At 38.8% G+C, this 136,243-nt stretch overlaps 5 protein-coding genes and 1 pseudogene across 11 annotated transcripts; 3 read left to right on the forward strand and 3 right to left on the reverse strand.

Annotated features, from left to right (window-relative positions):
- The first annotated feature begins 2,021 nt into the window (after window positions 1-2,021).
- zmym4.1 (zinc finger MYM-type containing 4, tandem duplicate 1) lies at window positions 2,022-36,139 on the forward strand. 2 transcript variants are annotated; one of them, XM_079441947.1, is made up of 27 exons: window positions 2,022-2,435; window positions 9,571-10,131; window positions 10,478-10,530; window positions 10,640-10,804; window positions 13,317-13,389; window positions 13,520-13,757; window positions 14,014-14,140; window positions 24,889-25,104; window positions 25,185-25,335; window positions 25,432-25,547; window positions 26,086-26,310; window positions 26,618-26,768; window positions 26,875-27,050; window positions 27,177-27,342; window positions 27,438-27,590; window positions 28,796-28,833; window positions 28,925-29,069; window positions 29,257-29,363; window positions 29,672-29,843; window positions 30,130-30,336; window positions 30,418-30,521; window positions 33,734-33,887; window positions 34,259-34,410; window positions 34,496-34,610; window positions 34,680-34,919; window positions 34,997-35,123; window positions 35,305-36,139. In XM_079441947.1, exons 1-27 carry the CDS (start codon window positions 2,234-2,236, stop codon window positions 35,519-35,521), a joined length of 4,551 nt encoding a protein of 1,516 aa, XP_079298073.1. In that variant the 5' UTR covers window positions 2,022-2,233; the 3' UTR covers window positions 35,522-36,139. The 2 variants fall into 2 exon arrangements, with proteins under 2 accessions (XP_079298073.1, XP_079298074.1); XM_079441948.1 differs by lacking the exon at window positions 2,022-2,435 and adding an exon at window positions 7,778-7,975.
- Window positions 36,140-45,219: 9,080 nt separating this feature from the next.
- Window positions 45,220-68,657, forward strand: LOC306885437 (zinc finger MYM-type protein 4-like). 3 transcript variants are annotated; one of them, XM_079441950.1, is made up of 29 exons: window positions 45,220-45,558; window positions 54,937-55,179; window positions 55,285-55,366; window positions 55,599-55,811; window positions 55,935-55,990; window positions 56,102-56,227; window positions 56,805-56,841; window positions 57,035-57,242; window positions 57,318-57,444; window positions 57,560-57,775; window positions 57,883-58,033; window positions 58,781-58,896; window positions 59,008-59,232; window positions 61,364-61,514; window positions 61,637-61,812; window positions 63,744-63,903; window positions 64,066-64,194; window positions 64,534-64,562; window positions 64,757-64,886; window positions 65,026-65,135; window positions 65,330-65,501; window positions 65,619-65,819; window positions 65,922-66,022; window positions 66,127-66,256; window positions 66,432-66,583; window positions 66,672-66,786; window positions 66,866-67,105; window positions 67,184-67,307; window positions 67,379-68,657. In XM_079441950.1, exons 1-29 carry the CDS (start codon window positions 45,259-45,261, stop codon window positions 67,596-67,598), a joined length of 4,440 nt encoding a protein of 1,479 aa, XP_079298076.1. In that variant the 5' UTR covers window positions 45,220-45,258; the 3' UTR covers window positions 67,599-68,657. The 3 variants fall into 3 exon arrangements, with proteins under 3 accessions (XP_079298076.1, XP_079298075.1, XP_079298077.1); XM_079441949.1 differs by lacking the exon at window positions 45,220-45,558 and adding an exon at window positions 48,875-49,273; XM_079441951.1 differs by lacking the exon at window positions 45,220-45,558 and adding an exon at window positions 48,915-48,928.
- Window positions 68,658-71,697: 3,040 nt separating this feature from the next.
- On the reverse strand, window positions 71,698-77,892 carry illr4 (immune-related, lectin-like receptor 4). Its single transcript, XM_079442041.1, has 7 exons — window positions 77,784-77,892; window positions 75,581-75,694; window positions 75,348-75,416; window positions 75,204-75,272; window positions 74,980-75,116; window positions 74,783-74,898; window positions 71,698-74,680 (listed from the first exon to the last, which is right to left on the reverse strand). Exons 2-7 carry the CDS (start codon window positions 75,639-75,641, stop codon window positions 74,503-74,505), a joined length of 630 nt encoding a protein of 209 aa, XP_079298167.1. The 5' UTR covers window positions 75,642-75,694; window positions 77,784-77,892; the 3' UTR covers window positions 71,698-74,502.
- A 656-nt stretch (window positions 77,893-78,548) lies between these two features.
- Window positions 78,549-84,889, forward strand: LOC306885133 (RNA-binding protein 48-like). 3 transcript variants are annotated; one of them, XM_079441483.1, is made up of 8 exons: window positions 78,549-78,710; window positions 78,871-79,061; window positions 79,890-80,035; window positions 80,118-80,677; window positions 82,908-82,992; window positions 83,081-83,562; window positions 83,680-83,730; window positions 83,942-84,160. In XM_079441483.1, the coding sequence occupies exons 1-5, from the start codon at window positions 78,564-78,566 to the stop codon at window positions 82,977-82,979; spliced, it is 1,116 nt and encodes a 371-aa protein (XP_079297609.1). In that variant the 5' UTR covers window positions 78,549-78,563; the 3' UTR covers window positions 82,980-82,992; window positions 83,081-83,562; window positions 83,680-83,730; window positions 83,942-84,160. The 3 variants fall into 3 exon arrangements, with proteins under 3 accessions (XP_079297609.1, XP_079297608.1, XP_079297607.1); XM_079441482.1 differs by having other exon boundaries at window positions 82,908-83,562; window positions 83,942-84,163; XM_079441481.1 differs by having other exon boundaries at window positions 82,908-83,730; window positions 83,942-84,889.
- Window positions 83,021-85,068, reverse strand: LOC306885783 (calaxin-like; annotated as a pseudogene). Its single transcript has 5 exons — window positions 85,023-85,068; window positions 83,955-84,110; window positions 83,661-83,765; window positions 83,431-83,582; window positions 83,021-83,351 (listed from the first exon to the last, which is right to left on the reverse strand). The product of its transcript is annotated as a calaxin-like (transcript).
- On the reverse strand, window positions 84,785-101,880 carry LOC306885784 (progranulin-like; the record flags this gene model as incomplete). Its single annotated transcript, XM_079442575.1, has 11 exons — window positions 84,785-85,104; window positions 85,236-85,365; window positions 85,651-85,788; window positions 85,885-86,046; window positions 86,200-86,233; window positions 97,075-97,084; window positions 97,242-97,371; window positions 99,800-99,937; window positions 100,028-100,201; window positions 100,290-100,396; window positions 101,868-101,880. 11 exons carry the CDS (start codon window positions 101,878-101,880, stop codon window positions 85,091-85,093), a joined length of 1,050 nt encoding a protein of 349 aa, XP_079298701.1. The 3' UTR covers window positions 84,785-85,090.
- Window positions 101,881-136,243: the final 34,363 nt, after the last annotated feature.

Raw genomic sequence — 136,243 nt, forward strand, 5'->3', positions numbered from 1 at the left:
AGGTTGGACAGGCTTTTACTCACAGTCAGAGGCGGGCCACAGAGAGCAGAGGCCTGCAGGCGTTAGTGAGACAGCACAGGCAGCCCATAAACCTAGAGACTTTATCTGTCAGAGGAAAGACTTGCCTTCCCACCCAGCATTTGCCCACCTCTTCATCTAGCGCGCCTCGCACACAGCTACATGTGTTCTTGCCTGCAGAAGGCACCAGACAGGAGGAAGACAGGGACAGTGAGTCTGTTGATGAGGGTTTCATGGATGAGCTCGATAAAGTCACCACTCTGAGACTTCAACAAGATCCAAAGATCCCCAAACAGATAGAAAAATCACTGACGGGTCAAATGGTGCAATTAACTTCTTAGTGTCATGCCTTTATTGAAGCATTTCATGATAGTAAAAGGGAATGCATATGAAACAACATATAACTGAACACCACTACTGAGAGTTGCAGAGAAGTATGAGGCGCCACATAGGATTTAAATCAAACTTTGCTTATCAATACATAAAACACGTGCATATACACCTATAAATTACTCACATATACATGTATACTATTGGATGTTCAAAATATATATATGAAAATGAAATACACGTGCACATTAATATGAAATCCATACCAATAGCCTACATATTATGTTAGTAGCTAATGAATGCATATACACTTGTGAATAACTTGCGTATACATATAAACTTGACGCATGCATACACCTATAAACTCTAGCTAATACATACAAACACGATCCATGCATATACACCCACAACAACAATCGCACATACATATAAACTCGATGCATGCATATAAACCTATAAACACTCGCACATACATATAAACTCGATGCGCACATACACGTGTATATATGTATATGCAAGTGATTTCATATGTGGATGTCAGTGAACTTTTCAGTGTAAAAGGAAGGCATTTCAGTGTAAAAGGAAGCAGCAGCACTTCCGGCGGGACATTTGAAAATGCTTAATGTGGCTTAATGCATTAAAACAGTGTTTTTAAAAGACCAAACTCAATAAACACATTATTAATAAAGCATACGATGTATAGACAAGCAGACGTTAATAAAACACAATCTAATAGGTATACAATTAATTTCATTGTTCATTTCCAGTCAGAGCTGTATCCCTTCTAGCCACAACCGACGCAGGCAGGAGATCACAATTCAAGATATCAACTGGAAAGAAACCTTTAAGATCTCCAGACGTTTTTGTATCGCAAATAAAATTAGAGAAGTATAACAAGATTGTTCATCGTATTTATCCTGTAAAACAGGTAATTGCAAAGTTTTGTAAAGACATTGACTTGAAGTGTGTTTTCTGTAAAGAGGAAAATGAGAGTATTGCCCATTTATTTTATGATTGTATTTAAATACAAAAATATTTTGTTTTTTTTTGTTTTTTTTTACAGAGCTAATATTGAATTGCAACTCAACGAAAAGGATGTTTTATATATATATATATGAGTATACGGTTGATTTCAAAATATGGTATATTGTGAATTTACTCATCATATATGGAAAATTCTTTATTCACCAATGTAAATGGGCAGTGAAAAAAAAATAATTTTACTCATTTTAAAACAGAAATAAGTCACCACCTATACACGTTAAAAGAAACACGAAATGACAAAGCAAAAAAAAAAAACCTTTTAATTACTTTGAAGCCTTAAATCTTGTTTTTGAATAATTTGTAATTATTTGTGCTTGTTTACTGACATGTGATCTTCTTATTGCTTTTCCTATTTATTTTCTTTATGGAATTTTGATTTATGGAGTTTTGATTTAATGTAAATTGTATTGCCTTTGTATTTTCTATGTTCTTTGTTCTAAAATCTGCAATAAAAAAACCCGACGCAGGCACAGGCAGCGTCTCACAATTTTTACGTCATTTTACGTCACGAGAGGGAGTTGTTGTTTGCCGGGCTCTGCGCATGGTGCAGGCTGGTTTTCAGTAGGAGCGGTCGTGAGTCAGTGTGTTTTCGGTAGTTTTTCTATTTCAGTTTATCATCGTCATGGTAAATTATTGTGTTTGTGGAAGTTGCACAAACTCCGGCCTGTCAGGACATCGAGTCCACAGGTTTCCTAACAAGAAAAGGCACGGTGCTATCTTCCGTGCCTGGGTGCATTTTGTGCAGGTGAAGAGACGGGACTTCACTAGTGCATCTGTTTCGAAAAACTCGGTGGTGTGTAGCGTTCACTTTAGACAAGAGGATTATCGTCCCGACGATCTGATGGCGTTCAACATGGGATGCAAAAGCAAGAACCAAGTGAGACTCAGAGCTGGTGCGGTTCCTTCGGTGCACACAGCACATTCATCGGGTCCGCCCTGTCCGCCGTCAGCCTGTGGTTCGTCCGCCGCCGCCGGGAGACATGATGGTCATCAGTGGCGTAACTTTCCCTGCGTCCCAATGTTCACACTATCCATCCTAAATAGTATGTGAGATTACAATAAGTGTGTCCAAAAGCATAATATGTTGAAAAGAGTATGCCAGGCAGGCAGTGTTGCCAAATAATTTTCAGGGGAAGTTGCTAAAGCAGCGGTTCTCAATTCCAGTCCTCGCGCCCCCCGCTCTGCACATTTTGTATGTTTCTCATCGCTTCAGACGTTTGTTCTATTCGAACGTAAGTGCCCTGTGAAGTGAACATTACAGGATATTCCGCCATGATTTCAGTTCGAAGCGAACGTATAATATATTGTCAAAAGTATTGGGTCGCCCCCTTCTAATGAACATGTTTGACTACTTTAGTAATTTCCATGAGTACAATGTTTAATGTTAAAGCATATAATGATATTCTAGGGAATTGTGTGCTTCTAATATTATATCAACAGTTTGGACAGGACCCTTTTCTAATCTAACATGACAGTGCCTCTGTGTATAAGGCACAGTTCAAAAAGACATGATTGATTGAGTCAGTGTGGAAGAACTTGACTGGTCTGCAGAAAGCCAAGTCCTAATCCCAGCTGAACACCTCTGGTGTGACTTTAAATGCAGACCAAAAACTCATCACCAAACACCAATGACTTGTACATAAGGGTACTGTCATTTTAGAAACTTTCAAAACTGTTGCAACAGAGATGGAAATACAATTTTTTGAAAATTTAGAAAATTATGTTTCCATCTTTGTTGCCACAGTTAGTGCCTTTTTCTGTTCTGTCCCAACACTTTTGTCCTTATAGTGTCTATACAAGTCATTGGTGTTTGGTGATGAGTTTTCGGCTCAAGGTCTGCATTTAAAGTCACACCAGAGGAGTTTTAGGATTAGGACTTGGCTTTCTGTGGACCAGTCAAGTTCTTCCACACTGACTGAATCAATCATGTCTTTTTGAACCTTGCCTTATACACAGAGGCACTGTCATGTTAGAATAGAAAAGGCTTCTGTCCAAACTGTTGCTATAATATTAGAAGCACACAATTCCCTAGAATATCCTTATATGCTTTAACATTAAGATTTGTACTCATAGAAATTACTAAAGTAGTCAAACCTGTTCATTAGAAGGGGGTCACCCAATACTTTTGGCAATATAGTTTATATGTTCCATTCAAAGTGCATTGAAGTGTGTGAGACGTGAATTTAAATTGTATATATTTACAGATATATATTATGTCACACTGGGGGGCGGGGCACGAGGACTGGAATTGAGAACCGCTGTGCAAAAGGAAGGTTGCTTTGTTGCTAAAAGTTGCTAAATTACATTGTGATGTCATTGCGTGATGACATCATTATGTAATTACGACGCAAAAATGTCATCAAATTGCAGCATAAAATATATTTTATATGTTAATTTAGATTTGTTTGTAATGATATTAAAATATAACAATTTTTAAATACAACAATGAATTATTTTAAATTTTTTGAATAATTACAATTTACGTTTTTTAATTATTAACTAGTAAAACTACACATTCTGAACAATAAGCAGTGTATTATAAGTTAGTTAGTCTGCTACACTACACTGTAAAAATATGGCACAATCTACTCTGTTAATGTGAAGGAATTTTCCATATTGATTTTTCACAGGTTTTTTACCTGCATTTTAAATTATGCATTGTATTTTGGATTAAAGGGTTATAACGGATAACGTCCTGGAAAATTTCTAGCTTTTCCATTTTTCTAGATATTTTTCTTACGGTGTAGGCTACTAACTGATCAACAATCACAGGTACAAGCTACATACAGTGGCATGCAAAAGTTTGGGAACCCCTTGCAGAAACTGAAAATGTGAATAATTTTAACAAAATAAGAGAGATCATACAAAATGCACGTTATTTTTTATTTAGTACTGTCCTGAGTAAGATATTTTACATAAAAGATGTTTACATATAGTCCACAACATATACAAACAGCTGAAATTATTAAAATAACCCCCTTTAAACGTTTGGGAACCCTTGGTTCTTACTACTGTGTGTGGTTACCTGGATGATCTACGACTGTGTTTTTGTTTTGTGATGGTTGTTCATGAGTCCCTTGTTTGTTCTGAACAGTTAAACTGAGCACTGTTCTTCAGAAAAATCCTCCAGGTCCTGCAGAATCTTCAGTTTTCCAGCATCTTTTGCATATTTGAACCCTTTCCAGCAGTGACTGTATGATTTTGAGATCCACCTTTTCACGCTGAGGATGATTGAGGGACTTAAACACAACAATTAAAAAAGGTTCAAACCTTCACTGATGCTCCAGAAGGAAACACGATGCATTAAGAGCCGGGGGTGAAAACTTTTTGAATTTGAAGATCAAGGTAAATTGTACTTAATTTGTCTTCCAGGAAACATGCAAGTATCTTCTGTTGCTTCCGAAGGGCAGAACTAAATGGAAAAATATATATATTTCTACAAAATAAGAAAAATTTGGACATCTTCATTCTGTTCAAAAGTTTTCACCCCCGGCTCTTAATGCATCGTGTTTCCTTCTGGAGCATCAGTGAAGGTTTGAACCTTTTTTAATTGTTGTGTTTAAGTCCCTCAATCATCCTCCGTGTGAAAAGGTGGATCTCAAAATCATACAGTCACTGCTGGAAAGGGTTCAAATATGCAAAAGATGCTGGAAAACTGAAGATTCTGCAGGACCTGGAGGATTTTTCTGAAGAACAGTGCTCAGTTTAACTGTTCAGAACAAACAAGGGACTCATGAACAACCATCACAAAACAAAAACACAGTCGTAGATCATCCAGGTAACCACACACAGTAGTAAGAACCAAGGGTTCCCAAACTTTTAAAGGGGGTTATTTTAATAATTTCAGCTGTTTGTTTATCTTGTGGACTATATGTAAACATCTTTTATGTAAATTATCTTACTCGGGACAGTACTAAATAAAAAAATAACATGCATTTTGTATGATCTCTCTTATTTTGTTAACATTATTCACATTTTCACAGTTTCTGCAAGGGGTTCCCAAACTTTTGTTTACATTCAGTAAACAGCGTGCGCATGCTGAATGTACACAACGCTGATTATGTTCTGGAGTACTCTCCAAAATGGCGGAAGACGGTAACTCAAGGAGAAGAATTGTTGAATAAATTGCTATTATTTTTTTCTTTGTGCACAAAAAGTATTCTCGTAGCTTCATAAAATTACGGTTGAACCACTGAGGTCATATGGACTATTTTACCGATGGCCTTGCTACGTTTCTGGACCTGGGAACATTGCAGTTGCATTGCTGTCTACATACATTTCAGCATGCAGTAACTTTTAAAACATAATTTCCCAACAAAGTTATGGCCAATGAAAATGCTGAGTGGCTAGTAATTTTGGAAAACCACTAGCCACAGTGGCTGGTGAGCAAAAAAGTTAACGTCAAGCCCTGGATAGATTGAAAAAAAAAAAAAGCCCAGCGACTTTATTATTATTATTTAGTCATTTAGCAGACGCTTTTATCCAAAGCGACTTACAAATGAGGACAACAGAAGCAATCAATTGTAGTATTTAAACAACTAAAAACAGATCCAAAGCTAAAAGCTAAAACTTTATAAATGCTACCTGTACACATTTTAAAAATAAATTAAATAAAAATGACAAATGCATACAACAAAATTTTAAAACTTAACATTTAAATGAAAAAAAAAGCTAAAAACAATTCAAAATATTAAAGAACAAAAGGTATAGGAGTATAATAGTGATTCAAACATAACACTAAGCCAAACACCAAAAAAAACAACTATATATATATGTGTGTGTGTACAACCACACACCCATACATACATACATACATACATGTATATAAATTCTATATAATGTATTTCATTTCCATTTAGTTTGTTGAAGTATTAAAATAACTCAAATGAAATAAATCTGAAACTTAATAAAATACCTATACAGACATAATAAATTCAGACATTGTTTAACTAAAATTAAAATAGATAATAAATACAAATCACGACAGTATAGTTTATCAGTAATCCTAAGAAATATAAGAGACTAAAGAACAGAAATAACAGACTTAAGACTGGTTTTGTGGTCCAGGGTCACAAATTGCATCTACTGCTCTAAAATATGAGAAACCAATGTTTCAGGAGTTTAAGACACATGCTTATTCGATAATTGTTTTATTTTCTATCTGAATTAATGTATATGCTTTATTTTTAAAGATGAACAGTTTTTTCCAAGGTACCATAGATGCCTGTGTTTCCTGTCATACCTATGCAAAGATGTGATTTAAAAACAGTATCATAGCTATTAAATTATATTTTATGATTTATTTAACCTCAAAACGATCTCAAAGTTAAAAAGGGAGCGAACGTCTGATTTTGTGGTGGCTCTGCTTTAAAATGACATGTTTGTAATCTTAATTAAAGTGACAGGATTTTTGAAAGTGTGACAGTAATCAGTGGTGTTGAGTACTACTGTAAGGTTAACACTGCTTGGTTTAAATGTTTGGAAATGAATGAGAAATTTAGAAAAGTAATCAAATGTAATCAGTTACATTAATAAATTAACTGAAATAGTTACACTACTTATTACATTTCAAATAGTGTAACTTGTTAACTTACATTTCCAAAGTAACCTTCGCAACACAATCTGTTACATGTTAGCTAATGTGTATACATCCAAGTCTCTCACCAAGACACCTGCCCTGTTCTCATATCACACCACAACTCAGTTTGTCTCTGACCGTTATCGTGGCCAGATACCGCCTGCTACTTCTGATATTGACCCTCTCTTTGTTCAGGGTTCCTTTCTATGTGTGAAACTTGTTCAGATGTTGAGTCTTTTTGTGTTCATATTGACGTTGAGCAATATGATGGATGGAAATAAACAAAGACTACAGAATACCCTTAAAAAGATTTTGAAATTGAGAGGCAGTTTATTTTTTGCTGAAAATTAACCATGGTTTTACTACAAATAAAACCAAAAAACCAAGGTTGCTATAGTTAAACCATGGTAACCACAAATTAACCATGGGTTTGCAACACTAACCATAGTTTAACCATAGTATTTGTAGTAAAACTATGGTTATACAAATGGTAGTCAATACGCCAAAAGAAACATGGCTACTATTTTACTATAATAAAACCATGGTTAATTTTCGTACAGTGATAACTGCTGGAGAAAAAACACCAGCTTAAGCTGATCAAGTTATAGCTGTTTTTTTTCACCAGGGTAACGATCGTTTATTTACTCAGGCATGTTTAATCAACCATGTTAACCGATTCAATACAAACAAATGCGAAAATTCAGCAGAGTGGCTGTATTGTAACTGAATCATTGAAATGAACTGCTCGAAGGAACCGATTCGCGGAAATGAATCGATAGCGAAGAACCCATGTTGTGCGCCTCACCCATAATGCACTGCAGCACGCAGAGGGGAAGAGCTTTCGCGGGAGAGCAAGCCAATCCTTCCAGCTAGTTTTCTGTTTCGGCAACTTTTGCAGTATTTTGGTGTTTTAATGCAGAAGTAATCAACCGTGCATCTTGCAGTGGTTATTTATCGACTGTCTTTTGAGAGGTATTGTTAAAAGAATCCGTCAGGCGTTTTGAGGTGAGTGTTTGAACTGTTGAAAAGGTTGGCCCGTGTTTTGTTTATCATCTTTGCAGAGATTCGCTGCAAAATATACATGCCCTGCAGCGTGGTTCACCTTTATACGCTCGGTCTGGCTACAGCTTATTTTACATTTATGTTTTAAAGCCTTATGTTGGAGTATTTTGTTGTTTTTCTCATTCCTATCGAATAGCGAGCTAACGACAATAGAACGGCGTGTTCATAACAAAACAGAATTAAGGCAGTATTGAGGTTTGGGAGTATTGTTTGGTTTGGTATGGTATGTATGATTAGCCTGTGACGATATTAGCCAAAGATGCATGTTTGCAGTCCTGTTACTTCATGCCTTGTGCAGCAGTTGCAAAAGTACAGTAGCGCTTGCTGCAGACAGTAAGACTAAAGGTTTATTTGCAGGGTGTAATGCTTCTGTAACCCCATAACAATAGTCTATATGTGTATACACACTAATAAGCACAATGATAAAATTTGTCATATTTTATGGAGGAAAATAACATTTATTATAAAAATATGTTCCGATTACATTTGCAAAACCTGATAAACGCTTTAAAACGTTCATCATGACTTGACTTAAACTTTCTTCTCTTGTATCCGAGTCCATCTCAAAGTCTCTGTTCCCATTTTGGATGGTATCAGTGATCTCTTACACACATGATGAGACGGTCTTTCTTGGCTGGTGACATTCTAAAATTGGAAAAAATGTTTCCTAGTTTCCAGGCTAAAAATATTGGTGCAAATTAATCCCAATCACACACGTTTTAAAGTATCCACCCATTCACAGAATTCACACAATACTGTCTGATAGCTTATTGTGTCCTTTAGTTATCATGCTAATAAGCACTGATACTCACACACTCCAAAACACTATCACCTGTCCCTCATGGAGCAACCAGCTATTTGGGAAAATAAGCAAAACCTAAAAAAAAAAAACAACAGGGCGTTTTATAAATAAGACACAGTCTGAAATATTGCTACACAAATGCTTTAAAATTCTCAAATTTATTCTTCAACTTTAATTTATTTAATCAATCTTGATTTAATCTCAAAATGGTAACAAAGACATTTAAAACCTATGAATGATCAAAAACGGTATGTTTCTATTAAAAATATAAGTTTTTTTTGTTCACATGGAACAAATGAGAAGCGCAATTCATCCATGTAATGTGCTTGGTGCACAGGCAAATTTTGCTACCCTTTAACCCAAAGTTGTAAAATTACAATACTGACATGAGCTCATAATCTAAAAATGATCAATGCATTCAACAATACTTTAAAATCTACATAATCTAGACATATTACAGAAAATGGGAAGTTCGCAGGGCGTGCGAGTTTATGGCCAAGTAAACAGGCCTATTTTTAAAATCTAGCATCCAATAGCATTGCAAGGGTAAACAATAGGATCTATTCGTTTTGTAAGGGAAATAAACAAAAACATACTTTTCATATAAAGTTCATTACTTTAGTCGAGCTTAACTGATGTTGTAATATTACAACAGTGGACCTTACAGGGTTAAGAAAGTTTGGCATGATTGTTGAGCTCTGCTTTACGAACAAATGTCTTAATTTCTCACTTTCAGGAGTGAAGTCTGGCCCCTCACAGTCTACAGAGACGGTTTCACCGCTGGGCTCTACGTCTGTCGCAGGTGTCCCTATGGCTAGTGAGGATTCAACAGAACAACTTCCAGGAGATGCAGTAGGTTCAGAAGTGAAGCCAGATGTAGTGGAGTCATGCCTGCTGGATGCCACTGAGGTTGGTGTAAATGAACCAAAACTTCAAAACAGCCTTATGGAAAGCCAACAGATGGAGCAGGAGGAAGTAGCGAAGCTTCCAGAGGAGATGGAGGAAGATCCGGATTTAATACAACTGCCGGGTGTGGACCAAGAAAACGGACCAGAAAAGAGCAGTGTAACTAACCAGAACGAAGAAGAAGAAAATTGCACACAGGAACACTCTGAGCAGAAGAATGCTGGAGAAGAAAACAAGAAAGAAGTGAGGAACATAGCAGAAGATGCAGCACAGTGTTCAGAAGAGCTTGTGATCGCTAAAGTCGAAGACTTTACCAATGAATTGACAATAGATGTGGACCAGGCTGAGGATCGCGATGGGAGAATGGAGGTAGATGGATCAGATGATGCAGGTTGGTGTGAACTTTTTGCCTGTTACAACATATGTCCCATTGAGATGAGTTGCAAACACATTTTGGTAGTTACTGATATTGATTTATGATTCTGTGTATTGATAAGTGTTCATTTCTGAACATTATTCCACAGCCATGGAAAAGCATTCCATGAAATTCAAAATGTAGTTGAATTTCTAAATATGTGTTTTTAGAATGTTTTAATAATATATTGAAAATGAAATGCCTGTTTTAGATGCAGCATAATGTTGCTTTATATTAATATTTTTTTATGCATGTATTCATTTAACAAAATAGAACTGAGGAACACGGTTGACTTTTTCTACATAATTTTTACATTTAACAGGAACATCTTTCCCTAATCCTATAAAAAGAGAGAAAACGGAACCATCTGTCGTGGTAAGCATGATCACGGTTTTATGTTTACCATTGAAGTTCACTGAGTTTGCTTGTTAATCCATGGAGGAAGTAAACTCCTAAAACTGAAATCCTCTCCATCTAAATCCAGCAAACACAGTCAGTGTTAAAAACTGATATGAAACCTCAAGTGGCCCAGCTCTCTGCTGCCCTACCAGTGAAGGTGAAGGATGAGCCAATGGACGAGGAATATGAGAAAGCATCGGTGTCACTGCGCCCAGAGGAAAACATTAAAGATGAGCCTGATACAGCAGCTGTGAGTTTCACCACTGATTTCTGCCTTTTATTTTTTTTAAAGGGGTCATATGATGCGACTTCAAGTTTTCCTTTCTCTTTGGAGTGTTACAAGCTGATTGTGCATAGAAAAGATCCCTGAAGTTGCAAAGACTAAAGTCTCCAAACCGAAGAGATATTCTTTATCAAAGTTAAGACTCTGCCATGCCCCCCTAAAACGGCTCGTTCAAACACGCCCCCACATCTTGACGTCAAGATGTGGAAATATTTGCATAATGCAGCCCAACTGTTCACGCAAAGATAGAAGTTGTGGTTTCAGTAACCGCAGTAGTGTTGATGAAGCCATGACAGGGAGACGCTGTGTGTTTCTAGGTGAAAGCAAAAGCACATTATTTGACCTTCTGAAAGTAGATGATTTAGGAATCATTAATATTACTTACAACAGAACAGCAACGCATTTTATGGACGACCGTTTCGTGAACCTAGGAGAGGAGGTAATTCTGACTTTGCCATTACAATCTGGCGCTTCTGATTCTGATGTGTTTTATTAGTTTGTATTTGCTATTGGTTGTTTAAATGCGGAATTTTGTGCATCGTGTGTGAGAGGGAGAAACGGTCACACAATCGTGGCTTGTGTGCAAACACATATGAGCTTCATCACTGTGTCTGTCACGCGACTCTGTTCCCCTCTCGGCTTGAACTGATGGTAAAACTAAGGACGTTATTTACTGTCTGTCTTTACTCTTAATTTTGAAAGCTGAAGCTGGCGATTATGGAAAGGGCCGTTACATTTCAGACGCAGTTTGTGGTGTTTGGCCAATCAGAGCAGACTGCACTTGTCGGAAGGAGTGGCTTTGTAGAAAACGAACCGTTTGAGAGCATCATATGACCCTCTTAAAGTTAAGGTACCAATGCATTTGAGGATTGATTTTATTTTTTTTTATACTTTTTGTGTTCATTGTCTATGTTTGTAACTATACCAGTTCTCTGAAAAATCAGCACAGGAGTATGGATATGTTTTACAAAGTCCAACATCAGAATGCTTGTATAGATGGTATTACTTTATTCTATAAAACTATAAAATGTTGCAATATACAGTGCCCTCCATAAGTATTGGAACAGTAAAGACAAAATTGCTCTGTTGGCTGTGGAGTCAAGATATTTGCAAATATGATTAAAAGATGAATATGAGACAAAACTACAGAATGTCACACTTTATTATTAGCCGCTTCAACAAATACGTTTTAACAAATAAAAAGAACAGTACTTCTATCCCACAGTTCATCCCACTCATTGATGTGAGCATAAGTATTGGGACAGTTGAACATAAGCAGATATAAAAGATTAAAAGCTATTATTTAGTTGCAGATCTCTTGTGCACAATCACAGCAGTGAGTCTGTGACCCATAGACATCACCAGACTCTTGGTCTCATCCTTTGAAATACTTTTCCCAGCCTTTAATGCAGCCAATTCCAATTGTTGCTTGTTTTGGGGAGTTTCTGCCTTTACTCTCCTCTTCAGCTGGTGAAATTCATGTTCAATCGGATTTAAATCTGGAGACTGACTTGGGCAATCTAACACTTTCCATTTCTTTGCCCTTATAAATTCCTTGACTGAACTTTCAGGGTGTTTTGGGTCATTGTCCTGATGCACTATGAAGCATTTCCCAATTAATCTGGTGGCATTTTCTTAAATATTGCAAGATAGTTTTGTACCCTTCCAAATTCATTCTGCTACTGTCATCATACATTAAGTCATCAGTAAAGATAAGAGAGCCTGTTCCAGAGACAGCCATGCATGCCCATGCCATGACACCACCTCCACCATGCTTTACAGATGAGGCTGTATGCTTGGGATCATTTGCAGTTCTCTTTTTTTTTTTCTCCACATTTTTGCTTTCCCATCACTTAGATAAAGGTTCATCTTTGTCTCATCGGTCTATAAACACAGTTCCAAAACTCTTCTGGCTCACCTTTGTGCTTTTTTGCAAACTCTAATCTTGCCTTTCTATTTTTGGTGCTGGTCAGAGGTTTGCATGGTAGTTGTTGGTTGCTGGTGGTTTCCAAACTCTTGATTTCTCCATGCCCTTTGTTTTTGCTAGAGCTCTAACTGACTTCCTCTTTTCTTTTAGCATCCAAACTGCTTGCTTTTCTCTCAAAGTCAGCTCCCTCATCTTCTTCCTGGTTTGTGTGTCATCATCGAATGCAAGATTCAGAATACAGAAGTAATGGATATAACTGATACGACACATTCCCTGCTTTTAATATCTGAAGAATTAATGCAACAGGACACAGCTGATCACTTAGAAAGACCTGTGAGGCAACTGTTCAATACTTATGCTCACATCAGATAGAGGGATGAAACTCTAAAAGACATCTGTGTGTTGAATCACCCAATAATAAAATGTGACCTGATGAATTAAATAACAGTACCCCTGATTTAACCTTAAGAAATGTAAATTCAGCTAATTTTTCATTGCATCTTCCTTTTTTTATTTATTTTTTTTATTTTATTTTTTTCTACATGTTTTCAGGAGTTCAAACAGACACCTGATTCGATCAAGATCAGCGCAGTTTTCTCTGTAGGAGGAAACACTTCATCCATTGGTATGACCCCTAAAATATATTGTTGTTCTTTTATCATTTACTATATGAGTGAATAGACGTTGTGATAAATGGTTCAATTAATTGATTAATTTTCTTGTTATTTTTCTACAATTTTTCTTTGTGACTGCAGTTCCAGCAGCCGCTCCAGCTAAGGTGGCACCAGTTCCTACACTATCTCTTCATTCTCTGGCCCCTGCCAATCCAATCGGTGTGGTCTGCACAGGATGTAACAAAGTCCTGTTAAAGGGACAGACGGCTTTCCAGCGCAAAGGCTGTCCCAAACTCTACTGTTCACCTCACTGTCTCTGCACCACCTCTAATGTGGTGGTCAAGATACCTCAGAAGAAACAATGTCACCACTGCCACAAGTATGCCTACAAGTCTTGCTTTAATTTTTTTCTAAAATGTAACTTTTAAAATGATCACACCAGGTCCATTACATCGTATTGCATTTAAATACCTTTTTTAAATATGGACTTTTAACTTACCACCCTAAAACCTAACCAAATTATAATAACATACTCCTTTATTTAAAAAATACAATGAATAATACATAACAGAAATTGAAGCACAGCAATGGTGTTTAACATACCCTTTATAGATACAAATCCTCTTTCCCTGCAGAGACGTTGAGCCGAAGGATGTGATCAATGCCCCGGTGGACATGTCAGGGACTGTGAAGGAGTTCTGCAGTCAGAAATGCCTCAGCGCTTTGAGCTTCAAGTGCAGTGTGTGTCAGAAGACAGGAGTGGTAAGTGGCCATCTCTATTTGTGCAGGTGCGGATCGCTGCTACTGAAAATGTGGCCTGTAAAATAAATCATGTTTTGCCCCTAAAAACCTGCTCACAATAAAACACATTAAAACATTTGAATTTGGATGAAGAGGGGCCTGTTTCATAAAACAAGTTTACCAAATAAGCCATGTTTATTTCAGTTAGTCTTGTCTTATTGTCAACTGATTTGGTTCAAAATTAGTCAGACTGACTGAAATAAGCCTGGCTTGTTTGTTAAACTTGTTTTATGAAACAGCCCCCAGGTGTTACTTTGTTCAAAGTGATACAAATATTTACACGCCCCTGTAATGATTTCATGTACTTGTGCACATGCATACCACGACAACGGCAGCACTTTCACTGCTCATAGTGCTTTTATCTACATATTTAAATTTTATCTACATATACATATGTATACCATGTCTCGTTCCCTCCTCTTCAATGTAACCGGACACATTTTACTTCCTTTGTTCTATCACAAGTGGATGCACTGAATAATATTAGTGCCAAACATTTTGGTGTGAACAAGTCTTAAATTTAGGTGATCTGGGTACTGTGAAATCTTCCTTTTTCGCTATCTTTTCTGGATGTACTCAAAAACAAACAACTCGTATGTAATTTGAGTTCCCATAATAAATTGCACAAAAACAGTTTGATTAGTTTGATCCAGTCAAGAATTTTTTTTTTTCGCTCATTGAACGTGTTAGAGCGGTTACACATCAAGTAACATCTGACTGACTCATTGAACCGCAGGTCTTTAATTGTATTTAACCCCCTTGAGGCTTCAGCGTGATGACTACCTTTTTACATTTAGTCAGTTGGCAGACGCTTTTATCCAAAGCGACTTACAAATGAGGACAATAGAAGCAATCAAAACCAACAAAAGAGCAATGATATGTAAGTGCTTGACAAGTCTATTTTCTATTGACTCAAGGTGCTCTTGGTATTTATGGTTATGCAGATATAATGAAGACATAATTCAAAACTATAATAGGTCTGCTATCATTTGTGGCCACTTAAAATAAAATTACTTTTGTGAAATGCAGTAAACAGTCAATGTGTGCTTCCGCCATCTCACATATATATATATATATATATATATATATATATATATATATATATATATATCAATAACTTGTGCATCATGAAGAATATATTTGGTTGTTACTTATCCAAAACAAATAGCTCTGCTTTATAGTGGCTCAGGAATGATCTAAAAAATCTCAGTTGCTCTTCTTTTGATATCTTGTGAAAGCATAACTAAACTGAATGCAAGCATTTGATAGATGTTTGAATAATAACTAAAACGTGGCATGTATGAAAGCAAATATGAAAAGTGTGCGTTCATATTAAAATGAACTTGGTGGTGGTGCTCCACGTTGGTCAATAATTGTTTATTTGGGGGGGGGGCTAATACCACTAATAAAAATATTTTCTTTTGTTTAAAACCTGTTAGCCTGCACCAGAGCGACCTCGCACTGAACGCTCTTTGTTTGCATGTGTCATTGTTTTCTAATAGAATAAATGAAACGGGACAAAGTTAATCTTTACAAACTATATATCATTCTGAGGGTCTAAGCCTCAAGCATCGACGACAGATCGCTGTTTTTCGATGGAAAGCTTATAAGGAATGAGTGGCACAAATTTGCTACATTTGTGTAAGCAGTACACATCCAAACACGCAGAGTAAAAAAGCCGTACGTACCTTTATCATTGTAATAACGAGCCACAAACGTGTCCACTGCTGAAATCCCAGTTTAGTTAGAGAGGTAAGGGTCCACAGAAAAACATCCCAGCGAGCACTTTTAGTCCAGCGAAACAATAACGTTGTAATAAGGATGAATATTCCTTTGTTTACGTTTCATTTCTTCAGAGAGTTATTGTTCGCGTCCGTTATGGAATAAATTACGCTCAAAAACAGCGTCTTGGTGGTAAAAAAACAAAACGATTTTGTAGAATACGGTCTTACAAACATAATGAGACCGTCTACGGAAAAAAAAAGTCTCAGAAAAGCGGAATATAGATTATTTGAATTTGGCGCTCCCTCCTGCCGGCAGTGACGCTTCTGTGACGCACGCTGTCATCTGAGCGGGGCATAACTTAGCGATCTGCTTTATCCATAAAAAACTGTTTTTTTTTTTCTTCTAAATTTTTTATATGTGTGTGTGTGTATTGTGTGGGGAATGTGGCCGTGTCTGCATGATTATAATCTGTATGGACGCACATCAGCGTGTTTATTAGCGACTCTATGACGGCTATCATTGTGATTCATTGATCAGCTATTATTGATTATATGGCCCATCTGTTTGATTATAATCTGAATGGAAGCACATCAGCGTGTGTTTACTGACTCTATGACCATGTCTGGCAATATCACTTCACGTCTGGCAGTGATATTTATCATTGTAATAACGAATAACGAAGAATACTTCAGTATACATACTATATACAAAGCATTTTTTTCTATTTTTTTTCCTTTTTTATTACTCAAATAATTATTTTTGTATTTTTTAGTGCTCAAATAAATCTGTCTATTATTTTATAATTGAAAAACTATGCAGGAACATGTATAATGGCTAAAATAGCTTGTATAATTCTGTAATCCATTTGGTGGTTATTTTTCCTCAAACAGGGGGGTGGGGGGACTATAAATAGTTTCAGAAAAAATATTGCAGGAATCTCATTTTTCATGGTATCTTCTTCAAATTTGAAATATGAACTGATGAGACACATGGCTTTCGATCCATTACTTTTCTGGATTGCTCCAGGACTTATTTCATGTATTTGTATATGAAATAAAAAAACATTCAGTGTGGAAAAATATTTTTCAAGGCACGTCAGTGTCTATAACTTTTTATCTTTTTGAGCATTATCAACTCTGGATGATAGATAGTAAAGCCCAGAGTCTCTTCTTTCCAAAGATACCTAATTTGTTTGTGTAAGCACACTTTGTCACAAACTGTTACCATTTTAATTCAGGTAGGTTATTTTCACCTGCGAGGCCCTAAATGGGGTTGAAGGTTAACAGGTTAACAAATTTACTTGTAAAAAAACGACTTTTGCTAGCATCTTTCCTCAGGTAGGTTGTGTGTTGTAGCTCATTGTCTCTCGCTCTGAGGTCTGGCTCATGAATAACTTTAACTGCCTGCTCGACCAAATGGTTGAGCACATTTTGAATCACTATATTTTATTGAGAGGAGTACATATCTTAACTCAAGCTGATTTAGCCATCTCTACCATCTGGTTGAGGTATGTTATGCCAAAAAAATCCACTAGATGTCACAAGGTCAATCAACAGCACTTGTCACAACACTTCTTCTAACTTGGATGTCAGAAACCAAAAAAATCACTCTTGCCATGTGAACTGTTCTTGGTGAAATTTTGCAAGGTAAGCATATTTTTTTGACATATTACACTGTAAGAGCCCTAACTTTACAAAATTGTTACATGGTGCCATGAAAAAACTTTAGTATATTTTTAATAATTTTTCAAAAACGTGCTCAACCAAATGGTTGATTTGTCTCTTTAAGGTAAAAGTAGAAAAGCTAATGTTTTCAGATCATCCATTTCTGCAGTCAGAATGGACTATTTGCTGAGAAATATAAACTTCTGATCATTCATAGCTATGGATATGACACAGCTATTGTTATTTCTTCATGAATATACTGAGTTAATTTCTTAAGTATGCATTTTTTGCCACTTTTGTATATTTTCTTAAGTAAATATAATGAATTCCTAGAATTAATGTGTGGAAATCATAATTGTCAGTGGCATTTACTTCTTAAATGACAAATGCTGGTGTACTAACATTAATAAAATTGGAAGTGATTATTTATTTTTGTTGTTGTTGTTTTTTACAATTACTAGATGGATGTCAACAGTTTCTATGGTAAAAGAATGCGCACTCTTCAGGCCCTTGTACCAGAAAACCCCCAAGACTCTGATGCTGATCTCAGTGATGTAGATGACCCAATAGAGGATCCTGATTATCACCCCATCCGAGAAGAGGTAGCTGGTGACAGTTCTTTTGAGTCCCTGGACGAAGATGATGCTCCCTCAACAAGCACATCCTCGACAAAGCTTCCATGTAAAAAAAGAAGAAAAGGAAAACACACTCTAAAAACAGTTTCCTTGAAGGAGCCAGAGGATACCCCTGGCTCAAGTTCCCCCTCAGGCCCACACAATGGCACAAGAAGAATCTGGAAGCATGAAGACATTGAGGAATTCCAGGTCACAGAATCAAGATTTGAACCCCCTGTGGATGTACAGTCACCTTTCCAATACTTCAAAATGCTCTTCACTGATGAGATGATTCAGCATGTTGCTCATCATACCAACCTGTACTCTGCCCAGGAGCTGGGGGATCCAATCAAGACCAGCCCAAAAGAGATTGAAGATTTTCTTTCCATGCTTCTCTTTATGGGTGTTTTCAAATTTCCATCGCTGGAGGATTACTGGCACCATGAGTCACGCTTCAGTGTGATAGCTGATATCATGCCAAGGAAGAGATTCCAGCTGTTACGTCGTTATATTCATTTCAATGACAATCAGAAGTGCAGTGAGAATCCAGATCGATTTTACAAAATCCGTCCACTCTTTGAGATGGTTCGCAAGCAGTGTCTCCTGATACCATCCACTTACAAACACAGTGTGGATGAGGTCATGATAGGATATAAAGGCACAAGAGCTGGCACCCTCCGCCAATATATTGGCAATAAACCAGATAAGTGGGGCTTTAAAGTCTTCTGCAGAGCCAGTTCCTCTGGCATCATCCATGACCTGCTGCCATATCAAGGGGCATCCACATTCTTCAGTGTCGCTCTCAGTGAGGAGGAGCAGATGCTACCTTTAGGAGCCAAAGTGGTGACAGCACTATGCAAAACTATACAACAGCCACGTCTTTCTGTTGTCTTCTTTGACAACTTTTTTACAAGCTTTAAATTGGTCCAGACCCTGCAAACCTCTTTGGGTGTCAAGTGCATCAGCACCGTCCGACCAAACCGCACTGGTGGAGCTCCTTTGATGACAGATAAAGAGCTGATTAAGAGAGGGCGTGGGTCTTATGACTACAGGTCTGCTGAAGGGGTGATTGCAGTAAAATGGTTTGACAACAAATGTGTCAACCTTTTGAGCAATGCCAGTGGGATCATGCCTCTTTCAACTGTCAAACGGTGGTGCAAAGAATCCAAGGAAAAGATCACTGTCCCGTGTCCATCACTCATCCCTGCTTACAATGAGCATATGGGTGGGATTGATCTTTCTGACATGCTGGTACACTTGTACAAGACTCCAGCCAAGTCAAGGAGATGGTACATACCCCTCTTTGGATACATCCTTGATCTGTCCATTGCAAACTCCTGGCTGGTGTACAAGAGGGACTGTGGCCTACTAAATGAGAAAGCAATGCCTCTCAAACGGTTCCGCCTGGCAGTTGCCCATAGCTTGAGCCAGGTAAACAAGCCTGCACCCAAAGTTGGCCGACCATCATCCAGATCTCCACCACCACCAAAGAAACACTACACCCCAAGACCCTCACTCCCAAAACCGCAACCAGATGTGCGATATGACAGTTTGGGACATTGGCCACAACACTGTGACAAGCGGGGGCGGTGCAACTACTGTCCGAAGGGTGTGTCAAGATGGAAATGTCAAAAATGCAATGTTTTCCTGTGCTTGAACGCAAACCAAGAATGCTTTGCAGCATACCACCAGAAATAGGGGGGGTGGATCTCATGTTCAGGAAGCAGTCGTGCTGTTGCACCATTTCACATGTAAGAGATGTTGCTGAAATGTTTTACAATCCCTAGTGTTTTATATTGTTTGAACGATTGTTTCTAATGTTGGCTTACACTACACAGCATTGCTGGTTTACAAAGAAATGTTCATTTATCTAAAAAAAAAAAAGAAAAAACAATCCTGTTGCACTACCACACTTGACGGCGTGTTTCTTGAAACATAAAAGCCTAAAATGCCATTATATTACGATATTTTTTTTTTTTTTTTTTTTTTTTTTTTTTTTGAATGCAGAAAGAATGTAATGTTTTTGGTTTTGCTACTTTTAGTTATTTATTTTTGTTTATTGTTAAAAAAAACAAGAAAAACATAATTTCCTGTGTTAAAATGAAAACCTGAAATATTTTATGGAATACTTCAATAAATAAAGATTCAATACACAAATATTTTATTTTGATTGTTTTTAAATAAATTAGTATTATAGTTCATATTTTCTGATTTTCATAGTATATGTATGAATTCTGGAACTTTTACCATAAAGTGACATATCAACCATTTGGTAGATGCCAATATTTTAAAAATTATGGGATGGGTTGAAAAAAAATACATTGAGTGTGGTAACTAGTGACATAAGAAGATCAGAAATGCAAACAAAAATGTTCAATTGCCTTTTTCTTGGTGGGGCAGCTAAAGGGTTCACATTGTCTGCGTTCGTCAGAGCTGATTGGCGGAGCCGGAAAGCTGAGCGCTAGCCAATGGGATTACCGCTTGCATCTTATTCTCCATCTGCCGAAGGATGCGAACGGCCGAAATAATAAATAATAAGCGTTCTTCGTTATTTTGATAGGGGAAACATTTAGCGCGTCAGTACTGTATGGTTTAAGACTCACTTTCTCTCTCTGCGTGTGTGAGGAGACAGCTGCCGCTGTCAGTCAAGCGACGGCTACACAATAGATTACTGCTACGCTGCGAATCCATAGATATCAAGAAGAACAGCGCGCTGTCGAGGCAGAACGAAAATGAAACTCTTCCAATTCGCTGTATTCCCGCTTTATTTATGCATGCGAATGATTTGCTCGAACGATTAATGTTTGGTTAGGGACTCGTCTCCACCCGCAGAGCGCGCCATTCATACGGTTGCATACAAGCATGGTTAAAGCTCCCCTAGCAATGTGATAAAAATAGCTTCAAGCTTCATTCGATTCATTCACTTTTCATCGCTTTTGGGGGATGGCACACTGCACGTGTGAGGAAACTCTTGAGACGGTCCTGGACAGCGAGGAAGAATTCACCTTTTCTTCAGAAGAGGAGCAAGATGAAGAATGGTCGCATTTAGAAGAGCGCCTTGATCCAGCAGAGGACGCCCTTTCTGATGAGTAAGTCATTCATAGTTTTTTAGCTATAGTTTAATTTTTAAATAAGCATGTACATATTTTAATAGTTTATATTTTGATTAAAATGCGACATAGGATAGGTCATAATACAGTGCCGTTGCCTCTACATGTTTTTTATGCTGTATAATACACTACTGTTCTGTTTGTGATCAGTGAGATTTAGATATATTTTTTTTTACCGAGTACTTTTATTCATCAATGAATTAAATTGATCAAAAGTGGCAGTGAAGAAATATTACAAAATGTCTCTTTCAAATGAATGCTGTTCTTGTGAACTTTGTATTCATCGATCATAATTTTATCACTATTTTAAAGCTCTGATCATAAATGTTTCTTGAGTTCCAAACAAGTATTAGAATGATTTCTGAAGGATCAAGTGACGCTAAAAACTAGAGTAATGTCTGCTTAAAATAAATAATTAAAAAAATAAATTGAAATTGGAATTTCGCTATTTTTATTTTTTTTTGAAAGGTAGTATATATTGATATAAATGATGTATTTATTTACACTAGTTGGCTTATCATTTTAGCTTGTTTGCAAATATCTGATCAGGCATAAGTGATTGTAGTGTGCTTTAAACGTGCATGTGTTTTTTTTCTACGAGTGTGCAGTATTAGTGATTGGTAATGGTAAAAAAAAAATAGCTTTGATCTTGTTGTCATGCTCACAGTTGTTGTTTTTTTTATATAAAACAGAAATGAGGAGAATGACAGTTACCAGATGCCTGTTGCAAAGAAGCCTTGGACAAGCAAGCAGCCTGCTCTGGCGTGGAAAACGGAGACTGAAGTTGACGTGGTTCCACAGACTCTGAGATTCGTGCCAGCTCGAGATCCCGGACCCCAGCTGTGGCCAACAGACTCGTACACTCCCCTCAGTCTCTTCAAGCTCTTTTTCACTGAAAGTGCTGTCTCAACTCTATGCTACAACACAAATGCACAGGCCGTCAGGTCACTTGCAAGGGGTCGCAAATACAAGTGGACAGATGTCAGCGTCAATTAAATATACCGCTACTTCGGACTCAGATTCTACATGGGTATGGTGAAGTTGATCTCCATCAAAGACTACTGGCGGCAAGGCAGTCTTTTCTCTGTGCCTTTTCCTGCCACAATCATGTCAAGGGACAGATACTGGACCATTTCATGGAATATGCACATGAGTCACCCAGCTGAGGACAAAAAGAAGGGCACAAATGAATATGACTGGCTTTTCAGGGTCAAACCCCTCATGGACACGATCCGTCTTGCATGCAAAACCATTTATCATCCTAGATGAAATTTATCTGTGGATGAAAGAATGGTGGCATGCAAAGCCAACACAGGAATGACACAGTACATGAAAGCCAACCAAGTGGGGTTTCAAGCTGTTTGTCCTCGCCGACTCCTCGAATGGATACACTGTTGACTTTTCTGTGTACACGGGAAAGAACAACACTGCGACAGGCAATGGACTGCTGTATGATACTGTGATGTCTCTCTTGGACCGAAAGGTTTTGGGATCTGGGTACCACGTGTACATGGACAATTTCTACACAAGTCCAAAGCTCCTAACAGATATGTTAGAGATGAAGTATGGCGCTTGTGGGACTTACAGAGACTACATAAAGTACAGCCCACAAAATGCACTGACTAAAAATTCCCCCAGGGGATCCATTAGATGGATTCGAAATGGTCCGCTTGTGTTCGTGAAGTGGATGGACACACGAGAGGTGTCTGTGTGTTCCACTATCCATCCTGCCTACACAGGAGACACCGTGCAGAGGAGAGTGAAGACGCAAGATACATGGAGCTTAAAGTCGTTCCCCTGTCCTGCACCTGTTACTGCATACAACCAATACATGGGGGGCGTTGACCTGTCCGATCAGCTGTTGCAATACTACACCGCACAGCACAAAACCTTGAAGTGGTACAGAAAGCTCTTCCTACACTTCTTGGACATAGCCGCCACCAATTCTTACACAATGCACAAGGAGTTATATGGCAACATGACCCACAAGGAGTTTATGGAGCAGCTAATTGCAGAGCTCTGTGGCGTGTCGCCGAAAATCCCACAGAAACGAGCCAGCAGTGACCATGTGCCCGTTCCAGGAGCTCTGCTGAGCACCAATACCAGGAAAGTTGCCTCTAGTGGTCGGTGAATCTGTGTGCACTGCAAAGCAGCGCATGGAAAAGACGCAAACTCCTTGGAAATGCCAGGCGTGCGACGTGCACTTGTGTCTTCAGCTGATGAGGAATTGTTTCCAGGAATGGCACAAATCTGTGACTGTGTGCTCAAAAATGTGGTTTTGACCTGTCTTTTATTTGGTCTGTCTTTCTGTCTGTATTATATTGTACACTGTTGTAAATAAACTGCAAACAAAAACATTCTTTTAAGACTTCTTACATAATCTCTTTTGGTTCCCTCACAGTTGGATCCCACATTGATAGGTCTTTACCCACCTGATGTGAAATACTTGTTTTCCCCCACTGTTTTGACGTATCGCACAAGTTAAATCAATGTTTTGTTTTATTTGAATGAAAGGACAAAATGATTTTTGCAACATGAAACAAAGGCCCTATGATAGGGCTGTGTAATTAATCGCACGTGATTCTCATGCGCATCTCGTCAGTTCCGTAATTGGCAGTAAATCTCCATCACCTGCTTTCAAATGGAGCGGCAGTTAATACACTGAGCCGTAGTTCACTGATAATCTAGGCATTATCGTGTTCTTAATCGAATGCGATTCATCTGATATCGCCTAGCTTGTCAGTGAACTATGGCTCAGTGTGTTAACTGCCGCTCCATTTGAAAGCAGGTGATGGAGATTTACTGCCAATTACGGAACCGGCTTTACTGACGAGATGCGCATGAGAATCGTATTAATTGCACAGCCCTACTTTATGAAATCCAGTAATCAAAACTGGTGAGTAATGTTTTATTACCCCATGTCTTATTTCATATATCATTAGAGTAGCTGATTTGGTGCTCAAGAAACAAATATTATCAGTGCTGCTTAAGTTCTTCTTACAAATCTCTTTCTGTGGCCTGTCACTGAAAATCCCACAGAAACGGGCCAACAGTGATCATATGCCCATTACAGGAGCTCCTCTGAGCACCAATGCTAGGAAAGTTGCCTCTACTGGTCGGCGAATCTGTGTGCACTGCAAAGCAGTGCGTGGAAAGAAGCTGCAAACTCCTTGGGAATGCCAGGTGTGCGATGTGCACTTGTGTCTTCAGCTGACAAGGAATTGTTTCCAGGAATGGCACAAATCTCTGTGACTGTCCTCAAAAATGTGGTTTTGACCTTCTGTCTTTCTTTTATTTGATCTGTCTTCCTGCCTGTATTGTATGCTGTTATAAATAATCTGAAAACAAAAACATTCTTTTAAGACATTAAATTTTATGGAGTGTAGATTTGGAAAACAGTATTCAGTTTCATAACTGACTGGATGTTCTTCTGATTCATTTACGTTATTTTATAGTTCTGTAGAAAACACTATTGTTCTGAACATATTTGTTTTGGTTGCTTTATTTGTCTGTGATGGTTCTGCCTGCCTATAAGGTCTATATAGAAAAAATCTTCCAAAAATCTAAAATGTATGTTGCAATTGTATTTCTCGTAGACTTACACTCACGAAGTGAACTTAATGGGCTCCATCCATAAGCTGTGCAGCGACAGCTGCTTCAACCAGTTCCGCTCCTCCAATAAGCTGAACATGAACAACTGTGTGAACTGTGGAGGATATTGCTATGGCACAGACAGTCAGTGTCTGTCTCTGCAGATAGAGGGCAGTGTTATGAAGTTCTGCAAACAAAACTGCCTCATAGCCTTCAAAAAGGTAATGGCAAATGAATAACTAAATAATGGTCCAATAATTTGTTGAAAGTCATTATTAAATAAATTCATCTTTCTTTGTAGAAAAGTTTGAAACCTGTAGCCTGCAAAATTTGTCGTACCATGCGCCCGGTTGCAGAAATGGTGGACAGTCCAAACACGGAGGGTGTAAGGGAACTTTTCTGTTCATCTTCCTGTGTCACGGCAAATAAAGTTCAGACTGTCAGTTCTTCAGGTAACATAACCAGCTGTTTACTAAGATTCTGCATTCTTAATGATATTCTCTTTTTCAAGTATACTCAGATGTCCTTTTTGTTTGCATGCAATCAAGGTGCTCCAGTGGAATGCAACAGCTGCAAGCTTAAACTAACGCCTCAGTACCATCTAGCCATGTCTGACGGAACCATCCAAAACTTCTGCTCTTTTTCATGTGTAGTATCATATCAGGTAGAGTTTACTGATCTCTCTAATTCGAAGGGGACATCGGATGCAAAATTCACTTTTACATGGTGTATGAGATCATACTGCTCAAGCCCCACCCACGACCACTGACAGACTGTCCTGTATTAGCATATTCCCGCCCTCAGCCAGTTGTACACTGTCTGCCATTTTCTCTGGGCTCGAGCAGCTGTAGTGACAACAATGCCTCGTAAGTAATCAAAGTGTTTTGTAGTTGGATGTAAAAGTGCTGGCGAGTGAGTGCCGGCGTTAGCAGAGAAGAGTGGGGTGATCAGAGCTCATTATCATTTAAAGAGACATGCACTGAAATGGTCGCTGTGAACAGAGCTGTTTGACAAGGTAAAAAAAGTGTTTTTTTTACATGACCATTGAGGAATTTTAAACAAAATATGCTGCAGACATTTCTTAAAGACCCTAAAGAATCATGCCAACTTGTGGAAAATGGGCATCCGATGTCCCCTTTAAAGATATGACATTGAAAGAAGTAGAGCTATTTGAATGTTTGTTTGTTTTTTTTTTACTTCAGGAGTCCTTCAGTAAGACGAAACCTGTCATGCCAATAAATACTGTAACTGCTACAAGCAACAACACACCTACCCCAAAACCTGCTGCCCCCAAACCAACTCCCTCAGAGCCCAGCTCATCAGCGAAGACCAGTACTTCCAGTGGTCTGGTGCAAACAGTCACCAAGATCCCCTGCTCTCAGTGTCTGAAGTCATTCTTCCACAGACCAGAGCTGATGGAGTTCAAGGTACTCTTAATTACCAATAATCAAATACTGATAATCATTATTTTAAAGCCAACATACTGATATATTGGCCATTTATTAGATAGAAGTCTACATTTTGTGACGCTGGTTACCAAATGAAACAAAAAATAATAAATCTGTCTTGTTAAAAAAAGATGTTTTTGCTATGGAGAAAAAATCTTTTTATTCCATATTTTTTGTTTAACAAAAAATAGACCAGCTAGAAATAAAGTGGGATGTTATTTATTAATAATGAGTCCGAGCAGTTGACCCTAAACCTAACCGATTGCATGTTTTCCTGTCCTTTCAGAGGAAAATGTACGCTTTCTGTGATGATAGTTGTGTTGAGGAGTTCAAACAGATCAACAATGTCATGGCTCGTTGTGAATACTGTAAGATTGATAAAGTTGTCAAGGAGGTGAAAAGGATAAACAAGATTGACCGCTCTTTCTGCAGTGAGGGTAAGTACTATTAGCTTGTAGTTTTTCTTTTTGCTTCAGATATGCATGTCTTGATCGAGTTATGGGTTGTGACTTCACATTTACTTGTTTGTTCATCCCTGTACAGGATGCAAGTTACTGTATAAGCATGACCTAGTCAAGCGCTGGGGGAAGAAACACTGTCGCAACTGCTTTTACTGTGGCGGATCCTCTCAGGCTCTGGTGACTGAAGTTTTTGATAACGCAGACCAGGAGTTCTGTGGGAACATATGCTTATCACAACACACCTTACTGATGCGTAAGGTAATATTTGATCTCTTTTCGTTTATTCTGAGAAACAATTTACAAGGCTGTCTTTTGCAGCAACATTACTTTTAAGACTTTGTTGTGGATTTGGATTTCAACTAACAGCAAGTATATTTTTTACAGGAAATAAAGTGCTCCATGTGCAGGCAGGCCAAGAAGATGACGGAGAAAGTGAAATGGCTGGGTGAGATCAAGCATTTCTGCAGCTTGCAATGCTTGATGTTCTTTTGCAGTCTGCAGGGAACCACTGGGGCAGTCAGACCTGCAAACAAGACTTTGTCCACACAAGGTATGTCTTCCTGTAGATTTATGAGGATATATGTCCATTTTGTCTCTGTATCTTATCTTTTTGTCTGTTAATCTTTTGGGGATTGTTTTCCTCAGGGACAAGCCCAGCACCGTCTCCAGGCCCTCAAACTACAGTTAATCACACACCACTGGTAACTAAAGATGCCACACCTGTCATTGCCAGTGTTATATCACTCTCAAGTGCATCCAATGGACAGCCAGGTGTTTTGGGGAACAGCGTTGTGCAAGGTGACTAACCTCTATTTACTTCTTAATCATCTCTGTATATTGAGGGATGCACAGTGTATTAGTGTTGGGCGATATGCTCAATTGTCATATCGTCCTATTGTCAACCTTTGAAATCACGATACACCATTATCATGCTAATTTATTTAATTTATTAGTTACTTAGTTTAATTATCGGAAGGTGCACCAACACCAGTATAAGTCTAAAAGCAGCCTAATGTTTTTAAAATTACTGAATTTGTAACATAACAATTTAATACAAACATAGTAAGTTACTAGTTATAATGCTTTTACATCTCCTCAGTTATTCAAAAAGCAGTTACAGAAAACGAGCAAAGATCATTTACATTACCAAAGAGCATCATCTAGTACAAGTATGTTCTTTTCAAAAAACTCCCGTTATATCAGTGATCACCATCTACACTGTATGATGAATAAATCTCTTGCTACTTATTTGCACTACACACATGTGCGGCACGTAATGGCTCCGGCCACAGGAGCTGATTGCGGCCACTCTTGTCAATGCTTGTTTATACCAGGCGAGCTACGGCACGTTTATGAAGCATCCCATTAACAGCTCTCCACACTGCATCGCTAAAGATAGGTGCCTAGTCCGTTTTTGATGGATAATAATAATAATCATTTTTTATCGTCAAAGGCATAGGCAACAGGCTCATCGACACAATACTATCGTCTATCGTCACAACCCTACATTGTATACCATATTTTGAGATTTAATAATATTTATTTTATTAAAGTATGAATGTATATTATTTAGGTTGATTTCTTTATTATTATTTTAGAAATGGATTTTATTGATATATCTATTATCAGATTATAAATGATTTTGTGCATGCTCATTTCTCTTTACATTTGTATTACTTTTGCCATTGTCTAGCAATCATTTAATAACTATAAATAAACTAACTAGAACCTATAAATAAATGGAATCTTTAGCAAATCTCAAAATGAATATCTATTTTGTTCACACTATAATATTGTGATTACTTTTTGTGTGTGTATTTGGATAACATCTTGTTGATTTTTATCAGCCATAACATGAAAGTAATGAGCTAATCAGATCTCTCAGAATTTTAATACCAGTTCCTAAAACAAAAGTTGCATAATTATGACATCTGTTGTCAACGAGGAATGAATTGACTATTTTCTGTGGCACATCTCTCACATTTACGTTTTTGTTTCCTCAGCCTCTGTTCCAGCTGCTACAGTGAAAAGTTCAGTAAATGTGAGTATTTCACAATATTAATAATCCAGCTGAAGTTCCTTTTGAAATGTGAATGAAAATCAACCGATTATCAATCGTTCTCTGTTGTCAGGCGGCCAGCACACAGACAGACGGTGTGAAGGCTTCGGCGCCAGCACCTCGAATCCTGAAAAACAAAGCATTGCTTTGTAAACCGTTAAGTCAGAACAAAGGCACATCTTGCAAACCAAATGTCTGTGATGTGAACACCCAAACAGGTACTAGGAAGCACTGTTGCAGACATATTTCTTTTGGGCATTTTGCGTCATCGTGTGTCTCTTGACCTAATATAATGTGATCCTGTTTTCCAAAAGTTAGTGTTATATTGTGTACAATGAGCATCACAAAGGTAAAAATGACAGGAGGCACTTGTTATAAATGTCGTGCTTGTCTTTTGTCCTGTAGATGGACCTTCGGTGATAGTGCTGCCTGTGCCAGTGCCAGTCTATGTTCCGCTTCCCATGAATCTCTACACCCAATACACTCCGAAGTCTGTGGGGCTTCCGCTTCCGGTGTGTATCTCTACCTCTTTCTGTCCACATTATTATTCTGTAGTTTTCCTTTTTAAATGATGGCTCATTAAAACAAAAACTTAAATCTGAAACTAGAAAACTAAGTAAACGCCATAGTAGTGCAAACTGATGAAAACATGACAAATTGAATAAATAAATTCTACATGTATATAAAGTATTATCTCGAATCAATGTAATAATTTCAACTGAATTTCAGATCATAAATTAGATTCACAGGCGTCCCAAAGACTCTCCTAATTACACCATTAGTATGTACTAGTGTCTTGTGTCTCTGTCTGTTTATGCAGGTGCCAGTGCCCTTGTTCTTCCCCACCACTCTGGACAGTGCTGAGCGCATTGTGAAGACCATTCAGGAAATCAAAGAGAAGATCCCCGATGACCCTCTGGAGGCCGACCTCATCATGATGGCAGAGATGGTGGCTGAGGATGCAGAGAAGGAGAAAAGAATCATTGTTACTGGTAAATTAGGGACATTTGGAAGGTTTTTAATATTCCTGCAACTTCTGATATTTTTAGGTAACACTGATCGACTTGATCAATTGATTAACTGGTTCTCGCCATGAATATAGCCATAGATGCAGGAATAGCGCTAATAAGAAAATAAACAAACAAAAACACTGTTTGAACAAAACGAGTTGTTTGAGCACTGCATAGGCTTTATACTGTAAGAGATGTAATAAGATATTGCAGGTGCACACACACAGATATTTATTTTTGTTCACAAGCCTCCTGTTTTGTTGCTCAGATCAGACTAGTAACATAATGGACGACCTTGATCTGGAAGCCTTATCCAGCAATCTGAGTTGGGAGGAGGACTCTGTGTCTTCTGCCCAGACATGGGATCAAACCCCTGAGCCTGAGAGGCCTCCTCCATCCAGATCTGCCACACTGACCCCCATCTCCACCGCAGCAGAAGAGCCTCAGATGGACTTGGAGGCCGATTTCCCAATTGGTAAGAGCTTCTGCTGTGATTAAGAGGCATTACATTTTTTATTATCTTCCATTCATTTTTCACGCATCTTTCATATTTCAGAAAGCATTGAACTTTTCAGAGAGCCAACACAAACGGAGACAACAGATTCTGGTAAACGAAGATCTCGCAAGAGAAAACATGACGGCTTCCCTCAGAAGAAAAGGGTAAGAACAGCTAAAGCAGAATTATTCTTGACTTGCCACCATAATGTCCACTATAACACTTTGACTTTTGGAAACAGGATAACATCATATTAGGGTTTGTGATATAAACCAGTTTATTTTTTCTAAGGCTTTATTTTGAAAGTGTTTCTATTGTTATGCAAAATGTCACTACATGGTAGGAAAGTTCCTATCACTTTGCATTTAGCCACAATGTCATTTTCAGAGGACAGGTGGAGAATGAAGGTGGAGCAGCAACAGGTGTCCATCAAACATAACAGAAAGGAGAAAATGAGGATGCACTTGTTACAAATAACTGTTGTAGAATTGACGTTCTGCTAAGCCCCTCCCCCTTAATCATGCCTTCATTTTGGCACGTGTTCTCCTGCTGTCAAAAGATGCATGGAAATGGAAGTAGTTTAAAACTGAGCAAATTATCTCAGTTATTATTACTTAATCCTTGGGTGAACCGCAGCCACCGACAAGATTTTGGTGTGCCGAGAAAGGTTACATACAACACATTACATTGGGCAAAAATATACCTGGTGAGGTTGTTCTACAGTTTCAGAAACAAAGAAAATTCTTTGTCAATTAAAAAAAAAAAAAAAGAGCGCCTAATTTTTTTGTTTTTTTTTTTCGTTTGGAATTTCAAAACTGTTGTAAATTATTAGTAGGGGTGTAATGGTGCACATATTCTGAATGTTTCTGCTTGGAACATAATTTCAAACTCAGTTGCCCCTCTAGGGACAATATAATTTGTCAAAGTATTTGGATTTTGCCCTCCTATCAGATGAATTTGAGTCACATTTTCTTGAGAGTGTAGCTTCTTACGTAACTTGTATACTTAACTATAAATTCTACAAAATGGAAATACTTGAGTGATTTTGTATTAAGGATTATCCTGGAAGCTAGTCTTCCGTGAACAACTGCCACCGCACAACCTACACATCAAGTAGACAAAGTGGATTAGAATGCGAGTGTAATAATGATAAAATATTTTGCTTTTGTATTTTGTATCCCAAAGTGTAAGCACTTCAAATGTAAGCTCTTTCCCCAATAACAGCACCAGAAACTGCATGGTGTTCCTTGCTGACATGGTACACAATATTAAAACTGAAATTTTAAAAAAGACAGTTTTTTCAGTAATCTACTGTTTGGAAATTTGCTGTACCAAAAACATGACAAACAATGAAAAACAATCATTTTTGTGTAGCATTATATCGCTATAAATTAGTAAATACTACTAAGTTTGGGATAATTAGGGCCTTTTTATCCTAAAAATCTTTGCTGTTCGGTAGCCATAAAATTTCAGAGAACTGAATATATTTTCGCACCGCCCCAACAAGCTTTGCTGTTTTGTTGATGTTTGTTCACGCAGCTGCAATAAAAGAGCTATTAAATGTTTATAGCCATTAATTTAGTTTTTTAATGCAGCTAACTTGCTATTTTAAATTTACATTAAGTCCATAAAGGGGTGCATTACTTATCGCAGATTTAAATAGTTCTAACAAATAATTGTCATTACTTAAAAAGGAACTGATTACCTTGTTGCGTTCAACTCGACAAAAAAAAAATGTAATTGATCACGATTGACTGGGCCTATATCTGTGGAGTTGTCAAGTTTCAAGCTCCGGACAACAGGGACAGAATGTGGTGGAGGACTTCAATCCTGAGCTGGTGAAAAGAGACGCCATGATTGAAGGGCTAAAGCGGGAGCTGCGTTACTGCAAGGAAGTTTATGACCTCACCAAGGCTGCTCTAGCAGATTTGAAAGGCACTCACAAAGGGCTCGTCGAGGCCCACAATGCGGTCATGTTGCAGCTGAGAGAGGCACAGGTGACAACACAGATGTTGAGGAGCACGCTTGACTGTGCACAAAACCCAGTGGTGGACTCTTAAGAGCGAGGATGCTGCTGCTCAGAGTAGCGATGCTGACAGTCAGCAAATAGAGCCATGTTCCCAGCCTGATCTGGAGATTCGTCCTCCCTCAAAGAAGCAGCTGGAGCTTCTATTCATGCAGAGTCGGAGGCGGCCCGATTGATATGGTTGCTTGTTGTTCCGTGCTGTTTTACCCCAGAAGTATGAAGAGTGGGCGTCCAATAGCAACTGGGATGGTGCGAGGGGCAAATTTGCATTGCCTGTGAATCTACACCACTTTATCATTAAGACTGTTTCCCAGAGGTTCCCCTGCATAACCAACAGTGACCGAAAACGCATCAAGGACAGAGTCAATGAGTTCTTGCGCTCCCCAAAAAACAATGTTGGCCACAAGCTTTTACATAAGACAAATGCCGGAGGCAACATCTAAATATTTTGATTTAATAGATTAAGTGCTAAATTCGAAAACCTGATTTTGTCTTTCATTAGAAACCCTTTAGAGACTCTCCATTATTCAAACTGTTAATATCGTGATGCATAAGCTCAAACATGTAGTGCATTATATTTTAATTTAAAATTGAATGTGACCTGATAAATCAGCCTAAAACCAAATAAAGCTGAATCCAGTTTTATCAATCAGTACTGTCATGTGATTGCTTTAAAACGCATTTTCATTTGCATGTGCAAACCAGACCACTTTAAGCTGTGGCTTCCATCTTTAATGTTATTCTGATTTGTACTTGATTCTTCAATATGTTGCGCATGAAAAGGGTATAGTTATAAGTGCAGGGATATATATATATATCTATCTATCATCCACCAAGGCTTTGTTTAATTAAAAAACACTGTAATATTATAAAAAATATAATTACATTTTAAAATGGCTATTTTTGGTTTGAATGTGTTAAAATGTAGTTCCATCCTGTGATTGCAAAGCATTTAGCAGCCATTACTTATTTACATTGTCATTTAGCAGATGGTTTTATCCAAAGTGACTTACAAATGAGGACAATAGAAGCAGTCAAAACCAACAAAATGTAAGTGCTATGATAAGTCTCGGTTAGCCTAATGCAGTACACGTAGCAAAGATGTTGTTGTTTTTTTTTATTAAAGAAAAGAAAACGAGTAGATAGAAAAAAAGCCTAAACCTAGTGTTTTTTTTTTCTTCTTGTTTTGTTTTTTTTAACTCTTGCCTCAAGTTTCACATGATCCATCAGAAGTTATTGTAATATGCTGATTTGTTGTTCAAGAAGCAACATTATTATCATCATGTTGAAAACAAAACAGTTGTGCTGTTTTATATTTTTGTGGATTTTTTTTTTTTTTTTGGTGTGTAGGGCCGTAAGAGTGCAGCTGTTGTTCCAGTGAAATCAGCACTAGACAACTTATCTAACCTCTCAAAACTGCAACATGAGTATGCTGTAAATGCATGGAAGGAATGGGTACGCTGGAGGAATGCCCAACCCAACATGGAGACTCCAAAGTTTGGCTGTAGGTCTCTTTTAAACCAGCATTTCATCACAAAAGAAAGTGCCAGCATTTAAAATGAACAATTATACATAGAATTATAAAATTAACATTTTCTCCTCAAAACAGATTTGGAAAAAAGTAGCAAATGAGGACATTTTTCCAAATCTGTTCTGATGAAGAAACAAACTCATCTACATCTTGAATTATCAAGGTTGAGTACATTTTCAGCAAATTTTCAGTTTGGTGTAAACTTTTCCTTTAATGTGTTTTTCACATATATGCATTCACAGGGAATTGAGCCTTAGCCTTATGCTTGCATCCTGCTCTACTAGCTAAACTACAGAATCTTCAACATGGCACTTAAGCACTAAACACTTCCTCTTCATCCGTAGCACGTAGTATGACACTAAAGGAGGATTTGTTGAAGTGCTGCTCTGCTGAAATAAGCTACGGCCTCTGCAAGTTCATTTCTGAGGTTCGTCGACCCAACGGAGAGAAATACAGCCCTGACAGCGTTTTTTATCTCTGCTTGGGAATCCAGAAGGTAAATTGAGAAGAAACCACACAAACTGAACACAGCCATATTATAATAGTTAAATTGATTTAGCTCTTGTCGTTCATGTTTGCAGTACCTGTTTGAGAACAATCGGATGGAGAACATCTTCGCAGACGTCTTCTATACCAAATTCTGCCATGAACTGACCAACATACTCAGACAGTGGAAACCAACTATTTTGCCCAGTGGTGAGTAATTTAAGACAGGAATGTGACTAGCTTGTTTTGCTGTTGCTCTACTAACTTGTGCGTGTTCAGGTTACGTTCATTCTCGTGTGGAGGAGGAATATCTGTGGGACTGTAAGCAGCTGGGGGCGTTTTCACCCGGTGTGCTGCTCAACACGCTGCTCTACTTCTTCACAAAGTACTTCAACTACAAGACAGCAGAGCAGCACCGTCGCCTCTCTTTTGGACACATTGTACGCTGCTCTCGGAACAAGGGCAACACAAAAGTGGCCTGTTTGCGATTCTATCCCCCCAAAGAGGACACAAGCACAGGTCAGTGGTCAGTTATACTGTCCTAGCTTGACTGTGTGTTTGAGTTCTTGTTGTATCACTTGTTTGTTTTAATTCAGTTGGCATCCCTGCAAAGAAAAGGAAGGAAGAGGAGGATGAAAATGACACTGTATATGAGATAAAGGAGAATGCAGACAATCCTCTTCGCTGTCCTGTCAGGCTGTACGAGTTCTATCTCTCAAAATGGTGTGTGTTTGAACTTCCATTGAAAAGCATTTATTTGAAACTAAAATTTGAACTTTATTAATATTTTACTGTCACTATTCATCAATTTAATGCATTCTTGCAGAATAAATGTATTATTCTATTATATCAAGTTTGTTATAGTTATGCAGCCCTATTAAATACTGTCTGTCTTTCCATCCAGCTCACCCAGCGTGAGGCAACGCACAACCGACTTCTACCTGAGCCCCGAGCGCTCCTGTGTACCCAACAGTCCCATGTGGTTCTCGACCACCTCTCTGAGTGATGAGGTTCTGGACGGCATGCTCTCACGTATCCTTACTGTCAGAGAGCTGCACCTGGAGAGAGACAAATCACCCATTGAGACTGATTCAGACAGTGACTCGGACTTCAGACCCTGACTTCGAAATGAGATGCACGGCATAAGCGCACACCAAAATTTGCAGAGTGAAGGTGGTATCTCGAGTTTCTCATAGATGAACCTCTGAGAATTGCTACAAAGCTGACAAAATCTGGATGCCATTAAATGGGCCTTTAGGATATTGATAGAGATTCCAATGGATATAAAGCAAGTGTTTTGTCATTGTATTTTCCATTGTTTAATTGGATAGTAGTTATGAGGCTATACAGTGTTTTTTGCGATCAAGTGTATGGAAAACTATATTTGACAAAAGCAGCTGATGTCAACAAAAAAAGAAAAAATTTCAAAAGGTGCATATAGTTGTATGGATTTCATTTAGAAGACAATGCTGAGTTTTATGCAATGCCACATTACACACAAGTAGCATTTAATGGGGTTTCTGCACATTCTTTGTATCATATTGAAACACTAAAGACATTGACAGCATCTTTGTACAACAGGCATTAAAACAGTGGCTGGTATGTCTACCCCTAAAATGAATACTGAGGGTTTTTTCTTTTTACTTTTTGCGACCAAACCACTCCAGGATTTCTTAATTCTTGTATGGACAAGGCTGCATTTCTTTGGATAAAAAAGACAATTAAACTGTCTGGGAGTCTTTTTTTTGTTTTGTTTTTCAGGATATACTGCTAAGTCGTATTTTAAAAGTTGACATCAAATAAATAATTAGTTAAAATTACATGCATTGTGCACAAAAAAAAATATTTTGTGCATAAAGTCTCTATTATAAAATATCTAAAAAATAAATTAATATATAACTGAAATAACCTGAAGGCCGCCTGCAGCTAGAGATTATGGTTTAAAAGTTTAAATATGGATATTTTTCTTACAAAAACACACGATTCACTTCAGGAGGTCTTTATTAACCCCCCGGAGACATGTGGAGCCCTTTTTATAGATGAATGGTTGCACTGTATTGGACTATTGACTATCAACCCCCATTCACTGCCGTTATAAAGCTTGGAAGAGGCAGGACATTTTTTAACCCTAAAAAGGGCAAGGCCATAAGAAAAATCTAAACATTAATGCTATTCCCCATCTTTTTGGGGAACAATACAATTTCATGATTATTATTTTAATTTTTTTTTTAATGTATGTATTCCCCAGGATATGTCACCCCTTTGAGAATATAAATTATCTGAAAGAAAAAACATTTATTCGCTCATAACTTAAACTAAACATTTTGTAAAGTTCTGTTGAACAAGTATAATGCCTGATAATGAAAATAGACTGTATACTATATATTTAATCCGCAAATTTCTAGGGCCTATAAATGATCAGTATGAACAAAACTATACACACTCACACATACAGGTGCATCTCAAAAAATTGAATATCGTGAAAAAGTTCTTTTTTTGTGTAACTTGTTTCAAAAAGTGAAACTTTAATATATTCTAGATTCATTACATGTAAAACATTTCAGAAGTTGTTTTGTTTTAATTTTGATGATTAGAGTTTACAGCTCATGCACCAGCAGACCTCAAATCATCACATAAAACGGGCCCCAGATCTAAATATTCACAACAAACACCCTTTCAACATGAAACCAAGACCTGGGGTGTATTCCAGAAAGCAGGTTATGTGACATACCCGGGTAAATTTGAGGATAAGCGAGCGGATAACCTCAGCTTGCGGTTCCAAAAATCTGAGGTTACTTTCGGGGTATGTAAGTAACCATAGTAACTTGCTTTCTGAAGATAACCTGCTCCGGAGCAGCTTATGTTCCAGGGTTAGTTCACTTCAGTGCTATCAGTGCACGCGTGAAATACTGCACCTTCAGTGGGCCTGACAGATAGCGCACAACATTATATAATATTAGATTATATAATATAGCCTTATATATATATATAAAGCGCTAATAAATAAGGTAATATATTATTCTAATATGGTTATTTTATTTATTTAATTGGCATGTATAACAGTTATTTGTATAAATTATAAAACACTATGACAAGGTAATGTTTAATTTATTATATTATATATACTTATTACATTTTATATTATCATCTCACACATGGATTGGCATTTTCTATAATGTATTTCTATAATAAAAATACATATCTGATATGGCTTAATATATAATTAGCATCAAACAAAAAATATAAGTCATATTCTCAAGGATTAAAAAGTCGTGACGTATTGTCAAGTATGGTGACCCATACTCGAAATTGGTGCTCTGCGTTTAACCCATCCAAGTGCACACACACAGCAGTGAGTAGTGAACAAATGCACACACACACACACACACACACCGTGAACACACACCCGGAGCAGTGGGCAGCCATGCTGCGGCGCCCGGGGAGCAGTTGGGGGTTCGGTGCTCAAGGGCACCTCAGTCGTGGTATTGAGGGTGGAGAGAGCCCTGGAGATTCATTCCCCCCACCTACAATCCCTGCCGGCCGGGGACTCGAACCCGCAACCTTTCGATTACGAGTCCGACTCTCTAACCATTAGGCCACGACTTTCCCGATTAAACGGGAAAAAACATTTTTACACAAGCATCAATTAGGTGGTGATATGCACCAAGCATGTAAACGACCATTGAACAAAAGAAGAAGAAAGAAACAGCATGGTGAGCTTTTTCTTAGCATCCGTTTCCATAGTGACTCGTCGATTCGTCGCTCTGTTGAGAATGTCTTGCGTCTTAAGCAGGAACATACTCTGGGTTGAATGAACTTACTCCCGGACGCGTTTTTGGAACCACATACCTCGAGTAAGCAAGGTTTGGGGTGAATCAACCCAAAGTTAAGGGTTTAGCTGAAGGTAAGTTAACTATGCTTTCTGGAATACACCCCAGACCTACACTTTCCCTGCCTCGCCAATGTTAGGATCCCCCAGGATACCTTGCCCTTTTTTTAATAACTTCGATTGAATTCGTCTGAAAGAAGAAAATCATATACACCAAGGATGGTTTGAGGGTGAGTAAATCACGGGGTATTTTCTTTTCTTTCATGAAGATCAATCATTTTGAATTTCCTGTGGGCTTTCTCCCAACAGCTCTGGTTTACAGCAAAGGAAAACTATGTGAAGTTAATTGTTTTAGCTAGGTTATACTCTACATTTTAGTCCTAAAATGGTGTTTTCGTGTGTATATCCTGGATGCTTCAACAAAGCTAAACCTTCAAGATTACGCGCGCGGACATCAAAGGGAGATGCACCTTTAACATTTCACACATTCCCTGTAAATGATCCTGAGCGATTGAAGCTATGGCTGCTCGCTGTTCGCTGGGATGTAAATACACCCCTGGACAAAGTCTACAGACGCGTGCTGTGCAGTGAACACTTCAGCTCCGAGGATTACATGGGAAAAATGGGACAGTCAAGACGACTTCTGAAATCAGCTGTGCCTGCGCTGTTGTTACAGCCAACAGAGGTAACTATACTGTGCTTGTTATATTATTAGTAATATAATGTATTAGTAATCGCTCATGTAACTGATGTAAAACTTTAAAATTATTTTTTAATGCAATTTAACATTTAAGACAATAGGTATAGATCTAAAACGTAGTATTATATCACATTGTGGGTGTCTATTAGCACCATGTGTTGTTTTCTTGTGGCACAGAGCGTTTGGACCTTAAAGGTATAGTTCACCCAAAAATGAAAATGGGCAAATTGAGATATTTTTTAATTAAATCCGAGAGCTCTCAGACCCTCCGCTGCAGACGGGAAGAGGAGAAGAAGAACTGCTGAATAAAGCCGTTATTTTTTGTTTTCTTTGCAAAAAGTATTCTCGTAGCTTCATAAAATTACGGGTTAACTCCTGATGTCACATGGACTATTTTACCGATGGTCTAAAAGATCTTTTGGATTTAACCACCCAGCTCTATATCAAGCCGATGTAAAGCTGCTTTGACACAATTTGCATTGTTAAAAGCGCTATAGAAATAATATTGACTTGACTTAATCAAATATATCTTAACTTGTGTTCTGAAGATGAATGAAGGTCAAGATTGTGGGTTTGGAATGACATGAGAGTGGGTAATTAAATACCGTAAACAGCGGTTTCCTCTGTATGGCTGTACGCAAAGCAGCGTTGTGTGCTGCTCATAAATGCTACTTTTTCAGGCAATATTCGTAAAAATGAAAATGCCATCGATCCTTCTCTGAAAATCTTTGGTTCCCTTCAGAGTGGGGATGTGCGATATTGACAAAAAATAATGGCAATGACTATTTGCACTAAGCGTAAATAGCGATAGATGCTATTTACACTCAGTATAAATAGCAATTAGATGCTACTTACATCATCTGACTGGTTAAATTAAACCGGATTTCCGGGAGACGCGAGTGTCGCGTTTATTTTCGGTCCGCGGGAAACAAAGATGCCGTGGCGCCATACCTCACGAAAGACATTTTACACACCGGGCTGTTATTGTGGCGACATTGCCACGCCCGAAACGTGATGCTAAACGAAACAAACTATGATTGGTTGTTTGACATGTCGATCAAACGGCCTCATGGGCGGGCCTTGGCCAATGAAAGCGGACATCTATTCCAGACCTTCATCTGTCAGACTTTCTCAATAAACGATCCAAAGCGACTGAGGCGATGGCTGCTGGCTGTTCAGCGGGATGTTGATTTTCCGCTTCGATACGTGAGTCAAATGAAGTTGTGCAGTGAACATTTTTCACCAGACGATTTCCGGGTCAAGGAAAGATAAGACGAAATCTGAAATCAACAGCTGTGCCCAGCCTGCTTTTAAAAAACAAAGAGGTATGAGTGAGAGAGATATACCTGGACGATAAGATGGCGCCGGTGAGATCGGCTGCCGTCACGACTGCTCCGACCAAACCTTGTCTTCTTTTCTTATTTTTTCGTATTGTAAACTATAAACACCGGTTTCTTTTTGTAAGATGGCCATTCTTACATACGACAGGGCCACTCTTATTTCTATTGGTGCACAATGCACTAACCTTTTGCCGTTTTTGAACCAGGACCCATCCTGGCCGAGCGAGATCCTGAGAAGGAACAAAGGACGCGACCCGTACCGGCGTCCTCGAGGGAAACGAACAGGCTGAGGGCACGCGCACACCGCGCTCCCCTACCAAGTGTCCTGCTCGCCAATGTCCAGTCGCTGGATAACAAACTCAATGACCTCAGGGCAAGAGTCAAGTTCCAGAGGGACATTCGGGACTGCAACCTTCTCTGCTTCACCGAGACATGGCTGAACCCAGCGGTACCAGACCACGCCATCCAGCCGGCCGAGTTCTTCTCGGTTTACCGCATGGACAGAACGCTGGACTCGGGGAAGACTAGGGGAGGTGGAGTATGTCTGATGGTGAACAAACACTGGTGCGACAGCGCGAGCATTGTTCCCCTCTCACGCTCCTGCACACCGAATCTTGAACTTCTGACCATCAAATGTCGCCCTTTTTATCTCCCTCGGGAATTTAGCTCGGTCATCGTCAGTGCCGTTTATATTCCACCTCAAGCGGACACGGACACTGCGATATGGGATTTACATGAAACACTACACCTTCACCAGACACAGCACCGGGACGCCGCATTCATTGTTTTGGGAGATTTCAACAGTGCCAACCTCAAGCGTGCACTGCCGAACTTCCATCAGCACATCGGCTGCCCCACCAGGGGCGAAAGGACATTAGATCACTGTTACACCCCATACAAGAACAGCTACAAGGCACAGTCACAACCACCGTTTGGGAAATCGTACCATGCCGCCATCTTCCTCATGCCTGTTTACAAACAGAGGCTGAAACAGGAAGCCCCGGTGCAGAGGGAGGTCCAACGCTGGACGGACCAATCGGTGGCCGCTCTGCAGGATGCGCTAGATGACGCAGACTGGGACATGTTCCGGCGCAGCTCTGATGACGTCAGCTTGTTTACGGAAGTGGTTGTGGGATTTATAGAGAAACTAATGGATGATACGGTGCAGAAAACCATCATCAGGACATTTCCCAACCAGAAGCCGTGGGTGGATAAAACCATCCGCGACGCCCTGAGATCCCGCTCCGCTGCCTACAACACAGGGCTCATCACCAGGAACATGGATGATTACAAGGCTGCATCTTACAGCGCGCGCAGAGCGGTGAAGGAGGCGAAGCAGCGCTACGGGAGGAAACTAGAGTCGCAATTCCAACATGGCGGCTCCAGGAGTCTGTGGCAGGGACTTAGAACCATCACGGACTATAAAACACCACCCTCCAGATCGGGGAATGCGGACGCTTCTCTGGCTGACGAGCTGAACACTTTTTATGCTCGTTTCGAGGCTGCAGCTAATCATGCTAGCGGCGCTAGCAGTGCTAACTGCATGCACGCTGAGGAAACCGGTGAGGACAACGTGTTCACCATCACGGAACATGACGTGAGGAGGGCATTCAGGAGAGTGAACATCAGGAAGGCAGCAGGACCAGATGGCATCACAGGTCGGGTTCTGAAGGCCTGCGCTGACCAGCTAGCACCGGTGTTCACTGAGATCTTCAACCTCTCCTTGGAACAGTCCATAGTCCCCTCATGCTTTAAGCAGTCCACCATTGTTCCTGTCCCCAAGAAACCCCAGCCCACCTGCCTAAACGACTATCGCCCTGTAGCCCTCACATCAGTGGTGATGAAGTGCTTTGAGAGACTGGTCAGAGACTTCATCATTGCATCACTACCAGACACACTGGATCCACTACAGTTTGCATACAGGCATAACCGCTCCACGGAGGATGCCATCTCACACCTCCTCCACACCACAACAAGTCACCTGGACTGCAGAAAAGGGAATTATGTAAAAATGCTGTTTGTGGACTACAGTTCAGCGTTTAACACCATAATTCCCTCCACACTCACCTCCAAGTTGGAGGTCCTTGGTCTCAGCACATACTTGTGCCAATGGATCTCCAGCTTCCTGAAGGACAGACAGCAAGCCGTACGGATGGGTAAACACACCTCATCCTCCATCACCCTAAGTACTGGAGCCCCTCAAGGTTGTGTTCTGAGCCCCCTGCTGTACTCACTGTACACTTATGACTGTGTGGCCACTTCCAACTCCACCACCATCATCAAGTTTGCTGACGACACTGTTGTGTTGGGCCTGATCTCAGACAACGACGAGACGGCCTACATACAGGAGATTAAGAACCTGGAGAGTTGGTGCCAGGTGAATAGTCTACACCTGAACATCAGCAAAACTAAGGAGCTGATAGTGGACTTCAGTACGAAGCAGGAGCGGTCATACCAGCCGATCACGATTAACGGGACTCCAGTGGAGAGAGTGGACAGCTTCAGATACCTGGGTGTTCACATCACGCAGGACTTGACTTGGTCCTGTCATACCAGCACCCTGGTGAAGAAGGCCAGGCAGCGTCTGTACCATCTGAGACGCTTAAGGGACTTTAGACTTCCCTCTCGGGTGCTTAAGACTTTTTACACCTGCACCATCGAGAGCGTCCTGACGGACAGCATCACTTCCTGGTTCGGGAACTGCACTATGCAGGACAGACGAGCCCTCCAGAGGGTGGTGCGTTCAGCGGAACGTACCATTCACACCGAGCTCCCTGACCTGCAGGACATCTACAGCAAGCGGTGCCTGACCAGGGCCAGGAATATAGTGAAGGACCTCAGCCATCCCAACAATGGACTCTTTTCTCTGCTGCGTTCAGGTAGACGCTTCCGTTCCATGAAGGCGAACACAGAGAGAATGAGGAGGAGCTTCTTCCCGCAGGCCATTCGGAGTCTTAACCTCTCTCCACTCTAAGCACATCACCCCACACTTCCACTTTGCACATTTTCATTACAATCTGCACTAAAGGTCACGCAAGGATAAATGAGTGGGACTTACATACCATTTGTCTTTAGTATTCCTTTTGCTCACTTATACACTTTACTGCACTGCACAGCACACGGACACTTTATCACTGACATACACTTTACTTTTTATAGAATCCATATAGAATCATATTCTATTTTTATTCTTCATATCTATTTTTATTCTCATATCTATTTGTTATTTTATTTTATTGCTAGTAGTTTATTTCTATATATATGTTTACTGTACTTTTTCTATTTGTATTTTTGCAAACTTGAGGTTTTTCTTAATTTTGTTGGACAATTTGTTGGACAGTCGTACAATACATTTCACTACATGTCGTACTATGTATGTATATGTATGTGACAAATAAAATTTGAATTTGGAGTGAGATTGTTGGGAGATCGTTAAAGCCGGGCTCGCACTACAGGAGTTTAAAAATCCTAACCGATTATGAAATCTGGCTGCAGCACACACATAAGGAGAATCTAACTGAGAAAGGTGGGAACACAGAGGAATTATTTTCGACTGCATATTTAGCTGGTGTTATATATTTATATTAGTGCTGTCAAACGATTAATCGCATCCAAAATAAGTTTGTTTAGATGTGTGTGTGTGTGTAGTGTGTATATTTATTATGTATACATAAATACACACACATGCATGTATATATTTAAGAAAAATGTTACGTTTATATATTTATATGAATCTAAATATATACACGTGAATACAAGTAAATATTTTCAAAATATATGCTGTATTGTGTGTCTTTATATATACATAATAAATATACACACTACACACATTATGTAAAAAGACTTATTTTGGATGCGATTAATCGTTTGACAGCACAAATATATATATATATATATATATACACACACACACTATATTGCCAAAAGTATTGGGTCGCCCCCTTCTAATGAACATGTTTGACTACTTTAGTAATTTCTATGAGTACAAATCTTAATGTTAAGCATATAATGATATTCTTGGGAATTGTGTACTTCTAATATTATAGCAACAGTTTGGACAGGACCCTTTTCTATTCTAACATGACAGTGCATCTGTGTATAAGGCACAGTTCAAAAAGAAAATTATCGATTGAGTCAGTGTGGAAGAACTTGACTGGTCTGCAGAAAGCCAAGTTCTAATCCCAGTTGAACACCTCTGGTGTGACTCTAAATGCAGACTTTGAGCCAAAAACTCATCACCAAACACCCTTTTATTTATATATATATATATATATATATATATATATATCAATATATAATACAGTGGTATGAAAAAGTGTTGGCCCCCTTCCTTAAATTTTTTGCATGTTTGTCACACTTTAATGTTTCAGATCATCAAACAAATTTTTATATTAATAAAAGATAAAACAAGTAAGCAACATGCAGTTTTTAAATGAAGGGTTTTTTTTTATGAAGGGAAAACAAAATCCAAACCCACATGGCCCTGTGTGAAAATGTGTTTTCACACAGGGCCATGTGAAATTGAAGATTCACAAACACTATGACAGTGCGATCTCTATGTGAGATTGTTCTCATTATTTGTATAAAAATCTAAAATACATGTTTGTATTAAAGCAGAAATGGATGATAAATACACCTTTTGTATGGGATTAAATAGCAAGCACTTTGAGTGTCTTGTTCAGCATATTTATAGCCTATTCAAGCAACAGAACTGAAATTCATGATGTTTATCATCAGCACAGCACGTGAGTTCAAAAAGAAAATTATTAACTAATATTAATTATTAGTAACCTCCCCTTACTGCAGCCGCCTACAGTCTCGACTACATTTTAGGGGAGGCGCATCTCAAACAAGCCTACCCTGTGGGTCTGGTTGGGAGGAGATAAAGTGTCAATGGTCCATTTTAGAGATAGGTGGCGGTAATGCATTTATAAGTCTGCGATCCGCCGTAAAGCCAGAAGAAGATTGTGAGTATGACAGCTATTCAAAATGGTAATTACTTGTGCTTATCCTGATTGTTGCAACCGATTAAAAACTAAAAGATTACGTTTGCTTGCGCGAACTCATCCGGGAGTGTTGACTTTTCACCGACTCCCAACTTTTGAGCCTGATCGACTGAAGTTATGGTTGCTTGCTCTTCGGCTGGATATCCACACACCCATGAAGTTACTAAAAATGTGGAGGGTCTGCAGCGATCATTTTCCCCCTGATGATTTTAGAAACCCAGAGGGGGATAAAGTACTGCTGAAATCTTCAGCTGTGCCTATGGTTTTTTCACAACGAACTGAGGTATGTGAAAAAGATCTATGTATGTATCCTTTGCCATAGACATATAATTACCTAGACGCAGGGCTTAAAGTAGTTGTGCTGGATCTCCGGCGTGCTGCTGGGGAAAAAATCCTACATTTAAAAAAAAAAAAAAAAAGACTATCACTTTGGGGTTCATGAGTTCAATGGTATGCGAGGAGCACCGCTTTCACTCTCAACCAAGCTAACATTACTAGCCAATCAGAACTTTTTCGCTCTTATAAACACAGTATCCAGTAGAGGAGTCACGTTGAAAAAGCTACGAGGCGCAATGGTCAAAGATGTCCATCTAGCGCATATTTACATAGAAAAACTAATGAAAAAGCAGCGGAGCTTTGTAAACCGCTCAGAGTAATCATGTAATCTCCATAAGAACGACATGATTCCCAGGCCAAATTTACCGGGATTTTTTGAAAAGGTAAACCAGTAAAGACTGTATGTGGATGGACGATGTGACGGGATTCCCTCCGGTTTACTCTACATGTCACATCTAAGTTACCATTTTGAGTAAAGACAAACTACATTATTATTCCAGCCACAATTAAGCACAACAATGTATATACATTTACAAATGATTAAATAAATCGTCAGTTTGTTTTACACGCATGCACCCAGACATTATTTCATACACGACATAGTCATGAGATGCAAGAAACCTTTAGACGCACCCATAACAACTAAAGACGATACTTTATCGAACATTTATGATAAGAAGTGTGCGCTGATGATCGTTTCTGTCCAGTTCACTTGTTTTATCTCGTTTAACCACAGCTGTCATCGGTTTGTTAGTCTGGCAATGGCAGCAGGTATGCGATAAAATTTCTAATTTGAGGCTGTATTATGTGGATTCTGGCCCCCAACATCACAACAAGATGATATAAGCTCCTTTATGTGTTGATTTGCTTAAAGTTCATCAGGGAAAACGGTGTTCATTATCTCACTAGATTTGTAACGCAAATAGTTTATAAACTTTTGCCAGCACAGGAGAATACATCAACCTATGTCTAATTATGCCTCGAATTGTAACACTCATTTTACAACTCCCCTAGAGTTAAACAGCTGAGTTTTACCGTTTTTGAATCCATTCAGCCGATCTCCGGGTCTGGTGGTAGCACTTTTAGCTTAGCATAGATCATTGAATCTGATTAGACCATTAGCATCGCGCTCAAAAATGCTAATATTATAACTAGTTACCTAGCTGGGGACTACTTTCAGGCGCTGCGTCATATCATTGCGCCAAAGTTCCGCCGGAATTAGAGTATAGTTCCTAGCCGTATCGGTCTAGAAAATCGCAACTTTTCATTTTCGGTTGGTCTTAGTACACGATGTAACTACAGAAGAGTCTAGCTTTAAATAGGAAAATTATCGAAACTCTTTGGTCATTTTTGATGACCAAATGCTAATGGTCTAATCCGATTCAATGAGCTAAACTAAGCTAAAAGTGCTACCGCCAGACCTGGAGATTGGCTTAATGCAATAAAACGGTAAAACTCAACTGTTTAACTCTAGGGGAGTTGTAAAATGAGCCTATTTCCAAAAAAAGTGGAGTGTTCCTTTAATTTGGTTATGTTCATATTATGTATAGGCATATTATATTATGTATTTTAACTGTGCTGTTCAATAAAACCATGTAATTACTTGGTTTAGATGTTTTATTTGCGCCGATTATTAGTGCCTCATCATTAGTTTATATATAAATAGTCATACTAAAGCCTGGTTTTCACTTAGGTCTGTTTCTGTTAATAAAAATATAAATTACTCAATTGTCAAAATAATTAGTAGATTACTTCAAAACGGACACATTTCAAGTGACACAGGAAAAAGACAAGGAAAACTTAAATGAACTTCAGAAAAGCAGTGTGCACATTTCTGGTTAAAAATTAAAGGCCATCAACTGACATTTAAAATGGGAAGCATCGCCATCAGCAGCAAGAAAAGCTCCACAGTTTAGTAAACGCAGACAACTTCAAGTTATTCTGTACTGTATTCTATACGCTGTACTGACACTGCATTGCAATATGGCAGCGCATTGTTTTAAACTATACATCTGAACTTTTTTTTTCTTGCCCCCCGCCCTGACTTGACTCAAATGTCGCTTATGGCGGCGATGTTGACGTGCGGTCGAGTGGCCAATGAGGCGTCTAGGTATTTATTATGTCTATGTCCTTTGTGTCTACTATGCCAGAGCATGTTGATTCTTCACGCACTGACTGTTCTGAACGTGGATCAGAGGTAAAAAATGATACAAGTACTGTTCAGTTTCTTGCACAGACCGATTGTTTAAGACCTCAATGTATCGTCACATATAGGGTTTAATTTGGGTTTGTCTGGGTTTTTTTTTTTTTTTTTTTTACACTCAAAGCCGTGGGTCCCATTGACTGCCATTATATGACTGACAGACTGCAACGGTTTGAGTTAAAAATATTCGTTTGTGTTCTACTGAAGAAACAAAGTCACCTACATCTTGGTAAGCAGATAAACATCAAGTTTTCAATTTTGGGTGAACGATCCCTTTAAGTCCAAACATGATGGAAAAAAGATTGAACTGTCATTCATGCTGTCACTGAGAATACTTATTTCTCAGAATAAGTGTAAGATGGGTGTGTTGTGGTTTGCATCAGTTTTAAGGTTTGAAAACAGTTATGAATGGATTTGGATGGATCTCTGTGATCTCTCTTTGTTTCCCCCACTGCTGCTGCATCTGGAGGTCCTAAGGAATTTTTATGGTGGTCACAGGCCAAACCTTAGGAATCAGTCTCAAGGTGGTGAAGGACAGAAGCTGCATTTTTACCAATGAGAAGTCCTGTCTATCCCAGGCTTGGTACCAAAAGTCTTCTTTCCCTTTAAGAGGTGTCTGGCTGTTGTCCTAGAATCTTTACCTGATTGCATTGGATAGTTTGCTTATGTTAGTCCACCAAGATCTAATCCAAATTTAGCAAACCTTTGTCCACTATTGTGGTCAGAAGAGGGGCCCCACCATAAACTGGGCGCTGGGATGTGCGGTTCACTACAAAACAAATACAGTAATATTAAAAAGATTAAATAATATTTTATATATATATATATATATGTATATGTAAAATCAAGTATTATACATCTGGTGCATTGTAAATCATTCAAATAATACATTTCTGTAAATGTATCTACAGTAAAATGTTTTTTTTTTTCAATGCCCATTTACATTTGTGGATAATTCAGAATGTTCTGGTTTCTCTCTTTGCAGAAAATATCTCTTTCAAAACTGAGGTTTTCGGGTTTTCTGTCGCATGATGATGTATGTGCGGTAGGAAAGTCTCGCGTGAACTGACGCCATTGTTGTTTACAGAGAGGGAGGAGGACGCTTGTGCAGAAGGTGGCTTGTTTTTAGCAATATATTTATACTCGATTCGTATTGTTCCTCAAAATGGTGCTTTCATGTGCTTATCCTGGATGCCGCAACCTATTTAAAAGCGTAAGATTACGTGCGTCATCTCAAACGGGAAAATTGACTTTTCACCGATTCCCGACGTTTGAGCCGGATCGACTGCAGTTATGGTTACTTGCTCTTCAGATGGATATTAACACGCCTATGAGGTTACTCAAAGTATGGAGGGTCTGCAGTGAGCATTTTTCCCCTGATGACTTCAAAGCCATCAGTGGGAATCAAGTCTTACTCAAATCATCAGCGGTGCCTCTGTTTGTTTCACAACGAGCCGAGGTATGTATCACCAGCAGCTGGATTAGAAACATCATGCGACCAGACCCTTGTGAAAGTGAGGATGACAGAAAACTGTCAGTTTGGGTGAACTATCCCGTCAACTAACAAGGCAATCAAGAGTATATATTGAATTGTTAAATTATTTGCAACAACTGGGTCTGATAGAGATGGTTCACCTAATAATGAAAGTACATTTGCACATTCTTTTGCCATCCAAGATGTATGAGTTTCTTTCTTAAGGTGAACACAACTAAGATTTTTAGAAACGGGGTTTCCGCGGGGTCTTAAAGTCTTAAATTTAGTTGTATCACATTTAAGGCCTTAATCTTAAATTGTACAAGAAAGTCTTAATTATGAGTTCAAGAGGTTTTAAATTTGGAGATGGAAAGACCAGAATTGCAATATGGCTGAATGTGGTGATTAAATTTCAAAGGGCTATGATTTCATTAAATAAACAAGTTCAAAGTCTGGTGCTGTGCTGCTTTGGCTGAAATATAACGGTTTTCCCAGTAAACACAGTAAATTACACAAACTCGACACCTGCTGTCAGAGAATGACTCAGATAACAGGTTAAACCAGTGCTGTAGGAGTTTCACTGCACGATTCAGTCTATTAAAATACATTTAGGATCATCACATCATTTAAGATATGGGGGCAGAACATGTATAGCCTATTTATATCATTTCATATAGTTAATATCACACGAAGAGTGCCAGTCTTTTCTTCAAAAGTCAGCATGATTACAAAAGTGATTTTGATTTTATGCAACAGTTCAATAAACAAGAAGTTAATATTAAGAGACTTGTTTTAGACACCATATTTCCTGCTTTTGCTCCATTTCTACAACAAAAATAATTCCAAACACAGCCGCAGCACTGTTTTGTGCCTCTAGATAATAAATATGCACAGTACACATACATATATAATGTAAACACAAACTTATTTTGGATGCGATCAGCCATTTTTTTTTTTTTTAGTCGTTTTGACTTATTTTTAGTGCTGTCAAATGATTGATCGCATCCAAAATAAGTTTGTTTACATTATATATGTATGTCTACTGTATATATTTATGTATATATAAATACATACAGTATATATCTTGTAAATATTTACATAATTGTATTCATAATCTTATGTTTTGATTATATAAATATTTAATATAAAAAACATTTTTCTTAAATGTATACATGCATGTGTTTGTATTTATATATATATATATATATATATATATATATATATATATATATATATATATATATATATATATATATATATATATACATACATACACAGCACACACACACTTGACGTAAACAAAAACTTATTTTGGATGGGATTAATCGTTTGACAGCACTATTTATTTTATTTTGTATTTTGCTTCATTTAAAATGATTGTAAAGGGATAGTTCACCCAAAAATGAAAATTGTCATTAATTACTGGCCCTCATGTCATTCCAAACCCGTAAGACCTTCGTTCATCTTCGGAACAAAAATTAAGATGATTTTTTTGTGAAATCTGAGAGCTTTGTGACCCTCCATAGACGGCAATGCAACTACCACGTTCAAGGCCCAGAAACTAGTAAGGACATAAGTGGTTCAACCTAATTTTATCAAGCTACGAGAATTCTTTTTGTGCATAAAGAAAACAAAAATAACTTTATTCAACAATTTCTAGTGGTGAGCAAATGAAGCCTCATGAACCATTGATGTTTTCGTCTACCTGTTCCAGGAAAAGATCTGGTGGTTAGTAAAAAATAAAGCAGCCAAAAGCCTGTGAAAGAGCTCCGTCGGACAAAGCCAGTAGCCCCTCACTGCAGTACACAAGATCCGGGGGGTTACATCCGGGAGGTTACATCCACATCCAGGGGTGGAGATGGGTAGGTTTAGGGTAAGTTGGGAGGAGTTGGATCTGGATCCAAACTTGCCCCATGGATCTTGTGTTTGGCAGTGAGGACCAACTCGATAAAGCACCCGCACATTCTATAGATCAATTCATGTTACGTCCACAAATAAAGCCTGGAGTGTTTGTGTGTGTGTGTGTGTGTGTGTGTGTTTGAGTTTCTCTCTGATAAGTTGATTTATCCATTAAATTGTGGCATTAAAGGCCAGTGTGAATATTAATATGATGGAATAGAAGAATATTGTACAGATATTTGAATTGCATATGAAAGATATTTTATTTTTGTAAAATTGGCACTCTTTATATTTCTTTTGACTAAACCTTGTGATTAAGACTGAATGAAAACTGTACAAGTAAAGTAGGATCTGGGGTTCAAACACTCCTAGACACAGTTAATCATGCACCTGATTGGACAAAGTGAGGCTTCGTTTGTCATTGGTCACATGATTTTTGCATTAAAGGGTTAGTTCACCCCAAAATTAAAATTGTCATTATTTACTTACCCTTGTGTCGTTTTAAACCCGCAAGACCTTTGTTCATCTTCGGAACACAAATTAAGATCTTTTTGATGATGAGCTTGCTTACACTGCATAGACAGTAATGCAACTGCAATGTTCCCAGACTCCGAAACGTGTTAAGGACATCGGTAAAACGGTCCATGTGAAATCAATGGCTCAACTTCAATTTCAATTTTTTACTTCTTGTGTGCAAAGAAAACAAAAATAATTTATTCAACGTTTCTTCTCCCCGAGTTACCCTCTGTATATAATCAGCGTTTAGTCATTATTTTTGTTTTCTTTGCACACGAGGGCATGAGGGGTAAGTAATGGCAGAATTTAAATTTTTTTGGGTGAACAATCCCTTTAACAAAAGCCGTGATTCAAGGCTTAATTTGGCACGACCATTTCTATTCTAGACACAAGCTCTGATGCCTCAGGTGAAATGTCACATGATTCACTTCACTAATTTCGAGGTGCGTTAACAATAACGCGATATTTAGACCTTTTGAATGCGTTTTTTTTTTTTTCTCATCGCCTTTGAAACGTGATTGGGCGGGTTTTGTTGTGAAAATCTGGCAACCCTGCTGCCTTGCAGAGGAAGACACGCGTATGCAAGCTAATGTGTAGTCTTTGAAATGGTGCTGAAGTGTGCATGTCCTGGGTGCCCGAATCGCGAGAAACCAGCGAAAGTACGATACCGTATGACTTGACTTTTATGTGACTTTAAAAATAATTTTTAAAACTTTATTTTATAATGCTTTAAATGTAACTAAATTTCATCCAAGTCAAAGCAGTAAACAAGGAGCTGCACCACATGCATGGGTCATGACATGGAATAGAAGACGTTGAGTAAAGTCATTTATTTTTGTGTTCTTTGTGCACTAAACAAGTATGCTCGTGGCTTCATAAAATTACGGTTGAACCACTGATTTCACATGGATTGTTTAAAGATGTCCTTACTACGTTTCTGGGCCTTGGACGTGTTAGTTGATGTCTATGGAGGGTCAGAAATCAGAATTATCTTTGTGTTCCCAAGATGAACGAAGGTCTTACGGGTTTGTAACCATATGAGGGCGAGTAATTAATGACAGAATTTTCATTTTTGGGTGAACTAATCCTTCAAAAGGTGGTTTTAAAGGTGGTGTTAGGGATGGGCGATATGGCCTAAAATTCATATTACGATATACATTGCAGCCTCTTGCGATAACTTATATATCGCAATATATATCGTTATAGTAGAACCATTTCAGAACAGGTTACATAGACCCTTAGGAAAACCAAACTGCTAAATGTACTTTTTTTTTTTTTTTAAGAAATAAAGAAACGTTATGTCGTTTTGAGAACATTTATTGTACAAAAGCAAAACTGTAATTATACAACACAATGTTGCAGATAAATAAAAGAAAATCTTTCCTTCTAAAAGGCACTACACTTAGTTTAAGTCCTTGGTTCTTAAATGCCACCCAAGTTGCAGGGAACAAAAAACTGGTGTCTTTTTAGTTAAGGAACATACACTGCCTAATTAATACTGGAAGTATTTTCAGTACAAAGAAAATTATTTTGTGTAATGCACAGATACTTTAAATAAAAACATTTCAAACCTGCAGCCTAAGGTAACGCGTTTGGTTTTAAACGGTGTTCTCCTAATGAAATTAAAACTGGTGTCTTGTTAATAAATGAACGGACACTGTGAATTAGGGATATACTTCCAGTATTAGCCATGGCTATTTTAAATAAAGAAAATTCTTCCAAGTGTAGTGCAGAGATACTTCAAATGAAAACATTATAAAGTGCTAAATGAAAGCGCAAAATAAATAACTTCCAGTGTAATGGACATATAAGTCAACTAAAGAGAATTTTTAAAGTATAAAAGTTTCTTTACAGTAGTGCCATGCCATATATACAGTAAAAAGTGCAAATGTAGTTTTACTTATTTTCTTAAAGGACACAAAATATGCAAAGAACAGAAAAACTGTCTGGTGTCTTCTCCGTTAAAAAGCAACACAACGAATCCTAAAATCAGGCACTCACTGAGATTGTTTAATACACACCATTTGTCATTTGTTGCCCTAAAGATTATTAGCCAGGAACACAAGCTTGTCCACAGTCTCTGGCTTCAACAGAGACCGGTGGCATGTAACAATGTTGCCACCAAAGCTAAATGCCCTTTCCACAAAGCACTTGTGGCCGGGATACAGAGATATTTCTGGGCCAGTCTAGCCACCCTTGGAAAATTAGCTTTGTGCAGCCGCCACCAGTCCAGTGGGTCAGTCTCTCCATCAACCTGCATTGTCTGCAGGTAACTTTTTAGCTCCACTTCGATGGCGTCTCTGTCAGCGAGAGCAGCTGTGCCATCGGAGGCCTTTTTGAAAAAGCTTCCCAGGCTCCGTTTTACCTTCTTTGATTGCCTCTCAACAGCTGCTTCAGCACCATCAGCTGCAGCTTCTGTGCTTGTGTGTGGCAGTGGCTCTCTGACCGTTGCAGCTTGCACCTCCAACAGTGACAGAATTTCTGCTACTGCTCTGGTCTTGATGAACTCCTGGCGGTCATCAGCTATATATGCATCTTTAAACCGTGGGTCGACCAAGGAGCCCATATCCAGCAGGTCAACCGTTTTTGGGTCTGAGTACTTCTCGTTTAAGTACTCTAGGATGACTCTTTTCATGTCCTTGGTCAGCTCTGTGTCGTCATCAGCTGCAGTACAGGTTTGATGTACGACACTGACATAATCTTCTCCAGACAGCGCGTCTGTGAATTCCAGCAGTGGGCCGAGGTTCCGGCTTATAGATTCCCAGGATATCCAAGATGTAGGAACAGATTTGGATAAATTTAGCGTTATTTTCTCACCAGTGGATTGTCTGCAGTGAATATGTGCCAAACGGTTAATAAAAACATCACAATAACCCAAGTAATAGATCAATGTCTTGTGAATTCATCATTAAGCAACTTTAAAACCTTGCTTCAGTAGAGAAAGCAATGCTTGAAAATATAAAATGTTGAATTTATTATAAAAACAGCTCTTTACTTCACAACATGTTAATTGATTGTGATGTTTTTATCAGCTGTTTGAATTCTGATTCTGATGGCACCCATTCACTGCAGAGGATCTACCGGTAAGCAAATTATGTAATGCTGAATATCTCGTAATCTGTTCTGGCAATGAAAGAAACGCATTGACCTCTTAGCCTGAGGGGGAATACATTTTCAGCAAGTTTTCATTTGTTGGTGAACCATTCCTTTAACACTGTCTGCTGCTGTTTTAGGAGACTGTGATTGAACCAGACGCCCTGTCAGCAGACAACAGTTGGGATACAGAGGAAGATGATGAGGTTTATTATGCTGATGATTTTGAATCAACTTCAGGAAAGCAAAAGAACCCCAGAACCTGCCCTGAACAACGGGGTAAACTAATTTTGAATGTTACAAATCCACCTACAGAGCCATCCACATCTCTGTCTACTTTTGGGTCCTACTATGCTCTTCCACCCACATGGCACTACCAAATGGCAAGTCCTCAAACGAATTTTCATACAACTTGAAAATGAACAGGTTGTGCTGTTTTACTTCTAAACCATAACTGTTATGTTGCTTCACTAACTGTTTTCTGACAGGATGATCCTGATGAGGCTGGGCTACAAATGGAAGAATGTTATGATGTAAACGCCAACATGGATTCTGTTGCTTATTCAGAAGGCAAGAAGGGTTTTAGCTTTGTTTCTGTGAGTTTAGCTTCTCCAGATTAGCTGCCACCCTGCAAAGAAGCACAGCTGGGATTGTAACATGACAATGGTTTTATGTAAATAATGTGTTTTATATTTAAATGTTAGAAATGTAATTTTTATTTTTTACGCAACTAATTTTTCTGTGTCTGGTGACCTAAATTTCATATTTGAAATGGTTAAATGTCGTCATTTCCCACTTTCAGATGAGAACTCTGGGCTGGACTCTCCATCTGCAGCAGGTGTCTTTATGGCCAGTGAGGATTTTAAAGGACATCCAGACATGTGGCTGGGGGAGGACGTGGCCCAGTGTTCAGAAGAGCTTGTGATCACTAAAGTTGAGGACACTAATGAAATGACACTGGACCAGAATGAGGATTACAATGGGATGACAGAAGTAGATGGATCAGAAGATTCAGGTAATTGAACCAATGTTCTTGTTATTAAACAGTGTCCTTAACGCTCTAGTAAATTCACAATAAGTGTGATAATGTTTGTCTTTTTTGTATTTGAAGATGATTTGTACTTTTCCTGTTTAACAGAAACACAGAGAGTCAAAGACATAAAAAGTAGAATTATGGAATCATCTGCAGAAATGGTGAGCACGGCACCATTTTATGTTCACCACTACAGGCAAACGAGTTTGAGTTTGTTTGCTAACCCATGGAGCAATGCACTTATAAAAATAATTTCTCTTTCTTCTATTCAGGCTGTTGACAAAGTTAAAGCAACCCAGCCATCTGTCATAATGCCTTTGAAGATCAAGGATGAACCGATGGATGAGGAATGGAGAAAAGCACCACATTCCCCGATGGAAAACATTAAGGATGATGAGGTGCTCTTCTCAAGAAGTTACTGAATTATACTGAAATTTAAATTATCCAAATAAGTTAAAATACATTTTTTTTATCAATAAATTACATAATATATACAACATAAACTACTGTTCAGACGGTTTGAGTCAGTAAATTGTTTATTTCCCCCTTTTGAAATTTATATTCGTCAGATAATCCTAAGAAATGTATCATGGTTGAGCAGCAAATCAGCATATTTGCATGATTTCTGAAGGATCATGTGACACTGAAGGCTGGAGTACTAATGGCTGCTGAAAATTCAGCTTTGTCATCACAGGAATAAATTACATTTAAAGACGTCTTTTAAAAAAACATTTTAACAAATCTTGCCAACCACAAACATTTGAATGATAGTGTAGATTATAGAAGATGTGACAGCATACATGACATTTCTAGCCAATAAATGTGATTTTAATTAGGCTAAAAAGTATGTTATCTATGAATTAAATTTTCCATATTTATTCTCCAATGTCAACCCCCTATTATCCATTACTCATGATTACACACATTTTTGTAAATGAATGATTATGGATTATCCTAATATGTTCATGCTTTCAGGATTTTGACAAGGCACCGGATGATATCAAGATACAAGGTGTGTTTTCTGTTGGATTAAATGCTGCATATGAGCGTTAGGTAGCATTATAATTTTTTCAATACGTTTGTTCCAAACCTATATTACTTTCTGTCATAGTGCATAGTAACCAGCCTTTAAACTTGATGAAAAACAACTTTTTGGGTGGGCTGGGTTGAGTTTTTGCATTTTTACATTCCCTTCTTTGTCACAGAGGCTTCAGTAGGCGTCCCAGAAAAGACACCATCAATCCCAGCAAAATCCATTCAACCTTTAAAAAGACATGGTATGTTGTGCGCTGCCTGTAATAAGGTCATGCTGAAGGGACACACAGCATTTCAGCGGAGTGGCTCTTCTAAACTCTACTGCTCGCCTCAATGTCTCTGCAACTCTAAGAAGAAAACATGTCACTGCTGCCTTAAGTACGCTTACGACATTTCACCTATAGTTGTATGTGATTGGAAAGATTTGTCTTAATGCATGTTCTTTCTTTTCAGAGAAATTCAGGATGAGAATATCAAAATTACCCTTGTAGACATGTCAGGGACTGTGAAGGAGTTCTGCAGTCAGAAATGCCGCAGCGCTTTAAACTTCAATTGCAGTGTGTGTGAGAAGACAGGAGTGGTGAGCAGACATCTCCATCTGTTCTGAAGAATATTCTTGTGTGCTCAGTCAGAAATTATAAATGCATATCTTGTTGCTGTACGAGTTAAAGATCCAAAATTGTTGTTTCTCATAGACTCATAGTCATGAGGTGAATTACATGGGCTCCATCCATAAGCTGTGCAGTGACAGCTGCTTCAACCAGTTCCGCTCCTCCAATAAGCTGAACATGAACAGCTGTGTGAACTGTGGAGGATATTGCTATGGCACAGACAGTCAGTGTCTGTCTCTGCAGATAGAGGGCAGTGTTATGAAGTTCTGCAGCCAAAACTGCCTCAAGGCCTACAAAAAGGTGACAGCACATCGATAGTAATGATACTCATTTCAACAAAATGAATGATAGCTTAATATAATTATTAGGATGAATTATACAGTGGATAAACTCATCTTTATTTATAGAGGAGTCTGAAACTTGTCACCTGCAAAATGTGTCATGCCCTGCGCCCAGCTGCAGATGCATTGGACAGTCCAAACTCAGAGGGCATCAGGGAGCTTTTCTGCTCCACGTCCTGTGTCATGGCAAGTAAAGTCCAGACTGGCAGTTCATCAGGTACCGTGATCACATTTGGAACACAACCCAGTGTTTTAAACTAGTGAAGCACAGATGCAAGTTTTAGAGTTAGAGTATGAGTACCAATACTAGCCAATACCTAAACTACCATCCAAAAGTTTGTGTTCGGGATCATTTTTGAAAGAAGTGTCTTATGCTCACAAAGGATTTATTTTATGCATTTATTTAATCAAAAAAAGTTTGGATGATAGTATAGATGGTCACCCAGGCATCATAAAATCGACTGGATTAATTATTTTAGTCAACACTACAGCTTTTAAAGTCAATGCATTTGGTTGATCATTTATTTGTATTTTTTATTTTATAAATATAAAAAAATAGAATTTTATGTTTATTTAGTTTTAAAAATTAAAATTGAATGCATTATTCATTAATGCATTTAGTCACACTGTAGTTTGGAGACTAATTCTAACTATTAACTATGAAATTTTGCCTCGGTAAACACCTAATTTGCTGCTTATTAATAATTAGCAAGGTAGTTAAGTTTAGGTATGGGGTAGAATTAAGGGATGTATAATATGCCATTGATGTAGAAAAAGGCATTAAAATGTGGTAAAAAAAAAAAAAACTGCTAATATGCATGCTAATAAGCAAATAGTAAATGGTGAGAATTGGTCCTAAACTAAAGTGTTACAATGCATTTTTTCAATTTGACATTTACAACTGTTAAATTTTATTGTTTCAAAAATTATACTTGAATGTCTTTATTGTCTGCATGCAAACAAGGTGTTGCAGTAGAATGCAGCAACTGCAAGCTGAAACTAGTGCCTCAGTACCACATATCCACGTTTAAAGGATACGTTCAGAACTTCTGCTCTTATTCCTGTGTACTAGCATATCAGGTACAATTGTCATGTCTGACACTGATCTTCTTTAAAATATTGTAGTACTCAATCATATTGATTGATTTGAATGATGTCAGTTTGGGTTGGTTTTTGTTTTGCTTGGTTCAGGAGTCCTTCAAAAAGACTAAACCTAACATGCCGGTAAATGCAGTAACCTCTACAAGCAACAATACATCTACCCCGAACCCTGCTGCCCCCAAACCAGCTTCCTCAGAGTCCAGCTCATCAGCGAAGACCAGTACTTCCAGTGGTCCAGCGCAGACAGTCACCAAGATCCCCTGCTCTCAGTGTCTGAAGTCATTCTTCCACAGACCAGAGCTGATGGAGTTTAGGGTACTCCTGTTCACTAGACCTACTTGTTTTTATTAGAACAATTACAAATACTTGGTTTAAAAAAAAAATTCCCCTCTTTTTTGTTGCTGTTTTTACTATTAACCAACCTACACTATTTTTGTCAACAACAATTGTACAGCTGTGTTATAACTGTAATTTTGCTCATTTCAAAGTGTTTTTATATTAGGGTAACTAGGACTGTAGGGAAATTGCCTACATGTCTGTTTATTCATTATTTGATTGATTTACTTCTTAAAGGGGTGGTTGACTTTTTTTTCTTTTTTTTCCCCTAGGCTTTATTTTGTTTATGGGGTGCAGTATAATATCTTAATGCATTATTTTTCACATAATTTACCTTTATTCTACACCGCTCTGTCCCTTCTCTTATGAACCTTCTGATGATTTCCTGGTTTTATGAAGCACCGCACTCAGAAATACGCAGTGGGCTCAGATTGGTTAGCTGGCACAATGTTGTGATTTGCCTAAATGCCCCTCAGCTCAGTGGCTCATGCTCTGTTTGTTTTGTAAACAATGGCGTCGTCAGTATTGCTTATCAATTTTAGCCCGATGGAGGCCCAGAGAATATTAATGAAGAGGATCGCGCAGAACCTGTGCAAGCACAGCTCTTACTGGATGTTTCAGAATGGCATGTTTCTTTGTTTGTTGTCTCATACTTTTACATACGCTGTTATTAGTAAATGCTACTGCTCATGTTCGCTTCTAATATCTGGTTTTGATTAAAGCTGTAATACAGCAGAATACATGATTGCATTGTTGCAGTTTTGTAACAAGAAGTGTTTGCCAGGAAGTATTGCTTACTACAACGGCAACTGTGTGCATGCTTCTTGTAGCTATGTGAAAAATATCTGTCTGTCTAAAGTGTATAACTGGAACACAGTTCATTGATGGAGCTGATGATCTGAATGAGAGAGAGAGAGAGATGCAGAGCAGGGAGACGCAAGGATCATTATTAAGAACCGCTGCTTTAAAGGAACACTCCACTTTTTTGAAAATAGGCTCATTTTCCAACACCCCAAGAGTTAAACAGTTGCATTTTACTGTTTTTGAATCCATTCAGCCGATCTCCGGATCTGGCGGTAGCACTTTTAGCGTAGCTTAGCATAGATCATTGAATCTGATTAGACCGTTAGCATCTCGCTCAAATGACCAAAGAGTTTCGATATTTTTCCTATTTAAAACTTGACTCTTCTGTAGTTACATTGTGTACTAAGACGGAAAATTAAAAGTTGTGAGGCCTATATGTTGTGATTTTCTAGGCCGATATGGCTGGTCACTACTTTCAGGCGCTGCTGCACCCAAGGTATGGCAGCAAAGTTCCTTGATTATTACGCCGGAATGAGAGTATAGTTCCTAGCCGTATCGGCCTAGAAAATCGTAACTTTTAATTTTCCTTCAGTCTTAGTATACGATGTAACTACAGAATAGTCGAGCCTTAAATAGGAAAAATATATAAACTCTTTGGTGCTAACGGTCTAGTCAGATTCAATTATCTATGCTAAGCTCCATTAAAAGTGCTACCGCCAGACTCCGAGATCGGCTGAATGGGTTCGAAAACGAATGTTTAACTCTTGGGGAGTTGGAAAAATGGAAATTTTCAAATAAAGTGGAGTGTTCCTTTTAAAACATTGATTTTTCAAACTTGTGAATCCATTAAAATCGTTGAAAAACAGAATTGAGATTCATACATGAATAGATTTTTACGTGCACCCCTAGTTTTCTTTTCCTCTTCTCTAAAGCAGCACAACATGGCCTCGCCCCCTTTGATGCAACCTTTGGGCAGGGTTTATGTAAATTTCTGGGTTTGTGATGTCACCAACCTGGGAAGGAGCTCGTTGTAGTCCCTACCAACCGTATTTATAGGCATTAAACGACCATAATTTTAAAAGACAATATCTCCTTTTGCATTGAACTTTCAGCATCGAAACTTTGCAGATATTGTTTATGCTCAAACAGCAACATTACACACTAACTAAAGTTAAAAAAGGGAACCACCCCTTTAATAAAACAAAAAGACCAACCAAAATATGTTAATAGTTGCCTGAGGCCCTGGTTGAGTACATGCTTCTAACTTTTATTTATTTTTATATTTTTTTTTTATCTGATCTTTCAGAGGAAAATGTACGCTTTCTGCAGTAACACTTGTATTGATGAGTTCAGAAGGATCTACCGCATAGAGGCTCGCTGTGAACACTGCAAGCTCGATAAAATTGTAAAAATAGTGAGAAGGATAAACAAGGCTGATCGTTCCTTCTGCAGTGAGAGTAAGCTATAAGCATAATTCAGACCTTGTTATTTTATTGTTTGGCAATATTTTAATATTAGATTAATAACCTCATCATTTTGTATATGTGACCTTGTGCTTGTGGTTTTTCTGTCTGTACAGGATGCAAGACACTCTTTGAGCATAGCCTGTTCAAACGCTGGGGAAAGAAACACTGTTGCAACTGCTTTTACTGTAACAGCACATCTAAGGCTGTAGTGACTGATGTCTTTGATGGGAAGCAAGAGGAGTTCTGTGGGAACGATTGCTTGATAAAACATAATTTACTGATTCGTCAGGTAGTATTTTGTTTACTTATGACGTTGATTTGTTTAGCTGTTTAGTTATGTAGATGTTTATGTAGTTTGTTATTTGCTTATTTAATCTGTTTTATGTAGTTATTTATTTACTACTTGGTTATATAGTTATTTATTTACTAACTAAACAGACTTAGTAGTTTTAGTTAGTGCTGGGCGGTATACTGGTTCATACCGAATACTGGTGTTTATTTTTCTTATGAATTTTTAAAATACCGCAATACTGGCATGTCGTTTAAACAATGTTCGCAACGCGCCACTGTTTGAGAGAGGTCTCTTTTGGCGAGGGAACAGCTGTATGTTACAAAGCTTGAAAGTTCCGAAACTGAAGCTGTAGAACATGAACTCAGCCACAAATATCCACAACCCCCTGGCATCAGCTCCCACGTCTCACACACACGAGCGCGACTTTAGCACTATATTTAGCAACTTTCAGACCCTTTTCGTGGCTTTTTCCATAGAATATACATATTAACAAACCTAGCGACTTTTTTTTGGATAAACCTTAGCCATCCTTCAGTTGGAACATGTCGCCAGTGCTGCCCCGTGAGTGTGAGGTCTGACTCCCGGCGCAGTGTTGCCCCTCTCGTCGTCTGTTCTGTGCATTGAGCGGCAGAGAAGCAGCACATTCAGCTGGCCGTACTGCAGCAGACTCGTCAATAAATGAGTACAGCATTTCCAAGCACCTGTCGCTTACTGACTGTTTGGAATGATAAATGAGCATAGTTCGTCTGTTAATATTATGCACTTTTTTTTATGCACAGGCAGTGCACCACATGAGACAAAAATGTAATATAGCCAAAACCACCACATAGCCCTCTTTAATGTAGATGCATGTTCATGTTATCAGACGATGTCACGATTATAAATGAGTGACTCCTGGTTAACATGTATTTATGGGTCGTGTTTAGTCACTATTTAGTGTGGAATTGTTCTACAATATTCATTCATCATGACAGTAAAAGAAGGCATTCTAAGTCAATCTACTATAGTATTTACTCTCTCAGTCAGTAGAAAATGTGGTTAACACCTGGTCATGCATGGAAAAAAAACAAACTGTCATATACTGTGAAACCAGTATAATTTTGAAAAATACCGTGATATAAATTTTTGGTCATACCGCCCAGCACTAGTTTTAGTTGTAGTTATTTACTTTATTTACTAATTGTTTAGTTAGTTGTGCAGTTATATAGTTACTTGGAAAGTTATTTATTTAATCAATTATTTACTTATATTGTGATGAAGTTAGTAAGAAAATGGAAGAGGTCACGTAAGGGGCTTTCGCACCAGAGGAACCTTTTCATAGTTCTAGAAATATTAGCGCAAGTACCCGCTTTTTGGTGTGTTCACATCACAGGAACTAGGAAAGAATTTAGTTCTAGGAACTCTGTATCAGGGAACTAAATTAGTTCCTATTTCAGAGTAAGGGCTAAAACAGTCCCATAGAAACTACCAGTGACATAAGTGTACACTGATTGGCCAAAAGCATACAAAACACCGGCTACCCAGCATTTTTAAAAAGCCATGTAAAAATATTTACTTCACAAACATGGAAAACACAAACATTCCATTTCCGTTATCATGAAACCCACAAAACACAGCAAAAACAACTTTGATCGTGGCATCCTCCATTCACTGGTTGTTGACGTCTGTAAATGCCGTGCATAAAGACATAGCTGTCGGCCACTTCAGAGTTCATGTTGCCGGTGTGAATGCAACCAGGAAATTGGTTCTCTAGCCTGCTGGCTAGTTCCTAGAACTGAGTGCCTGGAACTACATGGTGCAAAATTCCTATGTTGTTTCAATTACAATACAATATTGCATCACTAGACTTAGGATATTGCTTAAGATATTGATATAAGATGTTGCTTCTAAAAGTAACCGTAAATGTTGCTGCTGCACAATTTTGACAGGAAATAAAGTGCTCAATGTGCAGGCAGGCCAAAAAGATAACTGAGACTGTGAAATGGCTGGATGAGATGAAGCATTTCTGCAGTCTGCGGTGCCTGATGTTCTTCTGCAGTCTGCAGGGCATCACTGGAGTTGTTGCAAATAAAGCTCTAGCCACACAAGGTATGTCCTCTTACAGATATTTGGGTGTATTGGTCTGCTTTTATCCCATTCAGTCTTTGCTCATTACATCTGTAGATTCTGTAATTGGCTAGCTAAAGTTATTGCATCCTAAATGTTTCATTTTCTTTAGTCTGGAGTCCTGCGCTGTCACTGTCTCCACAGGTGTGACCCCAGTATCCTCTGCAGTTCCTCAAAGTACTAAACAGGGCACACCGGTCATTGCCAATGTTGTCTCGCTTTCAAGTGCATCCAACAACCAGCCAGGTGTTTTGGGAAACACTGATCCAAAAGGTGATTAACCTCAGATGCATTAACTATCTAAACCAGGGGTATCAAACTCAGTTCCTGGAGGGCCAGAGCCCTGCAGAGTTTAGATGCAACCCTAATTAAACACACCTGATCCAGCTAATTAAGTCATTCAGGCTTATTTGGAAACTAGATGGTTTGTCTGTTGAAGCAGGGTTGGAACAAAACTCTGCAGGGCTGCGGCCCTCCAGGAACTGAGTTTGACACCCCTGATCTGAACACTCATGTCAACCTGGATGGAGCACTTTTACATAGTGCACATGATGAAAGATTGAGATGCGTTGTTTGCTTAAGTCATTCATATATAACCCTTTGTTTCCTCAGGCTCTGTTCCTGTAAAAGTCACAGAAAATGTAAGTTCAGGAAAGGCCTTTATTTATACTCATAGTCTAAAAACTGCGATTAACTAACCTTTGCTTATTGAGAGCAAAATTGGGATTCAAATTGTCTAATTTGTCCTTTTTTTTTTTTTTTAGCTTTAGGAGTGCTTGTTTGGATTAGTCTGGTTTGCTGTAAACACATCTCTTGTTCTTTGCTCTGCTCACAGGAGTGTGCTGTGAAAGTTGCTGCCTCTTCATCCCAAACCCAGAAAGACAAGGACTTGCCATATAAATCCATAAGCAAAAACAAAGCCACATCCTGTAAACCTCACACCTGTGATGCTGAAACACAAATGGGTACTAATCAGTTCCAGCGCGACAATGACAGTCACTTTTTAGCATCCTTATTCTGGAAATTCTTCCAAATTTGTTTTTCTCTTTAGTAAACTACTACCAGTGCATATGACACTCTTTTTCCTTTATAAATATCCTGCAGATGGAACTCCTAAGGTTATAGTGCTGCCTGTGCCAGTGCCAGTGTATGTGCCAGTTCCCATGCATCTCTACACTCAATACATTCCTCAGTCTGTGGGGCTTCCGCTTCCGGTACATCTACCGTTTACCCTTCCTCATCCTCAACTTCTGAATCAGAATTATTTTCTGTATTAACAACATATCACAGGAAGTGTATTTAGCCTTGAATATTCCTTTAAACTTGTTAAAAGTAGATATGTAAACAGTTGCCGCTCTTGGTTAGATGTAGTTTTGTGGTCTATGAATTAAATATGGCTTCTATTCAGGTTCCAGTGCCCTTGTTCTTCCCTACAACCCTGGACAATGCCGAGCACATTGTGAAGACCATTCAGGAAATTAAAGAGAAGATCCCTGATGACCCTCTGGAGGCCGACCTCATCATGATGGCAGAGATGGTGGCTGAGGATGCAGAGGAGGAGAAACAAATCATCTCTAGTGGTAAATGACAGAAAAAATTATTGAGGATTATGATGTTTAGGTTGTATAATATATCCGCAAATGCACATTTAATTGTTTCGGTCACATATCTTTGAAGCCACCTGTTTTGTTGCTCAGATCAGACTGGTAACATAATGGAGGACCTTGATTTTGAAGATCTGTCCAGCAATCTGAGTTGGGAGGAGGACTCTGTGTCTTCTGCCCAGACAAGGGATCAAACCCCTGAGAGGCCTCCTCCATCCAGATCTGCCACACTGACCCCCATCTCCACCGCAGCAGAAGAGCCACAGATGGACTTGGAGGCCGATTTCCCAATCGGTAAGAGCTTCTGCTGTGGTTAAGAGATCAAAACACACCAACAAGTTTCTTTTTATTATCTTCCATTCATTTTCCATGCATCTTTATCCATTCATGTTTCAGAGAGCATTGAACGTTTTAGAAAGCAAATGCAAAAGGAGATCAATTCTGGCAAACAGATATCACGCAAGAGAGGACATGATGGCTTCCCTGAGAAGAAACAGGTAAGGAAAGCTAAAGCAGAATTATTCCTGACCACCAACCAAACTCTAACCTATCATTATGGAAAGCTAACTATCTGATTATGATGTGTTTTGTTGGAATGTAGGGTATTAAGTGTGCATCAGCACCTCAAAACAGCCTCTCCAAACTGCAACATGAGTACGGAGTCGAAGCTTGGAAGAAGTGGGTGCGCTGGAGGAACACCCAACCCAACATGGAGACTCTCAGATTTGGCTGTAAGCCTCAGTTTGCTTTTTATCCAGCATTTCATCCCCAAAACAAGTTTAGTCATATTTTATTAAGAAGCAATACTGGACAAAGACAAATAAATCAACAATGAAAATTTGGATTAAGTAATTTTTACATGTACGAGATGAGATTTTATGGCATTAAACACTTCTTCATCAATAGCGTGCATTATGACACTAAAGGAGGATTTGTTGAAGTGCTGCACTGCTGAAATAAGCTACGGCCTCTGCAAGTTCATTTCTGAGGTTCGTCGACCCAACGGAGAGAAATACAGCCCTGACAACATCTTTTATCTCTGCTTGGGTATCCAGCAGGTAAATCATGAAAAAACCCCACAAACTCAACACATTCAGTCATGTTATATAGTCTATTTGATTTAGTTCTTGTCGTTCATGTTTGCAGTACCTGTTTGAGAACAATCGGATGGAGAACATCTTCGCAGACGTCTTCTACGCCAAATTCTGCCATGAAATGAGCAACATACTCAGAGGGTGGAAACCAACTATTTTGCCTAGTGGTGAGTAATTTAGGACAAAAATGTGAGACTAGCTTGTTTTGCTGCTGCTCTATAAAAATGTATTTTTGTGTTTGTTTAGGTTATGTTCATTCTCGTGTGGAGGAATATCATCTGTGGGACTGTAAGCAGCTGGGGGCGTTTTCACCCGGTGTGCTGCTCATCACGCTTCTCTACTTCTTCACCAAGTACTTCAACTACAGGACAGTGGAGCAGCACCGCCGCCTCTCTTTCGGCCACATCAAACGCTACTCTCGAGGACAAGTCAACAACAAAGTGTCCTTCCTGCGTTTCTATCCCCCGAAAGAGGACGGAAGCACAGGTCAGTGGTCAGTCATACTTTTTAATAGTGTTTTTTTTTGTTAATTATGTTTCTACCTAGTCATTTTGTCCAATTTAGATGGTGTCCCTGTAAAGAAGAAAAAGAAGGAAGGTGAACGGCAAAGGGTGCTAAAAATACGGCAGAATTCAGACAATCCTCTTCGCTGTCCTGTCAGGCTGTACGAGTTCTATCTCTCAAAATGGTATGTCGGCATTTTGTGTAATAAAACGAGTCATGGTGTATTTGGTTGTCATACAATTTTGTTTCTTCCAGCTCGCCCGGCATAAGACAAGACACAACCCAGTTTTACCTGAGCCCCGAGCGCTCCTGTGTACCCAGCAGTCCCACGTGGTTCTCGACCACCTCTCTGAGTGATGAGGTTCTGGACAGCATGCTCACACGTATCCTTACTGTCAGAGAGCTGCACCTGGAGAGAGACAAATCACCCATTGAGACTGATTCAGACAGTGACTCGGACTTCACAGCCATTTAGTACTACAATACTGAGAAAACCTGAATGCGTTCTCTGGGAATTTGACTTGTTCTGACGCACACAGTTACAGTGGGATTAACATTCACAGCATTATTCCAAAAACAGATTTTGAAATTGTTGTTTTTCATTGCAAGCCATGTTGGTTTAAATAGACAGAATGTTCCTGAAATTGACTCTTCGTGCCTTTTTTATGGATAAAAAGACTGTGAAACATCTTTTATCTTTATTGTCTGAAAAGAGGTACAAAAATCACCTTTTTACTTGCACAGAAACACTTGGTGCATTATCCCACACATTTTTTGTTTGTCATGTCACCCTGGTGATTTTGGAAAAAAAAAAATGTACTTATAACTATATCTATAGAAAAACGAATCCAAGGCACTTCTTCCGGTTCCAAAAAGCCTTTATTCAAACCTGACTTATTCTAGGAACATTAAAAAATAGCTAAAACACTGCACACTGATGCATTTCGGCCGTCCAGCCTTCCTCAGAACGTGTCAGATACAAAATTGATCACAGGTGTAGATATAATCAGTTGCTCAGTAGAAATGGAAGATACCAAAATAACCATTACGGGGGGACCAATAATATCATGAATTGTTACAAGGTATAATCACATCCTGGCAAAAAAGGGAAACAATGATGCCAACAAGAATCATAATGATGAATCATTTCACAAATATGGAGTGAAGTCTAATTCCTCATTCAAACCAGAAAAGATGGTGGCTTTTAGCTGAAAAATCCAAAAGGCTTCCCTTTGTAAAAGTCTTTGTAGTCCATCGCCATTTCTGATAGAAATAGATCCAGCTACAACTTCCCAACCAATGATTCTTAAAGTAGACAGATTTGAGTCATGTACAGATGCATAATGTACTGCCATGGGGTAATCTTGGTTTCGAGTACGAATTGCGTTTTTGTGATCCCATAATCTATCTTGTAGTCTACGTTTAGACTTGCCCACATAGAAACAGTTACTGGGACAATGAAGCCTATAAATTACATATGTACTTTTACAATTAATAAAGGATCTAATTAAATACGTTTTCTTTGTGCAAGCATATATAAATGATTTGGTCTGAATTACATTCTCGCAGTGATTGTGGTGTCCACACTTAAACATGTCCAGTCACCTTTATTTATATAGCGCTTTTAACAATACAGATTGTGTCAAAGCACTTAACAGTATCAAATTGGAGGATAGTGTGTCAGTAATGTATAATAATAAGGTTAAACAAAGTTATGTAAAATGGAGAGAATAGCGGCACCAACCCAGGAAGGATGAAGACCATCTCTTTTCAACAGGTCAGGTCTGCCCCAAAAACTCATCCAATTGTCTATAAAGTCTGTTATTCTGCGGGCACCACTTAGACATCCAGCCATTGAGTGACGACAGTCTGCTATGTATCCCATCACCCCGGTAAGCTGGGAGGGGGCCAGAGCATATTACAGTGTCTGACATCGTACCTGCAAGTTCACACACCTCTTTAACATTTTTTTTTAGTGATCTCCGACTGGCAAAGTCGAACATCATTAGTGCTGACGTGGATAACAATCTAACTGAATTTACGTTTAGCATTAGCCAGCACTTTTAAATTTGCCAAGATGTCAGGCGCTCTGGCTCCCGGTAAACATTGGACTATGGTGGCTGGTGTCTCTATTTTCACGTTCCGTACAATAGAATCGCCAATTACTAGAGCACTTTCACCAGGTTTCTCAGTGGGTGCGTCACTGAGTGGGGAGAACCTGTTTGATGTTTTGATCTTAATCGGAAGAGCGGTGTTTTGACCCGTGACTAGGCCGCCTTACAGTCACCCAGTTGCCCTGCTGCACAGGCTCTAATGCCGGAACCGAACAATGTACAGGACACCCTGAGCTAGTCGCATCCAAGGCCATATCTACAGCCCTCACATTCGTACTATCCTCAACTAACATTTGGATGTGTCTCTAGTTCTAAAATGTTCTCTGTCAGCCTATTTTCCTGCATTTATCACATGTGAATCCCTCGTCGCCGACAGAGATGGATAAATTGTACATGTGGCAAGCAGTGCAAACAACAATAGCAGGAGAAGAAGCTATTACTCACCGTGATTGATGAATGGCATGCCTCGTATTCCTCTGTCCAACCATATTGTCTGTTTCATAGCAGGCAAGTAACTCCTCACAACTCTCTTTAATTGTAGGAGCCTTTCGATGGGTCACAATTGGAGGCTCCTGAAAAATCTCTCGTAGACTTGGATCACTTTGAATAATCCCCCAGTTCCCATTTATTATACGCTTGATGTCATGTGAGACACTACTAAAATCCATAACAAAATACGGTCATGTTGAGCTGTTCTTTTTACTCTTCTTTTTGAGTAGATCATCCTGTTGTAGGTGTCACTTTATCCAAAGCCCGATCAACCACTCTTTTTTTTGATAACCTCTGTTTAAAACAATGTTTCATATCCATAGCCAAACAATTAAAATCGGAATCTTGATCACACATCCGTCTTAATCTTTGAAATTGACCCAGTGGAATGCTTTCAATCAGATGTTTCGGATGAAAGCTCTTTGCGTGCAGGATGGCGTTACGGTCTGTATAGAAGTATGTAGACGCCCCTCTTGATCTTTATAAATAGTAATGTCTAAAAATGTATTTTGTCCTGATTATATTCAAGACTCAACTTAACGCATGTATTTATGGAGTTGAAAAATACATGAAAACTTTGTAATTCAGTTTCATGTCCTTCAAAAATCATACAGATGTCATCAATATATCTGGTCCACCATTTTATTTTTGTGAAGAAAGGATTAGTCTTAGCATTAAATACAAACTCCTCTTCCCAGAGTCCCAAAAAAAGATTGGCATAGTTTGGTGCAAACTAAAGTACCTTTAACCTGTTGGAAGAAGTTGTCTTATGTTTCAAAATCCATTCCATTAATGTCAGGATCAATTCTGCTGGAGGGACTCTCATCCATCAGCCCAGATGTTAGATAGTGTCTTAAGGCTCGAAGACCATCATCATGGTTGATGTTAGTGTATAAAGCCTCCACGTCCATAACTACCAACAGAGAAGTAGGATCAACAGACCCAACAGCCTTAATTTTTTTTAAATGCATCTGTTGTGTCATGAACAAAGGCTGGAAGAGTGGGTACCAAAATCTTAATTAAATAATCAATATATTGTGAAGATGGTTCCAGAAGGCTCCCATTATTTGAAATAATAGGACGGCCAGGAGGTTTGTTCAAATGTTTGTGAATTTTTGGCAAGATGTAAAAACATACAACACGTGGATTTGTCACAAAGGAATTTAAATTCATTATCCATAATCCAGCTCCTTTCTCTTGCATCAGTTAATAAAGATAGCAATTATTTTTCCACCATTTCTGTATCAAAGTATCAAAGTTCAGTGTTGCATGGGGTAAAAGAGGGGAGGGGGTCAAGGACGGGAGGGAATTCAGCTTCCTGACAGCCTGATGTATGAAGCTGTCCTTCAGTCTGCTGGTCCTCGCCTGGAGACTCCGCAGTCTCCTCCCTGATGGCAGCAGACTGAAGAAGCTGTGTGTCGGGTGGGTGGGATCACCTGCAATGCGGAGGGCTTTGCGGGTGAGACGGGTGCTGTAAATGTCCTGAGGGAGGGGAGAGAGACACCAACGATCTTTTCAGCTGCTCTCACTATGCGTTGAAGTGACTTGAGGCAGGATGCGTTGCAAGCGCCATACCACACAGTGATGCAGCTAGTTAGGATGCTCTTGATGGTGCCTCTGTAGAAGCTGCACATGATGGGGGGCCGGGGCTCTGGCTCTTCTAAGTTTGCGGAGGAAGTAGAGACGCTGCTGTGCTTTCTTGGCCAGTTGATCACATGTTAATAAATATGCTGGAAACAGTCTCTGTCTTTTGTTTATATGCAGTACTGGTCAAATGTCTGGACGCATTACTATTTTTGATGTTTTTGAAAAAAGTCTATTAAGCTCATCCAGCCTCCATTTATTTGATCAAATATATAGACAAAAACAGTCATATTTCGAAATATTATAATTTAAAATAATCGTTTTCTTTTTTAATATTCTTTATATTTATTTCTGTGATGCAAAGCTGGATTTTGATCAGCCATTACTCCCGTCTTAAGTGTCAAGTTTATTTGTATAGTGCTTTTTACGATACAAATCGTTGCAAAGCAGCTCTACAGGAAATTAAGTTTCCACAATATATTTATATATTACAGAACCTTAATATATTTAACTTATGGCTAAATTTGGTAATTCTGTATGTTGTCTGAGTGTTGGCATCCTCTGAGGGGTTGGCATCATCTTTTCTCAGGTGTTCGGTCATCTCAGATCATTTAAGGGTTGGATCCAGACTGAAGCTTCTGTAATTCCTAGTTACCACAGGATGTTAATGTTGCAGAAACAGAGAAACAAATAGAGACATAATTAGCGTAGCTGCTGTTCCATCTAAGCAAAAATGATTTGTTCAACCCAAGCTAAAGAATAATAATAATGTACATTTGATCAGATATAACTGCAGTGCAAGATTATAAGATGCATTATGTGAATGCTTGGCTAAAGAGATGTCTTTAATCTAGATTTAAACAGAGAGAATGTGTCTGAACCCCGAACGTTATCAGGAAGGCTATTCCAGAGTTTGGGAGCCAAATGTGAAAAAGCTCTACCTCCTTTAGTGGACTTTGCTATCCTAGGTACTACCAAAAGTCCAGAGTTTTTCGACCTTAGGGAGCGGGTTGGATTGTAGCGTGGTAGAAGACAAGTTAGGTACGCAGGAGCTAAACCATTTAGGGCCTTATAGGCAAGTAATAATATTTTGTAAATGATACGGAACTGAATAGGTAGCCAGTGCAGAGACTGTAAAATTGGGGTAATATGATCATATTTTCTTGACCTGGTAAGAACTCTATCTGTAGCTTGTTTATTGAAGATGCAGGACAACCAGCTAGCGGTGCATTACAATAGTCCAGTCTAGAGGTCATGAATGCATGAACTAGCTTGCATCAGAAACAGGTAGCATGTTTCGAAGCTTGGCAATGTTTCTAAGATGGAAGAATGCTGTTTTTGTAACATGGGAAATATGATTTTCAAAGGATAAGTTGCTGTCTAATATAACACCCATATTTTTGACTTTAGAGGACGTAACAGTGCATCCGTCTAGTTGTAAATTATAATCCACGAGATTCTGTGTACTGTTTTTTGGTCCAATAAGTAATATCTCTGTTTTATCTGAATTTAATAGGAGGAAATTATTGGTCATCCAATCTTTTAAATTTTTTACACAATCTATTAGCTTAGTTTAGAATGATCAGAATCATTCAGTTTAGAATGATTTACTGTCACATGATCCTTCAGAAATCATTCTAATGTGCTGATTTGATAATTGGTTATTGTCAGTGTTGGAAACAATTGTGCTGCTTAATATTTTTTTCTGGATCCTGGCAGGGATTTTCAAAATATAGAAATCTTTCCTAACAGTATGTCTTTACTATCACTTAAAAAAAAAAAAAAATGACATCCTTGCTGAATAAATGTATCCATATTCTTTAAAAAAAAAAAATGTAAATACTGACCCTAAATTTTTGAACAGTAGTGCATGTTTTTACAAAACATTTCTATTATAAATAAAATAAATGCTGTTCTTTTATTCAAAGAATATTAAAATTATCTCAGTTTATAAATAAATAAGCAGCACAACTGCTTTCCAACACTGATAGTAAATCAGCATATTAGAATGATTTCTGAAGGATCATGTGACACTAAAGACTGGAGTAATTATGTTGAAAATCCAGATTTGATCACAGAAATAAATTATATTTTAATGCATATTAACCATTATTTTAAATCGTAATATTTCAAAATATGACTGTCTTTGTCTATATTTTTGATCAATTAAATGCAGGCTTGATAAGCATTGGACTTATTTCAAAAACATAAAAGATAGTAATAGTGCCCACACTTTTTACCTGTATGTGTGATTACAGTAAATGCGTATAAAAACATACATACCCACATATATACATGCACTTATTAATCTGCATGTAGGCTATACTTTTATCTTAAAAAAAAAAAAAAAACTAATAAAGGTCAATACAAAACATGGTAGCCAGCATTAAATTGCATTCATCTTGTTATTTGTGACCACATGATGGCTCAGATAGAGCATTCAAATGCTTTCTAGCACTGTTCCACAGCAACAAACTTGACCAAACTAAGCACACATTATAAAACAAATGTAATCAGTAATAATGGCATGAAGTGATTAGCTTACTAGCATTCATTTAGCGTTGTAATAAACATGCATGTTCTGTAAAGTTGCAGTGAAACAATATGTATCGTGAAAAGAGCTGTACAAATAAAAAGGAATGCGTAGACATACAGACTGACCCAGCAATGCAAGTGAAATGTCCACCAAAAACCTCCCCGGACATCTTAGCACAAACCATGATGAGATCGTAAGTAACACTGTTTGTCTTGCTTCTGTTTAACCGAACATAAGACTGATGTCATCTATTGTACAAACAAATGATCCCAACTTTTCCGCTGAGGAGTTAATTGTAAGCATCCCGACTTCGATACGCGTTTCCCGCCATCTCTCGAGTACAGTCCGGAACACTACTTTTAATGTTCTTTGTAAGTTTGCACCGCAGTCATATTTAAATATTAATTCTATTTAGTTATTTTTTAAATACCTAACTTGCGTTTTCGCTAGACTTAAAAAGCATGCGTTGTAGATTTTGATAGATCTGAGATTTAAAAATGGCGCTACCGGAAATGCTTCAGGACCAGACATGCGCAGTAGCGTTCCAACGCCTTTGTTATCGTTTACGTCCTTGAAATGGTCTATACAGGACTGATGTTCCCTTGTCATAAGCCAAATAATCTGCTTCTGATGACACACATTACTTAACATGGTCTCTATGTTTGTCTGGAGGATCTGGTCTCACATATTCTTCTGAGCGCTTTATTGCAGACTGCATCAAACCAGCTCTTAAGATCCTGGATGGAGTTTTTATGTATGTGAGCACAGTCCTCTCCGATGGGGTACTCTCCCCCATTTCCTTTCCAGTTATCTGGTTCCTTTCTAGTCCAGTAACTGAAAGAAATTATTTGTGTCATTGAGGGCATTATCTCAAAATTGGCCAAAAGGGTATAATATTTGGGTTTAGAATTGAAAGAACTGTAAATGAAGAAATACCTTTCATCTTTACAAAGATTTGTATTGTCTACCCATAGCCATTGACCCTCTATCTTCTCATCTGTGAGGCCAATCCAGAATGACTCTTCGGTTTTTATAATGCCTATCAGGAACTCCTTACAGGACAAAGCGTAGGCTTGTTATTTACACTGCAATATTTCATATTAATTTCGTTATTTGTACGTACATGGACAAACCTGTTCATCTCTGCTGTTTATAATCACCAGATGACCGCCATCTGAGATACAGGCATCTCGACTATCAGTCCAGTTCATTTTGTTTGTGGAGAAAAGGTAACATTTTGCTGCATGATACTCCCAGTTCTTTGGACATGCTAAAAGTTTATTGCATTTGAGATGAGTTATGATTTTATTTAATCTTTCATGGGGATGATTGATATTTGTGTATAATAACCACTTACCACTGTCATACAGAGCCTTGGACAAATTTTGTGTCCAGGGATGCCTGTCTTGAAGCGCCTCTGAAAATACTGTTTGAAAAGGAGTCTGTTCATAATGCTTGTTTTTATCAATTGTTTTGAACTGTTTCATTTAAGAGTCTTTACCTGTTAGCTTCTCATTTAGAACATTGTGGACCTGTTGAAGATCTTCAAGCTTTTTCTCTGTATATGCATCTAAAGTAGGTGATGATTAGATATATATTACATATTGAAATGTAAGATGCATATTAGTCATGAAACGCAGACCCAAGATTAATTTGTGACAGTCATAAAATATTCAAATCTAAAAATAATTTAGATGGGATAAAGAGCGAGTGTGAATAGGAGCACATACGTACACTGGAGGCTGAGTGCGATCAGCGCACCCATGAGGAGAATACAGAGAAGCAGCAGTACCATTCGAACATAGTCACAACACCGTTTGGCCTTTTGCGGAGCTTGAGACGAATCACCTACAAGAATTGATAGGGGAGAGAGTTTTAATATTCTAAATAACATATTTAATGTTTTAATCAATCATATATACAAATTAAATACAGAGTTCTGGCATGAAACTCTAGATGGTGCAGCCCAATAGGTCTAACTCAATCTGACCTAATGACGTCATTATCACATGGCAGCTGATTGGTTTTCTCCTGTATCAGTAGCCAATGAGCTCACTGCTCATTATTCAAATCATATATATATATATATATATATATATACGTAGATGCCTCATTAGCGACTGCTTCTATGGGCCGCTATACGTAAGCTGTCCGCCACATTGTAGCGGTAAACTTGACGTCATTCACCATAATAATCACTGAATATTAGAAAGATGCCACAATCATGCACGGAACGCCTCAACGGCTCTGTGCGAACCTACGGTATGGTGAATGACGTCAAAAATACCGTTCCAAGATGGCGGCCGCATCTACGTGCCTGGACCGGTCGAATAGGGCATCTATATATGTCTATGATTCAAATACCTGGCTTTTGTTGCTGTAGCAGCGCAATTCAGAAACCCTCCACATTCCCCAGCACCACCTGAATAGATCTGCTACGAGGTGATTCATGTATGGTATATGGGGGTTATTCATATGTATTATATGTGCAGCAGCAGTATTTCCTACATGCTCACAGCAGCATGTTGTGGATGTATTGGCAGTAGCAAGTCTCGGTACTTGCTCTGCCGCAGCAGCGTAGCAGATCTATTCCACCAAGACCAAATAACATTGTCATGTACATTACCATGCCAATACCTTCGAGAGTTGTCATGACAGAAATAGTTTGAACAAGAACAAGGATGAGTAAAGTTACTAGCTAGGCTACCAATTCCATCTTCAACAGTGTAATTAGGTTACTAATTACTTTCCCTAAAAAGTTTTGCATTACTGATTACTTTCTAAATCCCATATTGACCTCGACTAGTTGAACAGTACAAGGATAGACATGAAACTGCTTTTTTTAATTCTTTCAAATAAGTAATATAAAATTGGATAAATTATTCTTGAACTGAGTATGTTAAGGGAGAATTTTACCTTAAAAACATAACATTAGATGTTAAATCCGCTATTGTTTTATATAGAGTTTTCTCTAGTCTATACATTAATGCAAATACATCAGAAGTAGGCTAACTGTAATAATAATACAAAAATAAGAGTAATCCCTTACTTTTTCAAAAGAAGAGTAATTAAATTTGAGTAATGAAATCTTTTGTACTGCGTGTGGGCAGTACCCTTTCAGTAGTCTGCTGATGTTACCATGATTTCACAAGAACATCACAACATCCTCCCATGAATTTCCCAATATGAAAGTCACTAAGAGTTTGCAATATAGTCTTTGTTATTAAATGGAAAACAGAAAAAGATCTTCTCTCGGACCCAATTTCCCTGTTTGTCATCTACTGTAACCTCAGACTTATCCAAAAGATCATGCTTATTCACATGCAAACACACATCTTTTGAATATATAACAGCTCGTCGCCAGAGAAGTACTCTCTTTGTACTTTCTTTTCCCCTAAATGGTGCATATTAGGTAGTAACTTAGAGTAGGAATATTGAGGGGTGAGAACCAGAGTGACATTTCACCAACTTTACAGGAGAGCCAAAACAAAAATTTTACCATAGTTTGATCTGACTTGGTTTACTGATTTCAATTGTTTATAATATAAATGTGTACACTCATGGATGACAGTACTTTTGCCAGTAGAAAGAGCTCATTAAGAGCTTTCATTTGATGTATATATCTCCATTTCACCAAAAATGTCACTTACCTGGTTCTCACCCCTCGATATGTACCCTAAAGGTACCCTTAATTTAGCCAAAAAATAAAAATCTGAGAATATGCCATGTTTCACTTTAATTGATCTTGAACATAAACATTTAACATGATACTGCTTTTATATAAATCATACAACATAATTAGAACCTCAAACTAAAAATCTGTTTTACTGCAAACATATGCTTGTACATCAGACTGTATTCATACTCTTTGATTGCAATTTGTAAAAATGCAGTTATGTGAGAATGAGTTTAAATACACCACTTACTGAATACTCACCTAAATGACACTCATCTGGATCATCCTTGTCGACATTGTTTCTTTTCACAAATACGACATCAGAGTATACAACGCCTTCAGACGTTTTTCTCAATCTTTGATTCAGAAAGGATGCATCTCAATGTGCTTGTAGCATCAAATTATGAGAAGTTAATGAAAAGAGGAACTTGATGGTCTTTTTTTTTTTTTTGTCTTTTTTGGAATCCTCTTATGTTTAGGTTTAAAATAATCAAATTAAATAATTATGTGGTCTTTGAAAAATTAATTATTAACAGTATAAATGTAATACTTCAGAACACTGCTCAGTATAGGCTAAGGGTTTCATAGACAGGATTTAAATTAAGACAGGATTAAGTCATAGTTCAATTAGGACATTTAAGTAGCTTTTATACATGTGCATTAAAAACAAACAGACAAAAAAGAGAGAAATATTACTCAAATCAATGACACTGACATAGTTTTAGATATGTGAGTACAAGTTTCTTTCAGTTAAAACAGCTCAGAAGCGTTTTATTGTGGGACTAGGCTTAAGCCTTCTCTATAAAATTGGGGGAATATGTATTAATTTAACCCTTGGGTATTGTTAATTTGGGAATCGCTCCTTGTATTTATCATTCATTTCGACCGCAAACAATTGTGTGACTTGAGAAAGAGAACAATGACCGACCAATACCAGAGGGTTAAAAATGAGCCTGAATTAATGTAAAATCAGTACGATAACATAAAATGATCGTTTAAAAATGGATACTTTTATTTTGTAAACCTGATGAATAGTTTACCATGGTCGCTGACTTCATACAAATGGACGGTTCGGTCGCTAATCCTTCTGTGTGGGACACACAAAAAGTGTATAAACACCACGAGCAACAAAATGTTGCCCAAACACGCCGAAAATACAGAGAGGGAAGGCGCCTCAAAGCTGTTAAGGTGGGTTTTTTATAAATTGTTGTAATTTACGTGAGCAGTGAGCACTGTAGTTTAGCTTGTATCAGTGTGCACCTAATGCACACAGATGTTGTAGTCACCTCGCTAGGTTTTGAGCCACAGCCATTGTAAATCATATTTTTGACTGTATCACTGATTTCAGGTATATACCATCAACTTGGAGTCTCGGTTCCTGTTAGTTCAAGGAGTGCCCGCTATTGGATTGATGACCGAGCTGGTGCAGCTCTTTGCTCTCTATGGAGTGATCGAGGAGTACAGGGCGCTTGATGAATACCCAGCAGAGCAGTTCACTGAAGTCTACTTATTTCAGTTCCAGAAACTGACAAGTGCAAGGTAAAGACAGACTAAAACATGTTGACCATGTGTCCGTGACACACTGGATTTTTTTTATGTTTGTGTTTTATGCTCATCAAGGCAAGGCTGCATTTATTTCATCCAAAAAAAAAATTGAAAAAAAAAAAAAAAAGTATAATGTCACTGTAAAATTGTGACATACTTTAAAATAAAAATATCAGCAGCCATTACTACAGTCTTCAGTGTCACATGATCCTTCAGAAATAATTTCAATATGCTGATTTGCAGTTAAGTTTTTTATTATGTTGTAAACACTTGTTTTGCTTAACATTTTTGTGGAAACTTTCACATTTTCAGAGTTTTTACATGAATAGAAAGTAGAAATAGAATTTTGTAATATTGTAAATTTGTCCTTTCTAACCAAAAGTATCTTTAAACGTATTTTTACATTTACGCATTTAGCAGACAGTTTTATTCAAAACGACCTCTAAAAGCAATACATAAACAATTTGTCAAGTATCCAACAATGTTCATAATATACAATGACAGGCTTATTTGGCAACGAGCTAGAAAAGGAGAAATGCGGGGGTTTTTTGTGTAATTTAGTCTTTTAACCTTTTCTCAAGGTCATGACACTGCAAGCTGAATATTATAAAGAGAATTTAATGCTGATATCTAAATATGATTAACTTAAAACTAAAAATTCTTTAAAACTGTGATTTATTCAACTATTTAATGTCTATAATAAAACATAAAAGTTATTGTCAGATTTTTATGAAGCTATTTTTTTTTTTGTACGGATATGTTCATGATGGACTCCAAAGGCTCATTTCTCATGAAATGACATGCGTATGTTACATTTTTCAGGGTAGCTAAACGGCACATTGATGAAAAGAGCTTCTTTGGTGGTCAGTTGCACGTCTGCTATGCCCCCGAGTATGAAACTGAGGAAGAGACGAGGCAAAAGTTACAGGACAGGAGAAGATATGTTAACAGAGCAAGCCAAAATACAGGTATTGTAAATGATGTGAACTGTATCCCAGTAGGTAACATCTGTAGAAAATCTATATAACTTATGTTTTTTGTTTTTTTTAGCAAAACAACACGATCTGCAATTCGAAGAAAGCACAGAGTCATCAAGCACGGACACACACACAGCTGCAGCACCTGAGATCCAGAAAGGCTCTGAAAAGCCCAGAATGGAGAATGTGAATTCTGACGACATGGGATTTCCTGTTGTTCCTTTGCCCCCAGTGGAGGATGTTTCTTATAGGCTTCATGGTTTTACACAGCCACTTCAGTTGCAGTGGACCACTCGTACAACATTACCTACAGAGGATAAGATGGGCTCTCTACATAATGTCATCCCTCCTGTCACAGAAACTTCAAACCAGTGTACATCCTCTGCATCTTATAAAAAAGAGAGAGATCTGAGTGAAAGGCACAAGAACCTGTCACCATCTGTTAGATTTATGCCAAGGACTACACATTTAGAAAGAAGAAAAAGAAAGTTGGAGGGACAAGTGTCCTTTTTGAATGAAGCAGCTGAAACTGAGACTCTGATTGGTCCTAAATTACCAGAGCTGCCCAAGGTAGACATGGAAGATCATTCATTAAATGTAACCGCTAATTTGATCCGTCAAACAATGAGCAAGGTTAGTTTGTCTTTCGTTTTTGCTGTAAAATGATCATTTACATAAGTACATTGTATTTTTATAGTTAATGAAAACTGAAACTAAAATTAAAAATATAAAAGTTTGTTACTTGAAATAAAATAAATATTAACTGAAATAATATATAAGAACTTATTTCAGCCTGATTCCAAGGCAACATTTCTCATTTTAATTTAGTTTAATTTATTGTACTAAAATAACTGAAATAAAAATAATAAAAACACACACACATATATATATATATATATATATGTATATATGTATATGTGTTTTGGACGATATCAGCATAAATCCTTATTTTTTGCTGCAAATACATTAAAGTAACTTGACATTATCATTGAAGACCAGCAATAAAACAATAATAATGCCAATATATACATGTCAAAGTCAGACATGCCCCTTTGCCTGCTGTGATGCCTGGTTACTGGTTTAAACTTGGCCCAGGTTTTTAAAAGATTTTGGGGTCAGCACACCTTAATACAGTAGCTTCAACGATTGATTGCCAATTCAAAGTCAATGTTTGAACAAACTGATAGCTCGGATGCCCAGATTATGCCAATGGTGGATATTTTGATGAATCGAAAATTTTTCTATGTATAAACTATAATAAATATGTTTTCGTAGTTTGTGTTGTCCCTTATCAGTGCAAAATTATCACAAATTAAAAAGGATTCATGCCAATATTGTCCAAAACCACACTTTTCTAGGGCGTTTCCAAACTTTTGGAGGGCATATATATATATATATATATGTGTGTATGTATATATATATATATATATATATATATACACTCACCGGCCACTTTATTAGGTACACCTGTTCAATTGCTTGGTAACGCAAATTGTTAATCAGCCAATCACATGGCAGCAACTCAATGCATTTAGGCATCAAGTTGTGGTGAAGATGACTTGCTGAAGTTCAAATCGAGCAGCAGAATGGGGAAGAAAGGGGATTTAAGTGACTTTGAACGTGGAATGGTTGTTGGTGCCAGACGGTCTGAGTATTTCAAAAACTGCTGATCTACTGGGATTTTCACACACAACCATCTCTAGGGTTTACAGAGAATGGTCCGAAAGAGAAAATATCCAGTGAGCGGCAGTTGTGTGGACGAAAATACCTTGTTGATGTCAGCGGTCAGAGGAGAATGGACAGACTGGTTAGAGATGATAGAAAGGCAACAGTAACTCAAATAACCACTCGTTACAACCAAGGTATGCAGAATACCATCTCTGAACGCACAACACGTCGAACCGTGAAGCAGATGGGCTACAGCAGCTGAAGACTACACTGGGTGCCGCTCCTGTCAGCTAAGAACAGGAAACGGAGGCTACAATTCGCACAGGCTCACCAAAATTGGACAATAGAAGATTGGAAAAATGTTGCCTGGTCTGATGAGTCTCGATTTCTGCTGCAACATTCAGATGGTAGGGTCAGAATTTGGCATAAAGAACCTGAAAGCATGGATCCACCCTGCCTTGTCTCAACGGTTCAGGCTGGTGGTGTAATGGTGTGGGGGATATTTTCTAGGCATATTTTGGGCCCCTTATTACCAATTGAGCATCGTTTAAAAGCCACAGCCTTCCCGAGTACTGTTGCTGACCATGTCCATCCCTTTATGACTACAGTGTACCCATCTTCTGATGGCTGCTTCCAGCAGGATAATGCACCATGTCACAAAGCTCAAATCATCTCAGACTGGTTTCTTGAACATGACAATGAGTTCACTTTACTCAAATGGCCTCCACAGTCACCAGATCTCAATCCAATAGAGCACCTTTGGGATGTGGTGGAACGGGAGATTCGCATCATGGATGTGCAGCCAACAAATCTGCAACAACTGCGTGATGCTATCATGTCAATATGGACCAAAATCTCTGAGGAATGTTTCCAACACCTTGTTGAATCTATGCCACGAAGAATTAAGGCAGTTCTGAAGGCAAAAGGGGGTCGAACCCGGTACTAGCAAGGTGTACCTAATAAAGTGGCGTGTGTGTGTGTGTGTGTGTATAATGTATATATGTGTAAAACGAACTGACAATGAAAATTACAAATTACTAGAATTTTAACAAATTAAAATAGAAATATAAAAACTGATTTAAAATATTAATAAAAACTATAATCTCAATGATACAAAAAAAAAATGTTACGTACATTATGTAATTTTTCATGATGATATATTGTATGTTACAATTTTTTTTTTTTTTTTTCTTAGGTTGCATCTGTTCCAGAGGTCAAACCTGTCCAAGTGAAGACCCCTACAGCAAAGCCACGCAGAAGAATTTAATAAGACAATCATGGTCTCACATTGAGCAGTATTTTAGATATTTATTTCAGTTTCAGCCACAAATATTGTTTAACTGTGTTTTCTCTCTTCTTTTTCCATAGAAGAATTAAGTGGTTCTTTTCAATGTCCATGTGGTTCCTGGAATGCATATTGCTCGAATACCAGTATGCTCTGCCAAACAAATAAAAGAACCATTTAAGAGCCTGTTCTTTAAAATGATAATAAATTTTACATGCAGATGCACAAATAGTTGCTTGTGGTTTCTACCTTTGCATCTGGGAGGCAGTTGCCAAACGCTTGTAGTAAAAGGTTTTCATCTTTGACTGTCTTCTCAAAATCAGAATAAGAAACTTTCCCATCATGGTCATAATCCTGAAAAAAAAAAAGATTGATGTATTTGGTAAACAATGGTCAAATGTTACATGTAACCTTATGATATATATAGTAGTACCATTTTCTTCAAGGCAATCTCCACAATGTCCTTAATCCCCTCATCAGGATCCTCTTCAGTGGGTTGTCTGATGAGGCTGTCTTTCAGCATTTGTAACATCTCCTCCCGTGAGATGTATCCATCCCCATGCAGGTTGTATACGTCAAAACAGACTAATATAAATATAAATGAAACACTGTGTATATAACATTTCATGGTCACCACTTTAAAGTGAAATATAAAAAACTTACATTTAATTTTCTCATCCAGTGTGCCTCGCAAAAAGACAGACAGACCTTCCACCCATTCTTTGACGCTTATGTAGGTATCACTGTCCTTGTCAAAGGCACGAAATACTGTTAATTAAAATCATAATAAAAATAGTTTATATTAGTATTGTTTGATAATTAAGAAATGTTGCAAATATTCGTTGTCATTTATTAATTTCCTCATAACTTCAAACTTAAGATATATTTAAGTATGTCTATATATTTGTGTACAGTAACTACTAGCTTTATAATCGTCCTCCTAGGTCAAATCGGAGACGCTGTCCATCATCATATCGTCGGTCAGGCCGAATGTGTTGTGCAGTATGTTTCTAAACCTGACCCGGTCCAGTCCATGAGCCGCTCTTCTCTCCGCCTGCTCTCCCAGCAGACCGTTGAACAGCCGGATCAGACACTCCGTCTCTGTTTTATCAACTACAGCATGTGTACAGCATATTGTCAAATGATTAAACGGGCACTAAACCAGGCATTTTCTTCTCACGCTTTTATAATGCAGGACATGGTAATGAACCGAGATCTGATAGCAAACGTCTTACAAGAATAATATTATAAAGACTATTAACTTATTGGGGAAGCTGTCTCCCTCAGTATCTAGGCGACAGTGTTTATTGCTGTGCATGGGTTTGTAATTGCTTGTTTTGATTCATGTTTTGACAAATCTTTTGAATCATATTCAGATTTGTTCAATGATACCTCTTCTTTTTGTTCTTTTTTGTTGCAGATTGTTATGCCAATAAGTTGAAACCACCATTGAATTAGTTATTAAATCATCAGAAATGTTTAAGCATTATCCTCAAACTTTGAGGTTAATGATTCATGGGGCAACTTTTTGGGCAATGTTGCTGTCAACGGGTAACCAGGTGAGACACGGGGCCCACGACTGATCTAAAACGCCCAGTGTTACCCATTCTCAGTGGCAAAGTGCCCAAGTAAAATGACTTAAAAAGTCACCCGTGTATCATCAGCCTGAGGACTTTGCCTCCTCAAACAATACAACAATAGTAAGTAACACAGTAGTATCTATTACAAATGTATCTGGAGAGACTTCAGTAAACATTCGTTTAATTAAAATTAGAGTTGGTCATAGTGAAGTGAAAGAGAACAAGTTGTTTATTTTAAAAGATTCATTTATGAACACTGATTCATTCATAAAAATACGATGGATGGATGATTAAAAATAGTAAGACTTTCTCAAAAATGACTTTCTCATTTTTAAACCGTGTAGTTATTGAACGACTATGCAATTTATTGTAATTAAACTATAATTCTTCCCATTACATTATTAATTCAGACTGAATGTGGGATTATATATTTCCAGTAACTGACATTTGAAAGCCTCTTGTACTTTGGCAGTTTTTGATGAGAGGTTCATTCAGGTCATGGGGGAGGTTTATTTATAACACCAAACCTATAAAAGACAGAAATACATTGCATGAGTTTTGTTATATTTGTATGTTATCTTAAATCTATTATCCATCTACATTTACGTAAACTTCGTGATTAGGCATGATTACTACAGGGACATAAAGTTAGTTTTACCGCTGCAGCATCCCCACTGGCCAGCTGATGTCTTGCAGCAGAACTGCTCAGTTGGGCAGTAGACATTTCCATCACAATGAACCTTCTCAGTCTGGCTCTTCTGGTTGAAAGCCTGGTCAAAGGACACGGACTGCAAAGGAGATAAAGAAATAAATGTTTGTACTAAAGAATATAGTATAATATAATACAACAGATTTCGGTGAGATTTGCCACTCGTAGTGGGAGGCATTTGTGCTTCTCATTGTGAGAGAATAGTGCTTCTCATCGATCTCACTCTAGTTTAATGGCATATATCAAGGTAATCTCAAGTCACACCAAATTTCTAACTGGCAGGTCTTTCTTCAAATCAGCCGCTGATTAATCTGCACAGTGCCACATCAAGTCGAAAATACCTATAGACAGAGTATTGACACACCTGAGTTTTTTGGATAGCTTTTAAGGCCAGTCTGGGAGAAGATGGCAGTCTCAGCCACCCGCCCTGACAATGGGATGATGTCGAATCACACAAATAACCATGAGGGCAGCAATGAAGTCCATCTCTGCAGCACTGGCCCTGCAGGAGAGGGGAGAATGAACAAAAGTTTAATCTTAATGTATAACTAGCATAGTTATACATTAAGTATATACCTTTTTACTGTGATTCACTTACCATTGGGTATGGACAGCAGCCCCAGGACCCATAAAAAGTCAGACAACACGTTGTTCCATCAGGACAATAAGTAGAGGCATCACAGTGAACCACAGAAACAGAAGTACTATCAGACTCTGCAGCTACAAGAGCTACCATTAGTAACATCAACACTGGAACCATCTGAAAACACATATACATATAATATAAATACGACTTTTTTAATTATTGAAAAAATATTTAGGAAATTTTTACATATGCTATAACATTTGATATTACCGATAATGTGACAAAGTCAATAATAAATTCATAGACAGTGAGAATCAGATCATTTACCTTGCTGGTGTGGATTGTTTTGCTGCTGGCTGTGCTGTCCAGTGATGTTCATACTGTACCTCTTATATTTATACACATGGCTCCTCCCACTGTAAAAACAGGAAATCTGTTCAGTCAATTTTGAATCATGAGATTTAGACACCACATCACAAGTTTCTGAACATGTGAAAGTCTTGTATGAACGTGATGTATTAGAACATGAAAGAATGGGAATGAGAGGCAATCCTTAGTCAGAAAATTACTTCCTCACATCCAAACATTAATATTTAAAAATGTATTTGTAATTCGGCCTACTTATAATCAATGAATCAATTAACCTTTACATATGAATGTTTCATCGATGATTATTTCATATTTGGGTCTTAAGCTACCCAGAATGTACTTTTAACACAGATGGATCTCCAAACTGCACCAATAGAAAACTGTCCTGATATTTTAATAACAATTACAAAATTATAAAGTAAAGCATATTACCTTGGCTATTTGTTAGAACTTGTAAAAGTTTTGTTTTGAGCAGCTGCTTCCTGCCATCACTGTCATTTTCACACTTCATTTTGTAAATTCAGCATCTGGCTGATTTCTGAACAACTTTATATGTTACTCCCAAAACTATTGTTTTCATCATCTTCAGAATCCCTATTCTGTTTGCTGACATCTTCGTCATCAGATCCACCATTAGCCAATGCCAATATTTGATTAGGCCTATTTGCGGGAGAAGAAATTACCTTACAAAAATGGACACATTTGTACACCATGTAATATAGGTACATAATTATATAGGCTAATTAGTTTACAAAGAAATACGTAAAAATTATTTTATCTTTTATATGTACCAAAAATATTTAAGTTGCCAGACTTGATTAATTATATTGCTGTCCATTTAATATTTAATATTACAATTTTAGAAAAGGAAAGGACATAAGGTGTGGCCAAGTATGGTGACCCATACTCGGAATTTGTGCTCTGCATTTTAACCCATCCAAGTGAACACACACAGCAGTGAGAAGTGAACAAACACACACACACACACACCCGGAGCAGTGGGCAGCCATTTATGCTGCAACGCCCAGAGAGCAGTTGGGGGTCCGGTGCCTTGCTCAAGGGTCTCACCTCTGTCATGGTATTGAGGGTGGACAGAGCACTGGACATTCACTCCCCCCACCTACAATCCCTGCCGGACCTGAGACTTGAACCCACAACCTTTGGGTTACAAGTCCGACTTTCTATCCATTAGGCCACAACTGCCCCCTTTTATTATTTTTATTCGTCTCTTCAGAATAACAAAGGCTTATTATAATATTTCTACAAAAAATGTTTAATGTTGTGGTAATAACACATTCCCATGAGCACACACCTGCAGTTCTAGAATTATTCAATGTATCTACTTTTTCTAACATGCTGTTTTCAGTAATATTATTTGTTATGTGTAGAATTTTTGCAACAGTATTACTATATTATAATTATTACAAATATATGTGTTGAGGAAGCAGACTCAGACAGATGGTTAGAATACAACAGGTGAGTTTTATTGCAATCGGTTGAGTCAGCGGGTAGCTGATTGAGGTAAGCAACAAGTTGAATGAACAGGCCCAGTAGTAAGGTGAGGGTGATAATGGAAATACTCTTGCTTTCACAGGAACTCGTGGATACGGGGAACGGAGCACAATCCACACCTAACAATCCTGGACAATGGAGACACACTCGTGGAGATCCTGGGAAACACAGACGATGGAATAGAGCTGGGAGGAACACACTGGAGATGAAACAGAAGGTAAGTAGATTATCAACACACGTACACAGAGCTGTAGTAACATCAGTCCACTTTGAATGAAACGAGATCGGACAATGAGCTTGTGTGAGGTGTATGCTTAAGTATGCTGGCTGATGAGGGAGCTGATGACATACAGGTGTGAACAATAAAGACTCAGGTGATGGAGTATATCGTGATTAGGAGGTGCAGGAGCCTGGCTGATCTGTGACAATATGATAAAAACCCCCCTTTCAGGTGAAAATAACATGTAAGCATGCCACACACCAATCCACATCTCCTTGTTGACATATTTGGGAGATATACAAATATGTTCCATTCTGTACACATTTGGAACCTAATTGTACTTGCTGCCTGAAATATAGCCATCAATCTGGCACCACATCTGAACCTCTGTTTTAGTTTGCTTCTGAAGAATGCAGGAATGAAGTTCCACACAGTGTTGGCCTTAACCTTCTTTATGACTTTTTCAAAGAGTGAAAGAATGTGATTCACAACTACACTTGTTAACTACATCTATAGGGGTGGGGGAGCAATAGTTTGGTTGGCAACAATGTATTGATACGTGAACACCAAGTATCGATATTTTATTATATAAATATACAGAATTAAGAATTCCTACAAACATTTATTCACTAGCATGTAGGTTGAATGAGTAACTTAATCCACACAGATGAAAAATTCTTTCTATCAGACTGTAGCATTATTTAAGGATACAGGGTGACGAGTTTGGACACAGCCCACATGTAGTCACCTTTACGAAGTTAAGCAATGGGCGTGCGGCAGTTACCCTATAGCAGATTCTTTGGCTTTTCTTCAAGATTGTGTGATACACTTAGTGGTGAATCCCATAGTTAACATTTATGTTGTCAGTACTGAGAGGTGACACTTAATCCAAAGACAACCCAAGTTTTTCAAACGAGAACAGTATGTTAATTCTGCCGATTCATTCAGATTCTCCATGAAATCCAGTTTGTTCATCACCCCATTTTCTGTTTCCTTTACTGAAGGCATCACTTTGAAGAGAAAATGGGAGCTGTTTTTATTATAATTGATATTTTAATTGATAGTTTGAAATTAAGGTTCCCATTTACTGATTATGTGTTTCGAACATAAACATATATTTCAAAACCACACCGATGCTTACACTTTCACTTCACTTTTTTTAATGCAGATTGTGCATTTTTAACTTCTATATGACATATGATTGTGGTGTATTAAACCTTTTATGTTCATGGTTATTGTCTTGAGGTTGTCAGTCTATTGTATATCCTAAAGTTATACAGGACCCAAATTCAGAGTGCAATTCTGTAAGCATCCAGTGTAAGCATTATTTCAGATTTTTCTGCTGTTTTTAATTAGAGATTGAATCAAGCCTCACCATTGCGTAGAGCAATCAGGTTAACTCTGTAACCTTAATCTTTCAAGACTTTTTAATATATATATATATATATATATATATATACACACACATACACACTGCCCTCCAAAAGTTTGGAATTGCCCTAGAAAAGTGGGGTTTTTGACAATATTGGCATGAATCCTTTTTAATTTGTGATAATTTTGCACTGATAATTACAACACAAAGTACGAAAACATATTTTATTACGAAAACATATTTTATTACGAAAACATATTTTATTACATAAACAGTTTATACATAGAAAAAACGTAAATTTACGATTCATCAAAATATCCACCATTAGCAGCTATTACAGCTCTGCATAATCTGGGCATCCGAGCTGTCAGTTTATTCAAACATTGACTTGATACTGTATATTACTCCAAGCCTCCTGAAGGATTGCCCAAAGATGATTCGCACTGGTTGGACACTTCTTATGGACATCACGGTCCAGTTCCTCCCATAGTAGCTCAGTTGGGTTGAGGTCGGGTGATTGTTTGTGTGTGTGTGCGTGTATATATATATTTGTAATAATTATAATGTAGTAATACTGTTGCAAAAATTCTACACATAACAAATAATATTACTGAAAACAGCATGTTAGAAAAAGTAGATAAATTGAATAATTCTAGAACTGCAGGTGTGTGCTCATGGGAATGTGTTATTACCACAACATTAAATATTTTTTTGTAGAAATATTATAATAGGCCTTTATGTTATCATGAAAGAGACAAATAAAAATAATAAAAGGGTGCAGTTGTGGCCTAATGGATAGAGAGGCGGACTTGTAACCCAAAGGTCGTGGGTTCAAGTCTCAGGTCCGGCAGGGATTGTAGGTGGGGGGAGTGAATGTCCAGTGCTCTGTCCACCCTCAATACCATGACTGAGGTGAGACCCTTGAGCAAGGCACCGGACCCCCAACTGCTCTCTGGGCGTTGCAGCATAAATGGCTGCCCACTGCTCCGGGTGTGTGTTCACGGTGTGTGTGTGTGTTTGTTCACTTCTCACTGCTGTGTGTGTTCACTTGGATGGGTTAAAATGCAGAGCACAAATTCCAAGTATGGGTCACCATAGCTGGCCACACCTTATGTCCTTTCCTTTTCTAAAATTGTATATATATATATATATATATATGTATATATATATTTATTTTTTTCTTAAGTACACTAAATTCTCACTCTTTTATTCTCATTAATGGCACCTCCTAGGTATAGCTATAATTTTAGATAAGACATTTGGACAGAAATCTGTGACTTGCCTACATGTTTGTCTTGTTTTGTGTCACAAATAATGTTTCTCAAATAATAATTACATTCAAACGTTTGTGGTCAGTAAGATTTTTTTTAGCATTTTTTCAGTTATCTTTATCGCAAGGCTGCATTTATTTGATTTAAAAAAATACCGTAAAAACTATTACTGTAATAAATTATTGCAATGTAAAATGAATTATTTATATTTTAATATATTTTAAAATGTAATTTATTTCTAAAGTTGCAATGCTAAATTTTCAGCATCATTACTCCAGTCTTCAGTATCACATGATCCTTCAGAAATCATTCTAATATACTAATTTAGTGCTTAAGAAACATTTCTAATTATTATCAGTTGAAAAGAGCTTTTCAGAAAAAACTTTTCTGAATAGAAAGTTACAAAGAACAGTGTTTATTTGTAATAGACATGTCAATTTTTAAAATGTCAAAGAATAAAAGTATTAACTTCTTTTAAAAAAAAATCGTATTGACCCCAAACCTTTGAACAGTGGTGTATAAAATTAAATGTCTCCTGACAAAGGACAAACTTTATATATTACATATATTCAAATATTCAGTGATTGATAATATTATCTCTGAATACATGACTCAAGAATGCTTATGTTTGGGAATTAAATATAAAATTTTATGAGTCATGTTATGACTCATAAATTGATCAAATTATGAAGCCCCATTATCTCTGTCCATTCCTTCAATAATTTTTTTTCCGATCAACATTTATACATAGCCTATACATTTACCCTTTTTTCCAATAACTAGGAACAGAAAGAGATTTTGCCATTCTAAGCTCTGAGGTTCCCACTGATGATTATGCTAAATTTAAGGCTTACTCTCAAAATCTACAAGATTTCAACAACTGCCCGTCCTTACACATCAATTTTCACAATTAGTTTCGGATCGGCTTGTTAGTTCAAGTTATTTCCCATATTATTGAACTCTTTTGTTTGTTAGGTTTGTTTTCTTTTCTTCTGTTGTAGCATTTTAAATTATTTTGAAAGAAGTTAGGCCAAAACTGGTGACTATTGGCCCCTGCTGATTGCGCTTCTCGTCTGGTGTGCGACCACCTTATACATTAATACATTTTAAAGTTGCATCTGTTAAAGGGATGGTTCACCCAAAAATTTGCTGTTACTCACCCTCAGGCCATCCAAGATGCGGTGCAGGGAAATATGGGCAACTGATAGCCATTAAACCCTGCACAAAAAAACAGGTAATCAATATAAATGTTACGCGTCCTGGGAATGCATGGAACATGAAGGCAGATTAAAGTGAATTATCAGGGGAAATAAAGCACACAGAAACATCAGTGGCTTTCCTCAGGCTTGACTTGTCAGCGTCTCTTTATTAACATTTCTCTGCAATATTAACCAGTTCTCTTTCAGTGTTTTCACAGTTAAATAATTAGTTCTTTTTCACATGTATTCATTGTTTTGCACTTCTTGTTTTCTCTTATAGTAGATCTGTTTCACAGATTGTTTTATGTAACCAAAAATAAAATTTTATACAAATGTATTGTCTTATTTCACAACAATCAAGTTTAATCAAGTTTTAACACATAATGTTACCCAAACGCCTTTATCTAAACCTCTCACTTTCGCACATCCTCCATGTTTTTGTTTTTTTAATTTACATTTTAATTCATGTTTGTAGGCCTACTTCTAATTGAATCCACGTCCAACACGCAATGCGTTATGGGCATTATTAGCCATTAGTGTGTGCATAGAAAACTTTGAATTCTAACCGCAAGTGGTAAACCATTCAACCAGTCTGCATAGAATTCTTTGATGTTCTTCTGTCCACTCTTTGGGTGTCCATAAAAGTGGCTGAACATTCTTACCTCCCTCTCCCTTTATTTTTGTTTGGTTTTGACCCCTACAGTGGCTTGTTTGACATGTTAGGGTTAGGTCATGGATCAGCGGAGTAAGGTGAGACAAATCCTGGATGTTGGATTGATAGTAACTCAGGAATCGGAGCATCCTCCAGACTTCACAGACTGTGGTAGGTATCTTTGTTTACCAGACTTGTACTGCATCTAGATGTTTGGGGTCTATCCTGACTCCATCTGCACTGTCGTCACGTTACACACTCCCTTCCCGAACATCTCACTCTCAGCTTATTGCGATGTCATTATGAGGCTTGTAGTACTTTCTGCAGTCCTTCCACATGTCCCTTAAAGGTCTTTGCGAAGCATAAGATATCGTCAAGATAAGGGATAAAACATTCATCTTGCAAGGAGCCAACATCTCTTCTTTGAAATGCAACTGATGCATTGGTTCCCTGAAGGGGATTTATGTAGTGGCTTGGGGACTGAGGAGTATGTTCTGTGAATAGGCATGTTGTATGTTAAGTTGATGACCTTTTGCAAACTTGGGATACAACCCATGCCTTTGTCATTACATGCAAATGCCATGGATTCTTCTTGCAAAATTCTCTTGACTGTGCTCACTGGATGATCACTATCAGTTACAAGGTGGCCACTGCATTTGTATTCAGTTCATCATCATATCAGACTGGTCATCTCCTGTCACCATAGTAGTGTACACTGGGTTCGGTCCAAAATTCCTTGCTTGGAGCTCTCCCCTCTGACAGCACGCCAAATACGCATAACCTTTACTCTGTTTATTACATGTAAGTGTGAATTAATGAAAGTGTTACTGTAGGAAACTTTTCATCTCTGGCACAGCCAATTCTTTGGCTTTTCTTCAAGATTGTGTGATACACTTAGTGGTGAATCCCATAGTTAACATTTATGTTGTCAGTACTGAGAGGTGACACTTAATCCAAAGACAACCCAAGTTTTTCAAACGAGAACAGTATGTTAATTCTGCCGATTCATTCAGATTCTCCATGAAATCCAGTTTGTTCATCACCCCATTTTCTGTTTCCTTTACTGAAGGCATCACTTTGAAGAGAAAATGGGAGCTGTTTTTATTATAATTGATATTTTAATTGATAGTTTGAAATTGAGGTTCCCATTTACTGATTATGTGTTTCGAACATAAACATATATTTCAAAACCACACCGATGCTTACACTTTCACTTCACTTTTTTTAATGCAGATTGTGCATTTTTAATTTCTATATGACATATGATTGTGGTGTATTAAACCTTTTATGTTCATGGTTATTGTCTTGAGGTTGTCAGTCTATTGTATATCCTAAAGTTATACAGGACCCAAATTCAGAGTGCAATTCTGTAAGCATCCAGTGTAAACGTTATTTCAGATTTTTCTGCTGTTTTTAATTAGAGATTGAATCAAGCCTCACCATTGCGTAGAGCAATCAGGTTAACTCTGTAACCTTAATCCTTCAAGACTTGGATTAAAATGGTTAAAATGCAGAGCACAAATTCCGAGTATGGGTCACCATAGTTGGCCACACCTTATGTCCTTTCCTTTTCTAAAATTGTATATATATATTTATTTTTTTCTTAAGTACACTAAATTCTCACTCTTTTATTCTCATTAATGGCACCTCCTAGGTATAGCTATAATTTTAGATAAGACATTTGGACAGAAATCTGTGACTTGCCTACATGTTTGTCTTGTTTTGTGTCACAAATAATGTTTCTCAAATAATAATTACATTCAAACGTTTGTGGTCAGTAAGATTTTTTTTTAGCATTTTTTCAGTTATCTTTATCGCAAGGCTGCATTTATTTGATAAAAAAAATACCGTAAAAACTATTACTGTAATAAATTATTGCAATGTAAAATGAATTATTTATATTTTAATATATTTTAAAATGTAATTTATTTCTAAAGTTGCAATGCTAAATTTTCAGCATCATTACTCCAGTCTTCAGTATCACATGATCCTTCAGAAATCATTCTAATATACTAATTTAGTGCTTAAGAAACATTTCTAATTATTATCAGTTGAAAAGAGTTTTTCAGAAAAAACTTTTCTGAATAGAAAGAACAGAGTTTATTTGTAATAGACATATGTACATTTTTAAAATGTCAAAGAATAAAAGTATTAACTTCTTTTAAAAAAAATCGTATTGACCCCAAACCTTTGAACAGTCGTGTATATAATTAAATGTCTCCTGACAAAGGACAAACTTTATATATTATATATATATTCAAATATTCAGTGATTGATAATATTATCTCTGAATACATGACTCAAGAATGCTTATGTTTGGGAATTAAATATAAAATTTTATGAGTCATGTTATGACTCATAAATTGATCAAATTATGAAGCCCCATTATCTCTGTCCATTCCTTCAATAATCTTTTTCCGATCAACATTTATACATAGCCTATACATTTACCCTTTTTTCCAATAACTAGGAACAGAAAGAGATTTTGCCATTCTAAGCTCTGAGGTTCCCACTGATGATTATGCTAAATTTAAGGCTTACTCTCAAAATCTACAAGATTTCAACAACTGCCCGTCCTTACACATCAATTTTCACAATTAGTTTCGGATCGGCTTGTCAGTTCAAGTTATTTCCCAAATTATTGAACTCTTTTGTTTGTTTTATTTTTTTCTGTTGTAGCATTTTTAATTATTTTGAAAGAAGTTAGGCCAAAACTGGTGACTATTGGCCCCTGCTGATTGCGCTTCTCGTCTGGTGTGCGACCACCTTATACATTAATACATTTTAAAGTTGCATCTGAATGAACTGGTGTGACATCATTTTGAAGTCAAATGGAGCTTGTTTCAGAAGTTCAAAAAAACTTTCCAAAGCGAACTTTGCCGGAAAGGTCCAGACCAAAAGTGTGGTGTGATGTCTGGAATCACTTTATAACGAAAATGCAGTTAAGCACAAGATGCACAGTACCAATCTATCATGTAAATATTATAATAAGAACACTGTATAGAAATAGAATGTATGTTGTAAATTATTTGTGCTTTGGTTTGTGTTTTAAAGTTTTGTAATGTGAAGAGTCTAGAACAGAGTTACGCATTCTGGCATTCTATTTGCAATGGTCAAGTTCACTTGTGCATTCACTTCCTTTTGAACAGATGTAAGTTGTAATTTTACATTTATATTGTATCATTATATCTGATTAATTTTATACAGGATAGGGGAGTGAATGAACAGCACACTCTTCCACCTTCAATACCCACGACTGAGGTGCCCTTGAGCAAGGCACCAAAGCCTCAATTGCTCCCCGGGTGCTGCAGCAAAAATGGCTGCCCACTGCTCCGGGTGTGTGCTCACGATGTGTGCGTTCACTGCTCACTGTTGTGTGTGCTGCTTTGCCTCGGTTGCTCCGCCAATAACAAGCAAATCATCTGCACTTAAAATTAGTACATGCATTCACTTTTTGTAAATACATAGCTGAATCATCAGGGGAAATAAAGGATGGGGAAACAGCATGGCTTATCATCTGGGGTAAAGAGATTATGGTTTAATGTATGGTTTTGTATCCCTTTAGCTCTTCCGGTTTCCGGCTTTGAGTAACAAACACAGACTACTGCCACCTGCTGGTACGGAAAGGAATTTCTTCTTTACGCAGGCGCAGAACAACGTGCTACTTGGCCGTCGGGTGTCGAGTGTCTTCTTGGTGTGTCAGGGCAACTTTAGACCCAGACACTGCCGAAGTCGGCAGATGTCGGCCGACCTTGCAGTCTGCTTTCGTCTCCACTAGTTCGTCGGTGTTGACTTGGTGTGTACCGGGCTTAAGGTTTTAAATATGGATAATTTTCTTACAAAAAAGCATCAATTTGCTTCAGGAGGCCTTAATTGACCCCCCGGAGCCATGTGGAGCACTTTGTCAGATAAATATACTGTAAGTTGTTATATTGGATGGATGGATGTGGTTTATGCACCATGTACCCTAGAAATTTTACATTTTAACTTTTTTCATGCTGATAAAACAAAGCACCACATACTGGAGCGCAGCAGAGCAGAATCAATAATGTTATAATGGGGGACCATTTCACCATATCTAACTATGGAGGGGGGTGGGTCTCCCGTGATGTCTATTGCTATTGCCCTTCAAGGAAATTGTGGGGATTTTGATTCATCCCAGTGACTTATATATTGAATCATCTTCAGATCTGTTGAAAGCTGATTCAGTGTTCCTTTTTGTAGATATGTCAGCTGATGGCGACCAGTGAGAGTGTTGTGTGTTAACGAGTCATTAAATCACCAAAAATGTACCACAAACATCAAATGTTTGATCACATGAGCTCATTCTGCTCTAGTGTTGTCGATATATTTTTGTTTAATTTGTTCCCTTAAAAGAATCATTCATAAGATTCATTCAAGAACAAAATATCACATAATCGATCATAAAAATGACAAACAAATAAAAACACTCTCAAAAACAATTTATTTATTAAATGACAATGACATTTGACTGTATTTTAATGTATTTTTTTTGGTATTTTATTTTGCATTATTTTAGTTTTTATTATTGCTTTTCCTCAACAGTACATCCAGTACATGCCAGGACATGTGGGATGTTTCCTTACAACACCATCTCTGTAAAAGAAAGAAATATAACATGAGCAAACACAAAACTTCACATTGCATGAGTTTTTATTATATTTATGGGTTATATTAAAACCTATGTTCATCAGCATTTATTTGAGTGTCATTATTAGGCATGATTACTACAGGAACATAAAGTTAGTTTTACCGCTGCAGCATCCCCACTGGCCAGCTGATGTCTTGCAGCAGAACTGCTCAGTTTGGCAGTAGACATTTCCATCACAATGAACCTTCCCAGTCTGGCTTTGCCAATTGAGAACCTGGCCAAAGGGCACAGACTGCAAAAAAAAAAAAAAAAAAAAAGATATTTCATTGCAGGGATTACGTTAGTAAACATGTAACCAGAAGTTCACCTGCTTAGAAAATAACCATTTAAAAAAAAAAAAAAAAATACAGCTCAAATAAATGTTTGAATGATATAATATAATATATAATATAATATAATATAATATGATATAATATCTGCTTTAAACCACCCAGAAGTCATTGCCCTATTGATTCATTCTATAAATGAATGCTGAAATTGAAGTGACTGTTTATTGAGAACTTTTGCACATATTAGGTGCGATCATCCAGAGTAGCTGCTTGCAGTCAGGGGCAGAGCTGAAAACGGATGTCAAGCCGGACACTTTCTGCTCCCGTTAGTGACACTCACGCGGTGTTTGCATACTCTATCACAGATGAAGTGAATAAAATGCAATATATTTGTCAAATACACAGACGTTTCAGAAACGTTTTCACGAGCAACAGAAACACTTTTTATATACTGCTTAATACAGCGCCATCTGCTCAAGAATAAAGTTCAACGTAAACTATATAAATACAAATAAAGTGGGGGTATGCGTTCATCAGTGTTTTATGATAAACATGACTTAATATAACATTGCGACTACAGTAAAAAAAAGCTTTTACTGTTCTAAAAACAGATTTGTGAGTTGCATTGGATTTGAAGATGTTAGAAACACACGTCTTTGTTGTCATGTGGTGAATGTGGCCAATCCTGAAGCAGGTGTGTCGTCATCAGTGCTCCTGCAGTCGCTCGGGAGTATGGAAAGCCAAAGTGGTCTTGGAAAACGCGCGCTTTGGGATTATGGAGAACGCGCGTCCTCGACGTGTGATTTCCTATAAAACGCGCGTTCTTGACGCGCGCTTTGGAGTCACCAAAAACGTGCGTTTATCATAACAGGAAATGGGCGTCAAAACGCGTGTTGTTGGTGACTCCAAAGCGCGCGTCAAGAACGCGCGTTTTATAGGAAATCACACATTTTGATACACAAAACCGCGCGATTCCGACGCGCGTTCTCCATAATCCCAAAGCGCGCGCTGAGAACGCGCGTTTTCATGGCAAATTGTACGCTTTTGACGTGTCAGTGTGCAATCAGACGTCCGAGCAGGCGTTTATGACCACTTTGGCTTTCCATACTATGGAAACTGCGCCGGCTGACAGTGCGTTCACACCAGACGCGATTTGCGCGAATAAATCGCGCTATTCGCGCGTAGTTGGACGCTTGAACATTTTGAGTTTACTCGCTTCATTCGCTTCACAACAGACGCGAATTCGCGTCATGGGAGGGGCTTCTGCCAGGCGGCGTTGCGAAATGGCTGACATGGATTTTGTTGAGAGGGTAGTTACACTTTATGTGCTATGGAAGCACTGGACGCGTGTATTTCAGCCGAGAATGTAGTTTTTTAAAACTCAAATCTGCGGCTTATTTACAAAAACAGCGCCTATTTGAAAATGTGCTTCGCCGATTTCGGAGACGTGAGCTCCAGGCGATCACCGGGCGCTCAGTGCTCATGTATCCCGAAGAGAGGAGCATAACCTCGGCTAGTCCTTCTGACATTTGCAGCTGACTCTGATGTTTCTGTAGTGGATAAACATAAGATATAATTCATTTTGGGTAAATCTAACAGGTAATCTTTGGTCTTGTACAGTTCCGGGTATCCGCATACAGGACGATGATTTTGTCCTCTATTGTTGTTTCAGATTTCTGCCTCCGCTCGTAATAACGTCACTACTAGAGCAAGCTCCTGATTGGTTAAGCAGCGCAAATATCTGCCAAAGTTCAGATTTTTCAAATTGCGCGAATCACGCGAAACGCTCAATTCGCGCCGCGTCATTCGCATGAATCGCGCTATTCGCGCCGCCTCATTTGCGCGAATCGCGCCGCAGGATATCTATCTTTGCATCGACTTAACATGTAAATCACTCGCGCTTAACGCTTCTTTCGTGTCTGGTGTGAACGCACCATGAGGGAACCGGCTGCTCTCCAAACGCTCTAGCAGTACTTTGATGCCACACGTGACAGTGAGGTAGCGTCGGCGACTGGGCGCAGGTTCAAGTCGGACAAATTTTCTAACCGGCATGCACTGCTTCAAGTCAGATGCAGATCGGTCTGCGAAGTGCAGCATGAAGTCGAGCGCACCTTTTATGTGTCACCCTTATTTACCTCACCTGATTTGGATTATCAGCTCATTAGATGAGAGCTCCGTAAACTGCACTGAATGTGTCAGATAAGATAGACAAAAAATGTGCAGAGCTGAAAACCACTGCTTTCACGAAAGGTCGCAACATGATTAGTTGCATTACTAGTTTTTGAGTTACTGGTTGCATAGTTTACATACAGGTTGCATATAGTTTGCAATACAGGTTGCATATAGTTTGCATTGCTTTGGCGTCATATACAGTACACAGTGTTGACTCACCTGAGGTTTCTGGATAGCTTTGGTGGCCGGCTTTGGAGAAGATGGCAGTTTCAACCACCCCCTCAAACAATGGGTCGATGTAGCATCGCAGTGATAACCATGACGACAGCAATGAAGTCCATCTCTGCAGCACTGACCCTGAAAGAGTGGGAAGAATGAGCAAAGGTTAAACATGAAACTTAACTCAATAGAGTATAACAGTTACACATTTTACTTTGACTCACTGACCATTGAGAATGGGCAGCAGTACCACACACCACAAGGACTCAGACAGCACGTTGTTTTATCAGGACATATAGAAGAAGCATTGCAGCGACGCACAGAAACAGACTCTGAGAGATCAGTCATTGGGTCATCTGCAGCTACAAGAGCTGCCATGAGTAACACCAACACTGGAATCATCTGAAAACATGAAATGAAAAAAATGATTATATTATATTATAGCTTTTTTATTGCTATCTTTTTTGTTTTTGAGAATAAGAACATTTACCTTGCTGGCTGGGATTGTGTCTCCTCTGGTGTGGATTGTTTTGCTGCTGGCTGTGCTGTCCTGTGATGTTCTTACTGTACCTCTTATATTTATACACATGGCTCCTCCTAATGTGAAAAACAGGAAATCTTAACCAGGACATTTAGATATCGCTTTATGAGTTTCTGAATATATTTAAGTCTTTGCATGATCATGATGTAATAGGAAATTAAAGAATATATGAGAGTAGGGCAGAACCTTACAGAGGTAGTGAGAGGACCACTTCCTCGCATCTAAGGCATATATTTAAAATTTTAAATAATTAATTAGTTACAAAATATATTATTACACTTAAACAACTGTTTGATATATTTTAAAATGTACTTTATTCCTGTGTTTATTCTAATCATTTTACCGATCAACTGTTGTGTCCTTGGTGAATAAAATTATATATATATATAGTGCTGCTTGAAAGTTTGTGAACCCCTTGAAGAATCTGTGAAAATGTAATTTTAACAAAATAAGAGAGATCATACAAAATGCATGTTACTTTTTATTTAGTACTGTCCTGAGTAAGATATTTTACATGAAAGATGTTTACATAGTCCACAAGACAAAAAAAATTGCTGAAATTATTAAAATAACCCCATTCAAAAGTTTGGGAACCCTTGGTTCTTAATGCTGTGTGTGTTTACGACTGTTTTTTTGTTTTGTGGTGGTTGTTCATGAGTCCCTTGTTTGTTCTGAACAATTAAACTGAGCACTGTTCTTCAGAAAATTCCTTTAGGAATCTTCAGTTTTCCAGCATCTTTTGCATATTTCAACCCTTTCCAGCAGTGACTGTATGATTTTGAGATCCACCTTTTCACGCTGAGGACGATTGAGGGACTCAAACACAACAATTAAAAAAGGTTCAAACTGATGCTCCAGAAGGAAACACTATGAATTAAGAGCCAGGGGGTGAAAACTTTTTGAATTTGAAGATCAAGGTAAATTGTACATAATTTGTGTAAAAAAAATGCATATTTTGCATTACATTGGCGTCAAATAGTACTATTTGATACTGCGATGTGCATGTTTATGTCATAAGATTTCTGGTCTGATTAAAATGTCCTAGCAAGTAAAGTTTGATCAAAGCTTTATTTTGTATTTATGGCAAGGGAGATAATTCAAATTTTCATTTTTAAGGACATTTTTAAACTGAGGTTCCTGTTCACTGATTATGTAACATTTGGAACATATACATATATTTCAAAACCACACCAATTGCCTACACTTTCACTTCATTTTTGAAATGTAGATTGTGGTTTGTTTTTTTGTTTTTTTTTACTTCTATATAGGGACATATGATTGTGGCATATTAAACCTTTTGTTTCCATGGTTAGTGTCTTGAGGTTGTCAGTCTGTCACACAGCCTTGTGTTCAGGACCTGCAGATGACAATTCTGTTAGCATCAAGTGCAAACGTAATTTCAGATTTTTCTGCCATGTGTTTAATCTTTGTCTATAATTAATCCAAAGAGGAGGAAGTCAGAGCTTGAATGAAGTCTCAATCATAGCCTCCACCATAGCATACAGCAAACAGGTTAACTCGGTTTACCTTTAACATTCATGGTTATTTGTTCCTGTAAACTAATATAATTTATTTTATTTTTGATGGACCATATGATCTCACTCTTTTCTTCTCTTTAAAAACCCCTCATAATATTAAGTTCTTTTCAGTTAAAATTTTAGCCAAGACATTTGCACAGAAGTCTGTGACATACATGTTTTGTGTGTAATGGAATGATTAATGATTATAAAGTATCTTTTACCTACCAATGCTGCGTTTATTTTATCATACAGTAAAAAAACAGTAATATTATGAAATATTATTATAATTTAACAGTTTTCTATTTTAATATATTTTAAAATGTAAGTCTTCAGAAATCATTCCAATATGCTAATTTTCTGAAACATACATGAAAAATGTCTTATTATTATCAATGTTGAAATCAGTTATGCTGCTTAGTATTTTTGTAGAAACTGTGATCATTTTTTTCAGGTTTCTTTGATAAATAGAAAGTTCAAAAGAACAGCATTTATTTCTGACTCAATTCAATAAATTGATCAGTTCAACTTTTATACTTCTTTCATTTTTTTAGAAGTTCCCATGATCATGCAAAATTTAAAACCTCCTCTCAAAATGTATAAGATTTCAACACGTAGCCTGTCCGTACACTTCACTTTTTAAAACACACTTTAAATTTAGTGTGTGGTATTTAGTCAGTTAGCACCAGATGGTTCCCAAATTACTTAGCTGCTCTGTTTGTTAGGTTTGTTTGCTATTTCTTTCTAGCATACTTAAAATATATTTGCATTATTATTTATATGAAAACATTTTAAAATATAATTTATTCCTGTGATGGCAAAGCTGAATTTTCAACATTGATAATGATAAGTAATGTTTCCATATTTATCATATTGTTATTAAACAACCAAGTGAGAATTATCTAATCAATCAATCAATCAATCTATCTATCTATCTATCTATCTATCTATCTATCTATCTATCTATCTATCTATCTATCTATCTATCTATCTATCTATCTATCTATCTATCTATCTATCTAATAGTATGATCTGTAATAGGACAAGGAAGGTTGAATAGATAAACTTATGAGAACAATCTTAAATTATAAATTATTCAAACCAATAACTTCTCAGTCCAGCCCAACCTAAACATTTCCTTCTAACACTGATGGTGTCTAACTTACAGCGGATATCCTCTATTTGCTTGTGTTAATTGCTCATATAGATGTGAACAGAATCATGCTTTAGTCCAGTTCAGTTCATTTTGTTTATAAAGCACAATAAAACAACAATGGTTGACCATTGTGCTGAACAATATCGTTTAAAAGAAATCAAAGTACATAACATGATATGACAAGACAAACAAATAAACATTTAAATAAGCCCTGCTTTAGACAATGAACACACACGTAATGGTTTTTATACTGTACAAACTGTATTTTCCATCACCCTACACCGACCTTACACATAAACCTACCCCATGTACCTACACGTAAACACTTAACAACTAATATTTAAGCTAAATACGTTTAGATATTTAGAATGGGAAAAAAAATGATATACTACAATATTTCAAGGGACCGTGCTGTTGAATACAGTAACTTCATGCCGCATTGTTTTAATAAAAGTGGATCAATTATGAAGACAGTCATGACAACACACAGCTGCCGTTGTGCGTGTTTCCCCAGGATCAAAGCTTTTGGTCAGATGAATACCTAAAACATGTGTCTGTCTGCTAGTGCAGACCATCTAAAATGGTCAAAAATATGCACCTTTCAATGAATTTACGTCAGGATCCTGGACTGTTTGTTGTGTTTTTGCTCCTCCTGTGTTCACTGTGACCCAGTTTCTCCCCAGTCTGGTTGTATTCATTTTCTCCAGGTGTGTCTCGTTGTCTTCCCCAATTACCCTGTGTTTATAAGCCCCAGTCCTTTCAGTTAGTGTTTGTCGGTTCTTAAACGTCATTCCTTGTGTTCCTGTGTCTCCTACGTGTGTGAACTATTAAAGATCGTGTTTTGTATTACTCCTCGCTCCTTCGTTCCTTGCTTCCTGGTCAAGCGTGACAATTAACTACATGACAATTGTGATTTATTTTTAGAAGTCATGTTTAGAGACATGTGCAGTGGCGGTTCTACATTAAATTGCTCCCCGGGCGAGACTCCCTCCTGGCGCCCCCCCCCCCCCCCCCCCCCAAAAAAAATAACATGACAAAACTTCACATTTTGTACACACCACACGTTTTATTGTAGTAATACTATGTCATTCCGTAACAGACCAATTTTTGCAAAAAAAATAAATAAATAAACTGCTCATAACTTAAATATACTCTGTACAAACCAATATTATTTAAGAAAAAATATTTTAAATTATTAAGAATAATATACAAATAAAATATAGAATAAATCACACTAAAGAAAAAATAATTATTTCACTGCAGAACAGAAAACACAAACTGAAACTAAAATCTGACATTTCTGGCCTTTCTAGATGCAAAGTCATCAATAATGGCATCATATGAGATATGCTCCCCTACTGAATGATTAATGCTTATGACAGCAAGGCCAGTGAGCCGTTCCTGAGACATGGTTGACCTCAGGTATGTCTTGATTAACTTCAGTTTGGAAAAGCTCCTCTCTGCTTGAGCCACAGTCACTGGCAGGGTAAGTGCAATCCTGAGAGCAGTCCAAAAGTTGGGGTAGATCTCAGATAGATCCTTATCGTGCATGAAAGTGATAAGCTCAAGGAGGCTCATGGTTTTTGATGATAGGTGAGGGAAGTTCTTGATTTCCTGCAAAAGCTCTCTACTGTCCAAATCAGAATGCCCTTAGAAGTGCAGTGTGGTACCTAGTGCATTGCACTGCTCTGCCTCATCTGCAAGACTAGGGAAATTTGTCAAAACCCCAAATTTGTTTTCCACATTTTCCAATGTGGTAAATCTCTCCGCGATGGCTGACAGGGCTGCATCAAGAACAACATTGAAGAATCCAATCTCCAACTTCCTAAGGGCATCACTGAAAGGCTCATCATGTGCTTCATATGAGAAGTGGCGCTTTGTGGACCTCAGCCTTTTTTGTTTCAAAACAGCTTCCACATTAATTTCTTCACAAATGTCTTTGGCCGCCATCTGTGCAGTCACAAAGCCACTTGCCCTGTAGCTCTGGAGACCTTGCTCAGTCTTCTTCAAAAGATTCACAGCTAGGTCGACATGCATATTTGGAGACTGCATGAGTTTGCTGACATGCTGTATTGCAGATAGCATGTTATACCAAACAACCGTGCAGATGCTGAAGCGGTACGACCCCACCTCCTCAGACAAAGACTGGGCCTCAGCCTTTATAGCAGGGTCTTTGGTGTTGTCTCTCACCTCAATTAAAGCATCTCTCACGGCAGCTCCGTGGTACCTCATGGGCTCAACGCTCTTGACCTTGCTCTCCCACCTTATTTCTGCCCACATCTTTAAGGTGATGCTCACATGGTTCTTCAGAATGGACCATCTTTGGGAGGAGGCTGAAAATAATGTGTAAAGCTTTTGCAGTACACCAAAATAGCTCATAGCATCCACAGATCCCTTAGCAGCATCACACACAACTAAATTTAATGTATGCGCCCCACATGGCACAAACAGAGCTCTGGGATTCTTTTCTAAGAGCCTGGCTTGAACTCCCTTATTTTTGCCCTTCATGTTTGCCCCGTTGTCATATGATTGTCCTCTGCAGTCGTCAAAAGGAATTCCCAACTCCTCAAGTCTTGTCAGGATCATGGATGCCAAGTGTTGCCCTGTGGACTCCTCTGCCTTCAAAAATCCCATAAAATGTTCCCTGATATGGGGCTTCTCCATCAGTGACACCACTCTAATGACCACTGACAACTGTTCTATGTGGCTTATATCTGGAGTGCAGTCCAGAATTATTGAAAAAAACTTTGCCTGCTTGATGTCATCCACTATATCAGATATGATTTTGCTGCTTAACAAATCAATCAGCTCATTCTGCACATGATGCCCTAGGTAGCTGTTGTGACTTGCTGTTTCTCTTTCGACACGGTTAAGGTGATCTTTCATAATGGGATCAAACTTGGCCATAAGTTCGACCTCTTTGAGAAAATTCCCATTTGATGGTGTGAACATTGTTTCTGTGTGTCCCCTTAGAGCCAAATTTCGAACCGCCAGTGACTGTACAATAGCAGTGAGACGTGTCAGCACTGCTCTCCATCTCACCCTCTCAGCCTCAAGTAGTGCCTCCTCCTGCTTATCAATAGTTTGTCCACTTCTTAACCTCACTGCCAGTTCCTTCCATGCTTTCATGCAATTGAGATGTTCTGGACTGTTTTCATGTGATGTGAGGTGAGTGCTCGCATGTTTCCAATTTGCCATTCCTGAAATTGTTAAATGAATGTTCCTCTTGGAAAACAATTTGCAGCAGAAGCAAAAGAGGCTGTTGTTCTTCATGGAATATATCAGCCAACTTCTTGCCATCTTTTCACCACTAACTAATGTCTTTTTAAAATATTGGTGATGGCAACTTCGTCCATCATTCTCATTCCTCTGGAAAACAAAGTCAGTTGGCAACCTACTTGGTCCTCTGCGAACCAGCTCAGTCCGAATCCTGTCAGTCAGAGGTGAGGGCCAGTTAGCAGGGTCAGTTGACAGAGGCTCATCCTCAGCAGTGGGGCTGAGTGGGGGTTCAGCTCCAGGCATTTCTATAAGACAACATAGTGGCACATTACTCAAAAAACATAGCAGTGGAACATAACACATAGGCATATTCAGAAATGATCAAAAATGTTAAGATTACATTAAATTGTAGTTGTCTTGTAGCCTAGGCATACCCCCTTCACACACACACACACACACACTCACACACACACATAGAGAGAGAGAGAGAGAGAGAGAGATGCAAAAACCCACCTGCAGGCTTATGCTGGGTAGAAGTAGAGGCAAAGATGTCTTCATCCTCAATATTAGATGTTTGTGGAGACATATGACTTGCTGAGGACACAGATGGTAGCTCATCCTGAAGAGCAGAGTCCTGTGTAGTGGGGGAGGTAGGTGGCTCATCCTGACAAGTGGCAGAGGATGCTCCAAAATATTTTAGAAGTGCCCCTAAAACAGGACGCAGTTGAAATTGACATCAAAAGACTGTTGGCTACAATATTACTCTTAAAGATTGCAAATTTAAATAAACATGCCCTAACATGTATACAATATAATCTAATCTAAGGGCGGAACAATTAGCTCCTTGGTTAATTTACTGCCTCAAATTATATGCTTTGTCACGTAACAGAGTTATAGCAAATGGAAAATGTTTGTCTTTTACACTATCTACACATATGTAAATTACACTGGCTATTTACAGTAGCCAACACAAACAATGGAAATAAATAATAACTGTACTTGCAACAGTTTTGTTGCAAAGCATAATTTTGTGGTTAAATTTAATTAGACCTCGTGTTGTATACACTGCTGAAAAAACAATAGAACCCTGCCCAAAAATAACAGAAAATGTAATGGATTTAATGGTTATAATGGGAATTGTATTGGTTTTAATGGTAAGTATAACAGTGTCTGCTGGTATATGATGGATTCTATTGGTGGGTGGGATGGTAAATCCTATTGGACAAGTGCCCAAAACACACTACAATAAGGAATTTTGTAATAGTTTCACTGGAAAAAAGTTAATGGTTCACAATGGTATTTAATAGAAACCATTAGAATTTCTGTGATGGTTTGTATATTAGGCTTTTACTGTGTTTTTTTTTTTGTTTTTTTTTAGCAAGGTAAGCATAGCATGCATCATAAGCAAGAAGGCTAACAAACCTAAGAGTTAACGTTATACCACTAATTAACACAATGACATGAATACCTTAATCATACAGAGAGAATATTGTTGCATACCTTTATCTTTTGCCCGTTTCTCCTCATCTTCTTTTCTTTTTTTCCTAAATTGGGCACCTGACAGCTTTGGCCTTTTTCTCTCCATCGCTGTGTTTACTAAGTAATCGGTAATCAACAGATTTCCCATCCCCCAACGCTGTCACTCACGACCAGAAGTCAAGACTAAACCAGTTCACCTCCACATCATAATCGTTTTTTATTACTAATTTTTATTAGCCATTTCACAAAATTAAATAAATAAAAAAAATGTGCAAATTATTGGTCTGTGTTTAAAATATTTTGAATGAAATGTGCGTTTGTGTATTTGTAAGAAAGTCAGGTGTCACTGACATAGTTTTGCCCCCCTCCTTGTCCGCTTCATTTGGGAGAGGTGAACTGTACTCTGCCCCCCCCCCCCCTCATCTCCTCCCCTCTCCGCTCGCTCAGCTTCTGTGCGGCTCCTTCAGCAGCAGGGGCGGCGCAGGTATCATAGATAATAGAAAACCGCTTAGCGGCACAGATGATTTTTTTTTTCCTCCAAGTTCGTGTGCCGCCCCCCACGTGTCATGAAAAAATGCCGCCCCGGGCGGCTGCCCCGTTCGCCCATGCCTAAAACCGCCACTGGACATGTGCAAAGAAAATCAATGTTGTCAGATCAATGTTGTTTTTGATCTGATTGGTATATGTTAATGTCTATGTTGGTATATGTTAATGGTATATGTTACTCTCGTTTGGCTCTGTTCGAAGGCGGTCGCATTTTTCTACGCTCCCTATCCTGAACTTCCTTGCTTGCTCTCTCGTATTGTCTTGTCCTTCTTAAGAGACTCTCGCTGCACTATTTTACAAAACCGAAATTATGGATCTGATCAACTGGTCTTTTAACGCAATTGACACCATCTTCTCATCTAGAAGATCGGGATCTGGAGAACCGGAATGTCCTGCTGGGACGTTTGCTGCTGGCTACACGATGGACGCATGGGAGAGATGGCGGGTCGTGTGTCTGGCGGCTCTCTCCGTGGAGGACATTGAAGACATCTTCTTATTCAGAACCATGATAACTGGGTTTCTGCTGTTTGGATTAGGTGTTGCCCTAAACTATCGGAAAATTAAGGAGACGGGATTGGCTATCCAAAACCTCTCAAGGCTGCCCGTCATGATTGAGGCTGTTGGCAGAGCGGTCGGCTCTGAAACAGAGACGATTAACCGCAATATGGATTCGATCACGGCTAAGCTCTCGGCTTTGGAAAGGAAAATTGATGGACAAGGAGATCAGAATGGACAATGAGAATAGCTGTGAAACCAGAAGACAGCTGTTCGCCCAAAGACAAAACAATCTTATCTCTTTCCGGCTTCCCAAAACAGAACGGCTTGGCAAGGCCGCTCTGGTATCAACTCTCCTGTGAATACTGCAGGGAGACGCTCTTTCTTCCCTCCCCCATCAAACACCTTGTTATTGTCGGGCGCTTGGGCTCTGGCCAAGGTCGTTTCCATGGCAATTGCTATGTCGCACCACAACCTGCGAACTGAGACAACTGGTTTGGAGTACTGGCGCAACGGATTAAGGCATACGAACTCACACGAACTTACACATACACACACTCATACACCTCCCTACCCCCATCCCACGCCTTCGTCGCTTCATCCCGTCAGTTGATAACGGGTCTGTGTTCGCGCTGTAATGGCTGCAGGCCGGATGGCTGTTTCGTCTGAACTGGATTACTATGCAAGTTATGTTCCTGTGTTGACTGTGCTCTATGCTGAGGTTTTTGTCTGTTCTCACACTGCACTCTCGTTCAGGAGCGTAGTGTGAGGACTATTTTTTTCTCCTCTCTTTCCTCATGTTGTGCTGTATTCTTCTTCTTTATTGCATTTCGTTGCCTTGTACCTACATGTGCATTGACAATAAATTGAATCCAATCCAATGTCTAGACAGGGGTTCTTCCTGACTGTGGAAAAATGGCTGAGCAAAGGGTGTGTATTGACACCTTATGCTTGTTTGATCTGTATGGTATAAGTCTATGTTAATGTCTAGACGGGGGTTCTTCCTGATTGTGGAAAATTGGCTGAGCAAAGGGGTGCGTATTGATACCTTAACAGGATCAATGTTTGTTTGATCTATACGGTACATGTTAATGCATAGTCACCAATTTGTCCCTACCGGCAACGTCTACAACCTCCTCTGAATAAGGAGGCTGTCTGGGGCATCTGGCTTCCATGTTTGTGTTTTAGGTCAACACCTTTGGTGGATTGGTGTCTATAGACATCAGAGCCCAAAGCTTCTCCCCAATCTGTTTCCAACTGTGATGTAGTCGGTGTCCGATATAATGTTTTAATATGTTTGTTAACGGAGCTGGTTCTTTGTTTTTGGGGGGATGAAAGACATCCAGACACGTGTCAAACCACTAAACGGTTCAGTTCTGCTTGATCTATAGGCTAAATGTCGTTAGCTAAGACATCGCTGTTTTGATTGTTTGCAACAATACTGAAATGCTCTGGCAATACAAATGTACAAATATTACTTGTGCCAATAAAGCACCTAAAAACTGAAACATTGAATTAAAGAATTCACCAAGACCATATTTCTATGTGTCTGAAAAAGGTGCTATGTCCGGGCATGTTTTTCTTTATTATCTTTATGTGTGTACGCTAACAGCTCTGTAGGATCAGAACAACCTAATCTGTAGGTTGAATAGATAAATTTATGAGAAACAATCTTAAGTTAAAAATTATTCAAACCAAGAACTTCTCAGTCCAGCCCAACCTAAACATTTCCTTCTAACACTGATGGTGTCTAACTTACAGCGGATATCCTCTATTTGCTTGTGTTAATTGCTCATATAGATGTGAACAGAATCATGCTTTAGTCCAATTCAGTTCATTTTATTTATAAAGCACAATAAATCAACAATGGTTGACCATTGTGCTGAACGATATCGTTTAAAAGAAATCAAAGTACATAACATGATATGACAAGACAAACAAACAAATAAACATTTAAATAAGCCCTGCTTTAGACAATGAACACACACGTAATGGTTTTTATACTGTACAAACTGTATTTTCCATCACCCTACACCGACCTTACACATAAACCTACCCCTTACAGAAAACTTTGTGCATTTTAAGATTTTCAGAAAACTACATTCTGTATCATTTATAAGCTTCTTTCTTCATGGGGACAAAAAAAAATGTCCCCACAAGGACAAGGATTTTGGATATTGCCATCTTTATCCCCCATAACGTAGGGTATACCTGAAACACACACACAAATCTGAGTATGCAAAATTTTAAATATGAGCAAAATTGTAATGTTGTGTTTACTTTTTTGTTGTTATTTAAGAAATGTTTTAATTTTAATCTAGCCTGTAGGTATATGTGTACTGTAAAATAACAAATATACATTTCACTTAAAACTTCTCAGTAAAATAATTGCACTTACAGTTTTAAACATGTTTAAAAAGTTACACTGTCTATTGTCTTTAAATTAAACTTTAGTTTTATTCTATAATTTCTTTAAAATAATGTTACAGCAGTACTGTTTGCAAAAAAAAAAAAAACACAAAAAAAACAGGACACTCACGCACAAAACTCTTACAATCACACATGACAATATAACACGAATTGTGATGTTTAAAATGAAAACCGAGGTTCAGAACAACACAAACAAATCATAGAAAGATAAAAACACAACAATTTTCATATTGCTATAAATCTCCTGCTAATTTTTTTGGTCTGGTTCCAGAGTCGGCCTACTACAGTGAAAAACTTTGTGATTTATACAGTTCATGTCTTCAAGTAATGAGGTGTTAAACATGCAGAACAGTAACAAACAATATTCAACATAAACTAGAATCCCAAACTCTAATGTAACTGTGAACTTGTTTCTCGTGGCCGCTTTGTAGACAGACCAGAAAGAGCTCTACAGTGCACCACAATCTCAGTTTAAATAATCTCTTGTAGAAGGACTTTCCTTTTATTATCTTATAATGATTTCCTGCAAACACTTGCGACGTGATTGACCAGATTCTGAGAATAGTCTTCATCTAAAAAAATGAAAATGAAAAAGTATAGAGTGGTATCAGCTAGTGGGGTAGGCCATCAAAATCAACATTAAAACTTTAACAATATATTTAGAAGAGAGGATTTCAATATTAGGTATTTATTATACTGATACATATTTCTATTGTGTAATCATATTGCCTGTATAAACGACTATATCTATAACCTTTAACCTATTAAAGGGAATGTAGTATAATGTTATGGTTTTGTTATAATGTTATCAACAGATCCAAGATGGCGGCGCTGTCAGACCCAGCGGCTGCTCTGGGTCCCAAAGACACTGCTTTTGTCTTTTAATGTCGTCTGTTCATCTCCAAATAGTGTCAGTTTACCGCTAACTCATAAGGTAATCACTCCAAAACTCATCTATGATCGCCAAAGTTTTTTGGATATCGGCAATGCATACAAACACCAACTCTCGCCGGCAGCTACTGAGAAGCTACCGCAGCCTCGCCTACTGACGCTACCCGTACAAGGCAGCGTCGCAAGCGGTGTGAGAGAGGACGGAAGCGCGGTAAGCACAGAGGTATACAAGCTAGGCTAAGAGCTAAGCCCACAAGACCAGCTCTTCCAACACTCATGCTCTCAAACGTTCGCTCTCTGGAAAACAAACTGGACCGAATTCAACTCAGTCGGTCTACACAGCATGAGGCAAGGGATTGTTGCGTGTTTGTTTTCACCGAAACATGGCTAAACGACAACATCCCGGACTCCGCCATTCAGCAGCACAGGCTAACCAGCTTCCGAGCAGATCCGCGGAGGTGGCTTGTGTGTGTTGTAACGGGGTGAGGAATCACACGACAAGGAAGGCAGGTTAAAGGCCCCGAAGGGTGGCTTTGAGGCGGTGTGAAGTGCAGGGAAGGGAAAAAGGGTCCTTGGGAGTGCTCCAGTGCGGTGAGTGCTCTCTTCCTCCTTTCCCAGTGCTGAGTGTCCGTGTAGTGTCCAAGTGGGGCTGGTCGGTCACACGCTGGTGTCTGTGGTAGAAATGAGATGGCGAGTTAGTGCTTGGTCTCACGGAGTCCTCTCTCTGTGTGTGGGGCTTGTGTGGCTTATCTAGCCGCCGCCTGATGAGCCGCAGCTGTGACCGATCAGCCTGTGATGAGGATGTGCAGGTGTTCCTCGCTTGTTTCCAGGGCGACGCTGATGATCCTTCGGGAAGCTCGTCACACTCCTCCCCCCCCAAGCGTCGTCCTGGTCCTGTTGATAATATTAGGCAGTAGGGGGAATTTAGGGGGTGGGTGGGGAGTGACCCCTGACAGACCTGTGAAAGCTGCCCAGATCTGAGAGAGGCCGTCAGCGTTGGCTCCAGCCTGATGACGCACAACGAAGTGGAAGTCCTGGAGCGCGAGGAACCATCGGTTCACCCTGGCATTGGTGTCCTTGGCGCGGGCCATGAACTGAAGGGGTGCGTGGTCAGTGACCAGGGTGAACTTCTGGCCCAGGAGGTAGTATCGCAGCTCCAGGACTGCCCACTTGACGGCCAGGGCCTCCTTCTCCACCGCAGCGTAGTTTCTCTCAGCCGGGCTTTCTCATCAGCTTCCTGCTAATGTAAATGACAGGATGCTCCTCACTTTCCTGGATCTGTGACAGGACCGCTCCCAGTGCTGTGTCGGAGGCATCCGTCTGCAGCAGGAAGGGGCAGCTAAAGTCCAGGGCTCGGAGGACTGGTTCCGAGGTGAGGGCCCCTTTCACCTTCTGGAAGGCTTCCTCCGCTTCTGGTGTCCACAGTACCTTCTCCGGCTGCCTCTTCCTGGTCAGGTCTGTCAGGGAGGCGGCTAAAGAGGAGAAGTTAGGGATGAAGCAGCGATAATATCCCGCCAACCCTAGAAAGGCTCGTACCTGGGTTTTGGTCTCGGGCCTTGGGGCGGACCGTACCGCCTCCTTCTCCTGTGGTCGAATTAACCCCCAACCAACCTGGAAACCCAGGTACTTCGCCTCGGAGAGGGCAAGGTGGCATTTGCGAGGGTTGGCGGTTAGCCCAGCCTTCCGTAGTTCTGAAAGCACCCTCCGTAACCGGTCCAGGTGGTCCTCCCATGCCTCGGAATGGATTACCACGTCGTCCAGGTAAGCGGCGGCATAAGACTGATGGGGCTGCAATAGGATCTCCATCCGCTGGAACGTGGCTGGTGCTCCGTGAAGGCCGAAGGGAAGGGTCCGGTACTGCCAGTGGCACTATAGGTGGAAAAAGCAGTCTTCGGTTTGGCATTATCAGAGAGGGGTACCTGCCAGTAACCATTGGTGAGGTCCAACGTCGAGATATACCGGGCCCTTCCCAGTCGGTCCAACAACTCATCCACCCGAGGCATGGGGTATCCGTCGAACTCGGAGATCTCATTGAGACGGCAGAAGTCGTTGCAGAAACGGAGGGTGCCGTCCGGTTTCGGGACCATCACGATCGGGCTGGACCACGGGCTGCGTGATGGTTCTATCACTCCTAACTTTAGCATCTGTTGTATTTCGTCCTCAATAGCCTGCCGACGAGCCTCAGGGACACGGTAGGGCCGTTGCCTGACGACGATCCCTGGTGGCGTCCGTATGTCGTGTTGTACGACGCTGGTCTGCCCAGGGAGATATGAGAACACATCAGAGAACTGACCGATCAGGTGCTGCAGCTCCCCCTTCTGGGCAGCCGAGAGATGGGGGTTGACATCGACCACCACGGGATCAGAGGTGGCGAGGGCGGCGAGCTGGTGTCTAGTCCCCACCCACTTCTTCAGCAGGTTGATGTGGTAGAGCTGCTCGGCTTTCCTTCTTCCTGGCTGCCGGACATGGTAGGTAACCGGCCCAATTTTCTCCAGCACCGTGTAAGGCCCCTGCCAGGTGGCCAGGAACTTGCAGGCCGCGTTGGAGACCAGGACCATGACTCGGTCGCCCGTCTGGAACTCCCGTGGCTGGGCTGCCCGGTTGTAGTGGCGTTGTTCCTGAACCACCCTTCGGGGAAACGGCGGCGCTCGCTCCCCAGCGTCCCGACGTTGGGCTGATTCCGCCAGCTCGATGGCTTCTACGAGCTCCAGGGTGGTGGTTGGGCCCCTCATCCCAACCACCTGTCAGTGGGAGCGTGGAAGGGCTCTAAGCAGATGATCTACCACCATGCGTTCCACCACCTATACTGAGCGGCACAGATAGGGGATAATCCCATGCGGGCGAGAATCTCCTTCTTAACCTCCGCATACTGGTCAGCAGAGGCTGTGGGAAGAGTGAAGAACGTGCGCTGAGCTTCACCCGTGAGCAGGGGAGCCAGTGCCCGTGCCCAGTCGTCGGGATGCCATCCTTCCAAGGTTGCCGTTGTCTCAAACATTTGGAGGTAGGCTTCCACATCGTCATGCAGGGTCATTTTGGGGAGCAATTTCGTGGCTTGCACTCGAGGGTCCGGCAGCGGAACGCGTTGAGCGGCGGCTTGCAAAGCTGCGATCCCTTGCTCCGTCTCTCCCTGACTGGTGGCGAGGTGCTCAATGATTTGTTGCTGGCGGATACTAACCTCGGCGAGCCGCTGGAGGATTTCGTCCATGGTGGGGGGAGGAGCGCTCGCCTGAATAACAAAAAACAGGACAAAGAAAAAAGATGAGGTCAGGGAAATCACTTGTCGGTGATTCCTCACGAATCTGCCTGCATTCTCCACCAGTGTAACGGGGTGAGGAATCACACGACAAGGAAGGCAGGTTAAAGGCCCCGAAGGGTGGCTTTATTGAGGCGGTGTGAAGTGCAGGGAAGGGCAAAAAGGTCCTTGGGAGTGCTCCAGTGGGGTGAGTGCTCTCTTCCTCCTTTCCCGGTGCTGAGTGTCCGTGTAGTGTCCAAGTGGGGCTGGTCGGTCACACGCTGGTGTCTGTGGGAAAAATGAGATGGCGAGTTAGTGCTTCCTCTCCCTGTGTGTGGGGCTTGTGTGGCTTATCTAGCCGCCGCCTGATGAGCCGCAGCTGTGACCGATCAGCCTGTGATGAGGATGTGCAGGTGTTCCTCGCTTGTTTCCAGGGTGACGCTGATTATCCTTCGGGACGCTCGTCACAGTGTATATCAACAAACACTGGTGTAACAATGCTGCGGTATTATCAAAACACTATTCATCGTTGGTGGAGTTTATGGTTGTGAAGTGTCGACCGTTCTACCTGCCACGGGAGTTCACGGCCATTGTTATTGTCGCGGTTTACATTCCCTCGTGTGCAAACGCTAAGGATGCGCTTTGTGAACTGTACAGCGATATCAGTGAACAACAAACAAATAACCCTGGCGGCTTTTTCATCATAGCCAGTGACTTCAACCATGCAAACCTAAAGACAGTTTTACCAAAGTTCTACCAACATGTGAACTTTGCAACAAGGGGAAACAACACACTGGACTTTGTTTATACAACAGAGAAAAACGCATACAAAGCTGAACCCCGCCCCCACCTGGGGTACTCGGACCACATCTCTGTTATGCTAATACCAGCATACAGACCACTTCTCAAACTCGCCAAACCGGTTCAAAAGTAGATCACAGTATGGCCAGACAATGCCACCTCAGCACTGCAGGACTGCTTGCAGGACACAGACTGGAACATGTTTAAAGAGGCAGCCACCTACAACAACCACACAGACCTGCAGTAGTACACTGAAACAGTCACTGCTTACATCAAAAAGTGCATAGATGATGTGACAGTCACCAAGACCATTACCACACGTGCCAACCAGAAGCCATGGATGACAGCAGAGGTCCGTGGGCTGCTGAAGACCAGAGATGAAGCATTTAGATCAGGAGACAAAGCAGCCCTCAAAACAACAAGAGCCAATCTGTCTCATGGCATCAAGAAGGCAAAACAACAATATGCTAAAAAAATCAACAACAACTTCACAGACAGTAAAGACACTCGGTCTCTGTGGCAAGCCATTCAGACCATCACTGCCTACAAGCCCCCGCCACAGGCCAGTGACGATGACACATCCTTACCAGATGCACTCTACCACTACTCACATCTCCAAACGACCAGGTACTCTGTCTCTCTCTCCAGCCGACGTAAGGAAGACCCTGTCCCGGATTAACACACGAAAGGCTGCGGGCCCTGATAACATACCTGGACGTGTACTGAGAGACTGTGCTGCACAGCTGACGGATGTCCTAACAGACATCTTCAACACCTCGCTGAGCCAGGCAGTCGTCCCCACGTGTCTCAAATCCACCTCCATAATTCCAGTACCAAAGAAGTCACCCGTGTCCTGTCTGAATGACTCTCGTCCCATAGCACTGACCCCAATCATGATGAAGTGCTTTGAGAGGTTAGTCATGCATCACATCGAGTCCAGTCTCCCAAACACACTGGACCCATTCCAGTTTGCATACCGTCCAAACCATTCCACAGACACTGCAATATCCACCACTCTCCACCTAGCTCTTACTCACCTGGAACAGAAAGACTCTTATGTAAGAATGCTGTTCATCGACTTCAGCAACAGAAAGACTCTTATCTAAGAATGCTGTTCATCGACTTCAGCTCAGCATTCAACACTATAATCCCACAACAGCTCATCCACAAACTAAACTTGCTAGGCCTTAACACCTCCCTCTGTAATTGGATCCTGGACTTTTTAACTGCAAGACCTCAGTCAGTCCGTGTCGGCCGCAACTCCTCCAGCACTACGACACTGAGCACAGGCGCTCACAAGGCTGTGTGCTTAGCCCGCTGCTCTTCATGCTGCTGACTCACGACTGCACTGCCAAGTCCAGCTCCAACTATATCATCAAGTTTGCTGATGACACAACTGTGGTAGGCCTCATCAGCAACAACGATGAAACGCTCTACAGAGAGGAAGTGGCACAGCTGGCGAAATGGTGTGGTGCTAACAACCTGTCCCTCAATGTGAATAAGACAAAAGAGGTTGTGATGGACTTCAGGAGAAACTCTGTTGATCACCCCCCACTGACCATCGATGGCTCAACCGTGGAGAGAGTCAGCAGCAGTAAATTCCTGGGGGTGCACATCTCAGAGGATCTCACCTGGACCACCAACGTCACGTCACTCAACAAGAAGGGACAACAGCGCCTCCACTTTCTCCGCCGGCTGAAAAGGGCAAGTCTCCCGCCACCCATCCTCACCACTTTCTACAGGGGCACCATTGAGAGTGTGCTGACCACCTGCATCACTGTGTGGTATGGGAACTGCAGTGCTGCTGACCATACAACGGACAGTGAACACTGCCGCAAAGATCATCGGTGCCCCTCTCCCCTCCATCCTGGACATTTTCCTTGCACGATGCTCCAGCAAGGCCTCCAGCATCGTGAAAGACCCCATCCACCCCTCCCACAACCTCTTCCAGCTCCTACCATCAGGTAGAAGGTACCGGAGTACCAAAGCTCGCTCTGTCAGATTGCTCAACAACTTTTTTCCCCAGGCTGTGAGAGCTCTTAACTCCAATCTCCCTGTCCCCCTCACCCACCCAACTCATTAATACAGTTGACAACTTTTCCTAAGTGCAATTCTGAGTGTGCTACACACAGGTGAGTGGGCTATACAAACCACTTGTAGTAATGCACTCATCCCACTATATGCACACTAGACACTTTCCATGAACACTCCCTGCTACAAAGACTCAATAAGAAAATGTTTACTTGAGCATTGCACTACAAAATAATGTTTACAGTTGGGCAAAAAAGTATTTAGTCAGCCACCAATTGTGCAAGTTCTCCCACTTAAAAAGATGAGAGAGGCCTGTAATTTTCATCATAGGTACACTTCAACTATGAGAGACAGAATGGGGGGAAAGAATCCAGGAAATCACATTGTCTGATTTTTAAAGAATTTATTTGCAAATTATGGTGGAAAATAAGTATTTGGTCAATAACAAAAGTTCATCTCAATACTTTGTTATATACCCTTTGTTGGCAATGACAGAGGTCAAACGTTTTCTGTAAGTCTTCACAAGGTTTTCACACACTGTTGCTGGTATTTTGGCCCATTCCTCCATGCAGATCTCCTATAGAGCAGTGATGTTTTGTAGCTGTCGCTGGGCAACACGGACTTTCAACTCCCTCCAAAGATTTTCTATGGGGTTGAGATATGGAGACTGGCTAGGCCACTCCAGGACCTTGAAATGCTTCTTACAAAGCCACTCCTTCGTTGCCCGGGCGGTGTGTTTGGGATCATTGTCATGCTGAAAGACCCAGCCACGTTTTATTTTCAATGCCCTTGCTGATGGAAGGAGGTTTTCACTCAAAATCTCACGATACATGGCCCCATTCATTCTTTCCTTTACACGGATCAGTCGTCCTGGTCCCTTTGCAGAAAAACAGCCCCAAAGCATGATGTTTCCATGATGTTATTTGTTTGTCTTATCATATCATGTTATGTACTTTGATTTCTTTTAAACGATATTGTTCAGCACAATGGTCAGCCATTGTTGATTTATTGTGCTTTATAAATAAAATGAACTGAACTGGACTAAAGCATGATTCTGTGCACATCTATATGAGGTGGATGCTGTAAAACCATTAACACAAGCAAATAGAGGATATCCGCTGTAAGTTAGACACCATCAGTGTTAGAAGGAAATGGTTAGGTTGGGCTGGACTGAGAAGTTCAATTTAGTTTCAATTTAGTTTTCAATTTAAGATTGTTTCTCATAAGTTTATCTATTCAACCTACAGATTAGGTTATTCTGAACCCCTGTCTAGACATTAACATATACAAATCAGATCAAAAACAACATTGATCCTCTTAAGGTGTCAATACGCACCCCTCCCCCCCCCCCACACACACTATTTTTCCACAATCAGGAAGAACCCGACATCTCCAGACTGGAAGCTAGCTACAGCTCAGGAAGGAACACCATAAAAACGCCATGGCACAGGTGAGAGATAAAAACATCATAAATCCACTCATAAATCCATCAAAAGTCAAATCTAACATTTGTTTTGATCTTTTGATTTACACATCCTACTGTCATGTCAGTCAGGGGTGACAGGACCCTGTGACGTGACAGTCAGGGTGACAGAGAGGGTCACATAGCCATAAATCAGGTCATAAAATCTACCCATGTACACATCTGACATATGATAACCTGTCAATCAACGCTGACAGGGATCATAATTCAGGTCATAAATCATCATTTTGGACACAAGGTATAGGATAGAACTACTAACCAGGATGAGTTTGGAAACCACCAGCAACCAACAACTACCTGATAGGCGGAGAAAACAACAGTAGTTGATGACAGACAAATCATAAAAGCTGTGAAAATGAACCCTAAAAGACGTGCCTGTAAAACATCCAACAACTTCCAGAAAGTTGGGGTGATGCTCTGACAATCTACTGTCCTCAGGAGACTTTGACACAGAATTACAGATGCTACACAGCAAGATGCAAACCTCTGACCAGCACCAAAAATAGAAAGGCAAGATTAGAGTTTGCAAAAAAGCACAAAGGTGAGCCAGAAGAGTTCTGGAACTGTGTTTATAGACCGATGAGACAAAGATGAACCTTTATCTAAGTGATGGGAAAGCAAAAATGTGGAGAAAAAAAGGGAACAGAAAATGATCTCAAGCATGCAGCCTCATCTGTAAAGCATGGTGGAGGTGTTGTCATGGCATGGGCATGCATGGCTGTCTCTGGAACAGGCCCACTATAATGACAGTAGCAGAATGAATTTGGAAGGGTACAAAACCATCTTGCCTACCAATATTCAAGAAAATGCCACCAGATTCATTGGGAAGTGCTTCATATTGCATCAGGACAATGACCCAAAACACCCTGCCAGTTCAGTCAAGGAATTTATAAGGGCAAAGAAATGGAAAGTCTCAGATTGCCCAAGTCAATCTCCAGATTTAAATCCGATTGAACATGAATTTCACCAGCTGAAGAGGAGAGTAAAGGAAGAAACTCCCCAAAACAAGCAACAATTTTATTAATCGTGATTAATCGTTTGACAGCACTAATATATATATATATATATATATATATATTTATTATTACTGCTGTCAAACAATTAATCTAATATATATATATATATATGTGTGTATATTAGTTTGCCATGCCTACTTACGTATCCTGAAAGTTGTCACTATTTTTGGAACTGAAAGTTTTAGTTATCTGTTAACTTATCTGTAAACTTACCAAGGTATGTCACATAACCTACTTTCTGGAATACCTGTTTTTCTTAGCTCATGATGGTGGACTGTATTATTATCATGTTCATCACCACTGTAACCTTGGTACACGGTTAATCTGCTCTGGATCAGGGAAACATGTGATTTTGTTTCACATTACAGTGTACACTTTTTTCGTTTAGCCCAAAAGAATGGAAGTGAAATGTGACAACATGCCCCATAGGTGGGGCACATTGTAACATCTGAGGGGAACATCTGATCTAATGAAAAATAACTTTTTTAAATAATATAATATTTTTAAAGAAATTAAAAATAAACTGATTTTGAAGTTTGACATCAAACACACCGCAGCCATGGCCCTGTGTTTCTGCATGTCTTGTAAATGCATTTAAATTCATTATATCTTTTACAACAATCTCTCATAAAAGAGCAGTTTGAAGTAAACCAAACTGCTCATGAATATCTCATCTCTCACAAGCTCGCTCCGCTTCAACTTCCATCTTATACTCAATCAAGTGCTGCATGCAATGAGATGCAGGTGCAAAAGGATGAAATAAACAGTCAGACTCAGAGAGTCAGAGCAGCAGAGTCATGACGTCACATGCAGAGGAAACGGGCCGTAACAGCTTTGAAAACAAAAATCAAATCAAATATGCTGCTTTGTTGGTTTTTTTGTTTTTTCCAGAGAGAAGATGCGGTTCCCTAAATATTTGATTGCTTAATATTTTTAAATGATATAGTACAGGAAAATGGCTTTTGTACGGTGGCCGAGAGAGCTCAATGCGCTGCAGCTTCAGGAAACACATGAAAATAGACAAAGCACAAGCAAATCAAGAAAACATCTTCATCAGTTTGACAGCAGGTGGTACAAATGCTCACAACACAAACAAATAAAGAAACACACTGCAAATGCTCACAACACAACCAAAAATTTTTTATTTGCAGTGCGTTTCTTTTTTTGGTTGTGTTGTGAGCATTTGCAGCGTGTGTGTTTTCAAATTGACGAAAGTTGTTTTCTTAATTTGCAGGCGTTTTTTCTATTTGCAGTGCGTTTCTTTTTTTGGTTGTGTTGGAGAAAGTTACTTTTAAAAGTAATGCATTACAATATTGCGTTACTCCCTAAAAAAGTAACTAATTACGTTACTTAGCTACTTTTTATGGAAAGTAATGCGTTACGTTACTTTTGTGTTACTTTATAAATATGAGCAAGGCTTGATTGTCTTTAATACAAGAAGTTCTAATTATAGCAAATGTAAAAGCCCTTTCACAGCAAAAAGTGTAATGAATACACCTCAGGCTGAAGGAAGAGTAAATTCACGTCTGTAAAGTAGAACACAGGAGAAGAAGGTTCAACACTCTTCAGCAATAAAAAAAAACAATGAAGCACAATTGTTAGTTTCTCTAAAGGCATTTTTGCTTATTAGTATGGTTGAACTGGATCATCAAAGGTCAACAGCAAAGACATGGGTTAATAAAATGGGATTAGATTGTTTAACATTTAATTATTGCAGGTTTGCGTCATATTCTGAGTTTGCATTTCACTGTTTTAATTAATTTTGATAAATACTAAATCTGTTTTTTGCAAGTGGGATGAATTAATGCACATTCACATTTAGTATAGGACTACAGTAACCGCATGTTCACACAGCGCACTGTCAGTCAATAAATGGGAAAAAAGTAACTGGCTTTTTTTGAAAAAGGGGTGAGGGGTGGGGGGTGCAAAATTAAAGAACTGAAATTAGGAAGTGGTGCCTACAAGCACCCAAGGTGGTTCCTGACAATTCTTAATAAAAGGGTTCATCCAGGAAAAAGTTCCTCAGAGAATCGCCCCTTTTAAAACGGTGCCTAGAGGCTCTACAGAGGGTTCCACCGGTGTGGCAAAGTGAAGAACCCCAAAAGGTGCCTCCAGGAACCTTTAGTTTTTACAGTGTACAGTAATTGCCCATTGCCCCCTGGGGGCGTTTTACCCCACAGACTATGTTTGAGAAAAAAAAAATTGTCATTCTGAAAATATAATTGTTTTTATTAAATAACACGTACTCCCCCTACAGGTCCAACTGTTCTCATATAATAAATAGCCTAATGGTGATGTTCTACAAAACAACAAGCTTTAAAACTATTCTTTTCTTACTGCTGAAAATTAGATAATTTACTGTGAAATCCGTTTTCTCTCCGGTACATCATCAGTGTAAGCTTCATGGTGAAAACTTCTACATCACTCTTGTCAATATAGTCCATAGTTACAAAAAATTTCCCCCCACTCTACCCTATGTGACAAGTACAATTTTTAAATTATTTTCATGGTAACACTTTACAGTAATGCTCAATTTATTTAAACCTTATGGGTGTAAACGTGTCTTTAAGAAAGGCTACTGAACGGGACCATGATCACGGAGTATATTTCTAAAAGGTTGATAGCTTTTATATAGGCTACCATATATTTATTTTATAAACCTATTTGTACTGAATTGTGCTGTATCATTGTCCTTTTAGTATCTGTAGACACTCTGAGAGGTTTAAACTCCAGTAGGAGGACCTTCTCAAACCTCTCCGGTTTCCATCCATTTATCAGTCTGTGTGTACAACAGTCGACCTCAAGATAGCGACACTGAATCACTGTACATGTCTACTGATCGTTGAGCTGCAGTGCGGGCTGCCTTTCAGAGCAAAACAGTACGTTCATCTCCTGTACAGTGACAAAGAAACACATGCTAAGAGAAGTGAGTGTTTGTATCTATATGAGTATGTGTACACATATCACTTTTTTGCAATGGCTTGCACTCTTTGACACTTGCTTGATGGGTTGAGCATAGGTCCTCTGTGCTGATACTGTGCAGGATGGAAAGACAGGGCCTAAGCCAAGACAGGCTGGAGGGAGGCCACGGTCACACTGCAGAGCCAGTGTCCCGGTCTGAGCCCACCTCAGTGAAGATGAGGTACTGCTTATATTATGTTCTGAGAAGAAAGGGACTGATTGAGAGGCATGAAGCTAGCTTAGGAAAGGAAAGGAAAGGAAAGGAAAGGAAAGGAAAGGAAAGGAAAGGAAAGGAAAGGAAAGGAAAGGAAATGAAAGGACGTGACGTGTGGTGTGGTGTCCCATACTTGGAATTTGTGCTCCGCATTTAACCTACCCAGTGAGAAGTGAACACACAGAGCAGTGGGCAGCCAATGCTGCGGTGCCTGGAGAGCAGTTGGGGGGGTCGGTGCCTTGCTCAAGGGTCTCACCTCAGTCGTGGTGAAGGTGGAAAGAGAGCTGGACATTCACTCCCCCCACCTACAAGCCCTGTCGGACCTGAGACTCGAATCTGCAACCGTCCGACTCTCTAACCATTAGGCCACGACTGCCCCCAAGTGAGTGTAGTGCAGACTGGCTGCCAGAGACAATGGGTAAATATACAGTTCAGTGGTCATTATATAAAGACACTGGACCACAGAATGTAGCCAATAACCAGATAGTCATTAAGACATGCATGACACATCAGTATAATATATACCTGCATCATATACACTATTGTTCAAAAGCTCGGGGTCTGTAAGATGTGTTGTGATCAAAAAATGGCAGTCAAGACATTTATATTGTTACAAAATGTTTATTTCTTAAATAAATGCTGTTCTATTCAAAGAATCTTGAAAAAAAAAAAAAAGTTTATGATCAAATGAATGAAGCCTTGGTGAGAACACAAAACACAAAATCTTAACAACCTCAAATTCCGGATAGTAGAATTTTTATTTATTTATTTTGTATTGGTTGGTTGATATTGGTTATATGTTGTTCATCATTGAATATTTAATCATATATGCTCATTTCCTTTATTTTTAGATTTAGATTACTTTTGCCATCATCTAACGCTTACTTAAAGTTATTTTATAAAAACAGTAATGTAATAACACTGTTAAGTATGTGACCCTGGACCACAAAAGCTGTCATAAGGGTCCATTTTTTTTTTATTGAGATTCATACATAATCTGAAAGCTGAATAAAAAAGCTTTCCATTGATGTATGGTTTGTTATAGGATGGGACAATATATTGGCCGAGATACAACTATTTGAAAATCTGGAATCTGAGGGTGCAAAAAAAATCAAAATATTGAGAAAATTGCCTTTAAAGTTGTCCAAATGAAGTTCTTAGCAATGCATATTACTAATCAAAAATTAAGTTGATAAATTTATAGTAGGAAATTTAAAATATCTTCATAGAAAATGATCTTTACTTAATATCCTAATGATTTTTGGCATAAAAGAGAAATCGATCATTTTGACTCATGTATTTTTGGCTATTGCTACAAATATACCCGTGATACATATGACAGGTCACATAATCTCAGGGAAATACTATCTGTTATAATATTGCGATGCCTAAATCAACTTATAGCATTTTAAATGTTCGACTTAAGCTTTTAGTGTTTTATTTTTCATTTATTTAGAAAAAATAGTGTAGATTTCATTAGCTATGATGTCAAAATAATTATCGGCTTAGTATCTGCCAGAATTTTAATATCACTGCTTCACAGGAGTTGTTGTATTTGTGTGTTAAGCTTGAGTTTGAAGAAAAAAAAAAGTGGCTTTAGACCTTAAATTACTCTCCAAACTACTTTTTGCGCACAAACTTCCTTAAATGTCTGTTACTTACGGCAAAGCCCACACATACAGATATCACAGGTCAATTTTGAAGGTGAGGTGTTACATGTCACTGCCGTACTCTAGCAATAAGACTCTGTTCTTCCAACAGAAACACATTGAAGTCCTCCCCTGTCAGACGCCCTCCGTTCTGAGGCCAAAAGCTCCAGCTGCAGACTCTCAGCACTAACTCACACTAGGAGCCAACATCAAGACTTGAGCCCCTACAGTGCCTCACACTTGCGGCTAGGAAAAGGCTCTGCTTCTCTTGATTATCATTACAGTCAGGCGATCTGGTTGGCACTTTCAGTGGTCAGTTACCCTCCCCACAACGGCAGGATTTTATCCCACAACATGTGAGACCCTGAGATAATCATCCGGCACATCTCCTAATGACATGACTGCATATGCAGCCCTGCAACAAACACACTAAATGCTGAGGTTCGAGCCATACAGATGTCATGTGCTGTAGTTTTCCTTCCATGTTTCTTTGGTAATGCTGTGTTGACTGTGGCGTAAGAACGCGTGAATGCACTTAGTCATTCCTGAAGCTGCGCATTTTACATTTTCACACTATAACACTGTTCTTGAATCCAGTGCATAATACATAAAACTAAAATCAAACCTACGCTTTACATGCAAATAGAGCCACTTACCATGCAAATCGTACAGGATACTAGAATACCAATTTCAATACAGGTGACAAAAGAGAAATGAAATATTTTGCATATTAATTTTACGTTTACATAGTTCCTGTAACTACTGATGGAGGTACCCGCTTTTTGACATGTTTGCACTTCAGGAAACAGGAAGAGTTTTAGTTATTGGAGCATCTTTTGAAGGGGGACTAAATTAGCTCCCGCTTGTTTTGAAATAGAGGAAGACTGTTGAGCCCATAATAAGTGCAATTGCTTATGCATTTGAGCCGATACGGTGAGCAGTAATACTGTTACAGGTGGAAGAAGTCATGAACCTGGTAATTCTGTGTGCATTTGCTCGAGAAGATGTGAAAAAGCACTCAAATTGGTACTCGAGTACTGTTCGTGCTGCTGCTTTTTGCTTGCGCGTGCACAGAAACGATCTATCACAGTGCATGAGTACCACATTAAAATCTCTTTTTTCTGGATTTTGGTTACACAACCTAAAAACAACAAATGTAAATGTCAGCTGACATCAAATTAACATTCACATTAGACGTTGAATTTATGTTGAATTTTGGTAACCTGATGTTGCAACCTAAATTTAACCAAATATCAAGGTCTTATGACATGTGCCTACTGGTAATGTTTGGGATACCCCGATCAAAACTTTGTGATGTAGACAGTGATGTAGATGTTGGATATTCCTCCAAATTATGGTGAAAACCAAAAACAAATAACATTTCATCATGGGTTAAAATAACATTTGTGTTTTCAAAAAGTAAAAAAAAAAAAAAAAAAAAGCTTATACTGTACTTCTGCACTGTCCAATGGAGCAAACCATCCCTGTGATGTCACATGCTGTGGTATTGCAAAATGGTGGCACCCTTGCTCCAAAAGCTATAACAAAACGTCCTTTTCCTTTCAAATGGTTACATTAATCGTATTTGTTAAATATTTTAATTAAAATGGAAATCAGTTTGCTAAATAATGTAAAATTGACTGACTGCTTCACTTATTTCCTAATGAGGAAACATACAAGGGTTTGGGACAAAGTTTGTGCAATTGCTTTTTTTCCTGGTTAAAATGAATAGCCAAGAGCTTTCAGAGAGTAAGAAGACTAAGTACAATAGGAAAGTGAATACAAGAAACCTTGATGCTCAATATATCATCTGTAGTAACAGAAGTCAAGACTTTCAATTACAAGAGCCAATCATCTTCTTGATGAAGGCATTACCTTTTTTTCTCCTTACAGTATTTCCTACATAGAAAATAGCTGCTTGGAGGTGTTACCAATATGGCTGCAGAGTGAACTGACTTGCATCAAAGTGACTTTGGTTATATTTTGTTTTAGACACTTTTAGACAGTGCTGCATTTTAAAAGTATTTCAGACTGAGTTAATTTATAAATACAACTGAAAAACAACATATACAGAAAGAGAGAGGAAGCGAAAACTACAGTCTCTAGACTGAATTTCATTGGACATTGAGCTTCATCTCAATAATAACTTAGAATACTTAAATGTGGTTTTAACTTAACTTACTAACATCTCACTAATAACTTTACAACACACACACACACACAATTTAATATCGTTATCTATCTATCTATCTATCTATCTATCTATCTATCTATCTATCTATCTATCTATCTATCTATCTATCTATCTATCTATCTATCTATCTATATCTATCTATCTATCTATCTATCTATCTATCTATCTATCTATCTATCTATCTATCTATCTATCTATCTATCTAATTATTGGTAGCTTGGCTCCGCCTCCTGCCATCCCATCTAGAGACTCTATTTTATTCATTTGCATACTATGGGAGTAGTATATTATACACAGTATAGATTAATTACTCAAGTATGAATGTGTGTGCATAAGTGATTTATTTTCCTCACATCAAGCACATTTCCTTCATTCTCTAAGTACTTAGCCTCAGCCTGCCTGCCCTGATGTCTTGTTGCACAGCTCTGCCTGAAAACGTCTTCACATTCTTTACTTGCTAACGGCTCAGACAGTCAGAACAGTAGTATCTATGTGTATGAGAGTGAGAGAGACTGCGACGTCTGCACTTCTGCCTCGCCTCTTTAACGCATTCCACTTTCACTCAGCTATCTCGCCCACACACTCGGCATGTGACTGCCAGTGACAGGAAATCAAGGATGTCAAATCCTGCTCTCTTCTATGCAGCGCCACGCTCTCTCCAAGAAGGCCTTCTCAAAAGCCTGCTGAGGATTACCATGTTGTCCGACCCTAGCAGTTTCGATTTTATATCTATTAGAATTCCTGAATATAAGTCCGGATGCAGGACTAATTTTCCCTAGCTTTCAGTTTTTTCACCGATCCTTTGCTTGCATATCTTTGTAACCTTAAAGAGCAATCTTTTTTTTTTTTTTTTTTTACAGTTCCCTAAAGTATTTAGTGCTGACATTTCTGGGCTGTAGTTCTGTAGAGCTGAGCTTTTTGGAGAGTTGTAAGTGCCACATTATGATCTCAAATGATGTCATTGTTGTTTGGTCTGCTCCGCATTCCCTTCAGGGACACAGAGAGGAGAAGACTAGAAGACTGGTCAGCTTGACAGCATGAAGACTGGTCGGCTTTCCTCACGCATTCGATCCAAACTTTGCTACAGCTAGAAAAAAAAACATTTAGAAAATAGATATTGATCCGAAATTCTAAACGAATGTGTTGCTGTTGAAGCCATTGAGTAGAATGACTTCATATGCCAAGTATAACATAGTTAGAAACAACATAACTTGGCAGCAAATCTGTTTCTGCCAGTAAACGTTAATTAAGCAATATATATGACATTGCTTTTATACAGCAGCTCACAAAAAGTTCAAATGAAGTATTCTTGTCTATTTTTACTCTGTAGTTGCGGCAGGCGTTCCCTGAATGAATAAGCGTTTTTGAACAAATCTGTTGAATGAATGACTGAGTGAGTTACTCCTAAAGACAGTCACTTGTTTCATTCCTCAGTGAATTGCAATAAAACTAGTCATTGTGTACAGCATTTTACCTTTTCTTTTTTATTAAAAGTCTGTAATTTAACGGTTTAGGTCATCCAAAAATGAAAATTCTGTCATTAATTACTCATCCTCATGTCGTTCCAAACCTGTAAGTACACAAATTAAGATATTTTTGATGAAATCTGAGAGCTCTCTGGCCCTCTATAGGCAGCAAGGGTCCAACCACAGTCCCAGAAATGTAGGACATTGTTAAAATAGTGCATGTGACATCAGTAGTTCAACCGACTTTAACACTTTATTCAATAATTTCATCTCTCCCATAATAGTCCTCTGCCACTATCGTTTATGGAGGGTCAGAGAGCTCTCGAATTTCATCGAAAATATCTTAATTTGTGTTCTGAAGATGAATGAAGGTCTTACGGGTTTAGAACGACATGAGGGCGAGGAATGACTTTTTGAATCAATTATGCCTTTAACGTTAGCAACCAATGCTTTTGCAATGTAAAGCCTTTTGTACAGCTATACTTGAATCCGTTTTTTTAAACCAATCGGTAAGTGAATGAATTAATTGCTTGCTAATCTTTCCTGGATAATTGAGTGTTTTTAGGAACAGATGAACTCAGTCAAGAAGTCAGTAGGGGTGTGAATCGGCACTGGTTTCACGATTCAATTCGATTACGATTATCATGTCAATGATTCGATTAAATTTGATATCACGATGCTTATATAAGTGGGCTACTTTTTAAAATAATTGGTAATTATGGTCTATTACTGCATCGATGCAGAATCGTCCGCATCGCGATGCAGCGATGCAACGATTAATTTTGACACCCCTAGAAGTCAGGCATTTGTATGGAATTAGATTTGTGCCAAAAAATAATGAATTAAACTTTTCCAGAAGCGGACAAAAACACACATTGCGAAAGAAGAAAAGCAATCTGAAAATGAAAACATTTAACTAAATACCAAATAAACTACTTTCTTTGTTAAGTTTCCTTTTTGCTAAACTTAGTTTAGTTAATTTAGTTTTTTTTTGGCAAAAATGTCATTCTTAATACTTGTCACCACCTATTGGCATACTGACACAGAAAGAAAAATCCCCACCACTAATGAACAGACTGTCTGATTAGCAGTGAGTTAGACTATATATCAGCAGTCTTGGAACAGCACTCGACCAGTCAAATTTGAGGACCATACCTGTTGTATAATTATAAATACACTCGACAGTTGGTGTCATTTATAGCCTATTGCTGTCGCAGCTGTTGTATAAAACCAAGAAACGTGGCAAAATCACTAACTCACAGCCTCTTGTGTCATCACACAATTCATCCCAAAACAGGATCGTTGTTAATTTGAAAGAGTGGGACGTGCAATGATCATAGTCTCTCCAAATAACCGTGCCACAATATGAGGTCATATTGTAGAGACGAGGTAAAACAGGTCATGTCTTCATGAGGTAACTGAGATTTGAGAATTCCAGCTGCTATAAATCATTTTGTCAGGGCAAGTAATTTTGCTCAGCTGTGGTAAACGCAACGCAAATACCCACCTGACCTCCCACAGGCATTCACACAACTCACGTGTTGTTCTCCGCCCTCACAGACTGAGTGGATTAAGAGATGATGAACATGCTCAGAGAGAAGCCAGGGCAAGTTTGCACTTAAGTGATGTAATCCAAAGAAATGGTTTTCCAAATATGCAGCATGCTATACAGACACTGCCAGATAGAAAGAGCCAGAGGTATTTTGGCTCAGGTGGTTAACTCTGTCACCGAATTATTCAAAAAGACAAGCCAGATGGGATTCATTCAACTGCACATGCACACATTGCTTCACCAAAAGGTTCAATGTTACATTCTGCGGTTAACACAACCGTGATTCATGTAAATATGATAGATCTAAACATGTGGTTTTATTATTTTAAAAAAAGAGCTCTTAAACCTTATTCAAGTAAATCATTCAATTCTCATGTGTCTGAAAGCACGATGATTGGAGAAAAACTGATACTGCATAATCCATAATGAAAGTTGTCACTGTATAATGATTTATATGCAAATTTAAATCAAAGTACTGCTAGCGGCACCTTCAAAGACCATCAAAGTCTTTAAGATAAAACGATCCTTTATTTCTTTTTATGGCATACATAAAGGACGGAACCATGAAGGACTATGTGAATTTATGACTAGAATATTTATACAGTGTGCTTACTTGACATGTTGCACAATATGGGTAGTGACAAAGTGATAACACTGAGTTAGTGAGAATCTGATGTGAACCACAGTTTCCACTGGAATGTCATTGTTGACAAAGCAAGCAAAAGCTGTTGCTAAGCGACAACATCGGATATCTTGCACTCATCTTACACAAAGAAAATGACACCAACACACTTCCTTCGCTGTATTCGTTGCTTCTAAGTAAATATTTGCAGTAACACTCTGCAAAACTAATGTAACAAGTGGCATACAAATGCCTACTGTAAAATGCAATAGATAAAAATATTCACCTTAAAATAAACAGGTGTAATGAATCGAAATATGACCGCAAATATACCAAAAGGTATTGGTACACACTAATTTCATTTGTTTCTGCTTCACAACTTCTCACTTGTGTATGAAAGAAATTATCTCTCAGCTTTTGACGTCATTTAAAAAAAAAGAACCTTCTAACTTTGTGGCGACATTACAAAAATACTAATTAAAAAAATTAACAACAAGGCTTAAACTATGCTGTTCAATTGCAATTATATAACAAGCGAGTTCATGAGTCCGTTTAAATGAATCATTAAAATACCCACCTAAAGAGTAATTTGTTCAGGAATTCAAGATTCATTCAGCTATATGCTTTTAAATAACTAAAAATCAAAAATAAAACAGTTCTCCAGAGGTTTTATTTACTATGTATTTTATCACATGCAAGCATTGAGATTATCTCAACAGAAAGACATGATTGGCAGTTATTTCTCAAAATTATTATTATTATTATTTAAATATTTTTCAAATATGGCTGCTGATGCAAAGTGGCGCATGAAACATTTTAAGAATTGATGTCAAGATTGTTAGAATAAAACTCATAATTAACCAAAATATATATTTTTTTTAAGCCAACCCTACTTATACAGGTAAAAGTCAGTAATATTGTTGACTAATATTCACATCTCTGTACGCAATAGTTTGAGAGTCTCCCTAACTGACTCCCAGTTGAACTCTCACAGTATTTCACACATGCAGTAATGTACAGTACACTGAATTTCTTCAAACATGCCCTGATTTTGGAACAGTGCTTCATTTTCACATGAATGTGAGGAGCAGCTGTCAGTTTATAAAATTAAAGGGGCAGCTCTGTGTGAGCTCTGCTAACCCAAGTCTCGGAGCCGAATAAACATTAGACAGCTGGCCTGGGACAATAGCACCTCAGTTAATGATTAATGCTGTTAATGAACAAATCAAGAAAGCTCTTGATACTTTCCAGAACTCTTTACTCACAGCCAGCGATGTGCTGACCCTTAAAGGCCCCTTGTCACGGGTCTGTGGTAGTAGTGCTTGGGGAAGGAGAGGCAGAAAATTTCAGTCACTGTTTGTGTCATTACAGTCCCCCTGAAAAATGCCAGATATCTGTAAGTCAGCATGGTATGGACTCGGCTGGCTCTGTTTTTTTATGTTTAAACAGTACTAATGCAACGTTGATATTGTGTTAAGCCTCAAATGCTGATGTAATCATCACAATATAAGCAATTTCCTGTGCTGAGAGAGCTTCTGCTAAGAACCTAAATACAAATCGGCTACAAAACAGGGTTAGCATTGATTCTCCACTGTGACAGTGAAAGCTTTGAGATCTATGGGATATCCTTACGATGTTTATTCCGCTTGGGCGCAGTCCCCTCACAAATCACTGATAAATGGCTATTCATGTAAGTGATAACAGATGTGAGGGTCTCATTGAGAGCCAGTGAAAGTGTGTTCTGTATGATGTGTAAAAGCGCTGTGTGTTCGACCCTCCATTTGTAGAGGTGGCAGGTGTTCCTCCGTTCTCCAAAAAAGCAAGATTTTATGTTCCTCCTCAAGTTAGTAACTTGGTTTCCATGGAAATGCTCAACAGAAAGAGTCTTGTCTTAAGGGGCCTGTGCCGGGGAAGGCTTTACTAGCTGCCTGGACCGGACTTTAGTGAAGAGGGGGAGAAAAAAGGGAAAAAAAGATGAAAAATCAATCCAACATGGAAAAACAACTGAGCATTGTCTCTGTGCCTGATGCTGAGATTGAATGGAGATGTTCAGAGCAGATGTTTCATATGAGAGAGTGCTGGGCTTTCACAGCACATGATAGCATCACTGAATCGTCTTAAAATGGCCTCTTTATAAGCAACAGTTTATTTATAACGCACATTTAACAATAATAGAACAGCCTTACAATTGTCTATCTATACCAAGAGTATCTATACTGGAAGAATCTAGATACCTGTTTTCATATCTGTTAAAGGGGTCATAAACTGAGAAAACAATATTCCCTTGATCTTTTGACATCACTGTACTATAAAAACATCCTGTAGTTTCAGACAAAGTTTGTCAGACAAAAACAGCTTATATCGAAGGCAGTCTGCCACAATGACAGCTTTTGGAATGTTCTACTCTGTGGATAAGCACTGCCTCCGCAGAAGATGATCAACGCCTGCTTCTACATCACTGCCTGTTTAGCCCTGCCCACTGAGTCATGCATGTAGGGAGAGGCGAACGCGCAAGATACGCTTTATTTTTAATGAAGATCCAGACCACGTCAGTAATGAAAACAGTTGAAAAATCCAGCATATATGCTGGTTAGGTTTTGAAGCATGGCTGCTGGTTTAAGATGGCCATGCGCTGGTCCTGAGCAGGAGCTAGTTGCTTAGGACCAGCACATGACCAGCTAAGTACCAGCTCATGAACAGCTTAAACCAGCAGCCATACTTCAAAACATACCTAACCAGCATATGCTAGTTTTTTCAACAGGGTTACTGACTGAACTTGGTCCTTTGTTCACTTAATTTTACCGCAGATTCATTTACAAACAAGGCACAGTTTGACTCGGGATTTGGTGAGGTGACATGGAAGAAATTAGTTTTATTTAGCAGGTACACATTAAATTGATACAAAATTGTCTACTGTTACAAAAGATTCTGATGTCAAATAAATGTTCTTTGAGCTTGCTTTCTTTCAGAATCCTGACCACCAAATCAGCATATTAGAATGATTTCTAAAAGATCATGTGACACTGAGAACTGGAGTAATGGCTGCTTTAAATTCAGCTTTGCCATCACAGTAATAAGTTACATTTAGAATAGAACAAAGTTATTTTAAACTGTAATATTTGACAATATTACTATTTTACTGTATTTTTAATCAAATAAGTGCAGCCTTGGTGAACATAAGATATTCATACTTACAGACCCCAAATTTTGAGTTGTGTTAATAACCTAAGTGGGTGAACAATAGCCACATCTTAAATTTACACTCTGCATGAGGTTCCCACTATAAGTTTGAGTAGTTAACTTCTAAAGTTAAAAGCTGGTTGATACAACTTAAGTGTTTCATAGGGATATTTCACCCAAAAACAAAAATTGTTAACATTGTTACAGAAGCAAATTCGGGAGGATTAAGATTTCAACAGGTAAGTTTATTAGAACAGCAGAGTCAACGGGAAGCCGATGAAGGTGTGTATTCAGTTCAAATATGCAGTTCAATTGATTGATGAGATTAGTAATGAAAGTCATCTTGACTTCACAAGAACTTTCGATTGGACCGATGAAGCACACGCCTCACAATGTTGAGTAATGGAGACACACACTTGAAGACGCTGGAGGAAACAGACTTTGGAGTGAAGCAGATGGACACTGAAGAGAAGAACACAGGAGGTAAATACACAATGGCGGTAGGTAAACAGGTAAGTCACTGATGTAACATACAGAGTCCACTTCAAATAAAAGAGACCGGACACTGGAGTAGTGTGAGGTGTGTGCTTATGTAGCTGGCTTGATGAGGGTGCTCATGAGGTGCAGGTGTGTGCAATCAGAACTCTGGTGAAGGTATGCGCTGTGATTGGGTGGTGAATGAGTCTGGCCGATCTGTGACACATTTAAACTTCGTTCACACTGCAGGCTAAAGTGGCCCAAATCCTACTTTTTTTGCCCAAATGTGACCCATATCTGATTTTCTTATGACAGTCTGAACAGCACAAATCCGATTTTTCAAATCAGGCCCAGGCCACTTTCATATGTGGTCCTAAACTGGATACATATCTGATGTTTTGCAATGCGACTTCAGTCTGAACGGCCATGTCGCATTTCATGGGATTTTTATGTCACTGAAATGCAACAGACATCACAATTCTGCGCTGGAGGAGGCGGGAAGATTCAACTCACAATGGCAAACATATATATATAGACAATAATATCACTTAGTTATTTAGGCTCCGATTGCACATTAACTTAAAAATTGCTAAACACATGCTAACACGAGCAGCATCCGTTTTTATTTCCACAAGCACAGTGCACTGCGTCTGACGTCACGTCTTTTCTGCGCATGCGGGTCACTTCAGGGCCATACGGTTCACACATGAGACTGTTGGCAGTCGCATTTAAATGACAATGTGAACAACAGTGCAAAAAAATCGGATTTCAGCAAAAAATCCGATCTGAGCATTAAGACCTGCAGTGTGAAACCTGTATGACTTTCTTTTCTTGAGGAACACAAAAAAGATATTTTAAGTAATGTTTCAACTGTCTGTCCACACACCAAAGTCAAAAGGGTCCAAAACAACATCATTGGACCCTTTGACTTCAAATGACCTTTTCGCAAAGAGCTTAATTGACAGGCAATCTGACCAATCATAACGCCGAATCTGCCATCTTGTCCAACAAACAAACCAGACAGGAGAGTAGATTAACTTCGGTGGACTTTAACTTAAAATATTGTGTATTGACATCTTTCTGCAGTTGAAATAAAATATGTTCTGATGTTCATTCATGTTTATTTCATGCTTTAAGTAAATATGAAAAGATGTTTGGTTCACGCGCCACTTAAACTGAGGCGTTAAACTGATCTGTCACAACACATTAAAGAGCCACAAAACATCCTTTATTATTATTATTATTATTATTAACATTTATTATTTGAATTTCTTAAAAAAAAAAAGTCTTCC

This window comes from Barbus barbus (genome assembly GCF_936440315.1).
Source record: "Barbus barbus genome assembly, chromosome: 19".
NCBI classification, from domain to species: Eukaryota; Metazoa; Chordata; class Actinopteri; order Cypriniformes; family Cyprinidae; genus Barbus; species Barbus barbus.

What these genes read in the sequence shown, in the direction of transcription:
- zmym4.1 (XM_079441947.1), top strand. Translation starts at nt 2,234, where the DNA reads ATGGCGTTCAACATGGGATGCAAAAGCAAGAACCAAGTGAGACTCAGA. An exon ending in GGAGGCCGATTTCCCAATTG is followed by an intron (nt 30,337 to 30,417) that starts GTAAGAGCTTCT and finishes TTCATATTTCAG; the next exon opens with AAAGCATTGAACTTTTCAGA. An exon ending in GCTTCCCTCAGAAGAAAAGG is followed by an intron (nt 30,522 to 33,733) that starts GTAAGAACAGCT and finishes TTTGGTGTGTAG; the next exon opens with GGCCGTAAGAGTGCAGCTGT.
- LOC306885133 (XM_079441481.1), top strand. Translation starts at nt 78,564, where the DNA reads ATGGTCGCTGACTTCATACAAATGGACGGTTCGGTCGCTAATCCTTCT. An exon ending in GGCGCCTCAAAGCTGTTAAG is followed by an intron (nt 78,711 to 78,870) that starts GTGGGTTTTTTA and finishes CACTGATTTCAG; the next exon opens with GTATATACCATCAACTTGGA. An exon ending in CAGAGCAAGCCAAAATACAG is followed by an intron (nt 80,036 to 80,117) that starts GTATTGTAAATG and finishes TGTTTTTTTTAG; the next exon opens with CAAAACAACACGATCTGCAA.
- LOC306885437 (XM_079441950.1), top strand. Translation starts at nt 45,259, where the DNA reads ATGGTAATTACTTGTGCTTATCCTGATTGTTGCAACCGATTAAAAACT. An exon ending in ACATGTCACTGCTGCCTTAA is followed by an intron (nt 57,243 to 57,317) that starts GTACGCTTACGA and finishes CTTTCTTTTCAG; the next exon opens with AGAAATTCAGGATGAGAATA. An exon ending in CCTGTGTACTAGCATATCAG is followed by an intron (nt 58,897 to 59,007) that starts GTACAATTGTCA and finishes TGCTTGGTTCAG; the next exon opens with GAGTCCTTCAAAAAGACTAA.
- illr4 (XM_079442041.1), bottom strand. Translation starts at nt 75,641, where the DNA reads ATGGTACTGCTGCTTCTCTGTATTCTCCTCATGGGTGCGCTGATCGCA. An exon ending in TCTAAATGAGAAGCTAACAG is followed by an intron (nt 75,273 to 75,347) that starts GTAAAGACTCTT and finishes CTTTTCAAACAG; the next exon opens with TATTTTCAGAGGCGCTTCAA. An exon ending in AATCTTTGTAAAGATGAAAG is followed by an intron (nt 74,681 to 74,782) that starts GTATTTCTTCAT and finishes AATTTCTTTCAG; the next exon opens with TTACTGGACTAGAAAGGAAC.